The sequence below is a fragment of the Podarcis muralis genome, chromosome 10 (assembly GCF_964188315.1).
Source record: "Podarcis muralis chromosome 10, rPodMur119.hap1.1, whole genome shotgun sequence".
Taxonomy (NCBI): domain Eukaryota; kingdom Metazoa; phylum Chordata; class Lepidosauria; order Squamata; family Lacertidae; genus Podarcis; species Podarcis muralis.
The window spans coordinates 10,069,108-10,213,286 of record NC_135664.1 but is presented as its reverse complement, the minus strand read 5'-3'; the positions used below and the strand labels follow the sequence as shown (position 1 = coordinate 10,213,286).

The 144,179-nt window shown below is 42.0% G+C and overlaps 1 protein-coding gene and 1 long non-coding RNA gene across 3 annotated transcripts; one reads left to right on the top strand and one right to left on the bottom strand.

Moving 5' to 3' along the window:
• Nucleotides 1-29,884: 29,884 nt before the first annotated feature.
• On the bottom strand, nucleotides 29,885-142,019 carry TBC1D22A (TBC1 domain family member 22A). The gene is made up of 13 exons (XM_077935818.1): nucleotides 141,749-142,019; nucleotides 136,913-136,969; nucleotides 129,741-130,078; nucleotides 128,275-128,454; nucleotides 115,835-115,905; nucleotides 109,847-109,975; nucleotides 108,217-108,279; nucleotides 106,549-106,663; nucleotides 87,100-87,206; nucleotides 82,139-82,214; nucleotides 72,959-73,086; nucleotides 59,434-59,529; nucleotides 29,885-33,449 (listed from the first exon to the last, which is right to left on the bottom strand). Exons 1-13 carry the CDS (start codon nucleotides 141,808-141,810, stop codon nucleotides 33,321-33,323), a joined length of 1,551 nt encoding a protein of 516 aa, XP_077791944.1. The 5' UTR covers nucleotides 141,811-142,019; the 3' UTR covers nucleotides 29,885-33,320.
• Nucleotides 49,869-57,814, top strand: LOC144329134 (uncharacterized). 2 transcript variants are annotated; one of them, XR_013394558.1, is made up of 3 exons: nucleotides 49,869-50,060; nucleotides 50,370-50,562; nucleotides 57,685-57,814. It is a non-coding gene; the product is annotated as an uncharacterized LOC144329134 (long non-coding RNA). The 2 variants fall into 2 exon arrangements; XR_013394559.1 differs by having other exon boundaries at nucleotides 50,331-50,562.
• Nucleotides 142,020-144,179: the final 2,160 nt, after the last annotated feature.

The window sequence follows — 144,179 nt, the reverse complement described above, 5'->3', positions numbered from 1 at the left end:
TGGATCAAAACAGAAACCGGGATGGCTTCTCTAAATCAGGGATGTCCCTGGAAAATAAGGACACTGGGTCTGGTATATGAAATATAAGCCACCTGGAACATGTATGCCTATAAAATGGTGGTCCCATGGGGGAAAGAAAGAAGAACAAAGCAACAAAGTACTCTCCCTGCACACTGATGTTTAATCAGCCTCCTTGTGGGTTTACAGCAGGCATAGGCAAACTTCGCCAATCAGATGTTTTGAGACTACAACTCCCATCATCCCTAGCTAGCAGGACCAGTGGTCAGGGATGATGGGAATTGTAGTCCCAAAACATCTGGAGGGCCGAGTTTGCCTACGCCTGGTTTACAGCTTTTGCTTTGCTGGGCTTTTTATGTATCTGTTTATCAGGAAGCAAATAAAAGACCAAACCTTCAAGCACTGAGTGATTTTGAGTGGGCCAGACCCCTTCCGGCCATCAAGTAACAGGGCTTTGTTAGAAGCTAAGAACTATCCAAGCAAATGGAAAGCAAACACTTCAGTTTTGCCTTGTTTTGTTTATCCGTGCAATTCATATATCGCTTAATATGGTAGAAACATTAAGTGGCGAACATGCAATGTACTAAATAACAGTTGCATCAGAGTGCAACATTGATATTCAGTAAAGCTTTGCACAGACCTCGCTCAGAAAACTTATGAGCGGAAACTTATGAGCAGAATTCTCATATACACTATGCATACATACACACACATGTGCAGACACACACATATTTCTGGTATATTTTGGAAAGTCGCTTGTTCACTGTGCATTTCAGCACCACATTAGATACCATAACCAAATTTTGCATGGTGATTTCTAAGATCAAAGAGCAGGTTTTTGTCCACCACAGAGCCTAGGACTTGCCGATCAGAAGGTCGGCGGTTTGAATCCCCGCGACGGGGTGAGCTCCCGTTGCTCGGTCCCTGCTCCTGCCAACCTAGCGGTTTGAAAGCACATCAAAGTGCAAGTAGATAAATAGGTACCACTCCGGTGGGAAGGTAAACGGCATTTCCGTGCGCTGCTCTGGTTCGCCAGAAGCGGCTTAGTCATGCTGGCCACATGACCCAGAAGCTGTACGCCAGCTCCCTTGGCCAATAAAGCGAGATATGCGCCGCAACCCCAGAGTCGGTCACGACTGGACCTAATGGTCGGGGGTCCCTTTACCTTTACCTAGATACCATCAGATGACATTTTGAATGAAGATGGCGGACTGAGCTTTTGAACACTGCACTGATGGTTTTGGTTTCTTGGAATTTCCTGAACATCATTGAGTATATTTTTTTTGGGGGGGGGGGTCGCTTCTATTCATAAGCCAAAAGCTTGGAGCCAAACAAAATGTTTGTCCTGCCTCAGAAACCTCCATTTCAATTTGCACACAGGGCATGAGCCGCCCAAAAGCTCTTTGACATAAAGGCAGTTGTTCTTTCTGGAAAATACCTTTATTATGAGATGTAATTCTGTGATGTGGATTGGTGTTATAACTTAAACCACTCATTTATTCATGCCACCTCACCTCGTTCTGAGAGAGTGCAAGTGAAGCACTTAAAAAAATGAAATGCCCCCATGATTACTTAGCAACTTATTTGCGGGTTTTCTTGCCCTCCCCATTACTATGGAAACAAAGTGGATATAATGTGCAGTGCAAGCAACGTCTGCTTCAGACCATTAAAAGATGTGCAATTATTTTAATAGCGGGCTTCATGGCAAACTTTCCATTTTCAACGAATTCTTTTTCATATTGAGCCCGCTGTTGATGGAGAGGAGAAAGACTAACAGCAATCAGGAACTTGTCAGGAACCATCACATAGTGACAATCAACGTTGTATTTCCCACGTATTTTAAAGCCTTATCAAAGCTGTCCAAAGGAACTCTCCATCCCAGAAAAAGCTCACTACTGAACACACAGTTGAACTGTCTTCTGTGGTAGTTCCCACCTACGACTCTACAGTTCCTTTATTTTTGTTAAAATATCGCTATACAATGGTACCTTGGGTTACATATGCTTCAGGTTACATACGCTTCAGGTTACAGACTCCGCTAACCCAGAAATAGTGCTTCAGGTTAAGAACTTTGCTTCAGGTTGAGAACAGAAATCGTGCTTCGGCGGCGCGGCAGCAGCAGGAGGCCCCATTAGCTAAAGTGGTGCTTCAGGTTTAGAACAAATTAAGTACTTAAGAATGAATTAAGTACTCCAGAACGAATTAAGTACTAAACCCGAGGTACCACTGTACTATGGACTTTTAATGAGTGGTGATATGCAAATGTTTTTTATATGGCAATAAAGTCAGGAGTGAGGGATGGCTCTACCAAGGGAACTTCCCCGCCCAAAGGAATGCACACTGCAGAAAAAGAAGGGAAATCTTTTGAAAAGGAAGCGAAGTCTTTTTTTCTTTTCCAGGGCTTGGGGAGAAAGCAAATGAGGGCTAAGCTGGCTCCACAGTTCTTTCTACTCTATATTGTATTTTTATTTATGTTATTGGTTTTTTATTGGTTTTTATGGTTGTCAATGTTCTTTGGTTGTGCTGTGAGCTACCTGGGGTCCCATTCGGGCCAGAAATGGCAAGATAGATCATTTTAAATAAATAAATAAAAATGAAGGTTAACGCTACAATTGGGCTTTATGACCAGAGGGAGACTTTGCTTTTCCTTGTTTCCAAAGAGAGAGAGAAAGAGAGATTGCACACACACACACACACACACACACACACTTTTGTTCTATATTAGTGCTACAGTGGTAAAATATAAACAGTTCTTTAAAAACGAGAAAACGGGGAGGGAATCTGCATACTGTACAGTGGTACCTCGGGTTACGTACTTAATTCGTTCCAGAGGTCCGTTCTTAACCTGAAACTGTTCTTAACCTGAAGCACCACTTTAGCTAATGGGGCCTCCCGCTGCCACCGTGCGATTTCTGTTCTCATCCTGAAGCAAAGTTCTTAACCCGAGGAACTATTTCTGGGTTAGCGGAGTCTGCAACCTGAAGCGTATGTAACCTGAGGTACCACTGTATATCCAAGAATAGGCTGATGGACTGGCCTTTATGACAAACCCCTGCCATGGGGCCTTTATGACAAACCCCTGCCATGGGGCCTGCAAGTCAACACCAATGTTGCAAAATCTTCTTCCATATAAGATATGGAGAATTTCTTTACAAGCTGCAACCAGGGTGAACAAATCAAGTCTCCTTCAAGCCCATGTCATTTTCAGATGAGCTCATACCTAAGTCCATGCAGTCCTGACTCCATGTTAATTTGTGATTAAAAAACAACAACTAATTGAAATGTGTATTTTAACATTCCTCCCCCCCCCCCCAAAAAAAATTATGCATTTCTAAACATACTTCGTTTCAAAACTCACACTGTTAAAAAGGGGAGTATTCTGGAATGTGTGTTTGGGTTAATGTTTATAAAGTAGAGAACTGCAGTGGAATTTTAGGAAGTGCAAAAGCCAGTGGCTTCTCAGCTTTGCTTCACATGTCAGTGCATACTGGAATTTGCGAAGATCAAATTTCCCACCAATGAGACTGACTGAAAACACCAAACACAGTGCAAAGAAAAAGAAGGGACCTTTTATCATATGTGGTGGGACTGTAATGAAATCCCAAAAAGTTTTGGGAAATGATATATAACAAACTGAAGAAAATGTTCCAATTAACATTTGTTCAAAAACCTGAAGCATTTTTGTTAGGGATTGTAGGAAAAGACCTGCCAAGGAAATTGAAAAATATCTTTATGTATGCGACAACGGCGGCAAGAGTCTCAATAGCACAAGGATGGAAGAACGAGGAAATCCCGACTAAAGAACTATAGCAAGAGAAATTGATGGACTACGCAGAATTGGCAAAATTGATACATAAACTGCATGACAAGGACAACTGTGATTTTAAAGATGAATGGGAACCCTTAACAAAGTATTTAAAGAAACAACAAAATGAACTGGACGCCTTGGCAGGCTTTGAATAAACATTCACAAACTTTTTATTGATAACATTCAGATAGATTAATTAAGGATCTGTACAGTTTTGTAGCATGCAGAAAATAACATATGTTGATAAACCAGAGAGAGGAGCTGAGGGAAGTCTGAGGGGGGCGAGGAGGGTGGGGTGGGTTATGTTTTTGGGGAGGGGGAGGGAAAAAACAGAGGGGGGTTTAAGGATGATACATTTTTTGATAAAATGTGATGTTGAAATTACTAATAAAAAATAATTTAAAAAAGAAAAAAAGAAAACACCACACACAGATTTCCCCCCAGTTCCCATTAGCCAGCAAAAAAATTCAGACCGCTCCCTCTCATTTTGCCCTGAAAAAAGTGGGGAAGAAAGAAAAAGACCTGACAAGCTACCACTATCCAATGGAAGCCTCTTCCTCATCCAATGGTTATCACAGGGGCAGCTGAAGAACCATCTTGCCCTGAGACAGGCCAGCAGGAAGCAAGCACACCCCCAAATGAGCTCATTCCCCGTGAGCCTCCCAATTGTTGGTTTCTGTCAGTAATATATACCATTTTTCTCTCAGAGATCTTAACATATGGGGAACAGCTCACCCATCTAGAAATAAAGTTGTACCTTGGTTCTCGAACAGCTTAGTTCCCGAACCTTTTGGCTCCTAAACAGGGCCAGATTTAGGTTTGATGAGGCCCTAAGCTACTGAAGGTAATGGGGCCCATATATATATATAATTTTATCAGTTTTTTAACATACCATTTCCAACAGTAATTAAACATACTTTTACATCTTATTCAATTTTTTTGACTTCCATCAGTCCTGTCTGAAAATTTTTCAAACTAATCTCTTAGTATGCATTTCTTTTTTCCCCTATTACATTTGAACCTTATAACCAATATCTCTATCTTTTTCTGCTTTGTAACACTTCGTATATTCCTCCTTACAAAACTTCTTGTGGTCCTACTAGTGTAATTTGTTGACTACAGTTGCTCTTCAAATACTTCGTATATTTCTTCCAATCTTCTGTAAATCTCTGGTCCCACAGGTTTTGAATCCTTCCTGTCATTTTGTCCAATTCTGCATAGTCCATTAATGGGGCCCTTTATATGTCCAGCTATCCTTTGTCAACAACAAATTGTCGCTGTTTTTGTGTGTTGAATATATGTTATATGGTAATTTATGGACCTAATAGGCATCTAAAGCCATTTGCACATAACAAAATGTGTATTTTATCAAACTAATTGTTGAACTGAAATACAATTAAGAAGAACTATCTTATAGTTTGGAAATGTACATCCAGTTTTTTTCCTTTAGCTTATGCAAAAATCCAACACTGCTCCCAAACGCCACAAACCTGGAAGTGACTATTCCGTTTTGTGAACTATTTTTAGAAGCTGAATGTCCAACCGGGTTTCTGCGGCTTCTGATTGGCTCTTTGGTTTTCCGTTCGACTTCCAAGGTATGACTGTATACTGTCCCCTTCTGTGTGTCGCCCAAATCTTTTTTTTCTGGTGCTGCCACTACCCTGAGAGGAGCAGAGAAGAAGCAGTACAGCTTTGTCTAAACAAATAGCCATCTTTTCCATTCTGTTGTAACTTCCAATTTTAAAAAATCTTATCATAATCATCTTATGAAAACTATTTATTGAGGTCTATCTGAAAAGCATTGTGTATACCAGAAGCAAAACTTTTACCAGAAGTAAAAACTGAAACTGAGGCTCCAATACTTTGGCCACCTCATGAGAAGAGAAGACTCCCTGGAAAAGACCCTGAGGTTGGGAAAGATGGAGAGCACAAGGAGAAGGGGACGACAGAGGACGAGATGGTTGGATAGTGTTCTCGAAGATACAAACATGAGTCTGACCAAACTGCGGGAGGCAGTGGAAGACAGGAGTGCCTGGCGTGCTCTGGTCCATGGGGTCACAAAGAGTCGGACACGACTAAATGACTAAACAACAACAACAACTTAAGTGAGGATATTAATAGACAGGATGTTAAATTGTTTTTATATGCAACAACAGCGGCAAGAGTATTGTTGGCCCAGAAATGGAAGCAAGAAGAAATACAGACTAAAGAAGAATGGCAGATAAAATTAAGGGACTACGCAGAACTGGATTAAATTACAGGAAGGATTCGAAACCTGCAGAACCAGAGATTTACAGAAGATTGGAAGAAATATACGAAGTATTTGAAGAGCAACTGTAATCAACAAATTACACTAGTAGAACTACAAGAAGTTTTGTAAGGAGAAATATATGAAATATTGCAAAGAAGAGAGACGTTAGGAGATTTAAATGTAATAGTGAAAGTAAGAAATGTAAATTAAGTGAAAAGATTGGAACATTTTCAGATGTGATTGATGGAAGTCAAAAAAATTGTATAAGATATAAAAGAATGTTTAATAATTGTTGAAAATGATATGTTAAAAAATTAATTAAACAAAATTAAAAAAGAAAAGAAAAGCAGTGTGTATAAGAGCCATAAATATTATCTGCCACCCTAAAAGTTGAGTGACTTTCTTTTCAGAATCAAAGCAGCACTTTCAGAGGGGGAAGTACTTGCAGAAACTGACCGACTGGTTGGAATAAACCAATTTGGCTTATAAGGTTAGTTGTCTGCAGCTGGTCTCTCTGGATGTCTCCACAATAAACAAGGTTTTGATATAAGGCAACATATGGTGCCTGAAGTTTGCAATGCCTTTGCTGCCAGTCAATGGAATGGAATTACAGAAACTTACTCCAGAGGTCTGGGTGGTATGAGGGGAGCAGCACAGGTAATGTTTAAAACACCATCTACTTGTGTAAATGAAAGCTGTCAAGACTCATAGAAATAAATTGGAGGGGAAAGTAGCTCTCTTGTGTATTGCTGAGAGAGCCTGAGGGTATCGGTGCATAAAAAAAGCCTCACATTGAGAATGAAGAGCAGAAAAATTCTATTATGCCTGCAAAGAGATAACAGCCAGTGCTGTGTACTGCTGAAACACTGGGATATTGTGTTTAGGGGTTGAATGCGACGGCTTCAGAATTCGCCTAAGTCTGCAGTCCTGCAAAGTTACTGGAAAGCAAGCTCCATTGATATCAACAGGACTTTTTGAGAAAACATGCATAGCATTCTGCTGTAACTAACTCAAGGAAGTAGAGAGAGCCCATTCACATGAAGGCAGGCCTGTACTGGGAAGGTTTTAATGCTGAATGTTATATTATGTTTTTATATGTGTTGGAAGCCGCCCAGAGTGGCTGGGGAAACCCAGCCAGATGGGTGAGGTATAAATAATAAAATGACGATGATGACAAAGTGAACAGTCGTACCTTGGATCCCAAACACCTTGCGAGTCAAACGTTTTGGCTCCCGAATGCCGCAAACCCAGACGTGAGTGTTCCAGTTTGCGAACGTTTTTTGGAACCCGAACATCCGACGGAGCTTCCGCGGCTTCCAATTGGCTGCAGGAGCTTCCTACAGCCAATCAGAAGCCGCGCTTTGGTTTCCGAACATTTTGGAAGTCAAACGGACTTCTTGAATGGATTCCATTCGACTTCCAAGGTACAAGTGTAGCAGGAAACTGTTAGGTCACATCCACTCCTTGCTTTTTGTTAAGGGTGCTGAAAGCTGTTAGGAGACCCATCACAGAGCTACAAGTCCCATTACCCTTACCAAACAAGAGTTTCCAGGACTCTGGGTTCTTTCGGGGAAGTCAAAGTTGTATGAATGGCTTTTAAAATTAAAACAGAAGGGGGGAAAGAAGCCTGGCAACACAGATATCCAAACAAAATGCACAATGCATCATGGGATGTCTGTTGTTGTTGTTGTTCAGTCGTTTAGTCGTGCCTGACTCTTTGTGACCCCCTGGACCAGAGCACGCCAGGCACCTCTGTCCTCCACCGCCTCCAGCAGTTTGGTCAAACTCATGCTGGTAGCTTCGAGAACACTGTCCAACCATCTCGTCCTCTGCCGTCCCCTTCTCCTTGTGTCCTCCATCTTTCCCAGCATCAGGGTCTTCTCCAGGGAGTCTTCTCTTCTCATGAGGTGGCCAAAGTACTGGAGCCTCAGCTTCACGATCTGTCCTTCCAGTGAGCACTCAGGGCTGATTTCCTTAAGAATGGATGTGTTTGATGTCTAGTTCATCCAAAAATGCTAAGCATATTTTCGTGACTGAAAACTGTATTTGCAGCCACCAGTTCCGTTGCTTCATTATTCCTCATGAGCAGAGGGTAAGGAAAACCCAGGACATTATTGCCTAATAATAACTTTTTTCCCCTTCTTTTTTCCTTTGGCAGGAAAGGCATTATCCATTTGGGGAAAGCTGTTGTCAGAATTCTCAAGTAAAAAGAGCCTCTTCTGAATCACACTGAAGAAGAAACTAACTTTGAATAAGGGGGAAAGAAGAATCAGCCCTTAAGCTACTGTCTGTTACTAGTCAGCTTGGAACCTGCCTCCTTCCCTCCGATTCCTCACTACCACATTCAAGAAAGACTATTTAAAAAAGGAGACGACTATCCACCTCGAGGTTTAGTACCTGGAGATGTATCTGATGAAGCAGGTTTATATACAGAGCCTTTCTGAAAACAGCACAACAACAACAATCAAACAGGCTTTACTTCCTCGACTAGGGCTTGTGTACATGCCATCTCTTTAAAACACATTCTTTCCTTCAAATAATTCTGGTCACTCTAGCTTGCCAGGGGTTTCTAGGAACTGCAACTCTGTGAAGGGCAAACGACAGTGCCTAGAACTTTTTGAGGGAAAGGATGGGCTTCAAACTGAGAAGATCCATAACTGAGAAGAGCCATTTGGGTGTCAAATGTTGGCCTCGCACAAGGCGCTGTGGCATTCGTACGGAGCCCCCGGTCGTCTCACAGACTATTGACCCGTACACCACTAATCCGCTGCCACCAACCAGGTCCTCCCTGGTAAAATCACTTCAGTCTCAGTCAGCTTCTCAATTAATAAAGAAGAGGGTATTTTATTTCAGACACAAACAAAACTTTTACAGCATTACAAACGTTGCTCTTTACTTTCTTAGTCTTATTTTCCTCTCTCTATCTCTTCTACGTCCCCACACTCAAGAACCCACTGCCCTAACTGTCTCTCTATTACCAACTGCCTTTCCCAACTACAAGAAGTTTTGTAAGGAGGAATATATGAAATATTGCAAAGAAGAGAAAGAAGAGAGATATTAGTTATGATATTTAAATGTAATAGTGAAAGTAAGAAATGTAAATTAAGTGAAAAGATTGGAAGATTTTTAGATGTGATTGATGGAAGTCAAAAAAAATTGTATAAGATATAAAGCTATGTTTAATAATTGTTGAAAATGATATGCTAAAAAACTAATATATGTGTGTGTGTATATATAAAATTAATAAAATATGATTGAATAAAGACTATGAAGTGAGGAAGGGCTTGAGCTCATTGGCAGAGCACCTGCCTTGAATGCATAAGATCTCGGGTTTGGTTTTCAGGTAGGGTTGAGAAGCACTCTTGCCAAAACCCCTGGACAGCTGCTGCCAGTCTGTGTAGGCTCAGCGGTGGAGCATATGCCTGTGCTGCCCAGGGTGGGTGCGCTCCTGAGGGGGGCGTGGTGCAGAGAGTGCCCTCCCAGGTGTGGGAAAGCACCTTGGGTGCCCAGAGCAGCGTGCACGCCCTGCAGCCAGGGGTGGAACGAGCCACTCACAGGGGCGGAGCGAGCCGCCCATGGCGAACATTCGGTGCACCGCCTGCCCACGACTCCCAAGCCTCCCCCAAGCTGTCAAAATGTAGGGAGAAGGGGGGAATGCAACCAGCAAAGTGGCGCAGCTCCCCTCCTTACCCTGACGGCTCGGGGTAGGCCTGGGAGTCGCGGGCTGGCGGCCGGCGCGCCAAATTTCACCTCCCTCAGCGAGGGCACCCAGGGCGGCCTGTCCCCATTGCCCCCCTTCCTACACCACTGCGTAGGCCATATTGAGCTAGCAATGGGCTGACTCGGTGAAAAAAACAACTTTCCGTGTTCCAAAAGAGGCAGAAAAAAGTGAAGAAGCATCGGCTGTTTCCGCAGAGCACTGCTTTTTATTGGGGAAAAAGAGGGGAAATGTTGACACATGCCATTCTCTCCAGCAGCCACACAGAAATGAGCAGCGTTTGTATACTATGTTCAGCAATGTTTACGGCGGGCCAAGGGCAATGATTTAGCGTCTGCCTGTACAATACGTTATGCTAAGATACCACCACCTGAATTCAGTTCAGTCTTTGATGTGTTTACCCATTCAGATAGCGGTTCAGAAGGCAGACACGTGCCCAATGAGTCAACAAACTCTTGGAACAGGCAGGGTTCTGTGAATCTTTTTCTTCTTTTTTTCTAGGCAATTGTGTAAATAAAGATTTAAAATTGTTCTCTCCAAGAGAAGGGCTTACACAGGTTTCACAGAGAAACAGGGCTCCTTTGGGTGTTAAAACAGATGAAGGCATGCCTTATGTTTCACACTTCTCCTCCCCTAGGAATACACACTCCTCCCCTAGGAATGGGGGAAATGGTCAATTTTGGTTTGTTTCTCATTGTTCCAGTCAGAAGTTCAGTTTTCCACATTTCCACATCAGTTTAAGCTCTTACCAGCATTTTAGTGCAAATGTACCCTAATATGCATGCCTGTGTGCAATTTTGTGCTTAATAACACAGATTTTTCAAAGCAACTTTTTCTGGTTTAATGCATTTTTGTATGTTACTTTAACTAATAACATATTCTGTGTAAACTCCTCCCAAATAACATCATCTTTATCCAAAGAAAGTCTGTTTTTATAAGCTGCTCATTCCCCACCTTCTGTACTAGGATAATTTTCTTTGAATGTTGGTTTCCATAAATAAGGTTTCAGAGAGGGGCGAAAGCCCTTCCTCCCGGCTCCCTTTCAAAATTCTGTTCTGCTCGCTACATTTTGATAAGAGCTATTAACCGACAACTTTCCTCTGAATTTTCCCCTCATAAACATTGAACTCAAAAGGCTCATCAATATTAGCAATCCCACGGAAAGGTATTCTCTCCTGCTGGGCTTCAAAAATCATTACTGAACCATAATTTCCGAAAAGGAAGAGATCAGTCATTGTTTGGAAATGAGCCTGCTAAAGAGTAAACAAAATCATTAAGCTGGTACGTGGAATGAGAATACCTTCTTCTTCATCATCATATTGCTCACCCAAGGCAAAATGATAGAGTTTCAGTCCCAATTGCTACTGACAAGACCCAACCCCAAAGGTCCTGCCAAGGCGATGCAATTATTCTTCTGCAAGGATTGGTTGGGGAGAGAAGATTATTATGCTCATGATTGTTGATTTTCTTCTCTAGGGGTGGTTATAAGAGGTACGACTTGCCGTGGCAAAAATTCAACTTACAGAACCATACTGGAAAAATGAACATCGCTATCACAACCTTTAAAAAGTGATGGGGGGGGGTGAAAATAAGAATTATGGGCCAATTCACACTTTGGGTAGAACGTGTTCTACTTATGGAAGGGCTTTTGATCTGGCAGAAGAGGTGGTGAGGCGATTTTTTTGCTCATTTGCCCTGGGAAGTAACCATCACCTCAGCCTTCCCCTTTGTTCTGAAATGTTCCCTAACTTTCTGCAGCTGATATTTGCCAGGAGGAGACTAGGAGCTGCAGAGAAGAGGGGGGATTATTTATTTGAGTCCCTTTATGAATCTCTTCCCATAAGGTACCTCAGAGTGGTTTTGCTGTGAGGGAAAAACATTGGCAGTAAAAAGCATGACAAACAATTCCATATGCACACAATTGCTCATCCAATTCAGATGCAGACTGGGAGAAAGAGAAACCTTCTGCAGACATTTAGACACCAGGTAAAACCTTTTTGAAAAGATCTGTGATTTTATTTATTTATTATTTCTTAGAAAACCCAAACCACTGCTTGCGTATTATGAATGTTTTACTCGCCTGGTTTTATTCTTCTCCCTCCTGGAAAAGTTCAGACTGTGTGTTGTTTTGCGGTATTGTTTTATTGTATTGTACCTTACCATTTTATGCAGGCGAGACACCCAGAGAACAAGGCAGTCCTTATACAAATAACAAGCAACTACCAATGAAAATAAACACACCCTCATCGTGCTTCATGAGAATGCAGGTGGATGGGTACTGAAAGTTGAAATCCTGTGCAAATATATATTGCTTCTTCATTTAAGCAATATATGGGCCATCTCTTTAAGCCTTCGCTTTGCTCCCACAAAGAGGGAGCGTGTCAGCTTGCTGCCAAGCCTCACTCCCTCTACTGCAGGCGTGGGGGAGTTTTTTTAGTTCAAGGGGCCACATCCCAATCCTTTTGGTTCCAGGGGCCACATAGTGTGCTTTCAAACTGACATCCAGTGATGGACTGCGTTGGCCTGACTGTCAGGACTTCAAAATGCAGTTGCATAAGGGCCCATGATGTTCTTTGAACCTCCAGTTTGTTAAGTTTCACAAAGCACTGTGGGACTGTTTGAAAGCCCTTTAGCAAACAGCCCACATGGCTACGCATGCGTGTTTCCAGCATCAAGCTCATCCTGCATCAGCTGACATCACTGAAATGATGGCAGCTGATTGGCAGATGGATGTGGGTTTTTTAAATGGTACCATAGTTTGAAGTGAAGCAGAGATAATAGAAACTGTGGGGCATGTCTTACTGTACTGTTCCTTCTATTGTGATATCCACCGCCATTTTATTAATTCAGTTTTACAAAGAATACCAGGAAAAATTGAAGTGTTTTATAGTGACTTATCTTTTAGCTCACCAGTTTCCGGAGATTACTGCCAAGATAGCTAGTTTTTGTGTGACAGCAATAGCTTGTCAGCGCAGGATCCTGTCTTAATTTTTAAAATTATTAACACTTTATGTTGTTTTTTATCATTTTAATATAATTATTTTATATTTCTGACTTTAAAAAAGATTTTACATTGTTTTTAAATTCTACATTTCATAGTATACTTAATGTATTACATTGTGTTTTATGTGCTCTGTTTTCTTCTCTACTGATTATTGACATCTCTCTCTCTCTCTCTCTCTCTCTCTCTCTCTCTCTCTCTCCATTTGTCTTGCCAAATGCAAGGTGGTTCTTTTAAAATGAGATTCAGAAGCAATACCAAACACAAGTGAGCGAGCAGGTTAAAGATTTTATTCTAATCAGCAAGCAATATATACATACCAAGCAAGCACTTCAATCTGCCACTTGGAAGACCCCAAGAAGTGGCGAAGTGACTCCCCAGGCAGCTTCAGTTTGCGTGGCCCTGCAGCTGATCAGTCTATGCACGGAATTCAAAGAAAACTCTGATCAAAACCATCTGATTTATCCCTAGCTAGTCTGAGTGGCTTGTCCAACTGGCTACGTGCATCCATAAGCCACCCCCACCTGTAGCCTTATTGGAGTTCACCAATTGGGTCTGCGTTGCACCCAGACAGGAGGAAGGAAGTCAAATGACACCAGGGGTTGGTTCAGAGAAACTGTTCTTTATTTCTGCTCTCCGGAACAGCAGAAAGGCACTTGCGTGGTCAGTCCACAGAAAGTCCAAAGAAATGAGAAATTTCATGCAGTATATATATCCTCCAGGCACCCTCTCCGCCTTCCCCAGGAATCCAACCACGTCAGCCTATACACGCAGGTTGACATCACAGATGTTCCTGCTCCAGTATCCTTAACCATAAAAGGGTATTCCTTCCTATACTTCTGACCATAAAAGGATCTTCCTGTTCCTACTCTTATCTTGGAGCTAGAAGTTGCCATCTCCAAGAACACCCTCTGGCGCTGTTCCCAGACTAGGTCTGTGCGCTTTTGTGGTCAGGATATAAGATAAGGCACAGGTGTGTCTTCCCTGTTCTACTGGTACAGTCAAGGTCATCCTTGCTGTCACAAACTGATAAAGGAGAGGGCTCTGAGCACTTGTTTATACAGCTGGGTTTTTGGCTCAAGAGCCCAAGTTAAAGCATTTTAGCTAAGGAAAAATAGGGATTTTTAAGTGCCTGCACAGTCAGTTTTGGGTTTGGGAAACCCATTCCTTCACACCCAATGCCTCACTTTCTCCAAACGATGTCCAGCATCGAAAAAGGCGCCCAGCACTATCACTACCTTCCAACAGATTAGGACATGAAAGGCTGCTCTCAGCCATCAAAGAACTTAAGAAGACATAGGGAGGGGGAAGGAAGAGGAGGCATGAAGGGTAACCATGTCAAATCACTAACTCCTCAATATACAATTATCTTCTGGATAGATTGCCCATACCCCATTGGGCAAAGTTGACCTCCTGGCAGGCCAAGATTTCAGTTTACACTAGCTAGCAGGAACTCAATTAGGGTTTCAGCCTGGTGTCATTTTTAGCCCTAGCTGGAGATGCTGGAGATGCTGGAGATTAAGCCTTCTACATGCCAAACAGATGCACTTACCATTGCATCATGGCCCTTCTTCATTTTGCATCCTGTCTATTAGACTGTCAGGTTTTCCAGTAAGGATCTATCTATTTTGCTTTAAGCTCATTGCTCAGTTTAATTTTAAATACTTAACAACAGTATTTTCTCTCGGGTGTCGCTTCAGTTTGTGGAGATAAACTTATAGGACCTTCAAAGATGGCTCCTTTTGATTCCAGATCTTACCAAGATCTGGGAAGCTGAAATGTATGATAATAGTTTCCAAGGCGTTCTAACGCTGGGGGAAGAACTCTCACGAAAATGTATCTCAGCAGCGGTTTTGCAAATCAAAGGAGGTACGCACTTCGCAAAAGGATTTTAAAACACGTTTGTACAGGGATAATGGTGGGAGCAAATAGAATGAAAGTTGGAGGTGGATCAAGAGAGAAATTGCTTTTGTTCACCAACAGAACAACTTCAGTCAGATCTTGAACAAAATGGGAGAAAAGAAAAGGTGACGAGGGGAGGTGAGGGGAATTGAGGACAAAGCAGAGGAAAGCTGTGCGATGAATCTTGAGCAGATCTCAAGAAGTTGCAGTTTTAGAAATGGTAATGTGGGAAGCTTAAAAATCTTTTTTTTTTTTAATTCGTTGATGGTGGTAATAACATTGTGTTCCTGGTTTTGATCATTGAAATAAAATCCTAGGGGAGGAAGCAGACTCTGTTTAGACCCTGCAACCACAGAAACTGTTTTTACCAAAAACAATAAAACAGGAAGCAGAACATCTGTTAAAGTTTGGAGGAAGAATTGAATGGGCTGGATATTGTGGTTTGTCCTTTCTAAATCCTGATCCAAAGATCTCTGATGGGAGTGTGAAATCAACCAGAGCCCTCTTCAGCCATGCTTTAGAGGAGTGTTGAGGGCTGAGCCCTTCTGCCCCCCCCCCCCAATATTTTTGGGGTAGGAGCTGGTCCTACCGATATCCAGAAAGTGTGGGGTCAAGCACAGCGCAGCTCCAGTGGCCAACTCTTCCTCCTCCTGCTTCTATGGAGGGCAAGGAGGGTCAAAGCCAACTCCCAGCTGGTGGTGATGCCATGTGGCCACTGTGTTCGGCTCCTCCCCCAGTTCTTCCCCACATCCTGACGCCACGTATGTGACGTTGGCCCCCCATAATAGCCCTCACAAGCTGGTGCCTCAGATGCAAGCCCCTCCACTTCCACTTCCCCTTCCCCTTCTTTGTAGTCCCCCATGATAGTCGAATGATAAACTTCTGCAGCAGAAAGCCTTCACTGTTTAGGAGAGTTCCTGTGTGTTTTAGGACCCTGATTGTAGGAAGGGTAAGGGGACGCAGGTGGCGCTGTGGTCTAAACCACTGAGCCTCTTGGGCTTGCTGATCAGAAGGCCGGCGGTTTGAATCCCCATGACGGAGTGAGCTCCCGTTGCTCGGTCCCAGCTCCTGCCCACATAGCAGTTCGAAAGCACAACATGACTTTGAAAGCACACTATGGGCTTTAAAGCACCAACACTTTGGATTGTGCTCAGAAACGTATGGTGGTACCTCAGGTTAAGAACTTAATTCATTCTGGAGGTCCGCTCTTAACCTGAAACTGTTCTTAACCTGAGATACCATTTTAGCTAATGGGGCCTCCCACTGCCGCCACGTGATTTCTGTTCTCATCCTGAAGCAAAGTTCTTAACCCGAGGTACTATTTCTGGGTTAGTGGAGTCTGTAACCTGAAGCGTCTGTAACCTGAAGCGTCTGTAACCCAAGGTACCACTGTACTGGGAGCCAATGTCTTTGAAGACCGGTGTTATGATAGAAATCACAAACCTGATATGGGTTTTATATCCAAACCAAAGTTGCAAAGAACTGAGCAGACCATCTGTTCCAATCCTCTTGTAACCTAAACTGGGATATCCAATGTCTTAAGTACGCTGATGGGATGTCCTACCAATTTTGTCATTAAAAGCAGCCAGCATGTGAAGCAACATGATGGTGCCAACTTATTCTATCTTCAACTTGAAAGGAAAGCATAAAGCAGACTGAAGGTGATATCTTCCTGAGTCTTGTCAAGAAATATTTCATTGTGTATAAACGGGCATGTTGCCCACCAGTGCATTTATCCATTCATACATCCTTTGGTGACCTGCTGTGTTCTCTCTCTCTCTCAGGGAGGAGAAGTAGCAAAGGAAAATATACATTTGTGAACTGAAGGATGAGTTAACTATTTCAGTCTCATAGGTTCCATGAGGGAAAAGAGTAGCGTCAGTGTAACCAAAATTGACAGTTGCTATTTGTACCCAGTGTCAATGGTCATAAAGGTAAAGGGACCCCTGATCATTAGGTCATCTCACTTTATTGGCCGAGGGAGCCGGCGTACAGCTTCCGAGTCATGTGGCCAGCATGACTAAGCCGCTTCTGGCGAACCAGAGAAGTGCATGGAAATGCCGTTTACCTTCCCACTGGAGTCGTACCTATTTATCTATTTGCACTTCATGCTTTCAAACTGCTAGGTTGGCAGGAGCAGGGACCGAGCAACGGGGGCTCACCCCGTTGCGGGGATTCGAACAGCCGACCTTCTGATCAGCAAGTCCTAGGCTCTGTGGTTTAACCCACAGCGCCACCCGCATCCCTGTCAATGGTCATAGTTTACTCCAAAGATTAAAATGGCAGCAGCCTTTTCTCTTCCAAAACCATAAAAGTCAGCCATTAACTTGTAAAGAAGAGAGCACCAGGAACACAGGGAAGCATTTATATTAACTGAACTGGAAATTAATTTTAGATGCCACTCTAGTTATAGAATCAGGACCCAGGCCATTCAAGACCCCCCAAGATAGCCAAATTCTTCAGTATGGAAATCAAGATTGAAAATCTTCAGTCCAGGAAAAACGGAATAGCCCCATTTTGCTGCTTCAGCAGCTTCTGTCTAGGAAACCCCCAGTGCCTTCATTAGAGATCACCTCTCTTATACTGCCACTAAAAAAGGAGCGAGACAGAAAGAGAGAGAGAAGATGACACAGAGGAGCGATATCCTGGATAGCCAAAACCAAGGCCGTAGGCTTCTCCCCTCTAAAGAGTCTCAAAATCCTCACCCCATCAGGCTCCGTTAACAAGCTCTGTTCTCTGCTCACAAAGCTGGATTTGCTTTGTTCTGTTGAAATAAAGCAAGCGAGAAATGGAGGAGTTGGCAAACAGAAAAGCTGACGGAAATAAAGACAGCTGTTCGCCAAAGTGGGAACAAGTTGAGCGCAGCAAAACCCAAAATTAGCAAAACCGTTTTGAGCATTATTTAAAATGGCACTAACACGACAGGGTGCCATCTTTAAAATGGGCTGTCCCTGCCACAAACAGCTCTCTCGACTGAAGTGTCAGTCCCCTCCAGGGCAAACGGTATAAATTCACTCCAACCATTAGAACAGCGATGGCTAGCAAAGTTGCTGGTACCAGTGGGGGGGGGGGGTTCATGCTGAATCTTATTAAAAGCAACACCACGAGGGTGTAATACATCTTTCAGAATGCTGCCTCCTTTTTAAACACCACCTACTTCACAAATGTAAAGCGCATTTGTCATGGTTTCCCCCCAGAATTGTAGCTTAGCTTTGTGAGAGCATCCTCTTGGCATTTCAATACAGGCCTGTAGTTGTTCATTAGAAGAAACTGCAAGGATATTAAACACAGCATCAAAGGAGGATCAGATCCTGAGTTCATATTCTGGTTAGTACAACAAGAATAAAACCCAAGTTTCCCAAATTAGATGCAAAAGGATAAAGGTAAAGGTAAAGGGACCCCTAACCATTAGGCCCAGTAATGGCCGACTCTGGGGTTACGGTGCTCATCTTGCTTTATTGGCCGAGGGAGCCAGTGTACAGCTTCCGGGTCATGTGGCCTGGCAAACCAGAGCAGCGCATGGAAATGCCGTTTACCTTCCCACTGGAGTGGTACCTATTTATCTACTTGCACTGTGGTGTGCTTTCGAACTGCTAGGTTGGCAGGAGCAGGGACCGAGCAACGGGAGCTCACCCTGTCGCGGGGATTCGAACCGCTGATCTTCTGATCGGCAAGTCCTAGGCTCTGTGGTTTAACCCACAGCGCCACCCGCATTCCCGCAAAATGATACTGTGGTTTAAACAAAACGCACAAGAAGTTCCAAATCCAGAATCCGGAACAGGAAGGGAGGGGTGAGGGGCAGGTCACAGGCACTCAGTGAATCCTGGGAATTGCAGTTCATTAAGTGTGTTCGGAATTGTGAGGAACAAACTACAGTTCCCAGGTTTTAGGGGGGAAGCTTTGTGGTTTAAGTGTATGGTGTGTACATCGCGTAAGATATTGGTACAGGCTGACTGGGTGAGGGCGACAGCAGTAGTCACCAGTCCAAAAGCTCTAGATGGCTTTCCAACTATACAACAGGAGTTTGTGCGCATCAGCAGAGAGTTATATGGATATTCAAACAGCATTTGAAGAAAAGCTTTTCAGATTAATTCTGAAGTTAACAACTTGTTATGAACAGATTGCTGGATAGACAGATTTAAAACACCCCAAGGCTAACACGAAAAGCAAAGAAAAAACACCATTTCAAGATAATATGGTGGTTTAAATTAAAAATTAATATTCCAATACAGTATAACCCAAGGAGCCATTTATTTAAATACATTTTAAACTATTCATTTCCCAATGGAATGGAAAATCGTTTGAGGCAGAACATCAAAAACAAAGGCTCTGAACACAATTAGAGTGAGACGCACAAAAGTTGAAATCTTTGTGGAAGTGAAGCCCAGGATGCTTTGACGGATGATTGTGAATAAGCAACTTGTGTGTAATACTGAATTCAGATTTATTTTAACTATTCTCTCCCCTTTTTATTTACTCCTTGTTGAAATGCCAACACAACAGGTGAACTTTCGATTTTGCTCCAGCTCCTAAATTGGATACAGCGGCTAAGTTGGATTTCCTATAGTAGGAATGGCAAACCTGTGGTTTTAAGAACATAAGAGTCTTGCAGGATTAGGCCCATCGGCACAGTGTCCAACCAGATACTTGTAGGAAACATGCAAGTGGGGTTTGAACCCAAGAGCACTCTCCCCTCCTGTGGCTTCCAGCAACAGGTATTCTGAAACATTGCTGCCTCTTAACTATGGAAGATTGATGGAATTTGTTGATTCTCACCTAAATTACAGTATTTTAAATTTACTTTTGCCATTACAGTGGTGCCTCTGGATGCAAACGGGATCCATTCCGTAGCCCCGTTCGCATCCTGAAGTGAATGCAACCCGTGTCTGCATGTCTGTACACAATTCATGGCTTCCGCGCATGCGTGTGATGTCATTTTGAAACCCGGAAGTAACGCATTCTGTTACTTCCGGGTCGCTGTGGAGCGTAACCTGAAAACGCTCAGCCTGAAGCATATTTAACCCGAGGTATGACTAGTAGTTGGCGATGGTACTCAAAAAAGAAATGCCATTGTTTTGGTTAGATTTTTTTCATAAAGGAATAGAAAATGATGCTTTGGCAAGCCAACTACTCATGGCTGATCAGAAATCAAATCTCTGGCAGATTTACCACTGGAAGGCGAGGGGGGATTCAGAAACCTGAAATTCTTAACAAGTTAGAATTAAATTGCCCAGAATATAGAAGGAGCATGCCATTTAAAATGACCTTCAGAGATATTTATAAAATGATTTACTATCGTGAATACTGAGCAAGGGCTGGGATTTTGAGAGAGAGGCCTGGAAGGAGAAAAGGAGCAGCAAGATGGAAGGAAGCCGTGAATCAGAAATCGATTTGGAAGAACTGGGGAGCGGGGGGGGGGCACAAGATAATTACATGTGGATGGGATGTATGTGCTTATTTTGACATGGACTGGATCCAGATGTAGATATGCTTAGAGTAGGCCTGCTGGATTCCAGGTAAGGTTGCTTCCAACCAAGTCCTCCCACAATTTCCGCCCTCCCTTCCCAACAGTCATGACCTTCTGTCATGGCTAGCTTAAGTCCCACTGATTTCGGTGAGTTATTCAAAGTACAAATAACACATACAGTAGAAAATATGGAATTAGTCTGTTGTTCCATAGAAAAGAAGTGTTGAGGAAATTGTGATTTATGCTGCTGGATTAAAGAAGCCCGAGGAGCATAAGGAAACAGCAATAAATACAGTGGTACCTCACAAGACGAATGCCTCGCAAGACAAACTCGCTAGACGAAAGGGTTTTTTGTTTTTTGAGCTGCTTCACAAGACGATTTTCCCTATGGGCTTGCTTCGCAAGACGGAAACATCTTGCAAGTTTGTTTCCTTTTTCTTAACACCGTTAATACAGTTGCGACTTGACTTCGAGGAGCAACTCATAGAATGCGGTGTGGTAGCCTTTTTTGAGGTTTTTAAAGACTTTGGTGATTTTTGAAGTTTTTCCAAAACTTTCCCGACACCGTGCTTCGCAAGACGAAAAAAATCGCAAGACGACAAAACTCGCGGAACGAATTAATTTCGTCTTGCGAGGCACCGCTGTATGGAGAGAAAGTTGCAATAGAGTTTCTGACATTAGCACACATCTGTTTTGGGGAACAATAAGAACTCAATATATGCCGTCTCTACTAACAAGGTGTGTTAACTGGCAGAGATTATAACTGAAAGAAGTGTGGTTTGCTAAAAGCTTTAATGCCATATATAATTTATTTTGCATGTATGTTCTTAGAATAGCAGCTGTGGTGCATGTATGATCAGATATGTGGGCCAGTCTTCATTCCTGCCCCATGCATGGTCCCTATGAGAAGCATTCCTATTATCGTTAATTGTTTAATGAAGTGTTTGATGCCTTGCTGCTGATGTTACTGTCTTTAAGAACGAATTGTTTAGCACTCTATTTTGATTTGTAGTGAGCCACCATGGTCAAACCTCTGTGGAAAACGACAGTCAGATTGATGGATTGATGTCTTTGGTTGCTCATTAAATGAGTGCCAAGCAGACTTCCTTAAAACTGTTATTTTAAACAGGAAGACACTATGAGTGAGAATGCTAATGTAATAGGAACGAAATATTCAGCCGGGTCTGAGGAAAAGAACCCAGAGTTTAATGTTACATCCAGTGCTTTTTTTCTTTAAAAAATGTTTAGGGGTACTCTCATTTTCCTACTCATATTGTCTTCTTCTTTGGCGATCACTGAAGCCGAGTAAGATTGTCTTCCATAAACACGGTTTTAACAATGAGTCTGTTCATTCTGAAGGAAATCAGCCCTGAGTGCTCACTGGAAGGACAGATCGTGAAACTGAGGCTCCAATACTTTGGCCACCTCATGAGAAGAGAAGACTCCCTGGAAAAGACCCTGATGCTGGGAAAGATGGAGGACACAAGGAGAAGGGGACGACAGAGGACGAGATGGTTGGATAGTGTTTTCGAGGTTACCAGCATGAGTTTGACCAAACTGCGGGAGGCAGTGGAAGACAGAAGTGCCTGGTGTGCTCTGGTCCATGGGGTCACGAATAGTCGGACATGACTAAACAACAACAGCAACTGTAAGTGACTGTGGAGGCCAATTCTGGATCCACACGTCCTTCCACAGTGGGCACATTGGTTTCCGGGCAGAAGCTGATCACGGTGTGGATTTGCCAAGCGTGCCTTCCTCTTAACACGTTTCTCCCTTGCGTCCTGAGTTCAAGTGTCTTCAAAGCCCATGACACCTTTGGTAAAGGCTGTTCTCCAACTGGAGTGCTCACAGGCCAGTGTTTCCCAGTTGTCAGTGTTTATACTACATTTTTTTAGATTTGCCTTGAGAGAGTCTTGAAACCTCTTTTGTTGACCACCAGCATTACGCTTTCCATTTTTAAGTTCAGATTAGAGTAGTTGCTTTGGAAGACGATCATCAGGCATCCGTACAACATGACCAGTCCAACAAAGTTGACGTTGAAGCTTTGACACTGGTGATCTTTGCTTCTTCCAGTACACTGATATTAGTTCGCCTGTCTTTCCAAGTGATGTGTAAATATTGAAATACTGCCCTGCAATGAGGCCAAACTTAGATTCACAAAATGTTTAAGTGTATGCGTCCCCCTGTGTACCCCCAGGAAAAAAAGCACTGGTTACATTTGAACCAGGCTTACAGTGTTATTGCATGCTGAAACACTATCAGGATTAATTGACCATTTCTGCTGAAATTTAAAGGAAAAAACCCACAGCAATGCTTCTCATTTTGTTTATGGCTCCTTGCTCCTGCTTTCACTAAGGTGGAGCTCAGTTATGCTTTCAATGATGCTGAGGAACATCACAAACCAGAATGTCCTCAGGGTTATAATATTGTGGGAGTTACAAAAGGCTTTGGGCACTTTGAAAAAAATAATATGCTTCCTCTTTCAATTTCCAAGTGTTAACCAAGCTCATTTCAGAAGGTCCTTGGAAAGGCTTTCCTTTAAATATGCTAACATACACAGACTGTGTGGGACTTTTTATCCTTCCTTGGGTGGTTTAAATTGCTGCCGCCACCATTCAGTTACAAGAACTAGTTTGATCTCCCAACAAGACCTTTTGGGTGTCACAGCTGGTGTGAGCTTCACCCAATATCTTCTGCTTTATTAAGGACAAATTCCCAGCTGCTGCCTATGTAACCCATGATCTAATGCACGAAAAATTTGGAGGGGTGGGGAGGCAGAAGAGAAGTCTGCAATGTTCCCAAAAAATATCAGAGCACTTTCATCGTGTAATGCAAATCCCACTTTCACTTGTTACCGAAGAACTTTAGCAATGCCTTCCTCTTGATTTTCTTCATCAAATACAGCAATCTTTGCACTGAACCAAAAACAAAAGAATATCTTAAAAAGAAGCATCTGAAATTAGACACACCATGCCATCTTCCCAGGAGAATACATAATGTAGTTATCTACAACTGCTACTCAGATCAATCTTTGAGGACCCTACAGATTTATTTTGATTGGGAGCCAATGCATTAACCATCATTTGGCTTTTAAAAAGTTCTTTAAATGTCTCCGTGAACACAAATGGATTCGAAGATGAGCGGAGACCGTTTTCCTGCCTAGTGAAACCTCCTAATGTGAAATCTCCAAGCTAGAAAAAAAAAGAAGAAACAGAAGTTGCAGAGCTTTCTAGTTCAAATGAAGCTATTGTAATTATTCCGTGTAGCAGGCACACATGATGCTTTGGCACATTTTCCTGAGCTTGACAAAATTAGGAACTCAGGATTGCTGTCTAGGGAGCTGAACTTTGCCAAGTAGCAAAAGACTGTTCTATTGTAAGCGAAGCTCATTACCAGAATCCTAAGGGTGACCCTATGGACCACGCAAGGGATAATTTCCCTCTTGCCTTGGCAACCCCTCTCACGTTTTGATCACACCACGACAAGTGGCACTAAATGTGTGCCTGGCTCCAGTACAGATGCCTAGGAAATAATAATGCAATGACCAAAGCTCAAGAAAAATGGAGAGGTGCCAGCTGGGATTATTACGAAGTCCAGCGAAGCCACTTGCTAATACGGTCTTGCGCTCTGCCTTTCTGAACTAGAAAGCTTTGCAAATAAACGAGCAGAGGGCAAAAGAGAGGCTTTAACTGAGAGCCAAGCAGAAACACTGCCTACAGAAAAAAAAACCCGGGGCGGGATTAACATTGATTAAAATTTCAACATTGCAGCAGAAAAGTTAAACTGATGCCTGAAACACAATCAATTTTATCCAGGCTAAGTTCTATGCAGTGAAATGAATAGTTATTCATTTTGTCATGCCTATTCATTTCACTGAATCCGCCCTGAGTATGACTAGTGTTGGATACAACCCAATGTGCAGTTTGGGATATGTGTTGAGAAATGGGAGCATAGGAACAACATCAAGCTCCTCTAGGAGACAATGAAGCTATAATTGAGCTGGTCCATTTTCATTCAGCGCCACTGATGGACTCAATTTGATGGACTACAAATGGACGCGAGCATTGTTGAGATATTTTGTGGGCACAATGTGGCCCAAAAAAATACAGGGCAAGGGGCAGTTTCCATGACTTCCGCTTATTGAGAATGAAAATTGGACTGCCTGGAAGTGCCATTAGGGTTGATGATTTGACGCCGGACAGCATCAAGGGAAGCTCTGATGACTTGAATGTGCTCTCGAAGATTTAAGACCCCAAGTAGAAATTTTAGGCGGTGCATCAATTTCTATGTTTTTTTCATACAGTCTGTTCCCATACCCAGCTGACATCAAGTATTGAAAAATGAACACAGCAATGGAAACGACGTTGCGAGTGAATCGGCTCTACGTATGGTGAAAGTATGACAATATTAGATACAAAATTCATTGCAGTGGTCCCCAACCTTTTTTTGGCCATGTCCCAACTAAGCATCTCTAAAATCCTGATTGCACCCCCCCCCCATGACATATAATTCTTATTATTCAAAAAGTGAACTCCTATTCATGTGGAGGAAACCTAAAAGGCCATTAACTTGGTCTCATTCTCAAATTGCCTCCCTTAAAAATCAAATTCCCCCCTGTGGGGTGTGTGCCCCACATTGGGAACCACAGATTTAGAGGGAAAGACAGATGAGCTGCAGTTCAAATTTACTAATCCAGGATTAGTGAATTTGATAATCACACTAGGTGTTTATGAGGTTAGGTTTGGATAGTTCCTCAAAATAAGAAAACCTACCTGCTATATTTTGCACATAGAAAACCGTCAGCTCTGCTTTTTCCGCATTCCTCTACTACAGGGCTGTCCAACTGTCAAGAGACTGCAATCTACCCATTGGATTGACCAGAGTAGTTGAGCTTTTTGGGGAGAAAGCTTCATCAAAGTTGTTGAGCTTTTGGGGATGAGCCAAAATTGTTGTTTTGTTTTGTTTTGTTTTGTGGGAGGAATCAGGATCCCGCGATCAACAAGGATCGACCAGGGACATCCCACGATCGACCGGTAAATCGAGAGGCCTGCTCTACTATAACTAAAGAAAGATGGAGGGGCATTGTGGCTAACTTTCCCAGCTACTCTCATTCCCAACTGTTGTGGAAGATTTAGTGGCATGAGGCAACAACAGAAACAGAGTCACCAAACTTTTTACTCCTGTGGACACATTCGCCAGCTGATGAAACTGTCATGGGCACCACACAACACCGAAACCAAGCAGATACCTCAACGCTATATTGGCAACAACAGATTGCTTCTCTTCAGCTTATTTTGGGGGGTGGGGGTCAGCCTCTGTGGGAACCTAGAGCGAGCCTTGTGGATGCTTGTGCATGCAAAGTGTGAGGCTGGTGACCCTGCAATAGAAAGACCACAATGACTCAATTGATAGTGGTAACCTCTTTCTGGCACAAAATTAAGTTGATTGCTAGATTGCCCAACGACTACTTTATTATTTATGTTGCATTGCATTGTCTTGCTTTAAATCCTTTGTGTTCCAATAGAATGATCCCCACTTCCAGCAAATATAAATATAAATATAAGTACAAATACAAATAAACACCTAGATGAAACAAATATAATAGATTCTTCAGAGATTTCTTTAATCGTCGTTGAAAATGAAAAAGTCGTCGCCCCCCCCCCAATAATCCTCCTCAATAAATCTGTGTTTCCTTTGGATCTCCTTGATGTGACCCTGCTGGTTAATGGGTACGAGATAATTTGAAATTGAAAGACTACTGTCATTATCTTAGACACCGAGACTTTTGCTATCTATACACCAATTGCTAACAAACAAGGTTTATAGAGTGAAATAATAAATCAACATATGCATGAGGAGACACAAATAAATGATTAATGTTATTATTTTCTCCTTAGCGTTTGATAAACCTATATATCTCTTTTGATTCCTCTCAGTAGGGCTCCAACCAAAGCTGGATTAACTTATTATGCTTTCCATAAAATAGACTTTTAGAGAGGAGGGATAAAATCCAGCTTTGGATTCTCTGATAAAAACCTTTCCTTACTCTAGACATACACCAGGAATTTCAAATGAGTGAACAAAATTAGGTAGTGAGGCTCACACGTTCAGCTCATGATCCAGAAGAGAGCAGGCTAATTTTCCATGGACACATTTTGCTGGCACACCTATTTCTCTTCCAGTTTCTTGCCTGTGCGTTTTAACATAGGCTTTGAAATACAGACAACACAATCTATTCCCATGTCCACAGCTGAACATACATCCTCAAATGTATTTTACTGAGTCTTTGCCTCTTGGCTGTCAGCTTAGCACAGGTTCTTTGAACCTAGAAACTTCCAAGAGGTACAGAGTGTGCCCTCAAGGGCAAGATGGTCAGGCACAAGGCCAGACCAGTTGCAAATGGTCTCAGAGACAGGTACTACAGGAGTCTGTTATGCGTATGACAACTGTATGTTTAATAGTGTAACGGCTGTGTTAGCATATGCAGCCATGGTTACCTGAAAAGGGGGAGGATGTTAGCATTTCACTCCTCTGTTGCTGGATATGTGATTGTTATATCACACGTCTGTGTTTACTTTCCAGGCTTGGAAAGTGTAAGAACGGAAGCCTGTCTTATCTCTCTTCCGTTTGTGATTGTTCTGTCGTACTTTCTCTCTCTGTCTCTTGGAGGAGGAGGAGAGACGCCATGATTGCTTTGTGCCCCCATTGTTCTACTCGGACACTGAGGTCCAGCACCAAGGGCCTTCTGGCGGTTCCCTCACTGCGAGAAGCCACATTACAGGGAACCAGGCAGAGGGCCTTCTCGGTAGTGGCACCCGCCCTGTGGAACACCCTCCCACCAGATGTCAAAGAGAAAAACAACTACCAGACTTTTAGAATACATCTGAAGGCAGCCCTGTTTAGGGAAGCTTTTAATTTTTGATGTATTACAGTATTTTAATATTTTTTTTGGAAGCCGCCCAGAGTGGCTGGGGAAGCCCAGCCAGATGGGTGGGGTATAAATAATAAATTAATTTATTATTATTATTATTATTATTATTATTATTATTATTATTATTATTCTGTAAATATTGTTTAATAAGTACTTAGAATGCACACACACCAATGCTCCACTTTGTTTCTGCTATACAGTGGTACCTTGGGTTACATACGCTTCAGGTTACATATGCTTCAGGTTACAGACTCCGCTAACCCAGAAATAGTACCTCGGGTTAAGAACTTTGCTTCAGGATGAGGACAGAAATCGTGCCCCGGCAGTGCGGCAGCAGCAGGAGGCCCCATTAGCTAAAGTGGTGCTTCAGGTTAAGAACAGTTTCAGGTTAAGAACGGACCTCTGGAACGAATTAAGTACTTAACCCGAGGTACCACTGTACTCTGCTGAACAGCTGATAAGAGCGTGCACATAGTCTTCTGATGTGCGTCGCTGGGACTAAGGATTTGTGGACGTTCCGGGCTGCGCTTCATCAGGAAGACACTGGAGAGGTTTTTCTCACCCCGGGGGCTGCGTGTGACCCCAGGTGTTATTCCGACACTATGATGTAGCTTACCAATAAAGAGAAGCCCATGTACAATTCACACACGTGGCATCTTAGTGCCACACTCCTCTCCTATTCCCTGCCACAGCAAGTAGTAAAGGTATTATCGCTAGGGATTTCGGTTTTTCTTTTGGGGGGGGAGGAAGAGTTTGAGGCTGCAATCCTGTGGGCTAGCTCAGTCAGTAGAGCATGAGACTCTTAATCTCAGGGTCCTGGGTCCGAGCCCCACATTAGGCAAAATATTCAGGGTCAGACTAGATGGCCCTCGTGGTCCCTTCCAATTCTATAATTCTATGAATGGGGCTTACTTCTGAGCTGAAATGTATATTTTATTTTATTCTATTTATTAGAATTATATACCACCCTTCATCAATAGATCTCAGGGCGGTTCACAGAATAAAATACAGGAGAAAAACAAGTAAATAATTAAAAAGCAGCAAAACATTAACATCCCCCTTCCCACAGACACAACGAAAAGGCTGTAGAATATTGATCAGCCAAAGGCATGAAGAGGAATGTTGCTCAAGAGATTTCTGGAATCTAGAGGAAACTTAAGAGATAGCTTCGTTTACAAACTAAAACCAGAGGAAGTGATCGTGTTCACCCACAGAGAGCGCAAAGTAATTCTTGAAGGCTGTCCTCAGTGATATTAGTACCAAGCAATGTAGTTTGGCTAACCCAAACATTGTTTCTCCTGCTTGCTGCATTCAACTCCATACCATTTCTCTCTAGAGCTATAGCAGAATAGTTCTTAAAGTTTTGTTGTACGGAAGTCTTTCCGTCAGCACGACAACTTGGTTGGGTTCCACACCTTGTGTGCTTCTAGCTATACTTAAATATTTGTCAGCATGCAAACTCTTCTTTGGTCTTTATACATGGCTTCTTTAACACCAATAACTTCATAGAATCATAGGAGCCAGTGTGGTGTAGTGGTTAAGAGCAGTGGACTCGTAATCTGGTGAACCGGGTTCGCGTCCCCGCTCCTCCACATGCAGCTGCTGGGTGACCTTGGGCTAGTCACACTTCTCTGAAGTCTCTCAGCCTCACTCACCTCACAGAGTGTTTGTTGTGGGGGAGGAAGGGAAAGGAGAATGTTAGCCGCTTTGAGACTCCTTCGGGTAGTGATAAAGCGGGATATCAAATCCAAACTCTTCTTCTTCTAGCCCAACCTTCTGCGATGCAGGAATCTCAACTAAAGTATCCATGGGAGATGGTCATCCAACCTCTGCTTAAAAACCTCCAGGGTGTCAGGAGTGCGTGCAGGAGCCAGGCCCTGTGACCAGTAGGGCTTCGCAGGACTGGGGCCTTCCTAAGTTTGTTCTGGAGAGGCAAGGTGCAGCTGCACAGGTGAGGCCACTTAGTAACTCACTGCACCTGGTGGCAAGAGCCAGGAAGGGATATAAGGTCAGCATTTCCCTTCAGCTCTTTGCCAGCCACACGTTTCTTGCCTTGCTGCGTTTGGCTTCTTGCTTCCTGATCCTAAGACCTCGACTTCCTGACTCCTTGCTTCTCAACCCTCGGACACTTGACTTCGTGACTCCCTGCTTCCTGACCCTCGGACCCCTGGCTTCTGGACTCTTGTTCTTGCTACCACCCCATCTTGCCCCCGGTCCCGACGTCCTCAGTCCGGACTTCGATTGCCCGTAGACCGGACCATGATACAGGGAAGGAGAGTCCACAACCTCTTGGGAAAGACTGTTCCACTGTTGAACAACTCTTGCTGTCAGAAAGATTTTCCATATGTTTAGTTGGAATCTCCTTTCTTGTAACTTGAAGCCATTGGTTCGAGTCCTACCCTCCAGAGCAGGAGAAAACAAGCTTGTTCCTTCTTCCATGTGATAATCCTTTGGATATAAGAAGATGGCTATCATATATTCTCTCTGTCTCCTCTTTCTCAGGCTAAACATACCCAGCTCCTTCAACTGTTCCTCATAAGGCATGGTTTCCAACCCTTGATCATCTTGGTTGCCCTCCTCTGCACACGTTCCAGCTTGTCAACATCCTTCTTAAATTGTGGTACCCAGAACTGGACATAGTATTGCAGATGTCATCTGACACCTTTTGAATCTTACCCGTTCTTCAGTTACACCTCGTTATTGTGACACAAAGAGTTGGATTATTCATTTTAAACCAGATACTATATTCATTCAGAAATATATATTACAGAAAGAGAGTGAGTGAGTCTTGGGTACTTACATTTTATTGTAGAGTTCTCAAGTTAAATACAAATCTATGAGTTTTTCCATAAGAAATTAAAGACTAGTTTTGTTATATTTAAGATGTACAGATGAATGCAAGATAGTTATATTCTTTCTTGTATTGTATTTACATAGTTCAATATATTGCTTACTATTTACACTTCTAAGCATATACTATAGAAATAAATTGGTTATCTGTGCTGTACGGTTCTTTTGTTATAGCTGTTAGCTAATATTGCGTTTATGACAGAGTGCCTCCTGTATGAACTCTATTAAATTACAAATCAGGCTAAATTAATGAGGTGTCCTGATTTCTTTCTATGCTGAAAAATATCAACATAAAAATATCTATTAGATACCTATTTGTGTTTTGTTTTGCTTTTTACTTTTATACTTGTAATAAAGGAGTATAAAAATGAGGGAAACCTTTCTTCCACATAACATTTGGTTGGGATGGCACTTACCTGAGATACAAAATTATCAAAAGCCAAGCATAATTCTCCTTTACGAAAAAGGTATATAGGGAATATATAGAATAGTATATAGGGAAAAGTATGCATGGAATTAGTTGTCTGTATAATACCCCCTTTTTATATAAAATAAGAATGAAAAGTTATGCATTTAGAGAAGTCTCTACCCTCATCTACCAATGTGCTCAAGATTTGTCTCCTACAAATGTAAATCCTTTTTGCGGCATGATAGCGTTCAATTCTTAAATGAGAAACACTTAAGAGATCTGAAGGGAGCTTGGAAGTTGAGATGGTAACTCAGTGGATCTTTACAGAGGAAAGGTGTGTGTTTTTAAGATATACACATTTTATTGTATACTTTCATCTTACACAGTAAACTTGTCTGCACCCCTGCCTCACCATTCAAATTCCTATATAAATAATGACATATTTAAAAAGCCCCATCATTAATGCATGTTGCAGCTGATTTCTTCTTCCTTTTGCTATTAAATAAAACGTTCACTGTTATCAACAGACTTTTCTGTATTCTACCTTTTACTTTGCGTGTTCTGTTCTTGGCAGATACTTTGTTAGGCACAATGACACTGTAAACTTAAAAGAGAGAAACTTAAGAGAGAAATCTTATACTGAACACAGAATGAGAAGTTATCTTGATGCTTGGGAAAGACACATCTTAAGACCTGTAGACATGACAAACCATGTCACAGAATTTTATCTCTAGTTGCAGTATTAGTATGTAATAAGCTAAAGCAATGCTCAGTAAGGCTGCAATAGTTCTGGATTCTCATGCACAGCAAATCCCTGCATGGAAGATAAGGGGAGCATATCTACTGCTGCTACTCCTAAGTAATGGTGCAGTAAGTTTTCCCAGGTAATGCAACTCCACCAAATTATTCTTATTGTTGTCCTGGAACATCACAACTATTTTATCGCTGTGAAAAAGGCCACACCTCTCTACTGCGAAAGTAACAGAACAACCTTGCTTATTAAACTGATGTGTTGCACAGTCAAATGTCCCCAAGCAATCTAAATGCACAGCTCAATACTAAGACACTTGAACTTAATCTGCAAATGATACCTTAAGGAAACTAATCCTCAAGAAATCTTCATAGCCTCTTAGAATAAGCATCTTCCACATTTTCAGGCCAATCTTGCCTATGGTTCTTATCTGTTCAGGCATCTATACATATGGCAAGCAGTAAGGTAACTTATGCAGCCAACTGAAAGGCAAAAAAAACTTCCCCAAACCAAAAATGACTTAAAGGCACACTTGGAAAACTCCTGAAAAGAAGTTGTTCCATTTACAGTATAAATTAATTTGGGGTTGACAGTATGCAAACTCACTTGATCGACAAGAATCAATCACACTTCGGACAGCAGGCACATTCTAGAATGCTCCTCCAACAAACCTACTTGCACACAGAAATCTAGCGTATCAGGGAGAAAAAATTCATACTAGCCTTCCAGATTTCCACGTTCAATGAATTTTTACGTTGTATATTCAATCCCATACCTTTATTCTAAAGTGATACAGCACAGGAAAAAACTTTACTACCTGTCCCTGCTATTTGGATAAACTGGCCTTTACAAAAAGTGAATGGAGTGTTGCCACTTAGTCACAACTTAAGAACTTAAGTCACAAAAATAACGGAAGAATTTTGTTAGTTGCTTTTCAAGTGAGATAAGCTTCCCGATCGGTTTGTGCGAAATCCTTAAGTGCATGTCAATTGTATGCAGGTGACTTCCTCCAGATAAATTGACTTGACACGTTCCTTTTTTATACATACACACACACACACACACACACACACACACACACTGGCTGGCATGTTAACCAGTCAGCCAACCTGATTGGTAAGAAAGAGATCAGACTGGAATCAAGTCTTCACCAGTCACCTTCCCTTACACAGTGCAAAATTCATAGTTTATTCTGGAAGTGCGGCAGAATCTTGGTTGTTGGTTATCAGGTGACTGTATCCATCTGTGCTTCTCTTCCATGCTCAAGCCAGTCTATGTCAAGGATGGAAGGCCTAAAAATGCATACATGACTTTTCCGTCAAGTATTCCTACCATGCTAGAAATTCCAGGTAAGGCAATAACGTATTAAAATATATTCACTGTGAACTAAAAATCTTACTGGGGGGGAAAAAAGCATTGAAGCTAAAAGTCTATGGGCTGAAAAAATATTTGATAGTTTTAAAGCATTAAATTATGTATACATTATTATGGCAGAATAAATCTATTTTCTTTTCTTTTTTAGTTAGTACAGTTCAGACACTTCAAAGTGAAATAATTTATGCAAAACTATCTGCATACCACAGGGCATAGCACCCAAGTAGGTGGCATTCTTTTCAAATTCTAGATGTTGTTTTCCATTAAAATCTGTGTTCCTAGATTTCACGCTGTAAACAAAGATAACATTAAAAGGAATTTTTTTAAAAATTGTGTTACAAACCAAAATCAAAAGCAAGTCCATGTGGCCCTTAGATGACCTTACTGCCTAATACACATCTGCCCTCATTTTCTGTTCAAGACAGATCATTCCTATTAGCTCACAAGTACCCCAGAGACTAGTAATACTTCCATCAAAATAATGAACACAATCAACTAGGAACAAGGCTCATGGAGACAAGACAATAAGTCATTAGATACCAATGAACATAAAACACTTTCTTCATTCGTATAGTAACTATAAAAAGAAAAAGGGAGAATAAAAACAAAAGCAGACTCGATTTTTTTTGTAGCCACGTTCACTTAAGTCAATCACAATCTTCTTGATGACCTGTTTGCCGATTTCTTTGGTAATCCACCAACCACATATTTTTTGCTGAACTATTTTGGGACGCTTCGTATGAAATCAGGAGCGAGTAATTGCGTGTCTGCACAACCAGAATAATGAAAATGATCCTATGCCACAGCAGACAGATTGGCTGTATACGGTTTCTGGTGCTTTCATCTCTTGTAATGATTGGGGGCGTCTGCAAATGCAAATTTCAGTCTGTAGGCTTCTGCGAGGAGGACACTGATATCTTCGTCTCCCCAGTGCACCGTGGGCAAGTTCTGCAGAAAGATGAGCAGTTCCTTGGGAAAAGAAGAAAAAGACAGCAGAATAGGTTATAATGCAACTATTTCAGTAAATGTCAGGGTGATTTGGGGTGGGGGGTTTTTTGAGCGACTGAACTCCATTGCTACTTGTGACAGTTTCTGAAATGGCTTGATCTTGAAAATCTGCATGCACACAGGTAAAATAAAACTTGCTTTTCGGAAGCATACATGTGACGATTTTTAGCACAAAAATCCAAATACATTAGCTAACCATAATTGGTAAGGATGGAAACTCATCTAGCTGTTAATAGATGTGGGAATGGTAAAAGAGAGGCGGAGACAACTCTAAAAAATTATTTGTTACATCTTTCTCATCTGGAATTTACTTATCTAGATCTGTGCATACGCCTTTCTTGTTATTTGTTCATTTCATGAACACCTAGGTTTAATCTAAGTATTTTCATTGCAGATCCCATCTCTCATTTTCTCCAGTACAGGTGAATGATATTTACTGGAAAGGTGTTTTCTAAGGCAGCTACGGAGTAGAACAAAGTGAATATACGCCTTTAATCTTGCATCAGTCATGGCTTCCAACAATCTACGACAGGGAACTCTGGCCCCTTCAGTCTGTTTTTAAAAATGCTTGTATACATTGCAATCTACATTGCTGCAAGAAAGAAGCAATGGTATAACTTTGGCAAACACATAGCCATCATATTAACCCTTCAGCGTGCATAGCTGCTACAAAATAGGAATATTCAAGTAATGGGTTCAAGCAACGATTACAGTTCCCAGGATTCTTTGGAGCTGTTTAAAGTGAATGATACTGCTTTAAATGTATAGCGCAGATGGAGCAAAGGTCGAGATACTTATTAAGAGGTATAAGATACTTTATCTCAATTTTAATTGTGTTTGTGTTTCCCAGAGCTTATTTTTGCAACCATTTCCTATCCAAAAGGCTTGAAAATAACAGATAATGAATGGGTCCCTTTAGTTGGCTAGAGCATGGTGTTGACGATGCCAAGGCTGCAAGTTCGATCCCGGGATGGGACAGCTGCATTGCAAGGGGTTGGACTAGATGATCCTCAGGGTCCCTTCTAACTTTAGAATTCTATGATTCTATGACCGCTGCAACTCAAGAGCCAGAAAAACCGCAGGCATGTTTGAGCTTTGGAAATTCCAATATGAACTGACCTGATCCAGAGATCCTGCACTAATATTTGGATTGGAAAGACAACCATTGGATTTCACACTTGTCTGAATTTTCCAACACCTTTCTTGCTTCAAAAATGCATCAAAATGTGTTTTAAAATGCTTTCAAGCTAAACAAATTTAAATACACATATTTAAATACAATGTCCATGTCTCATTAAAGAATGCACAATGTGAAAGCAGACATTAATGGATTTACAGTGGTACCTTGGGTTAAGTACTTAATTCGTTCCGGAGGTCCGTACTTAACCTGAAACTGTTCTTAACCTGAAGCACCACTTTAGCTAATGGGGCCTCCTGCTGCTGCCATGCCGCTGGAACACGATTTCTGTTCTCATCCTGAAGCAAAGTTCTTAACCTGAAGCATTATTTCTGGGTTAGCGGAGTCTGTAACCTGAAGAGTATGTAACCCGAGGTACCACTGTACAAGTGAACACCTATGAAAAGAAGGTACGTCAGAAAAACTAGTTTATCCATCCCTAATTTCAACCATGTAATCTACATTTCATGATGCAGCCAGTGTTTGGTTCCCGGAATCCGATCCGTCCTCACCACAGCGGGCTGCCAGTAACTGATAGACAAGAAGCACTTACCAAGTCTTTTATGCAATATTCACAGAGAGAGGCTTAGAAATGTGGTGTCTCCAAGTGTTGCTCCGAGTAAGCTCCACCCCACCTTCCCTTCTCAATCCTCAACAGCACCAGCCCCCTTACGGTGGACCTTAAGGCCATTTGCCTCTTAGCTCTCTGCTCTCCTACTTTCACTGCTCGCCGGGCTCTGGGAGAATGCTTTCTAGTGATAGCGTGTCAGCCAGCTGCTTTGGCTCTGCTTCTCTTCTCCCATTGTCTCCCAGCTTTGCCCCTCTTCTGCCAGAACCATGACCTTCTGCAAACCACTGTTGTAAATCTATACTGTCTTCCTGGATGGTTGAAGAGGAGGAGGTGGCGGTCTCCACCATTCCTCCTCAGTCCAGTCCCTGACAGCCATAGACCACATTCCTATTATCCTTTCAGCTCAATAGAACAGCATGAAACATGCACAAATGTTCCTATTACATGTGGTGGAAGTGAGAGTATGGGCTCTATTTACCTTTGTCTTCCCGTGCCTTTGAATAAACAAATCTATCATTCAATTGTTAAAATTATTACAGTTTGGCATTTCTTCACAGCTTTGATTCTCCGTTAGTTGCTCAAAACATGTTTGCTCAAGACACTATTGGAGTTCGACAGCACCTGGAATAGGAACCAGCTAGTAATCTCATGAGCTATGGAAAGCTAATTCTGGCCCTTCACAGCTTATGGAAATAACAGGAATGTACACATTATTTAGGACATTGGATACATCAGCACTATGGTAAATATTACACACATTGCACCTATAATTTAATATTAAAATGTTGTTGCTGGGCTCTTTAACACTATGGGATACTAGCAGTAACAATGAGTATAGATCTATAAATGTGTGTGTAAAAAGCTTTCAGTGGAAATCCAATGTATATTCATGAAATACTTCAAAATGCCAATGATAAGTTGAATTGGGCGAATCTGGAGCCATACATTCTATATATGCCATAAATCAGTGTCACTTACGAACTCTACCTGGTCGTTTAACAGTTCTAATTCCTCTCTCCATTTACTGCTTACAAGAAAACAATCAATATATGCTGAATGACTCAAGATCCAGCTTATTAAATCTTGGTAGTCTGATTTAATGCTGAACTTTCTTACTTTTCTTGGTGACAACTAGAAAGACCAAAAATTCAGGGATTATTTTTCCTCCCTATATTTTTAGATCCTTCAATGGAGTCTGCGAGTTTCTTGCAAGCCAATTGCCTATAAAAGGAACATTCTTATCTTATTTTTAACCTTTCTTTCACATTCCCTGACCTTTCAACCAATAGATCAAACAGAACACAAGCATGATTCATAGAAAAGATTAAACTGTGTTTAGACAAAAAAAGGTCACTCCACACACCAATGAGAATAGCTAGATCTTAAAGCAGATATGTGACACACACACACATGCAGAACACATCGTAAAAAACAAATTTTCTATGCCATTGCATCAGATTGAATGGCGATACTTCGCTTTCACACAAAAACTATTTTTCCTGTTTTTATGTAGCACACCTGCAATGCCTTTTAAAATGTCACCACCCTGAGAACATTTCAATATTCAAAGCTGGAACAGTGTGGCATGACTTCTTTTATTCATCTCCCTCGAAATTATCTCTGATCTCACAGATGTGGATCCAGAAACGTACCATGCTTCAACCCTGAACAAATCAGCAAATGTCGTCTTTTACAGCTGATTTCTTTGACAATTCTGTTATTAGTCGGGGGGGGGGGGGAGAGAGAAACCTTGTCAAGTTCTGGAAGAACCAGCCTCTAAAAATAGAAAATAAGTGATAGTTATATTGGACTCCACTGCCAGCATTTAAAATTGGTCAACTAGGGATGACAGTTTTCAACAAGATGAAACTGAAAAGGTGACACTTTGACAGAACAATCTTCCATTAATCTTTTGATAACATAGGGAGATATATTTTCCATGTGATTAATTTCATATTTTCCAGGGGAAGCAGTTTCATGAAAGGATGCAGAAAATAAGCTAACAATTGGACGGGTGGTGTTTTTCCCTTCTTCTCCCTTTTTATACGTCAAATCACATACAAAGCCGCATATTTTCAGGGCACTGTGCAATGTATTTTGAAAAATAATCTTAGATGGATCTCCATTTTATCTAATAGGAATCCATCTGCAGAATATTTTTTTATCTTCACTCCCCGTTCTTAGCAAAAGTCTTGCAAGAGCATTGCCAGAAAAGCCTAGTCAAGTCACATGCGGGAAATGTACATTCTCAAAGACAAGACAAATGACATTACCCTGGCCGTGACAAAATTTCTTTCGGAGGTAGTAAGAGTTAGAAATCAACATGCTCTGGATAAAACATAGCGACTGCCTTGGAATGTTTTCTCGGTATTCCTGCTGTATTTTGCTTTCAAAACTGTTTTTGTGGGTCTTTGGACTGAAATAAAGAATGTTTGTTTGTATATCTTTGCAAGCATGGTATTATTGGGTTCACGAAATTACACAGAAGAGGAGGAGGAGTTTGGATTTGATATTCCGCTTTATCACTACCCTAAGGAGTCTCAAAGCGGCTAACAATCTCCTTTCCCCCACAACAAACACTCTGTGAGGTGAGTGAGGCTGAGACTTCAGAGAAGTGTGACTAGCCCAAGGTCACCCAGCAGCTGCAGGTGGAGGAGCGGAGAAGCGAACCCGGTTCCCCAGATTATGAGTCCCAATTACAGAGGCCTAATAGGTTTCTTAGGGACGTGGGTGGCGCTGTGGGTTAAACCACAGAGCCTAGGACTTGCCAATCAGAAGATTGGAGGTTGAAATCCCCATGACGGGGTGAGCTCCCATTGCTCGGTCCTAGTTCCTGTCAACCTAGCAGTTCGAAAGCACATCAAAGTGCAAGTAAATAGGTACCACTCCGGCGGGAAGGTAAACGTCGTTTCCGTGTGCTGCTCTGGTTCACCAGAAGCGGCTTAGTCATGCTGGCCACATGACCTGGAAGCTGTACGCCAGCTCCCTCAGCATGTAAAGCGAGATGAGTGCCACAACCCCAGAGTCAGCCACGACTGGACCTAATCGTCAGAGGTCCCTTTACCTTTACTAGGTTTCTTGTTACCTGACAGGGCAGGAAACCAACAAGATTCTCTACCATTACAGGAAGCCAGTGTGGAGTAGTGGTTAGAGTGCTGGACTATAACCTGGAAGCTCAGAGTTCAAATCTCCACTCGGCCATGAAACTGACTGGGTGGCCTTGGGGCAACACACTGTTTCTCAGCCGCATCAGCCTCACAAGGTCGTGGTAAGAATAAAATAGGGAGGAGAAATATGTATGCCACCTTGAGCTCTTTAGATGGAAAGGCGGAATATGGAGTATGAGACTCTTAATCACTGGGTCATGGGTTGAAGCCCTATGCTGGGCAAAAGATTCCTGCTCGTGGTCCCTTTTTATATTGTGATTTTATGTTATAAATGCCCTGACACCTCGGGTATAGGGAGGTATCCAAGTCCTGACCATGAAACTTCACAGCCCCAAAGGAAGATTCCTAACCATTTCAAGGACCCCACATTAATGCTAGGCCATTCTGGCATTTCTGTCTTTGTCTGTCTCTCTAACAGAATGGCTGGCCTGCCAACAGCTCTCTTTTCAACTGTTTTCATTTTGAACAGATCAGGACTAGTAACATTTTAAAAGGAGTGGAGATATAGCTGAACTTAAAAAGGTAAAGGTAAAGGGACCCATGACCATTAGGTCCAGTCGTGACCGACTCTGGGGTTGCAGCGCTCATCTCGCTTTATTGGCCGAGGGAGTCGGCGTACAGCTTCCAGGTCATGTGGCCAGCATGACTAAGCCGCTTCTGGAGAACCAGAGCAGCGCATGGAAACACTGTTTACCTTCCCGCTGGAGCGGTACCTCTTTATCTACTTGCACTTTGACGTGCTTTCAAATTGCTAGGTTGGCAGGAGCTGGGGCAGAGCAACGGGAGCTCACCTCGTCGCGGGGATTCGAACCGCCAACCTTCTGATCAGCAAGTCCTAGGCTCTGTGGTTTAACCCACAGCGCCACCCGCGTCCCAAGCTAAACTTAGCTTTCTGCTAAACATGGTGCCGAGTCAGGGGGAAATATATATTTCGGTTACTGAGAAATTAAGAATCCAATATACCCATACAGGTCATTCAATGTAACAGCGATAGCATAGCACCCACAAACAGCATGGAAACGTGACTAGGCATCCTTTGGGACACACAATATTGGTTTAGGTTTCAGTAAAACTGCACAGAGACATATAGGAGATTATGTATTGTAACTTGGGGTGAAGCTGGGGTGTAATGGTTTGACCACATTAAAGGATTGATTTCTACAATTGTGAAATGAGTGCTAGACAGAGTAACTGAAATGAATCCAGCATATTTCGAAGAGGTCAATGGAACCCAAAGGAGGTTGCCACAGCAAGCCACAAAAATCCCAAAATTAAAAAGGCCCCCATGCTGATCAAAGGTTCATTAAATGCTAAACAGATCTCAGTGATCTGGAAAGAAAATGGAGTGCAGGCATCACATTGAACAGCTGATCAGTACACCATCCTGGTGTACATCACATTGAACAGCTGATCAGTACACCATCCTGATGACATCTCTAAGGCTTCAATGGTTCTAGTGGTGACAGGCAGAATACGTCATGATTGTGTTGACCATGGCAGAAGGCAGAAAAAGAAAGTTTATGCAGGCAAGAACATATTCCCTATGCCTAACGCAGTCCTCCAATGCAGCAGCTGGACTGGTGACTGCGAGTGGCCGCCGAGACCACATAACACTGGTCCTGAAAGACCTACATTGTACATTTCCGGGCACAACTCAAAGTGTTGGTGCTGACCTTGAAAGCCCTCAATGGCCTCACCCCAGTATACCTGAAGGAGCGTCTCCACCCCCATCGTTCAGCCCAGACACTGAGGTCCAGCGCTGAGGGCCTTCTGGCGGTTCCCTCACTGCAAGAAGGGAAAGTACAGGGAACCAGGCAGAGGGCCTTCTTGGTGGTGGCACCCGCCCTGTGGAACACCCTCCCATTAGATGTCAAAGAAATAAACAACTATTGGACTTTTAGAAAACATCTGAAGGCAGCCCTGTTTAGGGAAGCTTTTAATACTGGATGAACATTGTATTTAATATTCTTCTGGAAGCCGCCCATAGTGGTTAGGGTTAGGGTTATAAATAATTAAATTTATTATTATTATTATTATTATTATTATTATTATTATTATTATTATTATTATTATTATTTTGGGGGTAGTAGGGAGTGGATTTCTGCAAAAATGCATGGGCCTCTTTTAACCATGTGCCCAGAGACATGAAGTAATTAGCTATTCTGTGGAAAGATCATTCCATTTTGTTACGCCTGCAAGAGTCAACCAGAGCTTACAACAATAGACAATCTGTTAAAAACTCCATTTCTGGAAGGAATTCGAAATCTAATTTTTTTTACAACCTAATGACAAAGCAACACACATTTATAATTCTGCTTATTTTCAATCCAGCTGTAGCAGTCTGACAGTTTTGTTGTAAGATAGCAAAATCTACATGCGCCAGCATTTAGCCAGCCATAAGGGGCTAGATGCAAAAAAGGAAGAAGAAAAGAAAATAGTTCCTCTTCCATCAGCTTGTCTGCAAAGAAAGGCATCCATCACCTCATTGCATATTATCCATTTCATACTCCAAAAGCTTTTTTCTTTGTTTTGTTTCTATTTGCCCTCTTATCAGCAGCTTTGATTGAATTGTGTAGCTAAGTATACAGGGCTCCTGTGATTTTCATTTTCTCTGGGGGCTACATACTGATAAAGACAATAATTGACATTGTTATTCAGTTTCTACCCAAGAAAGAAACAAGAAAAGAAAACAATTTTATTTCAAGTGAGGCATCTCCAGTGACAGCCTTGAATTACCAACTAAACAAAACGATTGCTTGGCTATTTAAGTCGGGCAGGTCAACTAAATTGTTCACACAGCACTATTTAGATTATCCCCTGCCTTTCCTAAAGGGGCTTTTTATATTGAAATTGGGGAAAATGCACCAGGTAGTTCTTCTGCAGCACTTACAAAAATGAATGCACTCACCACAATGTTGGGGGGGGGGGGAGATGTTCTGAAACTAACTAAGCTGCCCTGAAAGTAAGTTATAGGTCAGCAATTTCATCTGACCGTCTTGTAAAACAGATATGATCTGGGTTTATAAAAGCATTTAGAATTTTCAGAGATGAATGAAGAGAAGATTGCAATCCTATACTTCAGTGTGCAGTGGAAATCTCCATACTGTATCCCAACCATGAGTTATAGAAGTATGCTCTGAAAGCAAAATAGCACATGTTAGAGAGGAGCATGAGCAGAGCATTATAGTGGCTTGGAGATGACCTGAATCACTTATGGGTCTTTGGAATATGGTCTGGCTTATTTCCAAGGCCATCTGAATCTCACCCCATCCCTGCTGCTGGTTTGACAGGAATTACTTGGAAACTTTCAAATTCCTGAGCTGCCAAAATAATCTCTCTCCTGCCTACGTAAGCTTCAAATATGTAGTAATAGTATCATAGAATGGTACGAGTTGGAAGGGACCACAAGAGTAATCTCATTCAATTCTCTGCAATGCAGGAATCTTTTTGCCCAACATAGGGCTTGAACCCAGGGCCCTGAGATTAAGGGTTTCATGCTTTACCAACTGAGCTGTCCTGCAGTGATGTAACATGCCACACACACACAAACACAGCTGCGGCTTGCAGGAGGCTTGTACCTCCTCTTTCCAGGTTTTTGTGAGTGCAGCTGTCAACCCTAGCCAAGGTTTACAGGAGACTTTGCTCCTGGCCATGCAAAGCAGTAATTTAGCGTGCCTAGCACCCATGAACAAATCACATTATCTATAACCTAAACCAGCCCTCATGGAATTCCCTCTGTACAAGCAGTGCAGAAGTGGACCCAGCTTACCTCCCCACTTCCTCTGTGAACCAAGCTTGACAGGGGTGTGGGGTCGCCCATCTGACAATCATCCATTGTCACAAGTTGTCCATATGGACCACGTTTCCCTGCACAATCAGATGAATGCCAGGACTTGCAAAGCATGGCAAACAGATCTAGGAAAGCCCTTTGAATCAGCTGGCTTATACTTTATAAAGCTTACAAGAGGACCAGAAGGGAGATGGGGGTTTTGCTCCCTGAATATGTTCTTTGTGTTTTTAAACTTCTGCTTTGAATTTAGTTTTTATTCTGGGATGTGTGTATGGTTGTTCGTTCGTTCGTTCATTCATTCATTCATTCATTCAATTCAATTTGTATTCCGTCTTTCCTCCCAAAGGGGCCCAGGACAGTAAGCATATCAGGATAAAACTGTTAAAATACGTAAAGACATCTAAAAATGATTTCAATATAATTAGGTGTCCAGACAGGACTATTGTGTCTTGGGAAGCAGAATACAATTTTTTTAAAAAAAGAAAAAAGTGTGTATCTTATCTCCCAGAAGCATTTAGGAACTCTGTCACACTGTATGACATGGTAACGTGGTACAAACACTGATTGGCCATACCTTTGAAAACCCATTTTTCAGCATGCTGTTTTTAGAGAGGTTATTCTTTATGCTGCTTTTTGGTCAAAAGACTCCATGGTGACAACCATACCCTTAAAATGCAAACAATGAAATCACAATAATAAAATTCAATATAAACCGCAATGTAACAACAGTGAGAGTGTAAACTGGGGCATAGAACTCTCTCTGTTATCATAAAAAGCCAGATGGAAAAGTAGAAAAAAGGAGGGAGCTAAACAGGCCCCTTGAGGTTACAGGTTCATTACATATTAAAGGTCATAACCTTCAAGTTAGAGAGAGGTGCTCAAATAGGATTAAAAGTGTACTTACAAAGGGTTTTGAAAACAGTGAATCTTAGAAAGATTCCAGTGAGCAGAATGAAGACAGTCAAGCTCTTTCCCCATAAATTCCAAGCAAAATTCATTTGTTCCTACCTGCTATCAATAGGGCTGGGCGATATATCAATATATCATCCAAAACTGGTTTGAAGCGCGTATCATGATAGCAATTTCATCATTTTTGACCTGGCAATATTTCACAGATCCTCTGTGTGTGTGTGTGTTTGTGTTTGTGTGTGTGTTTGTGTGCGTGTGCGTGTGCACGCACTATGCAAAAATCATGATTCGGGGAAAACCCTGAAGCCAGCCAATGCCTTTACATAGATCCACCCTTATTTCAGACTTTGCAATATATCAGTATATTGTGATGTTTAGATGGTGATATATCACGATGTTGAAAACCAGATATCGCCCAGCCCTATCAATAGTCCTTTGCTCAGAGCCCTGATTTACAGAAGCCATTCCAGTTTTGGATATGATCCTGGAAAGTCCCACTTTTCTTTAAGACATCCCTTATTTTCATTGGAGGATATGGCGTTATGTGACAGACACACACACACACACACACACACACACACACACACCGAGCCAAGGAGATAAGTTACTATACAAACTTTAAAAGACATCTGAAGGCAGCCCTGTATAGGGAAGTTTTTTTTTAATGTTTAATGTTTAATTATGTTCTTATATATGTTGGAAGCCACCCAGAGTGGCTGGGGCAGCCCAATCAGATGGGTGGGGTATAAATAAATTATCATCATCATCAAATAGACCATCCCTATATTCATCAGACAAATGATGGACGGTATGTCTTTGTAAGCTTGCACAATTTGTCACTGGATTCTGCAGCATTGGTTTTAGGGTCCTGCCACTGTGCCTGGCAAGAGAGTAATAAAAATATACAGTATATATAAAAGACAGGGAAACTACTTCCATCATGCCCAGCTGCAAAGAAGTACAAACGATATTGCATACAACTGTCTCATGCACTTAGCCTAGATTGGTTTAACACTAGTGAAAATGAGCCTACTGTTGCCTTACTGTGAGGTATGCAGCTGCTAGACAGCACAATGCAGAGAAGTATGATCTAAAGAGTGTCTTGTGTATACAGACATTCAAGTCTGAACACTGAACCAATTATTCTTGCCATTAGAAACCAACACAGGCTGATTTCCAAGTAACTGGGAACAGAACTGTTCAATTCAGTTTTGAATAGCCAGTAATTTTCTGCTTAAAAAATCTGGAAAGTCATTATTTTAAAAACTAACTACCAGGAGGAATTTTACATACAGCATTTTCTAGTTTGCTTCCCACCCCCTTAAAAGCTTTCTCCTTTTTTTGCCAAAGGGACGCCTCTGTGCATTTAAAAATGTTTGTGTGCACACTTGATAAGGCTCAAGCAAGGGGGAGCGCTCAAAATCATTGGCAAAGTGCACTATCTCTGAAGGGAATCTCTGGAAACAAAATGAAATAATGAAGAAGAAAAGTGCTAGATTCTTTTAACCGGGCAGTTCATTTAGTGATCAGCGGTGACGCATCACTTACTGGCGAAGAAATATCCATGCTCAGGGGAAACTGTGGCACATATTGAGCAAGACATGAGAGAGAGAAGGTAACATGCCTGAATCATCAGTGGAGCATGAATTCAGCCCATTTTGAATAGCTGGAGCCAATCCAAACATACCACCACCTCATTTATTTCTGTACGTGCTGCGGAGGTAGGCTGGTTGCAGTAGAGAGTTGGCAAGCCCAATTGTATGCCTGCTGCGTCGTGCTGGTTACTCATGCTGGTATTCTGCCACACTGATGCTGTTACTGCATTACTTTATGATGAAGCTTTCATCACGGTCAAATCAAGTGCAGAAATGTAGAAGATAAACTACGTGTCCGGACAAACAACACTTGCCTCTCGGTATTCTTATTTGAGATTTCAGCTAGAGCCAGTTCAAGTTTAACAAATCTCTCAAGGATTATACAAGAGTTTCATAGGCCTTAGTGAGAATAATAGGTACAGGAATGGGGTATTAATGTTAAGACAGACTTTATAGAAATCATTTCCTAGCCAAAAAGCAGCTACATAAAGTTGTGTTTCCAGGCCTTATGGGAAAACTGGCTTTTCTAATTTTTTCCCGGCTTTGCAGCGGCTTTTCATCCTTTTTACACAGCAAGAACGCAATTGAGTTTTTGAAATAATTCCTGGAAATCTGGAATGCTTACTAATTTTTATTATTGCAACTAAAAGTAGATCTTGGAAGAAACTAGGCCTTGAGCTCAATGGTAGAACATAGGCATTGATATCCTGTGAGCTCCAGTGAAGAGGCTTCAAACTAACACCACAGGAAACTGTGGAGAACTAGATTCAAAACACATGGTAAATACGTGCTGACTATTATAGGCAAGTAAAATTATACTTAATAATACTACTATGGTTTCTTCCTTCTGTTCTACATATTTATATACTGCCTAAATGAGAAAATGGCTCCTAAGTGGTTTACAATCAACTATAAAATTGATAATTAAAATACACAGTAAACTAGTTGAATCACAGCATTAAAAACATCCATACTTAAAATATATAATAAAACAAGACAGTTAAAAACTATTGAAACAAATAAATTAGGAAGTTGGAGTTCAGGGGGAGGCATGCCTAAACAGGTGTGTCTTCAAGAGCTGGTGGAATGCCAATACTGATGGGACCTCTTTTATTTCACCAGGACGAGCATCACACATTGTTGGTGCCACCAACAAAAACTTAGGGCTAAATTATTTACTGCATGGTCAGATATATGAACTTGGCTAAGGTGTTTATGTAGCTAAAAGGCTACCAACGACAAGAAGGGATGCTAACACAATGCTTAGGAGAATGTCACAGTTGGTTTTTTTTAAAGGGGGGGGGATCCTAAGGGGAATTTTTGGATTGCTTCTTTCTTTGGGGAATAAGGTGGCGAATAAGTAAATGACCTGGGAAAGAGAATTATCAGCTGGCTGTGTTAACTCCATAATGCCCATTTTGTTGCCCAGCTCACTTGTGAACACAAAGTATTCTCTCCTCACAGAAGAGGCTGTCTACTGTACCCCAGCATGTGTGTCTTTTCTGGTTTTAAACATAAAGGTGAAGGACCCCTGACAGCTAAGTCCAGTCGCGGATGACTCTGGGGTTGCGGCGCTCATCTCGCTTTATTGGCTGAGGGAGCCGGCGAACAGCTTCCGAGTCATGTAGCCATCATGACTAAGCCACTTCTGGCGAAACCAGAGCAGCACACAGAAATGCTGTTTACCTTCCCACCAGAGCGGTACCTATTTATCTACTTAACTTTCGAACTGCTAGGTTGGCAGGAGCTGGGACCGAGCAATGGGAGCTCGCCCCATCGCAGGGATTCGAACTGCCAACCTTCTGATTGGCAAGCCCAAGGCTCAGTGGTTTACACCACAGCGCCACCCGCGCCCCTGGTTTTATCTCCTTCAAATACAATGGATACTTCTTGTTGTTTCTCTGCGTTGAGTGTAACAGAATCAGTTAAGCGTTCCCAACACAGACAAAATTCCTGCCTTCAGAGAGAACTCCCCACTGCATCACTATATAAGTCATGCTCTTGCCACTTTCAGGAGTCACGAGGGACTCCCAAACCTGAGACTTATGGAGAAATGCAGGAGGCAAATGCCTATGTCAATGCTCTTCAAGCAGTGGTACAAATATCAGCAGTTGAAAAGTGCTGCTCTAAACTCAGGCAGCTCATAGGGCTATGTTAGATGTGATGTTATTTGAACTGGTGCAATTGCAATTCTCAGTTAATGATATATGGCTTAAAAACAACAACTGAACAGCAGTTGTAGGGGAAGGAGGAGGAAGGAGACTGTGATGGATGAGGAGGGGTGATAACCCTATTGTGCCCTTGCTGAAAAAAAAGGACTAAACCCCTCTCCCCTAAAAAAAGGTTCCCTATGAGTTTCCTGAGAATGGAAACTTGCCTTCCATGGCTAGCAATCACTGACTCCCTCCCCATGCACTATATTCTAACATAGACCTTACATATTCTACAGGTAAACCTGGGAGAGGGGGTGCCTCCAAATTATTGTTGTTTTTTATTAAATGTGTTTGTTGCCTTATATTGCCCAAGGCAACCCAAAGCGACTTACAACCAAACAACCAAAAAGTCCCACATAGATACATTAAAACCAGCGGGGGGTGGGGGTGGATATACCGTAAGAACATACCATCCACTTCTAAAAGGCTATAGAATAGCTAAAGCCAAAGGCATGGGTGTAGAGGAAAGTTTTTGACTGGCACCTAGGAATTATATATTTTTATGTTTAGAAGTGTGCTTTTTTTTTTTTAATACCCCTGCCCGTACGGGCCAGTCTTGACAGACTCTAGGGTTGTGCGCCCATCTCACTTAAGAGGCCGGGGGCCAGCGCTGTCCGGAGACACTTTCCGGGTCATGTGGCCAGCGTGACAAAGCTGCATCTGGCGAGCCAGCGCAGCACACGGAACGCCGTTTACCTTCCCGCCAGTAAGCGGTCCCTATTTATCTACTTGCACCCGGGGGTGCTTTCGAACTGCTAGGTTGGCAGGCGCTGGGACCGAGCAACGGGAGCGCACCCCACCGCGGGGATTCGAACCGCCGACCTTTCGATCGGCAAGCCCTAGGCGCCCTAGGCTTTTACCCACAGCGCCACCCACAGCTGTAGAAGTGTGCTACTGCTATTCAAAGTTTGTAGAGGGTGGCGAACAGATTCCCACACTCCAAATTCTCACTGTACCATATGAGTTCAGGATTTTTCCCAGAGAGAGCAATATTTTAACTCTCAGAAGACCCTAATTCACCCGAAAACTCAAAACTTGTAGATTTCACAGCATGTGGTGGCCTCTATTGTGTGAATGAGTGGATGCCGCAGAGATAATATGTGCTAACCCTTTGCTACACCACCTCTCCCTGCAAGCCACCCGACACACACCTTAACTTTAATGTTAACTTTAAACTTAACGTTTGCAGAGATCAAACATGTTGAAACAAGAGCCCATTGCTCAGGGCCATGCCCAAACCTCATATATTTGTCACAAAATGCCAAGAACTCTGTTACATGGCAACTTGCCTTATGTGGTTGCTGAACAATAAATGCACACAAAAGTGGTTTTCACAGATTATCGGACAGTTAGAGCACAAACAGAAGCTGACCTTTACTGCTTGAAAGGATGAGCCAGTTAAATGTGATCAAATGCCCTGAAATGGCTGAACTTTAATTTAACCTAGCTCCAGCCTTAGATGGCCGTGTAAAAAACAAGGGAACCGGCGCAGCCATTTTCCTCTTCTTCTTCTTCTTGTTTTTATATTATGCCACAACTGAGAGCTGTGAAACCTTGCTGTGATATGCTGGACTCCGAGCTTGTGCAAACTCCAAACCCCAAAAAACCACAACTTCCTCTAAAGGTAAACCCAGGTGGTGTGAGCTGACAGGAATGGGGGTAAATTTTTGCTCGGTATGCTTGGAGGAACTCCAAGGTTGGCAGGAAAGAAAAAAAAAATAACAGAATCTGGGGAGTGGGGAATCCCCCTGCCAAAAGGCCAATGAGATCTGTGCATGCTCTGTTGCCACAGAATGTTAAATTTGAAAAGAAAATTTTGTTTGTTTCTATTAATTATATTTTCATACTGCAATTGACAATATAAAAACACAAAAACACATGACATGTAAGAAGCAAATTTTGGATATGCTGTACATAGCTTCAGCTTTCAAGAAGGTATAAGCCTTGTTTTTGTAGAACCTTTAGTTTCGCCGAGTGTAGTCATATCTTAAAGGGTAAAGGTAAAGGGAACCCTGACCATTAAGTCCAGTTGCAGACGACTCTGGGGTTGCGTGCTCATCTCACTCTATAGGCCGAGGGAGCCGGCATTTATCCGCAGACAGCTTCCGGGTCATGTGGCCAGCATGAATAAGCTGCTTCTTGCGAACCAGAGCAGCGCACAGAAACACTGTTTACCTTCCCGCCAGAGTGGTACCTATTTATCTACTTGCACTTTGACATGCTTTCGAACTGCTAGCTTGGCAGGAGCAGGGACCGAGCAACAGGAGGTCACCCCGTCGCAGGGATTCGAACTGCCAACCTTCTGATTGGCACGCCCTAGGCCAGGGGTCAGCAACCTTTTTCAGCCATGGGCCGGTCCACCATGTGGTGGGCCAGAGTATATTTTGGGGGGAAAATATGAACGAATTCCTATGCCCCACAAATAACCCAGAGATGCATTTTAAACAAAAGGACACATTCTACTCATGTAAAAACACGCTGATTCCCAGACCGTCCGTGGGCCAGATTGAGAAGGCTATTGGGCCTTAGGTTGCCTACCCCTGCCCTAAGCTCTGTGGTTTAGACCACAGCCCCACCCGTGTCCCAGTCATATCTTAGCTTCTGTTATTGTTCTGGTAATACAGCATGCAGAAATCATCTCTCAGGTGAATGGTAACAAGTATACTAATACAAGTCTAGATCCCTTCCCTTCTGCCTGACATGATATCAGAAAGTGACTCCCTCCTTTTTCTTTATACCTCCTTTTTACCTCCTGGATACAATCAGCTGCACACCCATTTCTTTATGGAACCCTTTCTGGGTGCAATAAACTCCTCCTTCCACCCTTAGTTTCCTAACTTCCTCCCTGCCATATCTGTGAATCATTCATTTTATTTGTGACAACTGCAGGGATTCAACTGCACTTTTCTCCTGAAGGAGCAGACTGCAATTTATTTATTTTTATTTTTGTCCTAGAGGAGGTGTTGCGGCTGTGAAACAAATGAGAGAAGAGGGAAGGTAAGACAGAGCTAGAGTGGCAGCTTTGAGAAGAATCTGCAGCGATGACACGGCCGCATTTCCACAGCCAAGCAGAGACTGAAAGAAGCCTTGATCAATTTCAGGGAAGACTGCATAGCAGATGAGACATAATGCAAGCATCCAAAGACTAAGGTATAATCTGACCTACTTACTGAAAATGCAGAACAACAATACATTAGGACCCTACAATACCTATTTGCATGTATTTTGAAAGAGAGAGAAAAATACAGCACTAAACCATGTTCAGCCAGAACTACAGAAATGCAAAGACTGATATAAGCTAAAAACTAAAGCTGTTTGTCTATAGATTTAGCATTGAGATAGCAGAAGCACATTCATGCTAAATGTATTGGTAACTGGAACCTACATGTAACTGAAGTCACATGCTTAACTATTTTGCAGTTACTGGATGTGCTCAGTGCGCCAGCTATGTACTTGCAGGTGATGCAGCTGTTCCATTCAATCCATGACTGGCTTCGTAATCAATCCATATCAAACAGTCTTCACTCCATCCACCGGATTGACAGATTCTGGACAGATCTCGTCACAGAACAAAGGTTGATGAGAACATTAAAAACAGAGGCCATCTGACACAGTGGAAGAGGCTGATGGAAGACTGTACAACAATAGTCTGGTAGGTGCACAGTATGCCAATACGTTCCAGCATCCCCATTACATGCCACCTCTGGTGTCTTTTCAGCACCGTTCTTTTTCAACAAGGGTGCACATTTTTATCCCAGCCTATATCTGTCTTGGATTTGAAATGGCTTTTATTTAAGAAGCTGCTTTTCTGTTTTTTCAAAAAAATGAAATGGTTTTTACCGTATTTACTAGAGTCTAATGTACATTTCTTTTTTTGCCAAATTATGTTGTGAACATTAAGGTGTGCATTAGATTCGATGGAGCATTTCATTCGTGTAAATACGGTACCCCTGGGTACAAATTGGCTGCGCGGGGCCAGGTGCGCCCTCCTGGCCAGCCGTCATTGGGCTGGGGGCACGCTGCTTCATTCCGCTCCTCTGGCCGGGTCGTAGCACCACTGTGCTGCTCAGTTCATGTGCGTCACCACTTTGCGCACAGCTGCCGCTTGGCCAGACTAGTTGGAGCTGAGGGCTACGCAACTGGTGAATCCGGGCGAGAGGAGGCCAGGAGGCTGCTGGACTGCATTTGGGGTGGACACCTGAGCCTGGGCAGCCCAAGCATGCCAGCCACGTGGCGAAGGTGGCGAAGGAGCCTGTGGGTCAGAGGGGTGGCAGGGCGGGGACTGTAAAAAAGGAGCCAGCCCCTCCCGTAAGACAAGATAGTTTGAGGTGGTCAGTAGGGCTGGGGGATTTCTAATATTACATTGCAATTTCCAAATTACATTGCAAAAATTAGGATGCACATTAGATTCGATGGCGCATTCAACTCGAGTAAATATGGTAGTTGTTTTTATTTTTGACTTCACTTACTGAAATTTATCACATATGCAGCAAACAGCATGCTGGCATGGGAACTTCTAAAAAGAAACATAACATGAACCTGAATGAATGCTTTGATAACCGCAACACGTTCAACATCGCTGATAGCAGCCTCAGAAGGCTGATAAGCAGTTTCCATGCTGCTTTTGGATATGGTTTTCTTTCTTACAGAAGATGCAGGTGTTATGCAGAAAAGCAGACATCAAATTGGCACCAGTGGAAGGTTCCTTCTCTAACCGAGTCATAACTGAGGTCTGTGTTGGGCGTTTAGGGAAGCACACGAAACGCACTCCTGCATTTTAACTTCTTGTCCAGCTCTTGTCACAATATGCAACAAGAGTGACTTTTACTCACAAGTAAGGAAGAGATCTTTATTTGGGCTAACAGTGGTACCGGCTCAATAGCAAGCACAAGGCCCAGTAGTCATGCTTTCAAGGCGCATGAGCAAGGCAAGAGGTTCATAACTGTGGTAAAAATTCACCTCTACACCACCTTGTTCATTACCCAGGTGGAGGAACAACCACCTTTTGAAAAACCAAAGCAGTCCAGCATCCAGATTTAGGGGCCCAGCGTTTATTATAGCTATTGCAATAGGACAAAGCTCACTCAACTCTCTGTGCCAGTTGAGAAGGTCAATGGAAGATACAGTGAGGTCCCAGCAGTTGAGGTGTCCCTTCTGCCAAGCTTTTAAAGAAGGGTCAGGGTGGGCTCACATCCAGGACCCTAACTCTGTCATCCTACTGTGGATGCGAACACCCACTCTCTCATGGAAAGTGCATCTGATCCCACCTACAAATGTGGCATCTGGTCCTCAGCAATGAGACTGTTTCCTACCCACCTGAGTCCAGTTCTGACACCTCTTCTTCCTCTGGCTGGTCAAAGTCCTCCCTCCCTCCCTGACCAGGTTGTGCACGCTGCAGGAGGGATGATGGAGAGAACTGGCAGATCTGTTTCCTCCTCTCTGACATTTAGAGTCACAAGGGGAGGATCGCCATTCCTGAGTGGCCGCTTTCTACTCTGTCATCTGGTCCTCCTCCTCCTCCTCTTGTGCCTGGGGCTGCCAAATTCGGTTCCTGGTGGAGCCAAGCAGGTAATGACACCTGTGTAGTTTGGCCTAGAAGAGTTTGCTATTGCTGCGGAGAATGACCATATACTGTTACGGCTACAACATGGGGTCATGGCCATGGGGGAAGTGATAACACAGATTTTATACAATTATCACATGCGCACACATAAACCTTGATGTAAAAAGCAAGTTTCCATTTTGTAGCTGAAATACTGCAATAATTCAGCGTGGGCAAAAATATATCCCACTGTACAATAATATGTAATTCCTTGCTGAATTCATGCTTTTTAATCACTGCAATTGCTCCCAATTTATTAAATGAACTACTTTAAATTCATGAAGTTGGCCAAATTAAATATTTTCAGGTCACTGGGGCCATTCTCTAAATTAGACCCATGTTTATAGTAGTACTAATTTCCCCTCAGTATGCTGGCACAAATGACTATTACCACAGCAAATAGGGAGGTACAGTAAATACCTTCCTATTTTAGTTTTACAAACTCCTTCTGAAATTTGCACATTTTAGAACATCTTGGCTTTCTCTGTAATAGGGTGGTTGTTTTATTAGTTGCTGTGAGGCTCAATTTGTTTTTATGCTCTGGCTTCTATAAACACATTAAATGATCAGACTTTCTTCTCTTTTTACATTTGTAAAGAAAATCTATATGGAATACTGATCAAAATTGCAATTTACATATGAATTTACACACACACACACTATCCAATTCCCATGCATATGGAGCAAGAAGAAGGCATAAGATGAGGTGGGGAACTGAGGTGCTAATGGACTTCCATTAGCCCAAGTCACCAAAGCCAATAGTCATAGATTATAAGAGATACAGTCATGCAACATCTGGCAAGGGCACAAGCTCCCTGTCCCTGGTCTAAGATGAGCATAACCTAACATATTTCAGTGAAGGCTATGCAATGTCCTTTGTAAGTAGCATTTACCAGTGCTCAACTACGAACGTAAACATTTTCAGGATACAGTGTATCCCAATGCAAGCAAAGCACACAGATTTAATAAGGAATGATCCGATTATTTTATTGGAGATTAGGCAAGCAGCGCAGGGAATACCAACAGGCCAAATGAGGAAAGCAGGACCTTAAAAGAAATACGGTACCGAGAAAATAGTTTTAGGAAGGAGCTATTTTCCTTTTGAAAAAGCTTAAATATAACAACAACATACGAATGTGGAAAAATCACATCGTTTCTGGGGTAACGTTGTGCATTCATGAATGTTTGAAGTGTTTTATACACAGTAAAGGATCAACTGACTCAACTAAATCTGGCTGGGAGCTGTGGAGAGACTGTGTAAAAGCAGCTGGCCAGGAAGGTCACAGTATGACCTGGGAGATCAGGGCTGAAAACCGCAGCCAGACATGAAGCTCACTCGGTGATCTCGGGCCAGTCAGTACCTCTCCCCTTTACCTTGGGAATGTGACCAAATTAGGAATGGGAAATGGCCCTGTAACAAAATTAGCAAATATCATGATAGAAATGGAGGCAGGAGAGAGTTCAAAGGAATAGGCACAGGAGGAAGGAGAAGTGAGTACAATGTTATTCCAAAGGTCCCCAAACACTCTTGAGCAGATTTTTTTTGGGGGGGACGGTGGAAGAGGATGCACAAGTGACTGCAGAGGGAAGGGGGAAGTAGTGAAAACCGTTTCTCATGCTTTCTGCTAACAGCATCCTCTGCCGGCTCACAGACTTCTATCAGTGGATATATACCAATATCAGGAAAAACCCAGTTCTTAAAATGACTAATAAATATTCCACCTTTGTTGAACAATTCAGATCTTACACGTTTCAAAATACGCTGAACACAATAGTTCAACGTAATGTTTTATTTCGCTTCCCTGAGCTTTGAAGCATCGTGTTTAGACAAGTTTGATCATCTTCATTTGTCTGAAGCAGCATCAATGTTTTCAAATGAAATAATGTTTTCTAATCATCATACATTTTAAACAGACACAGAATCAAGATTTCGATGAGTGTGCGCTTGCATTTTTTGAAACAACACTACTTACTGGATACTTCTGAACTGCTGTGTTTCATTTCAATCTTTACCATAAACCAAGAGCAACCTTCTGGTTCATATCTCAAACCCAAGTGTCATGGGGCTCTACAGAGGCACTTAGTTCCCACCACAGAAGTTTAAACTCAATCTTTACCATTAACCAAGAGCAACCTTCTGGTTCATGACTCAAACCCAAGTGTCATGGGGCTCTACAGAGGCACTTAGTTCCCATCCCAAAAGTCCAAACTCAATACATTCAGTCAACAGCACAGAACTCTTAAGATACAACAGGATTTTGTAGCCAGAAATTGGTCATTTTGGTCGAGTTTATTTAACCGCTTCCTAGCTTGAGTTTTTGCAGACAGAATTTTCTAGGCATTCATATGGCATTCTTGAACTTTGAGACTTCTGTTTAAAGTATTGATTTCAAAAGGTGGAGGTGCCCCTGAAACAGATATTCAGGCTGTTGGGCAGATGAGCAGCTTTTCAGCAAGAGGAGGCAGAAACTCTTGCTCTGTCTCTACTGAATGGAAGAGGCACACGGTCATCACACAGCCTGGGAAAAGCGAGAAGGAGGCTACCACCGTTCTTCCCTAGAAATAGGTGACTGTGCTAGACTACAACCCCCTTGAAAAAGCCTGTATAAATAGGGATTTCAAGAATGGTCCTTATTTGTCCTTAACTGTTGCTGTTAAAATGTAATCTGACCCACAAGTTATCCAACAAGAGGTAGTAATTTGCCTGAAAACTACAATTCGCATATTTGTATTTAACAGGGCAACTGATCAAGACTGGGAACAGTTGGAACTGTCAAGTTATTAGGACTCTGATCTGCTAGGATCCATACCCTGACAGGGTTTATTGCTACAAAACTGTTTAGCATTTCACAACACAGCAGAACCAATCAACATGGAATTGTGCATGTGCTTTCTAGTGACAGATTCAAAATACAAGTGCATGGGATTTTCTTTCCCTGAGCGAAGAGTTATCAGTGTTCAATTGAGCAAAATGTTTAACAGCTGAGCACTAAATGGCCTGAATGCTGCCATCTCTTGGAAACATCCTAATGAAAGTAACTGAGAAATTGGGTTTGTTTTGTTTTGTTTTGTTTTAAAATCAGCTCTAGAGCTAAGACCAAAGCAAACCATATTCTTTGTCTCCTCAGACTTTCTTCCAAGACTTTGATTTGGCATTCACTTTTTATTGTCAGTGCCTAGACTTTTTATCCTGCATCAGTTCTTTCAAATACCACAAGGAAATCCTTGGGCGAATACAATCACATAAGGGACATTAGCCCATATTAAACACGCTGCCTCAATTAAAATAAAATCATTAATGGAGACAAAACCCTTTGGTTAGTATGCACTTCATTATGCGTTTCGCTATTTCAAGAATTCAAAAAGCATTCCTGGGGCAGATACCAAGAGCTGACCAATGACATTACAAGGTTAATAGCTCCGACCTAATCATATTAGAAATATTCAAGTTTCAAAGAGAGTCTATTGGAATCTGCATTTTATTAAACTGCTGAACAGTGCAGAAAGATGGCATTACACACTAAACTTATGCTTTATGGGATTAAAATGTTAGGATCAGAGACTCCATAGAATAGAGTAGGCTCGGAAAATGAAATGTTGCATAAGCTAGTGTTAGTGGAATGATCCTCAAAGCCCTTAGGTGCAGATTAGCCTATACAACTTTGTCCTTTTCAATCCTTTGTTTTCTTTCAGGCCACCTTTCGACCCTGAAACTGCTATAATTGCAGCTCTTCAGAGACAAAGTGAAGTGATATGTTGCTGATATGCTTCTTAGGTTGCTATGTTACAGTGATTATCTAATTAGGTACCTGCCTGAAGTGAATAATAATGGCAGCATTTAAACAAATCGATAAAATACATCCAATCAGTTCTTGGCAGGCCTTTATACCAGTTTTTATATATACTGGCTTAGAGAATAACCATTCAACTTTATGCTTGGGCAGCTCCATATAGGACTTGTATACCGTAAATGCTGACATATAAGACAATCTTTTAAGTGAGCCCATTTAATTGGTCTGGAAAGCAAGTTCCACTCTCTGAAAGTGTTGATAAAATAGAAGCTAATATAATAAAACATTAATGCTGTTTTTGCATCTTCTCTGAAAGCAAACATAGAGGTACAAAAGGAGAAGAAAGAGGGCAACTCTGCTAACGCAACAATAAAATCATTTTCTAGATGTTGCAGGTTAAACCTACTTCAAATAAAGTGATTGTAAGGTTAATGCATGAGCAAAGTTTGCCTAGAACATTCTGCCAAGTTTTTAAACAAATAAAGATGTACATCCTAGTAAACATTGATTCAGAGTTTCACGATGAATTACAAAATAAAATGAATAGGATCAACAGAAGTGTAACGTCGGATACATGTAATATATCAAAAGCAGAAAATAAAAAGCTGTTTGAATGCACAACAACTCACAAGCCAGATTGTCATTTCCTAGAGGTCGGAGAGCATAAAAGTTGGTAAAAGGCACATTCTTGAAACAAGACACCATAAGTGGTTCTAGGAGTCTATCCAGTTCCAGAAACACCCCGAACTACATTCCTGATTCTTCTAGGACCACAACCACATCCAGTTCATAAAAAAACCTAGGATATCTCCTTATTGCTATCATTTTTTTTCTTGAGGTAGATTGATAAGACCACCACTTCTCTCTCTCTCTCTCTCTCTCTCTCTCTCTCTCTCTCTCTCTCTCTCACACACACACACACACACACACACACACGACTTGCTATATTAGAGCCTAAACTAAAGTTTGGCATCATAGTAGGCTGTAAGAAAAGTGATTCTGCTAATTGTAGCCACTGTCCTAGGGTCTGAATGTCTTGGGCAATCCCATCCCATGATCTCATCTTAGCTGGAGATTGTCACGGGAATGGCATGTTATAGCTATACTGGGTTAAATAGACTGGATGTTTAAATCAGAATATTCCCCTCCTTCACTACTGAACATTTGTGTCAATTCTATTTAAGTTTCTGAAAAGGTAGATTTAATGTAGATAAATGTAGAACATTTCTAAGTGCAGTACAACCTGTCTCATGATTTGTGTGCAAGATGTAAAATCCATTAATTTACATTGTCTATGCTTAATTGATCACAGTGCTAAATGATGACTCCCTTCATATTCACCCCCATGACTTTGACGTTGACTTATTGTTCATTTCTTTAGCTAAAGCTGGGACATTTGAGATTTTCACAGGACTGAAGAAAAATAGATGCAAACGCTTGACGGTGCCAGGAGATAAAATAATTGTGCATGAAATTTAACTTATTCTACATTAAAATACAATGAGAACAAATGACTCGACATATTAATTCTATGTAGAATGGTATAATGGCTGAAATTGAAGGAAGTGTGGTTTCTGAACCACACTAACATATGCCTAGACGTACCTTTATTAATGTGAGTGATATACGGCTCTTTCTGGCCTCAGCTTAAGTTATAATAGCAGCTTTATGTTGGCCACTGCTTCACTAAGTGGTAAGTTCACAAGAGCGTATTTTATTGCAGCCGAAAACTCGGGACATTTTGATTCATCAGCTTAGATCTAAAGATGAACCCCCTAAAGTTCAGGTGTCTATGTCCCAGAAATAATTTTCAAAAGGGGAGGGGGAATTAAAGTGACCGTGTGACTGGCTGGCTGAAACATAGCATGTGTCTGAAGTTCCATGAGACCAGGAACCACTCCAAATTACCTCTGTATGTACAATGCACGCAGGCAAGATTTATGACAGTGAAGGTAACCCAACAGCCCTTGATCACATATGTGAGACAGGGCACATCCCTCTTATCTTTCTGCAAAACTCCAGTGGGCCAGATGAGCCAGCTTTGTATCAGATAGCAAAGTGGCCATTGCTTTTTCCTTCCGTTGCCTTTTCACCTGGAATAAGCCGAGTCGGTACTCCGACAACGAAACAAGCCTGCCAGCAACACAGTCACACAAACCATATAAAACGCACACTCCCTCGATTACTGTCCCTCATCGCAGTGGTGAATGCCTTTTTGCTGGAGGAAATAGTCCCAGCTGCCTTGAAAGAGGCAGTGGTTCTTAAGAAGTCCTCCCTGGAACCTAAGCTACCATCAAATTGCCTGGGCAAGGTGTTTGAGAGGGTGGTGACGGCACAGCTTCAAGTGTACTAGGATGGAGCCAATTATGTGGATCCATTACAATCTGGTTTCAGAACTGCATTTCAGCTGTGCAATTCTCTCTCCTTGGAAGCACAGATGGCCACACTGCCTACTAAGAACTCATCTCTTCCCCAAGCTTTTGTAGGAGCTGGCTGAGTCTGCTCTGCATAGTAAAGGTAAAGGTAAAGGTAAAGGTAAAGGTAAAGGTAAAGGTACCCCTGCCCGTACGGGCCAGTCGTGTCCGACTCTGGGGTTGCGCGCCCATCTCGCTTAAGAGGCCGGGGGCCAGCGCTGTCCGGAGACACTTCCGGGTCACGTGGCCAGTGTGACAAAGCTGCATCTGGCGAGCCAGCGCAGCACACGGAACGCCGTTTAGCTTCCCGCTGGTAAGCGGTCCCTATTTATCTACTTGCACCCGGGGGCGCTTTCGAACTGCTAGGTTGGCAGGCGCTGGGACCGAGCAACGGGAGTGCACCCCGCCGTGGGGATTCGAACCGCCGACCATGCGATTGGCAAGCCCTAGGCGCTGAGGTTTTACCCACAGCGCTACCCGCGTCCCAACTGCTCTGCATAGTACACTATGTATTATTATAGTGCTACTAGTTTTGCCAGCTGCATTGTTTCCGTGTGGGTTTTTTTGTTTTGTTATGTTTTTTATTGCTGCTGTAAACCACGTTTGCGGTGAAAAGCAATCTATAAATTCAATAAATAAAATAGTTTCATCTGAAACAGTTTCAAGGAAGACGTCTGCTTATTTCTTTTCCTGAAAACAAAGGCTACTTCACTTACTTGAAAGTCTCTTTCCTCTAAGATCTCCTTCTTCCATCTGACAAGGAAGGCAGCACACACATATAAATGGAAGTGAGAAAATCCCTCTGGTTCAGACTGAGAAAGAGAGAAAGAGAATTTATGCATAACCAGACAATAACTGCAGTTTATTCATTATTATATTCTGTCATTTTTCTAGTTACTCCAAAGTTAATTATCTCCAGGAGGTAAAATTGTTGCTGATTTTTATGATTGACTTATTAAATCAAACTCCAAAATCAGATCCCAAATAATTTTATCTTTATTGCAGGTGGGGAATTGCTCACCAGGAACCAACACTATTTCAGAGTACTCTATCCAATTATATAAAAGGCATGCTATATCAATTAAGCTTTGCAGTAAGCATCAAGTAAAGATTTCTGGTGTCAGTCTTTGTTTTGAAAACTGCTTTAATTGTGCCAGTGAACCATCTTTTGTTGAGAGGAATAGACAGTGGGGTTTTAATCCTGTTTATTCTCCTTGACTTCTTGATTGTCTTTGTCACTATTTAGAATAGTAACATTATACACTGCCTGCCAAAACTGAGAATATGAGCATCACACTGTGATGCTTCCATTCCTACCTGTCAGAAAGGAAGGAAGTGCTTGCCCCTTGAGACCCAGCTTGTGGGATTCCACAGAGATAAATCTTATTTCCCAAACTATTTAACATCAACATGAAGCTGAGATCATTAGAGCTTCTGAAGTTGAATGTCCTCAAGGCAATACCATTATATCATGAGAAATCCAGGTAATTACAAGCCAGTTGGCCTAGAATTTTTTCCAGGTAAATTGGTGGAAACTATTATTACAGGTAACACATTACTAAGCACATAGAAGAAAAAGTCTTGCTGAGGAAGAATCAGCATTGTTTCTGCACAGTTAAATCCTCTGTCACAAGTAATTGAGTATGTCATGATATACTTGGACTTGCACAACGCTTTCGACAAAGTCCCTCCATCAAAGGTTTGAGTAAACTTAGCAGATACAGGATAAGAAGTTGGGTTCTCCTATGGATTATTTCTAGATAAACAGGAAATAGGGGGTAGAAGCAAACAGACAGTACTCACAATGGAAGTAAGCAGTGAGATTCCCAATGTTATTTAAAGTGTTCATAAATAATGAGGAGACTGGGATGAGCAGTGAAATTCTGGCATTTAAACTTGAGAAACATGGAATACCCTGACTTCACATTCACTGGTGAGGTCTGAACTGATGGTGACTAAGCAAGAAAATCTGGAGGTCATGGTGGATAGTTCAATTAAAACTGCTATGAAAAGGACGAATTGCAATTGGGGACTATTATTAGTACGCCACTGAATGCCAATAGCTGGAGAATAATAGCAGAAGAGTGCTATTACTCTTCAAGCCCCATTTGTGGACTTCACTGTGGACATTGTGGACTTCTGACCCAAGTGAGCTTTAATGTTCTCAAATGGAGGTTAGGGGGGGGGGGCGGTATAAGCAGTTTCCAGTCTAGGTCCAAGACAAACTAAACAAAGCCAGAGAAGAAACTGAGCATGAAGTTCATCAGAAACTTCAAATAATCTTTACCAAAAGTGAACACTGCTGTTATACAAGCTACATCCAACGGCTCTTTCCAAATAATTGTAAAACATGCCATTTGCTCCGGATATTTTCCTTTTCCACATTGCCTTCCAATACTGTTTTCCTAGGCTCTTTTAAATCAAATCAAATGGGCTTAAGTATTCAATTCATTAAAGGAAAAATGCATATTCCCTTTAGATTTAAGAATTCATCATGGTTCAGAGATAAAACTAGGCTACAAAGTATTTCAAACGGATAGTCTTGGACAGTTTTGGAAATTGAGCAAAACACCTAATGCATAATTGCCTTTCCCAACACCTGCTACCTATTATAACTTTCCATTTGCAGCCTTTGAAGTTATGACCGGTTTCATCTTTAAATGTATAAAACGGCAGGCCAATAGCTAAAAGCTATTTTTTTAAAAAAATAAAAAATATCAAACATAAACAATGACCTTGATTTAAATATTTTAGCAAAAGATCTTAAGACAGATGTACAGCCTTCCAGAAGACTTATTCTGAACATATTAGGCATGACTCGGAGCGCATCACCACAGAGGCATCTGTCATCATCAATAAAAATCATTTAGAAGGTTAGCATCACAAATATTACATTGCCTTGCAAAAAGTTTATCGCTTCTGTGGATGAAATCGAAGCCATTATTTCAGACTTGGCCCACAAAAATCTCATGAATTAATCAGGGAGTGGACGTAGACCGGTGGGAAAGTTAAAGAAGTAAAGCAGAACATGTTCTTTGTAACAATGCACCCCAACAGTTGAAAAAGAAATTGCTTTTATCTATAGAATACTGCTTAATTGGTGTTGTTGTTATTGTTTAGTCGTGTCCGTCTCTTCGTGACCTCATAGACCAGAGCACGCCAGGCACTCCTGTCTTCCACTGCCTCCTGCAGTTTGGTCAAACTCATGCTGGTAGCTTTGAGAACACTGTCTAACCATCTCGTCCTCTGTCGTCCCCTTCTCCTTGTGCCCTCCATCATTCCCAACATCAGGGTCTTTTCCAGGGAGCCTTCTCTTCTCATAAGGTGGCCAAAGGAGCCTCAGCTTCACGATCTGTCCTTCCAATGAGCACTCAGGACTGATTTCCTTCAGAATGGATAGGTTTGATCTTCTTGCAGTCCATGGGACTCTCAAGAGTCTCCTCCAGCACCATAATTCAAAAGCATCAATTCTTCAGCGATCAGCCTTCTTTATGGTCCAGCTCTCACTTCTATACATCACTACTGGGAAAACCATAGCTTTAACTATACGGACCTTTGTCAGCAAGGTGATGTCTCTGCTTTTTAAGATGCTGTCTAGGTTTGTCATTGCTTTTCTCCCAAGAAGCAGGTGTCTTTTAATTTCATGACAGCTGTCACTATCTGCAGTGATCATGGAGCCCAAGATAGTAAAATTTTTCACTGCCTCCATTTCTTTCCCCTTCTATTTGCCAGGAGGTGATGGGCCCAGTGGCCATGATCTTAGTTTTTTTGATGTTGAGCTTCAGACCATACTTTGCCCTCTCCTCTGCAAGTGTATTTCGACACGGAAATTGTGGGCTGCACATTGGCATGCCATGCAGCAGGTGGGGGGGGGGGAGTTAAAATTTGATGCTCCAGCCCTCGTGCTGCCTTCCCAAAGCTGGAAGCTAAGTCCTGAACTTTGGGAAGGAGGTGTGAGGCTCTGGCAGGGTCCTAGCTGGGAAAGTGCTAACTAGGCTTTGAGAAGGAGGCAGGAAGGCTCTAGGACCATATCAGAGCCTCCTTCCCAAAACCCAGTGCCTTGCTTTCGAAGCCTTGGGAAAGCAGTGCAAGGGCTGGGAGGGGTGTCAAATGTTGCCGAGGGCCGCCAAAAAGGCAACGAGGGCCACATGCTGGACCACACTGGTTTAAAGGGTCAATTCTTAGCCTTGGAAGGGGCTACAAACCTAACACCATTTTTATATTATTTCTAATAACTTTTAAAGTTGTAACATTTTAGATCTGCAGTATGAATCTTAAAGGTATCAAATATTAACAGTATTCTTTCAAGTGGTTCTTTTTTAAAAAAAGTACCACACCGTAGAAGTTAAATATTTAAGACAATACGAACCCTGAATAACTTTTTGTCATCAAAAATTCCTACCCTCTAAAAGGTAGAAAACTTTCAGGGGAAATAATTTTATGAGTCTAGTCTAGGTAGAGGAAATTAAAACGGTTAATTTCAGGCTCAAATAAATCTAACAGCAACTGCCTCTGATAGCCCTTCAACAAAGCTCATTCACCAACCAAGATTGTCTCAACTGGAAAAGAACATTTCTAGACTCAAAAAAGGTCTGATGTTCCTGGAATGAAGTCCAAAGGCATCTTCTACTTTGGAATATAGCAATATAGTCATACCTCAGGTTGAATATGCTTCAGGTTGAGCGTTTTCAAGTTACGCTCCGCGGCGACCCGGAAGTAACGGAACGCGTTACTTCCAGGTTTCGCCGCTTCTGCGCATGCGCGTGACGTCATTTTGAGCGTCTGCGCATGCACAGAAGCGGCAAAACGCAACCCGCGCACACGCAGACGTGCAGTCACGTGTTACGTTCTACTCAGAATGAGAACAGGGCTCCAGAACAGATCCCGTTCACATCCAGAGGTACCTCTGTATCCTAAACTTGAGATTGTCGGATAATACATTTGGCTTAGAATGCAAGCATCCACAATTCTTTTCTTTTCTGCCCCCCCCCCCCCCTTTAGAATAAACAGAGGTTGACAACTTGACATTTCATTTAGCGTTAGGGGAGAAATGACAAGTTTATATAATATTTCCTCCCTTCTTAAAACACATTAAATTGTTATTTGCAGATTCCTCTCCAGCAAACATCCTGCAATTTATAAACCATTTAAGAATATCAGAAAGACACATCTGCAGTAACTGATCATCCCTCCAGGGAAAAATATAGGTATTCCCAATTGTTAAACCTGCTACCAGCGGTAATGGCATTCATCAGTGATTTTCTTGTGAGCTTTTACAATGGCCTTGCTACTTGACTGCAACCAGCTGTAAAGCTTCTTTATTCTGTTATCACATCCGCATGAGGGAATGAATGCCAAGGATTCAATAGTCCTGCTAAGGAAACAGAGTCACACAGTTCGAATAGCAATAAGTAGACTCGATTGAAGGCATCCTTTCACACTCCCTCGCTTTTGCAGAATGAATGCATGAATGACAAAAAAATTAAAAATTAAAATTCTCAGGTGCAGATGCTGAGGAAGATATACAAAATATAAATAAAATATAAAGTAGAGCATGTCACTCTTTAAAGAGAAGGGTCTGGAGAGGATATAAACTGATGTAGCATCATAACAGAGATAAAACTGACAGGCTTTATTTTGCAATTGAGAAAGTACAGAGGAAAAATCCTAGAACCCATTCTATTAACAATAAGATGCTCTGAATTTCAACCAGAGATCATACTAAATCAAACACTTTTAATGCTTTTTTAGGAGATGGGAGCCTTCATGGTTTCTACGTTGAAGATAACTGAGATAAGCAAACTGGGGTAGTATTGTAGGTGTCTGAAATCTCATTTACTTCCAGCGCTTATAGCTATGCAATCATTCAATCAGTTTATTACGGCCATAGACTGGCAGTTTAAAAATAGCTAAAATGCAAAATTATAAAAGCAAGATAGAATAATTATTTAAAAAAACAAGCCGGAATAAGAGAAGGGAGACAAGAGTCGCTGACCAGCAGATTAAAAAAACTAGAATTCTAACTGTTTTTAAAGCAATCCAGTTGAAGAGTCATGTGTCTGAAACACAAGATTACATGAAATGTAGCATGATTCTGTGCACCTGCTATTACCCATAGAAAAACCATGATAAATCAAGGACAGCAAGCCTTATAGAGGCAACATTACTATTACATTTATAGCTATGCACACACAAAAACGACTAGTTCTGCTGGGTTAAAATGTTTAAAAACTGGTCCTAATTAGAAACTGCTAACACTGATGTGGACAAGATCGATCTTGCACATTTAAGACAAGCCATGAACTTCCTTGCTTACCCAAAAGCCACAGTTCATCCATATATCTGACCAGAAACCAAACATCAATGACAAGAGGGAGAGCTAGGGAGGTGATTTGGAAGCACTGGGCAGGCTTTGGACTAGTGGAACGTTCTCAATTTGAAAGATTTAGATTTCATACAAAGCAGAAGCTCAATTCCTGATCATTAAACATTACTCCACTACTGCAGCTTCTGCATAGACTCTGTACTGGAGTCTTCTCACTACAATTCCCATCAGCCTCACCCAGCACAGCCAATAGTCATGGATGATAGGAACTGTAGTTCAAAACATCTGGTCAGCCCAAAGAGAAGGCTCCTATGCTATGTTTCAGATTCAGTTCAAGGTGCTGGGTGAAATTTTAACATCCTTAAATAGCTCAGTTCTGATATATCTGGAGGAGTCCCCGCTTATTTCACATCTCCAATATCTGGCACTGTCTTCTGGTCTGGTCAGTGCCTGGGTGGAACCCCTGCGTTCCACGAGGGATGAAAGGCAGCATAAAAATGGAAGAAATCAATAAATAATATCAATCAGAAGAAGCTCTTAAGTGCACCATCTGTGAAACAATTTAAGACCACAACAGCCTGTGGGCAAACCTTCTTAGCAATTGCTCTTCAATGGAGGAAGCCTAGAGCTGATTAGCTGATTAGGCAATGTGGAACAGGTTTTAATATTTGACTTATTTTAGTTAATGTTGTTATACTTTTTCAAAAAACTATGTTTCTATAAATCAGATCAAAAACTGCCACACATTTTTCCCCCTTTTGTACCAGTGAATCACATCTGAAGAGCTCACTAAGGTCAAGTGAATATTAATCATTACATTTTTACACTGCTACATAGACATTAAATAACAGGGGTTTTCTTCCTGGTCCTTTCCAAAAACTTCTCATCCGCTTGCTAGTTAAACCTTTGTAGCGATTACTTCTTCTGAAACACATTTCACTGTGACGAGAGTCACATCCTTGCTTTTTGCATTGGGAAAAGCACAAAAATACTCTTATACCGACTCCAATCCCTGATGGATATTTGGATGTAGGGGCTTTGCAAGAGAGGTTCCTATACCAGCACGATTAAATTAACGCAAATCAGTTTTGGCACCATTTGTTGCCATGGGAAAGACTGACAGCAGCATCCACAGATGAATTAAAATTAATAGTGGCATCATCATGCCTTTTCATCTTAACTTCCTGAAATGAAGGTTATACAACTCCAAACGGACCTGATGGAACAAAGGTGCAGTCAATATCCCATTTAAGTGGTCCAATTCCCTCTTAGTGGAGCTGGATTGTAGCTTTATTTTATTTTTATTTTGAATTAGCACATATATGCGTATCTGACAGAAGTTGCATTTTTAATGTTTCTGTGGAAGCAGGCTTCAAAACTAAATTTTCTACTTCTTAAAGATCTCTGAATTGCCTATGAAGAAAAATAGTACCAACAATCTACCCTGCAAATTTAGAAATAACACTGCAGTATTTTTTTCCCCAATTCAGCATGTTGCTAGATATATGCTAGGTGGAGTTCCTTTGATATTATATTTGCATATTATTGCAGTACAGAGCTTTGAGCACCCAGATTCAATGTACATGGGTATGGAATGCAAGCATGTTTTTAATCTGATTTTGTGGTCTCCTGAATCCTGAAAATGCCATGGGTTAGAATAAAGGAGATCTTGCACATCTATTCTGCAACCCTGTAACATAGGAGTAGTGAAATGGATTTCACTGATAGGCAGAAACAGAACTCCCCCAGTGTCACAGGCTACTTTAAAAGATGGATGGCCCTGACCACAATCTGGGACATGTTTGCAAAAAATGGGACCTTATTAGGTGCTATCCTAATTTTAGTCCCTCGGATGTATCTTATAGGCAATTGCACCCACATCCTTCTCTCTTTCTTGAGGGGAAAAAAAAAGCCTGCTTGGACTATAGAAATCATAACATTTCAGAAACTGTACCCTGAATCACTAAGGTGTTTTTCACACACAATGTGGAAGTACCTGCTGAGATACTTCTTCAGAGTCAGGAATGTCATTTGCTGCTTTGAAGTGGAATTGCCCTGCTACATATCAACATTATGGAAAGTGCCTTGTGACACCATAAAGCCTAACAAATTTATTACGGCATAAGCTTTTGTAGACTACTGTGCATTTCAGCAGATACGGGTAGTGCTCCCCCGAGCTGTAGTTGGTGTCTCTGTACACACACCCAAACACTCAGAAACTACAGTGATATATATTACTCCCACACACAAAAAATATTTGTTGATATCACAACAATCCTGGGCACTGTCTTGCCTAATAACAAACGCAGGATGATAAAAAAAAAAAAATCAGTTGTCCCGTTCAACCCACAAGTGGCTACTCTTAATGAATTTCCAAACGCTACGACTCTGTACTAACCCAGCTCTGGGAATAAAATGAATATTTTGAGGGTTATATGAAAAAACACTGTTCCAAAAACAATATGTTGTTATGCCTAGATTAAGTATGTAAAGATGATTTAATATAAAGTAAAATCAGCAGTGACCAGATATATTAAAGATTAAAGGATGCCAAGCTGAGGTGGGAGGAAGCCACATGGGTATATAGTATAGTTTCACTTAATTTGATAAACACAGAGTTTGAATTTGTTAATATGTAACTGTACGATTTTACAACTGTAACTTTTCATTATTGAACAATAAAACGAATATAAATAAATAAAAAATGCAGATCAGTGGCACTGGCATGAGCACCGACATGGTTCCACAGTAGGCCAACATCTTCAAGGCTGACTTAGAACACCACTTTCTCAGCTTCTTCCAGAGTAGCTCTTCCATCAGAGATAAAAACATTACATTGAATCATCCGGAATCATGGACAGAAAGCATCTGTGCTATTCTAGCAGGACTTCACCAAGTTCAACCTTACACTGCTAAGCATACTTACAGGCTTTGTACTTCTGCCCAAAAAAACACCACAAAATCCACAGGACCACAGCAAAGATCTAAGATGAAGCCACATTAGGTTTGGACAGAGACTGACAACCAAAAATATTGACATCTGGCATTCCTTAGACTACAATTACTCACCCGAAAGAGTGAAAACACAGATCAACAAGGCCAGATTGGTAACCAGGAATTATCTACCATAGGAAAGACATAGAAGCAGCTGTCAACACCTACAGCTCCCAGGTAAAAGCTTTTGTGTATCATCAATTATCTACAGCCCATATGGGAAAAATGACACAAACTGAATTAGGCTGAAGATGCTTAAAAGCTACTGTGCAACTGGAAGTACTGCCTGATTAGTGTGTAACAAAACTAAGGCTTCCCTATTAACAAAAAGAAAGATATTCCTATAAAGCTATTCTATATCAAGGAAACACCCCCTCCAAAGTCTACACAACAGTGTGATGTGACAGAGAAACAGCAGCACTAAGAAAAAACTTGGATGTGATAGCATATGTGATGCAACAGTCAAGATGATCCTCCGGATTATGAACTTCAGCCACAGAAAGGGCTGTTCTGCTTTTATAAATTATAGAAGGGGGAGAGGGAAGAGACAGTGGTAGGAAGAATCTCAAGTACTTTCACTCCTTTAAATTGAAGCTGCCAAGAGTCATCTAGGGAGAAAATGTCAGACAGACAAGATGGAATGAAGCTTTGAACAATACAATCAAAATCACAAGAATACTTGAGAAGGGAGAGGATAGCTCTAAACCCCAGACTTGTTATTCCACTGATGAAATGCAAGCCCAAAATCAAATTAGCTTCCCATTCTTCCTGCTGTGCCAAGAGGCTTATGCCAAGCAAAATTGTAAGTTGCTATAAAACAGAACTAGGCTATGGGATAAAAGGATGGGATTCATCAGTATTTAGGATCACTGCCTCAAAAAAACAATAATGTACATGGAATCTTTTTGTTGCAAGATTGTGTTTGTTGTTGTTGTTGTTGTTGTTTAGTCGTTTAGTCGTGTCCGACTCTTCGTGACCCCATGGACCAGAGCACGCCAGGCACCTCTGTCCTCCACTACCTCCCGCAGTTTGGTCAAACTCATGCTGGTAACCTCAAAAACGCTATCCAACCATCTCGTCCTCTGTCGCCCCCTTCTCCTTGTGCCCTCCATCTTTCCCAGCATCAGTGTCTTCTCCAGGGAGTCTTCTCTTCTCATGAGGTGGCCAAAGTACTGGAGCCTCAGCTTCACGATCTGTCCTTCCAGTGAGCACTCAGGTCTGATTTCCTTAAGAATGGATGCATTTGATCTTCTTGCCGTCCATGGGACTCTCAAGAGTCTTCTCCAGCACCATAATTCAAAAGCATCAATTCTTCGGCGATCAGCCTTCTTTATGGTCCAGCTCTCACTTCCATACATCAGATTGTGTTTAGAAGCTTTCTATGCCACACTTAATTTTGGCAACAAACCCCCATTACAATATCCTTTCTTTCAGCAAAAAAAATTCTCCCAATTTTTGCTTTTACAATAATGGCCGTTTGGGAACATTACTGCCAACATTTTGGCCCCTCTTCTAAGCTTACTCGACCTTATGCAATCTCCACCGCAATCCAGCACCACCTATCTGTTCAGGAGGTGATCACAGAGATCCTTGCATACAGCAGAGTAACGGTAGCTTGCTGCTGACGAAGCAAATCTGGGTAAGTAGATATGTATTAGTTTCTTTTTCATGTTATCTGCCTTCTGCTCAATCTGCCACCTACAACTCTCTTGCCTTGCTTCAGCCTCAGTGACACCATATAAGGACCACACTTGATTGCATTAAAAAAAACCTCAATACCCCATAGTTCAAAGAGGAGGGAGGAGGAAGAAACATTGCATGTCTGGTTATTCCAGCCACCAACCCAGAAGACATGAAATTAGTTGTTCTCTTCAGCCACTTGGGATTTCCTCCCACTCTTGCTCTGGACAAGGGCTCAGGGTTAGCAAGACTACGGGGATAAGGCAGAAGACAAGAAACCACTTATCTTGGGAGCAGTAGCAAGACATTGCTTCTTGGAGAATGAGGCTCAGATCATTTTCAGACCTTAACAAACACTTAGTTTGTGTATATATGCTCATACTTTGCCTTTTATTTAAAGTTTAAATGTGGAGACATACAAAGACATCTCTATTGGGGAGGGGATTTGTTTGGGATATTTTTTCCCAGATTAATGTGGTTATTTAGGAGCACAACCAAGCATGCTTGTGCACCTGTATATAGTTATACTCAGATTTATATACTACATTTTCCATGTCATTAGCTGCTGAATGTTTTAACTTTCCGTTTACGAGTGAGATTTTTATTCCAGTGCTCACCTTTACAGCTACTTACAGACTTAAACCATTAAACAATGTTCAGCTCCCTTAATTGGGAAATGCAGGTAACCCAATATTAGACTAATCAACACTTACTATGCCTCTAACAAACTATATGAAATAAAATTTAGACACATTAAAATAATAAGCTAGTTGAGAATGCCCGAGTCTATTTGGCTAATTGGGCAAGACAGTTGGATATTTAATAACCACATATTAGGTTGCAACAACCAAGACTAACAGTTCAGATTTGTCCTACATGCCATCTTTCAGAAATCTTCAGATGCTTAGAAATGCAATACATCTCCCCACTGCCTTGTTTCGTTTTCTAGTGAACCACTGACCACCACTATTAAAGCAAAATACTTGCTGCAAGTATGAAGATTTAATCTGTACAGAATCTGAATAGTTTACTTCCCGGAGACTGCATTATTTTAATTAATATTGTATTTGAAATAATAATTGCCAGTCTTCTTTTTGGAAATGATCAGGAGCTCTCACTTTCAATAGAAAGCCTCAAGAGGCGGCTAATATAACTCGTCTCATGAACAGACCAGTCTTGCCAATTAGTAGGCATCTTCAGTCTAATGCTGGGGTACGCAAGAAAGCATGGGAAATGATAGAAATGGAGTTGTTTGGCGAAAGATTAATTCAGAGTGAATCAACAGAAAACTACAGAGTTCCACATAAAATAATCCTCCTATCCCTTGAGCCCACCTTCTCCCATATTAATCTACCTATGCACTTGGGCTATTTCTGGAGGTCCTATTTTGTATCCTACTTCCCCACTCCCAGACATGAGCAGAATGGATGCAGAGGATGAAGCCTTGACTGTAATGGTGCCTAGATTGAGAGATTCTTTTCTGAAAGGGGGAAGGGTTTGCTAGGTTTCACAGAGAAACACACAGAAATGGAAGCATCCAAAAATGTGAACAAAAAAGGGGAATTGTTTCTCAGAGATGCTGGAAAGAATGGTAGCTTATTGTTATATTAGCCCAACGCGTTTCAGCTCCAACGAGCTGTTTCTTGTGTTTTAATGACCTTCCAGGGCAAAGCTCCTATGGAATCTCCCTGCCTTTAAAACTGATGGCTTCTGAGCCACTGCTAAAGAAACAAATGAGATAGACCCCCGAAGAAGCCTTATTCCGAGCCAAAACGCTTTAGGTTTCAGATGACAAGCTTAAGATCTTTATCTGATGACAAATCCAATAATTAACATTTCCATACTTAATTCTTTTTTATTGCTGACACAGATTTGTTGTTTAGGCATATAGTTTACTGCCTTTTTGTATACAGTGGTATCTTGGTTTGCAAACAGTCTGGTTTCCATATGATTTGGATTACAAACACGTCAAACCTGGAAGTGTGTGTCCCAGTTTGCAAACTTTTTTTGGATTACAACCCATTTTTTTGGGAATATGAACAAATTTTTTTGGGGGAGGCCCCATTGGCGAAAGCGTGCCTTGGGTTACAACCTGTTTTGGTTTACAAACAGACCTCCGGAACAGATTATGGTTGTAAACCAAGGTACCATTGTATTTTGACTGTTTTATATGTGTTGTTTAGCATATTGCTTAGCTGCATTGAAATGTATATGTGGGTGGTGGTTCAGACATTTCAAATAAAATGAAATGTCAATGACACAAGATTTTTGGTGAGCCTTCTTTGGAATATATAGCTCTCCTATATGCAGCCATGCTATGACGACTCTCGTTTTAAATACCCCTACTATATGTAGACTACAGAAGCTGTGATATATTGCTGGGGGGGGGCAGGAGAAGAGTAGAGGAAAGCAAGCCTTCAACCACCAGTTATGTCTATGTCTCATGCAGAAAGACATTTTGGCAAATTAAAAAAATCCACCCAGAAAGAAATTTTATCCCAGAAAGAGGACGTGTCCTGGAAAAAGAGGATACATGGCAACCCTAAGTCCAAGCTATCTGTTGCTGAGATATATTTGTGTCATCAACTGACAAGTGCCAAGCAATTAATATATACATCAATTTTGAGAACTGCGGCTGGTTTTGTTTTTTTGAAATGTAGTGCTATCAACATACATGGCACTGTAATATAAACCAGTCCAGTTTGTAATCTAAATTTTGAAAGTAGGGGAAGGAAAGGCCAGAGTAAACGAGGGAGATACAAAGAAGCGTACTTGAGAAATTTAGGCTTCATTTAAATTTAGGATTAGGGGTTAAGGCCAAAAGCTCCAGACCTCAAAAGGGGCTTGTTGTTAAAGAACGGATCACTGTATTTTGTTAGAAACGTTTTCTGTGCTGCTCTAAGCCCTCTTCTCATAATCTGTTTGCCGTCTTGGTAGCTGCAGCACATGGAGGTGACATCTCCAAGGACTTGCTGAACCATGATGAGGGCAAAATCATATGGGTGTGCAGTGATCTTGAAAGAGACTCTTATTCCCTCCGCTAAATGCAGATAACCATAGGCAAACATGCTCATCAACTTTAGTTTCAAATATCTAAGGCTCCTGCACACCAAGAATGTCAAATACTCGGAAGCTCAACAGAAATTGGCCAGCTCCGTTTCTTAAATCAAGTCTACACAGGAGAGGCATGCGGCTTCAAACAGCACTGTGCTCCATAATGAGGGCTCAAAGCAGCAGTTCACCTGGTATGTGTCCCAAAGCCTTATGGTGCACCGCAGGGGAACTTCTCTCATCAACAAGTTATTCATCCAGCGGAAAGCAAACTGAAGGTATTTCACCTCGTGTTGCTCTAAGTGTCTGTGCACTTGCTCTGAAAGAGAAAAATTGAAATAAGTTTACCAAGAGGGCTCTACGCAGCATTAATCACAAGCAGTTTTTTTTAAAACCCCCCCCCCAAAAAAATAATAATTCAACATTATATAAGCAAGCAATTTCCTCCAAAGAGGCCTAAATAGAAACAGCAAGTAAATTGTACACCAGCATTGTAGATGACATTCAAAAGGATCTATTGACAGGTTCAGTGATGAATATTTTTCATATATTTAAATAACTGAATGAACATCATACTGCAAGTACAGAGTTTCAATACAGCTACTTGTTTCTGGCACACTGGTTCAGTCCCAAGTTTGTCCTAGTGCTTTTCTTTTCTTTTTTAAGTATTAAATGTTAAGATGCGATTGTGTGACACTGTCAACTTGTCATTTTAGAATGTGTCAGCTGCATGAACACAGGATGGAATTGTAGCTTAAAAACCAAGCCGTGAATATATTATCTTTTTTTTTTTTTAAAAAAAATCTCATTAAAAGGCAGAATTTCTTTTTCTTTTCACTGCATGCACACCACTAAAAACAAGCTACGGGGAGTTAAGAGTTACTTATGATTCATGTGAATATGTGTGTTTTAAAATTAAAGCAGCATCGAGTATTTAGTGTATCTTTCATCTTTGTTGGAAGCCGCCCAGAGTGGCTGGGGAAACCCAGCCAGATGGGTGAGGTACAAATAAATTATTATTATTATTATTATTATTATTATTATTATTATTATTATTATTATTATCCGCCTTAAAATAAATATTCCAAGTAAATAAATAAATTAATAAATAAATACATATAACGAGCAATCCGACAACCAAAATTTCTGGTAGATCTGTGACTGAATGGTGGTATGGCCCAAGGAGATTTGGCCTCTGATGAATCGGTACAACAATTTACCCCTACATTGCTTCTCAATGGGTTTTCCCATCCTCTCTAAGTTTTTAAGACAGCAGTTGGTAACCTCCAAACTACATGCCCATTTAGGTTTGGCAGGGTTTCTAATTTGGCCTGTGAGGCCATTTCCCCCAAGCTACACCCACCAGCTACAAACCTGATGTCAGATATGAGATTAGTCGAGAGCCAGCTGCACAGAAAGCATTGGGAACCTTGCAGAGCATTCTTGATTGTATCTTGGCGAGCAGGGCTTGCATTTGACGCCTCTTAAACATGGTGCCAGATGCAAGTCTCATGAGGATCAATTCCCTATCAGAGCTTCCGAGTGTAGCTGGTCCCTGATGGAGCTGGGTTTTGCAGACACAGTGCCAATGAGATGATCAGCAATGGCTGCAAAGTCCACTTTGCCAGGGATCTTCCTTTGTAGACCCTCCCATCAAAGTGGCCTACTAGGCTTAGCAGAGAAAGAACGCCCCTTACCCTTGGTGTGCCAACACTTCTAAGAAGAAAGGCAAGACAAAAATAACACACACACTAAGAAGGGGTTCCCCACGTTCTATATGAAGCACAGAAGCCAGGGATTTTATCTTAAATTTCTAACATGCACAGCACCTTCTCTACAAAGAAATTGTATAGTGGTGAGAGAGAAGAACCACTACCTTTTCTCCCCACATGCAACCCTTACATGTTATCATAGGTGCCAACTCCCTGGGTGCCTGAGCACTCACAAAATTCCCCATGAAGGGACCAGGAACCCACAAATTTTGGTGCCACGGCTATGTACGCTGCATGGCACCCACGGCTCTGGGCACCCACAGTTGCGAGGCCATGTTGACACTCCTGCATGTTATAGGGCATAAAACTACATGCAGCAAGTCTTGAATGTGTACCTGCCAATACTGATAGAACTGCACTTATCTCAGAGGACTCAGAAAGGCCATTATCCAATCAACAACTGCTGCTCAAAGCTACGAATGAGAAAAGCCTACATTTGCCCTTAGCAAATACAGTGGTGCCTCGCAAGACGAAATTAATCCGTTCCGCGAGTCTCTTCGTCTTGCAGTTTTTTCGTCTTGCGAAGCATGGCTATTAGCGGCTTAGCGGCTATTAGCGGCTTAGCGGCTATTAGCGGCTTAGCGGCTATTAACGGCTTAGCGGCTTTAAGAAAAAGGAAACAAGCTCGCAAGAACTCGCAAGACGTTTTCGTCTTGCGAAGCAAGCCCATAGGGAAATTCATCTTGCGAAGCACCTCAAAAAACGAAAAACCCTTTCGTCTAGTGAGTTTTTCGTCTTGCGAGGCATTCGTCTTGCAGGGCAACACTGTATGGTAGGAAATGCAAAGCAGTGAGATACGGCGGAGCATTTAACTTGCTTAAGAATGTGTCATAGGCAGGCGCAAATACTGTAGGTTGACAAATTTGCTGCATCACTTTAGATTTAGAAGTTATTTCAAGCTAATTGAAGCATTTACTCAGAGGTAAATGCAGCAGCTACTCATAAATAGTAGATTCCACAGCCGCTACATATTTACTTCGAATTATTGGAAAGCCTTTGAAAATAATGAAAAGCTACAAACTTGGGCAACATATTTCAACTCACTTAAAAAAATATATACAAATTTAAGCATACTGAATTTCCTGTGGGCTTGCCTCTATTTCTCCCTAACATGTTGAAAAATGGACCACTAAGTGCAAAGCTTTATTTGCAATTTATTTTATAATATATTCAGAGACAAAACGAAAATGCACAGGCTGAAAAGATTCATTCCTCCTTTTTTATAAGTAATTGTGAACAGATGTTATTTCACCGATAAAGGTAATTTGGCTGACAATAATTCCAAATTTAAATTTTCCATTTCACTGATAGTAAGCATGCAGATGTAATGAATGACTCGGCAGATGTAATTATTGCCATCTTTCAGACTTAAAAGTATTTTAAGACTTAAAAGTATTTTTTCATAAAATACTTATACAGCAGTTTGCGATAATAAAATGATGCTAAATCTTCAAGAAATAATAGTTCTTGTATCAAAAGAAATAAGGGGGAATTTGTTTAACAGTCTTCTCAGCACTTTAAAAAAAAAACTTATAGTAACCTATTGAAAATGTGCTGATACAGGTCCTTCCATTAAAAAAAAAAAGTTACACATGCATATTTTATACCATGGATTTATGTGTGTTCAGGCTTATTAAATAACATGTTTATGCAAAATGCACTGTGTGTTGGTACCAAGAAGCATAATCATTCCATACTCCATTCTTAAGTAGAATATAAAGAAATAGTGTTTGCTAAAAATGACACCCTGCTTCCAGATGCTAAGAAAGTTTCTTTCATTACATCAGATTCTTCTCTAAATTCCCATCTTTGCCAAGTGCCTAACTGCCTCAGATTTTGTAACTAAGCAATTTTGGTACAGGCTGAAGTCTAGCTGAATACCCACTGTTGCCTTCCTATCGCTACACCTAGACTTCATGCAATCCTACTATCAGGGGATATCTAGGAGAAGAGACAAGCTGCCCATTAAGAAAGCCAGCCTTAACAACTAGCAGGATGATCCGGACAGTGAAGCTACTCGGGGAGGAGAGTCCACATTGCAAGGGTGGGTCATTTGTATAGTCATTAGACGCATCTGTAACTGCCAGTTGACATGCATCCAGTACTGTAACACTCATTTGCAGTAGTGGATGTTGTGCTGGGGTAGCAAGACTTATCTGACTTTCAGCTGGTTGCGTTGCTGCTGCCTACTGGGAGCTTTAAGGGTAGGGGCAAAGCAGCAGCAAGTTTGGCAAGGTACAAGAGAACCAGAGTTTGGCACTGGCAAGATAACCAGATTGGTTACGCCAATGTGTTTGCAACATGTAGACCTTGCCTTTCTCCCTCTACCCCCCAATAAGCACCAGCATCACAGCTGACCAGAATTCAGGTGAGCACTGCCACCCCAGCCCATCATCAACTACTGAATGTAGTATTAGTAGTAGTAGTAGTAGTAGTAGTAGTAATAATAATAATAATAATAATAATAATAATAATAATAATAATACCCCATTCATCTGTCTGGGTTTCCCAAGCCACTCTGGGTGGCTTCCAGAAAAATATAAAAACATAATAAAACATCAAACATTTAAAGCTTCCCAATATAGGGCTGCCTTCAGACGTCTTCTAAAAGTTGTGCAGTTCTTCATCTCCTTGACATATGGGAGGGCATTCTACAGGGACAGCACCACTCCCAAGAAGATCTTCTGCCTGGTTCCCTGTAACTTTGCTTCTCGCAGTGAGGGAACCAACAGAAGAACCTTGGAGGTGGACCTCAGTGTGCACGCTGAACAATGGAGGTGGAGACACTCCTTCAAGCATACTGGACCAAGGCAGTTTAGGGCTTTTAAGGTCAGCATCAACACTTTGAATTGTGCTAGGGAACCCTCCTATTGATAGTCTTTGTCTTCCTCTCCTTACAAAGATCTACAATCATGAGACAGTCCTACTTGTTTACCCCTGACACTCCGGAAAGCCCTTCTTGGTCATCACCACTGAAAATCAAGGTTTCCTAGCTTAACCTTTCTCCAAAAGTCCATTATGACTTAACATATGGTACTACTAGACAAAAAGAAAAGAAAAAAGTCATTCCAGTTCAACCTCAAATAAGTTCCGTTCGTGCTGAACTTCCCCAAAAGACAAAGTTATTTTCAATCGATACAATTGTTTAATGAGGCAGTAAAATCTACTGGTAAGACACTGAACCGCTGAGTTCCATAAAACATGCAGAAATATCACACAGCATAAGGTTGGGAAAAGGGCTTGCTATTTCATACAAGAATCTGAATTTAGTTCTAGCGCTGTAAAACTGAGCCTCTAAATCATCCAACTTTAAAACACCTTAGAAAAGTAATTAAAATTGTTTTTCCTGTAATGCTTGGCATGCGATTTAAAACAGCTTTACTGAATTACTGTAATCACATTTCTTATAAATATTGTAAAATAACAAATCCTTTGAAATTGAAAGCTTAATCCACAGAGTTGGAAAACAATTCCCTTAGAAGATGAGAAGAACAGGTTATTCTGAAGATCCTACATTTATTATAATACATATGTGGTCCTCACAATATATGAATGAAAAAAAAAGAATGCCCAGAGTGAGGGTTTATTCCAGCAAGGTTATGGATAAAATTCTGTCCTCACTTGAAAATCAAGAATGCAGAAACTCTGAGACATCCAACAATGTTAAGTGACCCTTTCAGAACTTCCCAGATCATGGTCCTTAAAACAGAGGTATTTTAATAGAAAACACCAGAGGGAGAAAGAGGTTAGGAAAGAAAAGGTGCTTAAACTTAAACTTGTATGTGAAACTGTTTATACAATTTTTTTAAAAAAACTGCATGTATTAACATTAATAGAAATAAAGGGCTCAATCCAAAGAATTCCCTTCCATTCATCATCTGCAGGGCAAAATGGACAAGGCAATTTCTCCTTCCCCCTGCACTACCTCTGATGTTGTTCTGGAGGCTCCCCAACCCTAATAAGAAGATTCAGCAGGTGAAAGATGCAGGAGGATTAGTGAAAAATCCTTCCCCCTTTCAGTCTTCAGGAGGGTTATATAATCCAGCAGTCCTGAGACCATTGGATCTGATACAAAGTAATATGCGTATTTAGGGACGCGGGTGGCGCTGTGGGTAAAAGCCTCAGCGCCTAGGACTTGCCGATCGAAAGGTCGGCGGTTCGAATCCCCGTGGCGGGGTGCGCTCCCATTGCTCGGTCCCAGCGCCTGCCAACCTAGCAGTTCGAAAGCATCCCTGGGTGCAAGTAGATAAATAGGGACCACTTACTGGCGGGAAGGTAAACGGCGTTTCCGTGTGCGGCTCTGGCTTGCCAAAGCAGCGATGTCACGCTGGCCACGTGACCCGGAAGTGTCTCCAGACAGCGCTGGCCCCCGGCCTCTTGAGTGAGATGGGCGCACAACCCTAGAGTCTGTCAAGACTGGCCCGTACGGGCAGGGGTACCTTTACCTTAATATGCGTATTTAGAATCATTTTTTTTATTTTATTTTTGAGAACAAGAGAGAGTTGGGTGGGTGAATACCTAAAATCTCAGCTACATTAAAATCTTGGGAGTGCTCCATTTTTGCCTAGGGGCACCTCTCACTTCCATTCTTTGGGAAAGCAGCTTCCCAGTATGAACCAGTAACCTATGAACATGACTGAACAAACAACGAGACCATTCTTTCTAACATATATGTGCATGTGTCCTGTTCCAGCCATTCCATTCTATTCCATTTCCCCTCAACCTTCCACCCAGTTGCCAATGTTTTCCCCCTTTTCAGATACTCAATGCCATTGAGTTATGATGGGTCTACTCAGAGGGTTTTTCCCATTTGTTTTATATACTCTACAAACATCTTGAGTGACTCCAAGTCTACTGATACCATCTTCTTTCATGCATGGACACTGTACTTTTGCCTATCGAAGCATGGATATACAAGTAGGACACTGCAACCAAATGTTGCGCGTTAGAGTGCTTCTGGATAGTGTTCCAGCCAGTTCCCATCCACCCTATGTTTCCTCCCCGCTACCTCCCTCCCAAAAAACCCTAGTCCGCTGGCATTTCATGCCCACTGAGCATGTTCACTCCTCACTGTAAAACAACCTAAGTCCCCAGCCCTGCTTTTCTGACAACAGAGAGAACTGGGGAATAATGGATCAATCTCTGATTCTACTGCATTTCTCTTCCCATTAGGCACTGCTTGAGATTTTAACTTTAACTGATTGCAGCATCTTAGAACTGGAAGGGAAGCATCTATATTCCCCCATCACACCCTGAGTCTGCCACTAGGGCTGGGTTTCTGAGAGACAGCAGTACCAGCCACGTCCTGGCCTGTGTGGATCTCACATCTAGCTGTGTCAACAGAGACTCTGCCACAAAATGGCATTCGTCGGACCATCAGATAACTGGTGTTTGTGTGTGTGTGTCTTGTACACACCCGTGCCATGCTGCAGTGACGGTTGCTTCACTGTCTGTTTTATCATGCTGCAAATACATTGCAAACTGCTTTGAGAATTTCAATCACTAGGTGGGATGTAAAGACTGCTAAATAAATAAACTTATTAAAACCACAGATCAGTCACCTTTCCGTTCTGCCAACGGGCTTTTCTGGCTAGTGGTTATCATCAGCTTAACTTTGTGACAGGTGCAGAAGTTGCAGGGAAGCTAAGTAGCTTGTGGAGGAAAGATCTTATCCTTTGAGAATAAAGCCATATTTTCCGGTTGACTGGCTACATCTAATAACCAAGCCATAAATATTTCCAACCTCACATATTTTAAGCAAACATCAGGGATGATTAACATAAATATTATTTATCACTCCACTTTTTCATTAAAGCACTTTTCCATTTAACATTCCCGCACCCCACTCACACCCTCTTTCCATCTTAGATTGTTCTAGCAGAGCATATTTGTCACCACGTATCAGCCTCCTGTTCTTCTTAATTCAAGCCTTGCTATCTTCATTAACCAGTTATGTTAAGACGTGCAGTGATTGTTCCTCATGTACAAAAAAGCTTGCCAATGGTTTGGGCAAGTACATAATGCAAGATTCCTACCAACACGCACATACACACAGAGAAAGCTAAATAAAAATAAATCTCTGTCTTCCAGAGTTTGTCCTATGGCTGCAAGAGCAGGAAACCAGGAGGCTTCTGAATATTCCATCCATTCCTTTAACTCAGGGCTAGAGCCATATTTAATTTCAAGCATGGGTAAACTTCCAACCAGATCTCTGGGTTGGAGTACAAGGGCTAAATGAAGAGCCAGGAAGCATATTGCCTCTCTGTTGCAACTTAGAGATAGTAGCATACCTTGCCACATAACTGGACTATCCAGCTCAGTATTGTCATCTCTGATTGGAAGAGGCACTCCAAGGAAACAAGACAAGAGTCCTATCTGGAGATGCCACAGAGAGACTGAGTCTGGGACCTTTTGCAAGAAAAGCGTATGATCTACTGCTGGGAAATGACGCTTCCCATGCAATACATTTACACCAAGGGTGTCATTCGCGTGAGGAAGGATCGCACCAATGCTTTTCACAGACAACAGCTGCTAAGTAGCAAGTTATTTGCAACTAGGCATATTAAATAGCTTTCTTTGATGGCAACTCATGCCTTTCATCACCATCAGTTATGGGAAAGTTCACCTCTAAGCACAGCCAATGTCACCATCAACAATCTAGATTGTTCAAATACAAGCAAGCAAATATATAAATTGTTGCAGTAAATGCTGCTGCAACAAAGCTTACACTGTGCATAATGAAACAATAGAAATCATCTTCCTAATAAGTTTAGCCACTGTTGAGTTACTTGCGTAACAGCATTTTTTGACACACACACACACACACACACACAACTGACAGGCAGTGTCACAAATATATGCTTAGTTCTGCTCGGCATCGCTGTGCTCGTTAATTTAACGAACTATCAAGAGAATATGCTTAGAATGGGCAAGCACTATCTCTCAAATTTCATTTAATTAAACTCTGCTCCAGCAATACGACAGTCAGCATTTCATGATGGGAATTGTTTTAAGGATGAAGGTAGAAAATGTTTCAAAGTAGTCCTGCGAAAAACATGAAAGCATAATCTAAAATTACCCTCGCACCCGCTGTAATTTATCTCCAATATTAAAGATGTTATTTCCAAAGTTGGTAATTAATTGGATTCCACAGAGAAATTATTCAGACATTCCTGATAGCAAAACGATACACAAAGTCACAAAACATAGTGCCAAAGGACAACTATAAACAACCACTGCGACTCTCCCGAATTACTACAATCATTGAGCTTAATGTAAAATGAATGCTGGCTGGCTTTTGTATGTAGCCATTAGTTTGCAGCAAAAAAGATTGGCATTGGATTTTGATTACATTGCCTTAATAAAAAGTAATGAGAGTGGCGCATGCTCTAGTGGCTTTCCTTTAAGTGATACAGTGCTGTAAGTTTGCAAAAGGCCACTATGCCACAAGTTGATTAAGGGTGACACCTCGCCTGAGAAAGGCGACATTATGGTAGAGACGTATCACTGTGCTGGTATTGCCCAGGCAGCTAGCAAAGTCTTCTAACTAAACACTTTCAACCAAGCCACGTCCAGTCTCGCTTCGTTTTCAAGACGTACCGTCAATTCGGCTAACCAGTTCTTCCAGCATTTTCACTTTCTTCTGAATACCAGGCTGAGCAAAGGTGTAGTTATCCTAAGGAGACAAGATCATAAAGCAAGCATGTTGACAAAGAGATACGAACACAGTTGCTTCAAAAAAGAAACAGCTGAATCAATGTCTTGCTGGCAGCTGACTCCAACCTTGCAGAATGACCAGCTGAGAGTGGGTAAAATTACCATTCAAAACACAGTAGGTATCTCAACAGAGGCTCTGTCCGACTTGCTTAAGTAAAACATGTTCTCTAACGTGCGTTATCAATTACAAACAGAAACATGTCTATTAGAAATTATCATGCAAAGATGGCCACGGTTCGTTGCTAGATTATTTCTTTTCCTTTCAGTGGCTGTGGGGAGAGACATGATAAACTCCCCAAGAACATCAGACATTCCCAAGAATGCACACCTTACAAAGGAATAAAGAACCTGTAGCACCCCGAGTATTGTTGGACTACAACTCCCATCACCCCAAACTTTGGTGATCCTGGTTAAGGTTATATGAGGAGTCCAACATCTGGAGGGCCACAGGTAACCCACCCTTGTGTATTTTTAAAATCTGGAAACTTCCCAGTTGATAAATTCCATGGCATAACTTTCCACCGTGGGTAGGAAAACTGCAGGCCATATTAGGCCGACCACACCAGCCTCCCAGTCCCCTAATCTACTAGATTGCCCTTTGATTCCCTGCTTTTGAAGCTCCCTGGAATTGGAGGGGGCAAATTGTAAAGCTCTCACTGGCTCACATCTGGGTGGGATCGGGAAACAGATTGGTGCTTCTCCCAGCTCACCAGATCTCTCATCTCCACTGAGGAGACAGGCAGCAGACTGCCAAGCTCTCCAGCCCAGTTCCACATCAGGATACAGGTCACTCGCCAGGTCAGCAGAGGAAGGAGCAATTCACATCCCATAATAGCGCACATCCTCGTGTGAGCATGTTGTATGTGCATGCAAGTGTGTGCAACATGTCTGTAGCATATGCCAGCTGTAGGTATCTACAAATAGGTTCTTAAATTTTGCTCCATTGAGTTATTGGGGGCAATCAGAAAGGGATCAGACCAGACCAAAAATAAAATAAATTGGAGAAATTTATTTCCATCAGTAAACAAAAATGAAGAAAATATACAAACTTGGCAAAAACTGAAATATAATAAAATGTATGAATAAAATATAAGAAAGCAATTCATAAATGGAAAGCAGTATTAAATAGGCAAACAGCATGTATATTAATAAGCCATAAAGCTTCTACCAGTCCAAACTTGTTAAAAGCTTACTAAATTCCTAGCCTTATAGCAGTTTAACCTACAGATTAAGGAAGGGGAGGGGTTATAGCTACAATTTCCAAGCAGGGATCCATGAAACTAGCTTCTGTGGTCTCAGGAGGAAGTTGAGAAAGCTGAGTCCAGGATCTAGTGTATAGGATCAAGCATAGTACAAATGGAAACTAAACACATGCAAAAAATAAATAAAAGGGAAATATTTTTAATCTGAACAGTGAGGTGTGTGCCACACAAGGGAATAAACAGAAAATGAACTCAAAGTGAAAACCTATGAAAATTGCATCTATTCAAAATTGTTCTTCAGCCAAATAGTCAAGGCCCTAATAGTGAATTCAGAGAAAATTGTGAAAAGCAGCTTCCAAAACTGAAGCAAGGGATTTGCTACAAGGGGGAAAAACAAAACTTCTCTCAAAGAGAGGGCAAAAAAAGCAAAGTGGTCTCCAAAGGCTTCAGAATAGGCAAAAATCTCTTGGAAAAACTTGAGTCTAGGCAAAAATAAAATTAAGATAATAAAAAGGAGTGAGTTCTAGCACTGAGTATAGTCTCTTTTTGGTCCCTGCTGAAACCCAAACTTCTCAGCATTGCGATTTGTCCTTTTCTCTCTCCTCATTTTTTCTCACTCAAATGCAGTTCAGTTGGTTAATGGCAGGAAATGGGACAAACACCTGCAGAAACATTTTCCCACTGTTTCTGGGTTTGATGCAGTCCCAAGCCTTATCGAAGCACAGGGAGACTCACAACAGTCACCCCCAGCGTGGCTACTTGCAGGGACGGGAATCAACCCCTAAGGTGTGTATTCAGGCCTGCTTGAGTCATGAAGTTGACCAAAGTTTTTCTTCCATTCCACTGCACAGTTTCTAGAGTGTTCATCTTCACCATAGACATATTCACCCCCAAAATTGAGCTCAGTATCAGTTGCCACACGTACCACTAGTATGATGTGCCTAAACGAGCTGGTAAATTAGAGCACTGTCCTCAGGCCAAAAAGGGCTAGATTTTCCCATTTCCCTAAAAATTTTCCCCCAAGTGTTTGAAGCTTCATATGCCCATGTGGCATAATGTAGAAGCAGTCCTTAAATAAGAAATGTGCAAGAAACCGCCTTTTCTTCAAAGTATCACATATTCTTGACAACACATCTGTTTTCCTGATAACTTGTTATGTATAACAAGCTTAAACATTCTGCGCAACACTATTTACAATTGGAGCGGAGCAAAATAGTTTTTGTGCTCTGAAAAGGAATAATGGCCACAAAGAAATTGGAAGCTCTGATCTTAAGTGGTGAAAATAATTGTACCCTGCTCCCAGGTAAGTCTGTAAGATCCAGGTTCTTTTTCCAGTGCTTCAGAACAGAATAATATTTGAGCCACATTAAAGCTTCCACTCCGCTAACCACTTATCAAGCCTAATTCCCCCATCTTAAATCCTCACTGGTTGCTGCAAGACATGTTTTACAAACCAACCTTTTGACAGGAAGGCACATTCTATGCAAGATGAGGAAACTTCAGAAAGGAATGGCAACAAAAACAAAGGGGGTGTTTTAATGCGGTCAGCAACCACTTGCAGTTAGCAAAGGCAGTAAGGTACACCTGTCAATAGCTTAATAAAACTGGCAGTGAAGCATAAAGCAGCCACAATCTCCCTCTGTATTCACAAATGAATCCCTGATTCATTATGAAGTAGGTGATGCACTGTGCCGAAACTGAAACTTGCCTCTTTAAGGCAGCTTTTTGGAGCACTTCTAAGTTACTGGCCATTCATCTTTGGACCAGTGCATATTCATGAGCTACAATTTTTGTTTAACCCGCAAGAAAGAAGGGCTTTTTTGCTGGATAGGTTCAATTCTAATCCTTCTAACCTCCTTTGGGGTAGGTTCACGGGTATGGCAGAAGGGGATAGGATCTGCCCATGCGATGCCCTCCTGGTGGAAACTCCAGCTCACATGGCCCTTAAATGTAAAATGTATTATGATCTCCACCAACAATTCTTAGACCATCTATGTATCCCAACATGGAAACCAGAGACAGAGGTTATACGCTTCTTATTACAGAGGAGAGACCAGGAGCTCACCAAGACAGTAGCTAAGTTCCTTTATTTGATTTTTTTTGCCGCCGAAGTACGCTACAGGATCCTGCCCTTGCTGGAGACCCACAGAGGTGAAATAGATTGCTCGCCTCTTCTTCCCTTTGGCAAATGACTGTACTGTTGAAATGGCAATGAGATCGCATTGGCCTACTTATTCTGAATGTTTGTAAATGATGCCAATAAAGGTTTGATGATGATATTCATGAGCATCACTGAAGGCAATGGAAGAATCCTTTCCACAAGGTAAGCCAACCATGTGTAGTGGACTGCCATACAGACCAGGATTTTTTATTCTTCTTCCCAGCATGCTTCCTGGACAAAACTGTATAACTGCCCTGCTGAATGTGACCAAAGACTTATCTATAGTCCAACATCCTTTTCCCGCCACTGGCCAATCAAATGACTCTAGGGAAGTCTACAAGCAGGATATGAAGAAAATAACCTTCTGTGTTATTCCCCAACAGCTGGCATTCAGAGCTGCTTTGCGTCTGATCCTGGAGAAAATGCATAGGCATCATGACTAGTTGCCATCAATAGCCTTATCCCAGATCACACTGATTTGCTACTTACAACTGCTCCTGGACTTGGAAAGCTTGACTGCAGTGACCATGCACTGTTGACTTTAAGGATAGATTACTGCAATATGCTCTACGTGGGGCTGCCCTTGAAGATGTTTCAGAAGCTGAGGTTTGTGCAAAATGCAGTGGCTAAGCTGTTATATGACAACCTACCAGAAGCGTGTACAGTGGTGCCCCGCAAGACGAATGCCTCGCAAGACGAAAAACTCGCTAGACGAAAGGGTTTTCCGTTTTTTGAGTCGTTCCGCAAGACGAATTTCCCTATGGGCTTGCTTCGCAAGACGAAACGTCTTGCGAGTTCTTGCGAGTTTGTTTCCTTTTTCTTAAAGCCGTTAAGCCGTTAATAGCCGCTAAGCCGCTAATAGCCATGCTTCGCAAGACGAAAAAACCGCAAGACGAAGAGACTCGCGGAACGAATTAATTTCGTCTTGCGAGGCACCACTGTAACACCAATCTTGAAATAGCTGTATGGTGTGCTTGTGTTAACATATAAAGCATAAGCAACTTGCCCAGAATAAGACCCTCCAGCTGAAAATGTTCCCCCCACTCCTAGGCAACAGAATGAGCATTCCTGCCAGAAAGAAACCTGCCAGTTAACACAAGACTGCACAGATGAGAAGCAAGTTACAAAGACTGTTTGGCCTCATCCCTGACCAGAAACACTCACAATAAAATAGCAATCATATCGGAATAACCTACTTTTTAAAAAAGAAAAGAAAACTGTCGACCAACATGTGGAAAAACAGTATGTTTTCAATCAAGCTCAAGAAGGTTGTACTGGTGCACACCAGGAAGGAGAACCAATTTCAAAATGTACCTCATAAATACCAATGTCCTGTTTACATTTCACATTTTTAAAATATGGTGGCATCTACTGCCCTATTCTACTCATCAGGTATATTCTTTTTCAACACTCTTCATGCTGTTATTGGCCACAACGCTAATCAGTTATCCCAATGGTTAGAGAAGGGGAAATCAATTTACCTGAATGCCATCAAGCAGTTTACTCATGCACCAGAAACTGTCAGCTTCAATGTTCTGCAGCACTTCGGCGGGCAGACTGGAAACATCAAAATTTTCCACTTCTTCTTCTGTTTGGTAAAAGAGAGAGGGGAAAAAGATACACCAATGAAGTGCACGGAATAAACAAAAGGTTTACACACATATACAAGATATAGCAATCGCTAACCTTATCCATAAACATTAAACCGTACGACCTTTACCAAGGACTAAAAGCACTATTCAGCTAAACCTGGTGTTTTCAAACTATCATTCACCCCTGATGTTAGAAATGCACAGGAGCTTTAAAAAAAACAAATCAAATCCACTGTGGAAACTTAAAGGACTATGGCACACCACCATAAAAATCTGAAAAGGCATGAAATCTATCCACAACTAATTCCAGCCCATTTCACATCACAACTTCCAAGGCCAACCAAGATCACCTTCTTAAGATTACGTGTGTTGAGGTACGATTGCAAGGGCACAGAGAGATGTAGAAGTGTCCTCAAGAGAAATATCACACCTGTGGCACTTGGGGACACATATTTGCTGCAATATACACAGAGTCCCATTAATAACTAGCTACACTGAAGGACAAGTTCCAGTTACGTTTTCTGCTCCAAGCCCTAATAGATCAGCAAACAACTGTGAATAGGTATCAGCAATGAGTAAGTTTATGAGAATTGTAATTGCTGAAAAATTAATTGATATAAAGTTACATTCCTCCCACAACTGCAATCTACTGATATCCAACCCCATCCTCTGGAAAAATAATGAAATGTTTGTTAAGTGGCAGTTGTTGCTTAGCTTAGATTTGCTTTTACTAGTGATGGCAAAGAAAAGAGATCAAAACCAATCTTGATAGCCGTTTTTGACTAATGCAGTACTTGAGACTCTAGACTAAATTTACAATTCAATCCAGGCTAAGCAAACCCAAGTGTGCCTGACTCTGCAGGAGTCTGTGGCCCTAAGATCTGTTTTCCTGCCAAATAGCAACATACCTCAATTTCCATATGCAAAACCATGGTAATAATAAAGTAATTTGTCTTATGTCCCAGAGTAATGGTGCATTTTAGAACAGCTGCTGCAGTCAGTGAGGTGAGCCCCAAGTCAGGACAAAACCAGACCTATAATTCTGTTTTATGTTCAGCAGGCCTGGCAGGAGCAAGATCTGTATTGGCTAGTACATGGGTATGCAAACTAAGGCCCAGGAGCCGGATGCGGCCCAATCGCCTTCTCAATCCGGCCCCCGGACAGTCAGCATGTTTTTTACATGAGTAGAATGTGTGCTTTTATTAAAAATGCATCTCTGGGTAATTTGTGGGGCATAGGAATTCGTTCGTTTATGTTTTTCCAAAATATAGTCCGGCCCCCTACAAGGTCTGAGGGACAGTGGACAGGCCCCCTGCTGAAAAAGTTTGCTGACCCCTGGGCTAGCCAATGCCAAAAACTGAATGCTCTACAAGAAAGAGGAGGGCAAAAAAAAAGGGGTTGGAAACCATGCCTATAAGGAACAGTTGAAGGAGCTGAGTACGTTTAGCCTGAGAAAGAGGAGACTGAGAGAATATATGATAGCCATCTTCATATATTTAAAGGATTATCACATAGAAGAGGGAACACACTTGTTTTCTCCTGCTCTGGAGGGTAGGACTCAGACCAATGGCTTCAGGTTACAATAAAGGAGATTCCGACAAAACTTCAGGAAAAACCTTCTGACAGGAAGAGCTGTTCGACAGTGGAACGGTCTCCCTCAGGAGGTTGCAGACTCTCCTTCCTTGGAGGTTATTAAGTAAAGGTTAGATAGCCATCTGTAATGGATGCTTTAGCTGAGATTCCTGCATTGCAGGGGGGTGGTCTATATGAGCCTTGAGGTCCCTTCCAACTCTGCAATTCTATTCTATGACCTGATTCACACCAGACATTTTTGCCTGGCTGGAACGCTCCCAATAATGGATTTTGCTTGTCCGGTTGATGGACAGAAAGGAGTGCGAGTATGTACAGAAACTAACCTACTATGCAAAGGGAAAATCTGCATTAATCGCTCTGCTCACTTTTGCCTCTGGTCCTCACCACCATTATTGGTACGTAGCCCTGAGAAAGCTGCCCAGTAGGGAATGAACCTCCAAGTTGAAAAGGGTTCCCCATCCCTGTGGAATGGGGAAGAGAGAATCAATTCTGAGAGGCTGTGTTTGCAGATACCTCTTAGCCTGATGATCCTGTTAGGATCGTCCTACACTCCATGAAGTGGAGGACCCTGGTAGAGACACATGCCCAACGGGCATGTTCTCTCCCTCCTGGTCAATCGTTCGGGAGCTTCAAAAACATTCTTTAGCCCAAACATCACAGTGACTTGTATCAAAAAGCATCAGCACACTTACGATCCTGCAGAGTATTTGCAGTTTGTGTAACAGAACTCAGTAGGCACAGCATTTTGGCTTATCTACTTTATTTACATATAATACACTCAGAGCATTCTGACTTAGCTCCTTCCTCTTTCTCATCAGACAGTAAAGAGAGAAAGAACAAATGACAATAGTCCCACTTCATGGAGCACAGTAATACAAAAAAAAAAAATCCTGTCTCCGTCACTTCCCACTCTGTGGAATGAAAACATACACCATCACGTGATAGACAACAATCCCATGACTGCAAACACGGATCAAGAATCCTAACAGATCCATCTAGCATTCAAACAAAAAGAATGTCCAAAGTGTGTAAATGTTACTCCTCTGGCCTTAAAAAAAATGGTTTCAAAATCTTAAGAACTACCAGTCTCCACAGTGCAATCAAAAAATAAACTCTGGGGTGTGCTCAATCAGAGTGGTTAGTTATTTGCCCCATTTTGTCTTCTACCTCCAATTTCAGCTAAGACTGCCAATGTTCTGCTGGCTGTGCCTGTGTATTTAACTGGTTCTTATCAGGCAAGAATGAGCAGGTGGAACTCTTTCATCTTCAGCCGCAAAGACTCAATGAGGAGGAAAGGCTTCATCTGCTGGTTTCTGGGTATTATATCCTACTAGATGGCACAGGAATGCTACCAGAGAAAAAGCTGTCAACTGTAAATTCACTAGCAGATCTGCAGAGCACAGAGGGAGAGAGAGTGTGTAGAATATGATGAGCAATCCATACAGACTCATTAAGAATACAGAGTAAGGGACCATTTGAATAAAGCAGAGCGAATGCTGAGAATGGAACTGCATGAATAATGTAATCCTTTTAGAAGCAGTGTTAAGATGTCTTTTAGGGCTATCAACAAGTTTAATCCACAAATGTTGCAGCATAAGAATTAAACAGTATGTAGATTTTCTTTTCTTTTCTAAGTAGCAGGACAACATGCATCTTTGTCAATATATACGTGGATAGGAAGATATCACTGTACAAAAAATCCCAATTATAATGTCTCACAGCAATGTCTCTCATTTTCTTCAGCTTCCTGCGGCGATTCTCATCACGCTGTCTGTGTAAGTGTGGAAGATAGCAAAATAGCTGCCTAAAGAAAAACTGCTGTGACATGCTGATCCAAGTGCTACGGTTGCTGCAAGCACTGCTGTTAGCTGCTGTTTACTCCTTCACAGAATATTATCCTATTCTTGTGAAAATCTCCTCTGAGCAAAAAAAAGAAGAGAGTAATTCATTTAGAAGGGCTTTAACAAGACGCCTTCTCCACAGGAAGCAGCAAAGCAACACAATGAAAAGTGAATTAATTACAGTTTGCAAGATGCATTACTGAATGGTGAAACTGAGAGCAAGACCAGTGATGGTCTTTTGGTAGTTCAAAAGCACCAGAAAGCACAATCAAATTGTTTGGTTGCTGCCTGGATTGAAAAGACTACCACCTATACTCCAGGATGGTCACCATCACTGATAGGTGCTAGAGATGAATTTTTGCAGATTTATGAAGTCCGAAAACAGCATACAAGCCTTGCTTTCATGTCATTGTAGTTTAGTCGTTTAGTCGTGTCCGACTCTTCGTGACCCCATGGACCAGAGCACACCAGACACTCCTGTCTTCCATTGCCTCCCACAGTTTGGTCAAACTCATGCTGGTAGCTTCGAAAACACTGTCCAACCATCTCGTCCTCTGTCATCCCCTTCTCCTTGTGCCCTCCATCTTTCCCAACATCGGGGTCTTTTCCAGGGAGTCTTCTCTTCTCATGAGGTTGTCAAAGTATTGGAGCCTCAGCTTCAGGATCTGTATTTCCAGTGAGCACTCGGGGCTGATTTCCTTCAGAATGGAGAGGTCTGATCTTCTTGCAGTCCATGGGACTCTCAAGAGTCTCCTCCAGCACCATAATTCAAAAGCATCAAATCTTCAGCAATCAGCTTTCTTTATGGTCCAGCTCTCACTTCCATACATCACTACTGGGAAAACCATAGCTTTAACTATACGGACCTTTGTCAGCAAGGTGATGTCTCTGCTTTTTAAGATGCTGTCTAGGTTTGTCATTGCTTTTCTCCCAAGAAGCAGGCGTCTTTTAATTTCGTGACTGCTGTCACCATCTGCAGTGATCGTGGAACCCAAGACAGTAAAATCTCTCACTGCTTTCATAGCAAGCTTCAAATCTGAGAGAGACATGCTGCTGTTCTGGTGGCTGGGCCGCAGTAGTTTATTGATGGCATTAAATAAGCAATTCCTTCAAGGAGAACTGCCTACTGCTACCTCACAATGCATGATGCAACACTGTTTTGAGTTTCTCTGATCCTACACACAACCCCCAGTTAAGGCTGAGCAGCTTACAACACAACACCATGTCAACTTTCCCCATAGTAGCTGCGTGTTCTCCATTAATGACTATTTTGAGCCTAAAAAGGAATGACAGTTCAAAAATAATTTATATCTGCACTTCTCAAAGGTTTTGAAGTAGGACCCACTTATAAACGAAACTTGGTAGCTTTTGAGCTCTACTCCCCCCTTTAAATGGGACGCGGGTGGCGCTGTGGGTTAAACCTCAGAGCCGATCAGAAGGTCGTTGGTTCGAATCCCTGTGACAGGGTGAGCTCCCATTGCTCGGTCCCTGCTCCTGCCAACCTAGCAGTTCGAAAGCACGTCAAAGTGCAAGTAGATAAATAGGCGGGAAGGTAAACGGCGTTTCTGTGCACTGCTCTGGTTCACCAGAAGCGGCTTAGTCATGCTGGCCACATGACCCAGAAGCTATACGCCGGCTCCCTTGGCCAATAAAGCGAGATGAGCACCGCAAACCCAGAGTCGGCCACGACTGGACCTAACGGTCAGGGGTCCCTTTACCTTTACTTTACCCCCCTTTAAAGCAAAAATAAATAAAAATGCAAGAATATGTATCTTATTTTTCTTTCTTTCTTAATGTGAAAGATGTGTACATAGAATTCAAGCATGACATATATAGAGGGAGGGGGAGCCGCTCTCTTAAAAGGGCTACAGAGTAGTAATGGCATGTTGCTATCTCGGGGTGGAACCCTGGAAATAAGGAAAGACCCACTAGTGGGGCCCACTAGTGTTATGGCTCACAGTAAGAACATCTGATTTATGTGCTGCTTTGAATCAGTTCACCAACTCATGTTATAAACAAGCTATAAAACATTTTCGGATTCACAACGAATACTGAATAAAATGCCACTTCTGTTTCAGTGATACTAAATCACAAAAAAGGCTTCAAGATGTAGAAGAGCAAGTAAACAATGGACTAGGAAAGGAATTTTATTTTTAGATGCCATTTACTAAATGCCCTTGACCACTGCTCTGCTTTGATATATTCAGATATATTAAATTGCCAATACTTAGCTAATTAAAAGCACCTTTGGATAAGTGAAAGTGAATTCAGAAAGCTCCTTTAGTATGAACAATGAATCAAAGACTCATAATTTGTATTTTAATTTTTCATAAGGAAATACACAGCATGCAACAGACTGTTTCATTAGCATAACCTAATTACAGAGCAACTCATTATTCCACAAGTCACTGTTAATACTGTTACTAGGATTATAAATATGTTTACAAAATTGGGGGGGGGGGGGGGAAATCAGTCAAGAATTACATTTTGCCACAACCCTCAACTATTAAACTTTTGTAATCAATCTGTGCTAATTACTACTGAACACAGAAAGTTACTGTGGGTTCAATTAAACACTACAAAGCTAACCCTTCCATGGTTGCAATTAATTCATATTTGTTGTTTCTCAAAATGGCCTGGTTTCATTCAAACGAAAGAACGGTTTACAATTTTATGGTTACATATACCAGGGAGTTCTATGGCTGCACAAATATGGTTTGCTATGCTGATACATCAAAACTGTACCCTTTAAGTGGAGCAGATCGCTAGGCCTAAGACGTTTGCCTCACTATTTGCTAACAATTATTAGTCAATGATGCTAGGAACGTTGCCAGATAATCTGCTAAAATGATTTGTGCATGATTAACTACTTGCCTGCAAAAGGGACATGAACTGGACTTTCTGCTTTGCAATACACGACATAATGTGAATACAATGTTCCACAATGAAGGAAGAGACAGTTATATGCAATAGCTGGAAACGTACAAAATATTTTCATGAGGGGATAATTCAACCAACCAGTTGCATGGATAGATGCTTGACCTCTGCCTCACACCGTCTACAAATGTGCAGAAGCGCATTCTGACAGGTGTATTAATGATGGAACCAGCATATACAAAACTCTTGAACCATGGTAAGGAATTTGGGAAGCCAATCACAAAACATTTACAGAGTAAGGAAGATGTAGGAGTTAGAGCTTTCCGAACGACAAAAACACTTCCCGCTCAAGCTCAGAGAAGAAAGAATTACTCTCAGGAGCGTGCAACATTGCAAGCATGATTTGGGAGAACTAGATTGCAATCCTCTACACACTTTCCTGAGAGTAGCTGCAATTGAACTAAATGGGGCTTACTTCAGAGTAGTTAAGCATGGGACTGTGGTGCCAAATTATTGTGACTTAATATCTTGAATCTGTCAGAACTGATTCCTTTCTTAAATGATGGTGCACTTTTAATATATGTGCCACCTCATTTATTTTACAAAAAGGTCAGATATAGATTTTGGTAATAAAAATAATTTAGCGTTCCATTCTTTATTTTGCATATGATAACAGCTCAGTTTTGCCACTGAGCCAAGAGAAAAGGTTTAGAGAAAAAGGACGCGGGTGGCGCTGTGGGTTAAACCACAGAGCCTAGGATTTGCTGATCAGAAGGTCGGCGGTTCGAATCCCCGCGACGGGGTGAGCTCCCGTTGCTCCGTCCCTGTTCCTGCCAACCTAGCAGTTCGAAAGCACGTCAAAGTGCAAGTAGATAAATAGGTACCGCTCCGGCGGGAAGGTAAACGGCGTTTCCGTGCGCTGCTTTGGTTCGCCAGAAGCAGCTTAGTCATGCTGGCCACATGTCCCGGAAGCTGTACGCCGGCTCCCTCGGCCAATAAAGTGAGATGAGCGCTGCAACCCCAGAGTCGGTCACGACTGGACCTAATGGTCAGGGGTCCTTTACCTTTAATGTTCATCTGAAGCAGATGCGCGCAACAAAATAGCTGAAGCAAGATATTGAGTAGTACAGATTCAACTGTGCTTATAGAACAGCTGTAATCGAAATATGGCTAAGCAGGTCTGCAGTTCTCTCTTGAACCATTATGGCTGTTAATCCTAGGATCAAGAACCTGGGAGCCTAAAGCTTTCTTCTCTCTACAATGCATAGCAAGCATTTATGACTAGGTCTCTGACTTTTTCAAATACTGTCGCTATCCAGACTTTTGGTTTGTAAACAAGATCTTGCAAGTGTAAAACATCTCGTTCTCATTGCAAGTCTCCAGGCACATTGCTCCAGCATCTTTATTTGAAAATGAGACTGGGAAATCACATCAGTCTCCATTTTTAAAAAATAAATAAATATGAGATTTATACCAAAAGGTTTGCCAAAACTTTCCAACGCACCTAAATATCAAGAGCTATCATATGCAGAAGGGAAGTGTTGCATAAATAGATATGCAGAAGAAGCTGCCGGGGTTGACAAGATATCGAACGACAGCTAGAGAGTGCAACAGAGCACTGAGACTTCCACAGTCAATATGGCTTTTAGAATGAATAAACCTCACTCAAATAATTATATCCCATGAAGCTGCTCTGTTTAAGTAAGTAGGTCAAACAGCACAAAAATTACTATTTTTACTGCATGTGTGAAATGAAGTGGTACCAATTGGAGGGAACTACTCCCAACCAAATGGCCTCTTTAGTTTCAAATGCACAGCAGTTAAACATAAAGTGTTTCAAAAAGCCACAATTTCATCCAATTTTAATGCTTTTTTTTAAAAAATGAATATTATTTCAGTAAAAAAAAATGAATTGAAAATAAAAACTTGTCTTCCAACAGGAGTTAGAGGAGAGAGAGTAGGTCTAGTAAAGGGGCTAGGAGTTAAGATAGCTGTTAGAGAGAAGAATAAGTTATATCAGGCTAGAACAGGCCTTCCCAACCTGGTGCCCTCTAGCTGTTTTGGATTACAACTTCCACCATTAGCATTCCTTCTAATGGAAAGAATGGCAGCAAAGTGATATTGTCTACAGCTGGAGTCGATGTGTCATTTAAACTGGATCTTTCCCAGTCATCCTGAAATGATCTTGCTTATGTTGAAAGCCATTTAAAGCAGAATATACCCTAATCCCAAAAGTGACGAAGTACTACCAAAGACGGTCATTTCTCCAGCCTGTGAGTGATGGTTAAAATAGTAATTTTGCATTACAGCTTCTTCTTTTCCCTTCAGGATCTCGCAAAAGGTGTCTTAACTGAGGTTTTTTAATACATATATTTATTTCACTTTAACTGATGTAAATCTAGTTTACTTATTGAAGTAAAATGACTGACAGCCTTCAAAATTAAGCAACTGCAAAAAGAAAAGAAATATCCATTTCTACTGAAATTGGGAATAACCTACTTGGGAATAAGTCCCATTCAACTGAATAGGACATCTGAGAAAACCTGCACAGGATTGCACCGTTAGTAAACTAGCAGCACAATACTTTCAACCATAACTAATCAATGTTATGGTGTATCAACACCGTCTACAAATCAATTACACAAAACATACTACTTTGAAGCATCAATAGCTTATGTACAAATTCCCAATGCTGCAAAATTTGGTTTTTAGGCTACTGGCTCTACCACAATTAAATACGAATTTAAAACTATATAAGTTTGCTGATGATTTGCAGTAGAAGGCAATAATCTAAGCTAGTGAATCCACAGAGGAACTAATACAAAGTATTTACTTTACTTGAAGGATTTACATGTTGTCTTTCAAAACAAAATCCTCCCCCCCTCCTAGGCTGCTTACAGTCAGTATTCATGCTAAGCAGAATTCAGTGTTTGTGGTGATCAGTGAGGCCACAATCTTCTGGCTTCAGTTGCCACTAGTAGATAGGTTGAAATTTAACACTAATACTAATACTACTACTACTAATACAGTGGTGCCCCGCAAGACGGAAAACCCGCTAGACGAAAGCGTTTTCCATTTTTGAGCTGCTTCGCAAGATGAATTTCCCTATGGGCTTGCTTTGCAAGACGAAAACGTCTTGCGAGTCTTGCGATTTTTTTCCGCCCCCCCCCCCTTTTTCTAAGCCGCTAAGCCGCTAATAGCCTTTTAGCCGCTAAGCCGCTAAGCCTTTAATAGCCGCTAAGCCGCTAATAGGGTTGCTTCGCAAGACAAAAAAACCGCTAGACAAAGAGACTCGCGGAACGGATTATTTTCGTCTTGCGAGGCACCACTGTAATAATAATATTTATACCCCATCCATCTGGATGGGTTTCCCCAGCCACTCTGGGCGGCTTCCAACAAAAGATTGAAAATACATTCCAACATCAGTCCTTAAAAACTTCCCTAAACAGGGCTGCCTTCAGATGTCTTCTAAAAGTCAGGTAGTTGTTTATTTCTTTGACATCTAATGGGAGGGCGTTCAATAGGGCGGGCACCACTACCAAGAAAGCCCTCTGTCTGGTTCTCTGTAACTTCACTTCTCGCAGTAAGGGAACTGCCGGAAGGCCCTCGGAGCTGGACCTCAGTGTCCGGGCTGAACAATAGGGGTGGAGACGCTCCTTCAGGTATACTGGGCTGAGGCCGTTTAGTTTGTTTCAGCCATGGCTTGTGAAAGCTTGGAGAAGGCTGGGAAATAGTTCTTTAAAAAGAGGAGCGAGAATCTTTGGACTGGGTAAATGGACTGAGACAGACAGTGTATAATGAATAGTATCCAAGCACACAGTGCAATGCCATCGTTGTACATAATGTGCAAAAGCAGTAAACAAACCCACAGACATGAGTAGCAACAACCCAATTTATCATAATTTTGTTAATTGGATTTCCTGAAGAGGAGGAGATTTTGGCAGTAATAAGGAAAATGATATTGCTGGAATAAAGACACGTCTGATTTTTCATCAATGAGATGTTTCTAGCGCTGATTAAGATGCTGCAGACATACAATATAAACCATCTCTAGTAGCACTGGAATGTACAATCAGCAGAATATAGGCAAATAGGTAATTTGCTAATATGATTTTGGACAATTCAGAGTTCTTCAAGACCAACTTAATTAGCAGTCCCATATTACATTGACATAGCAGTCAGCCATTGCCCCTGAATGGAAAGAAAAGACATATATATGTGCTGCTCAAAAATGTACTCCTGGATGGGCTTTGAAAATAGGAGGAACAATGGATGATTGTGAATTGAAGAAAAGGTACTGAAAACAAAATAGCAAATAAACCTCCGATTGGTACATCCAACATGTAGAACACTGTGTACAACTGTGGCTATGCTACCGAGTTGGAAATAGCATAGCCAGCAGGAAATATAGAAAAAATAGCAGCTTTAGCTGACAGTTGGTTCGTATTTTTTACAAAATGGGGGACGCTGGTGGCACTGTGGGTAAAAGCCTCAGCGCCTAGGGCTTGCCGATCGAAAGGTCGGCAGTTCGAATCCCCGCGGCGGGGTGCGCTCCCGTTATTCGGTTCCAACGCCTGCCAACTTAGCAGTTCAAAAGCACCCCCGGGTGCAAGTAGATAAATAGGGACCGCTTGCCAGCGGGAAGGTAAACGGCGTTTCCGTGTGCGGCTCTGGCTCACCAGATGCAGCTTGTCACGCTGGCCACGTGACCCGGAAGTGTCTCCAAACAGTGCTGGCCCCCGGCCTCTTGAGTGAGATGGGCGCACAACCCTAGAGTCTGTCAAGACTGGCCCGTACGGGCAGGGGTACCTTTACCTTTACCTTAAAGGGACCCCTGACCATTAGGTCCAGTCGCGGCCGATTCTGGGGTTGCGGTGCTCATCTTGCTTTACTGGCCGAGGGAGCCGGCGTACAGCTTCCAGGTCATGTGGCCAGCATGACTAAGCCGCTTCTGGCGAACCAGAGCAGCGCACGGAAACGCCGTTTACCTTCCCGCCAGAGCGGTACCTATTTATCTACTTGCACTTTGACGTGCTTTCGAACTGCTATGTGGGCAGGAGCTGGGACCAAGCAACGGGAGTGCACCCTGTCACGGGGATTCAAACCGCCGACCTTCTGATCAGCAAGCTCTAGGCTCTGTGGTTGAGACCACAGCGCCACCTGCATCCCTATAATATTTAAGTACCTAGGGCTTTTAGGGTCATTTCTGATGTTATGTCAAAGACAGAAGTGCCAGGAGTGCTCTGGTCCATGGGGTCACAAAGAGTCGGACACAACTAAACAACAACAACAACAACTGATGTTATGTCAGGATAGAGAGCCTGTGGTCCTCTGAATGTTGTAGACTCCCATCAAGGCCACCAGCATGGCTAACAGTAGGGAGATGATAGGAAGATTCCCTATAGCTGGCATAAGGAAACCTGTATATTTGTGTGATGCATGTTTCTGGCAAGGGTTGGAGAATCTGTCACCCTCCGGATGTTGCTGAACTTCAGCTCTCATTATCCTTGAGCACTGGCTATACTGGCTGGAGCTGATGGGAGTTGTAAACCATCAATTTCAGGCGCACAGATTCTGCAGTCGTTCCTGAAGCAACGCTATGTCTTTATTGTGGTGGTGCTATCTACCATAAAGTTGTGGTTACTATCTGTTCCTCCCACACCTTGGGGAGAGGAAATCTTGCTTCATCTTTGGTGCTGCTCTTTAGACAAGTGCCACCCTCTAAATTCCAGGCTCCAAAGAAAACAGAGGCTCATCTCTACCACCACACAACTTCAGAGATACTGTCAAGATGCAAAGTGTCCTACCGCTTTCAAGTACTTCTGAAGCCCAGCTGGCACTGACTAGAAAATATGGCAACCTAGGGAGCACATTTGTGGACTCTGGCCATTTCAAGAACAGCAGCAGTGTGAAATTGTGCACAGGTATGGTTCTCCCATCACCACACAAGATTTTTAGTTGTGGTCTCAAATGTGCTATATAGTACAAGAGTTTGAGGTAAAAAAAAAAAAGATGCCATACTATAACCTTGGGGGGGAAAATGCTTCCTAATATAAACTATCCATAACTTAAATCCTCTGTGCTTTACTGAGAAATATGGAAAGTAAACCTACAGGAAACTCCAAAACTAAGCCTTATTTTAACTTATGATTAGCACAGAGCACTAATTACACATATTAGGTAATAACTATGACATTTGATTGACTGCAAAAATGGAAAACAAATGTCTAGAGTTGTAGACAACCACTACAATAACCATACCAAAAAGACCTATCTAATTATCTTCCCAAACCTTGACTTCATTAAAGAAAGAAGTAGGCAACATCAGAATCCTACAATGTGTAAAAATTATATTTTTAGAAACTAAAGCTTTCATCAGCTCTGCCTGTATGTAGAGGTTTCCATTGCACTTTGCTTTTCAAGCCAATATGCATGGACAAGTTGTAATGGGGCTCCTCTTTGCATATAGCTGCCATGGAGCTTCACCCACGGCGCTAACAAACTAGGCACTAAAATGAAGCGAGAGCACTTGAAGAACTTCTGTTATTCACATCCACAATTCCCTTGGAGATGCTTACTAAGGCTACCACGCTCATGAAATCTATTTTAAAGATGACAAAGGAGTTACTCCAAGTGCTCTCTCACTTCTCCATTTTGACACCGGTGCAATAAACTATCCTTTAAAGACGGCAGCTATGCTAGATCCCTTTTGTCAGCATCTTTTTTATTAGCAACAATGCACTGTCCTTCCATAACCTCCCATGCATCATGCTCACAATAGGCCTATCAAACACCATTTCAATGAAAGCATGAGAAGAATACATCAAACATAAGGAGGCTGACTGATAAAGAGTGGCATTTGGAAGCAACTGCATTTGCAAAAGCCACATTGTGATATTTCAGCAAAGGTAATTATAAAGCCAGAGTTCAGATGGAACAGTTTAGTATAGTTGTGTATTCAGATCATTTAAACACAATGCATCTGCTAAGTTCGGTAAACTCTGGGTCCAGGTTTCTCTTCTGGATGACAATGGACGTGCTCCCAGTTCAAATTATCCCTCAACATTTTCATGCGGCTGATTGAACTGCCACAGAAAAAAACCTGTCTCCCCAAAAGAGCTATGTTCTGCAGCAAGCCTCCTGCATGCTATAGATCAGAGGCATTGGAAAGCAAAACATGCTGCTGCAGCTTTGGAAATGACTCCCGCTGGCAGCAGAAACCCAATTTGGACACTGCACCTTGGAGTGCATTGTTTCAGAGCATAAACCAGCTATTTTAGCTCCTTGGATTTCTGCCACCAACTCTATGGGCCGGTTCAGATGTTTTAGAAACTTTCCTCACGTGACGCAGCTCTGCCACCACCAAGGATGTGTTTGCACTGAGAATGCAATGTGTTCATGAAAGGACCGTGTCACACAAGCTACAGCCATGGGGAAAGCATGTCACCACAAGCGCGGAAAACGAAAGGAAATTCTTACTGCAAACTTCTATTCCCAGAGACTCCTGAAGGTGTAGAAAATTACACCTGTGTCCACAGAACAGGCCAAGTCACATAATAGCTACATGGATATATCCCTACAGATAAGGCTGAGAAGCTTAAATAAACTGAAACTATGGTCACTACACTTCTGGAAAGACCGACAGGACAAGCACACCAGCAAGGCTAAGCAAACAGAGCGACGCAGAAGGACACAGTGCTGAACAGCAACAACTTACCAAGCTATAAATATAACCTGCACTCAGCCAAGTGCAGCCTTTTGAAGTAGCTATTACAGTGGTAGGCTGAAGTCTCATCAGTCCTCTATTGGCTTCGGCGTCTAATGGAACATTAGCAAATAGGTTAAGCCCTTTGCTAGCAGATAGGGTTGTAACAGAGAATGAGATACGAGTCTACTTTTTCTATTACTGCCCTGGGAAAATGAACATGGTTTTAAAGCGTCCCATTAAGAAGCCATCCTGGTTGTTACTTGATCACTGAGACTATTAGCATAAGGACACCTACAGTAAAAGCTACTATCAGTAACAAGAGTTAATTATACCAACAGAAAAAGTACCAGCAAATATTGGAAGGTATGTAGATTTTAGACTCTGAGACTCAAGGAGGTCCACGATTTCATAAGAATGTTAACAATAACTAAAACAACACAAAACAAATAAGTAATAACAACAAAATGAAGTGCCGGCGACTGGTTGCATGCGGCGGGGAGTTGGGTTATTTGATGTTGCGAGTTTTGTGTTCTATATTTCAAAATACAAAATTTCAGAGGGAATTTAAAGTTTAGTCTTACAACAGAAGACCAAACAAGCTGATTAAAGCTCATTGAGTTGACTGGGAAAGGATTGGCTCTAAAGGACTAGATGGGAGCAACAACTGCCATGGCTCAATTCCCTGTATCCTCAGGAAGCAGGGTCTTGCCAGAAGATGTGTTGGATTTTTAAAAATGTGGACGCATTGCCTGCTCTATGTATGAGACTCATACACTCATTAAAGTTTAGATGCCCTGAAAGATCATCCAGTGGAACAGCGGATTTCTGGATGCTGCAAGCTAAATAATATAAAGACACAGCAAACCTAGACAGACGTTAACTGCTTTTCTCAGCAGAAAAACAATATGCTCCTTTTTCTCCTCCCTCATTGCACCCATGATCATGTACCATGTATCATCATAGACTTACAGACCAAAGTTGTATCTCCTTAACAGGAATCCTTAAATTTAATATAGTACAACCCCTAGATAAAGTAGCAAGACACAACATAACACATAACATGCTACAATTAAGGATTCTCAACAATGAAAGCTAATTTATCACATCCATGAGTTTTCAAGTTGTGCTGCATCGATCTTGCTCTCAAAAATGTTAAAACCCTTTCGCGTCCAATGTCCAAATCACATGTAATAGAGTTTCCAAACCTATGAAATTTAAGTTTAGGATGGTTTATGTTGTTTAACTAGACAAAAACCTTAAACACTTGGTTTCAGAAATTATGAAGTCAAACAATTATGGAAAATTCTATAAGGGTTTAGCAGACCAGTCAACTTGACACATGAAATGGAATGCAATCAAATGCAAATTAAATGCAAATAGTTACAAGGTCAGCTTCATAATAATCTAATGTATCAACATCGTAACTATGATAGCTTTTCTTCCCGTGAATGTCATCCAATTTCAATTCATAATTGGAATATGTGAAAAAATGCCGATATCACTGAAACGCATCTTATGGCAAATTCTGTGCATTAGTGCCTTGCTACATCCCAATGGGCCAATGTAAATCTACTTATCTTGTCACAAGGATACTCTAATTATTATTAACAGAGTAATTGTTAACAAGTGAGCCTTCATGGGCTCTGTTCTGAAACATACACTGGAGTTGCCATTTAAATGAGAGGGAATCTGCAAGTTCATTAGAACAGGACTATGGCCTAATTTGCACGATGAGCTAAGTTTAATAAGTTATACTTCATGAAGCTATATGGTTTATGAAGAACTGTGGCTGCACACACCTCCCTTGTCCCTCCCCAGGTTCTAGGCTTCCATGTGAATATCCTGGCTTGCTTTAAACTCCATTTCTCATTGGTTTTGTTTGCACATCACAGTAAACCAAACTTTGGCTTACCCAGGCTACACAAACAGAGGAACTCGCACCTACTTTCCTCCTCCCCAGTTCTCATAGCACAATGCAGCAGCAAAGCCTTTGCATGTTCTCCCAACCTGGGATCCTGATTCAGGTTTCTCCTCCTTAATCGCAATCTGTAGCAAGGTGTGTCCTACGGTTACAGTTTGTGGTTATAGGAGAAGACACCTTAACCACGGATCCTAGGTTCAGACAACACGCCAAGTCAAACCTTGGCTTAGCTGGCTTAGCTGTCATGTTGTGCTAAAAAGGACCAGGGAGCACCACAAGCAAGTATGAGTTCCTCTCTGGGAGCCAGTACATTGGGGTGGTCCCACTAAGCCATAGTTTGGCTTGCCGTGACATGCAAGCCAGGCCACTGAATACAAACTGTGAAACTCTAGTTTAATGTCAGTTTTATTTCCCTGATTTGGTAACCACCATCAAGCCAAAATTCCCCTGTATGCACAATGGGGAGCTGTGGATCAGTGCAAGCTAGGATCTTTGTGATGAAGCTGGTACATGATAAGAAGGGTGAGGGACAAGCACACACCACAGTGTCTGTCCACGGTTCAGTTCATGAAGGTTTGAATTATTGTTTGAATGCAGTCAATGTGACAACAGACTGGTTCTTAGCTGAGCTTTCTCGCTCTATTTTGCTGTTCTTCTGAATGGGCTGAATGTATCTCCTTACTGCAATGTTTCAGTCATTCAAACGTTAATCTCTTTTATCCCAAAGAGGCTCTTGCAGATCCTCATAAGCTGCTATTACAATTTTTATATAAATATTTTTTAAATCAAGCTAAAGATTGGCTTTTCACAACAGTCCACTGTTTGCATACTGTTTTCTCATGACTACAGGAGAAGGCATTGCTAAAACTGTCATTATTCTGGGGATTCCCTTAACAGCACCACCTCGACATTGAAGATTTATGACGGCAACAGAATACAGATACTCCTGAGCAGATTGAGCTTGCCAACTAGGACTGCATTTTAACAGAGTTCTGTAGCCCAGCAATCTCCCTCTCAAAAGCAGACTTCATGTACATCCACCCAATACTAGAGAACCAATCAAACTTCCACCCTTTTTATTTAAAGGTGCCCAGAACTGCCTCAGGTATTGCTGGTCAGAGTTAATGTCTCCTCCCTTTACATGTACACTTGAGCTGCCAAAAAAGTGCTCAGAGCACTCAGAGCACCAGTGGTCCACAGCTGGGCAGATGTTCTAGGAGCAGGGATTATAGTTACAGTATATACACTTGTGCCTGATATACACTTTTCTACCAGTCAAACAAGGGACGCGGGTGGCGCTGTGGGTAAAAGGCTCAGCGCCTAGGGCTTGCTGATCGAAAGGTCGGCGGTTCGAATCCCCGCGGCGGGGTGCGCTCCCGCTGCTCGGTCCCAGCGCCTGCCAACCTAGCAGTTCGAAAGCACCCCCGAGTGCAAGTAGATAAATAGGGACCGCTTACTAGCGGGAAGGTAAACGGCGTTCCGTGTGCTGCACTGGCTCGCCAGATGCAGCTTTGTCACGCTGGCCACGTGACCCGGAAGTGTCTGCGGACAGCGCTGGCTCCCGGCCTATAGAGTGAGATGAGCGCACAACCCTAGAGTCTGGCAAGACTGGCCCATACGGGCAGGGGTACCTTATATACACTTGTGCCCTGATATACACTTTTCTACCAGTCAAACACAGCAATAAATTTAATGCCGATGGTAGTTCAGCAACCACTTTCAGTGGCATTGTCCCCAATTACGACAAATGGCCATTAGACAGACCCTGGTCTGTTGATAGCAAATTTCAGAAAAAAACGCAGTCAATATACTTGAAATGTAAACTGATGGTAAAGTACTTAAGACAAACGTATTTACTATATTAATTAAATGGTCTATTTAACATGGAATATCAATCCTCTAATCACATCTCATTTAAACTTATTTCAATTAACAACTCTAAAGTATACCAGCACAGATCCTACTGTTCTAGGCTCATTAGGAACATTTTCATTATCTGTCAAATGAGGGAGTAAGAGGCAGAAACTGTAAACACTCTCTAGAGTAGCCCCCTACTCTACTTAATAGATTATTAGGGGAGCAAGCAACAGCAATTCTCATTAGCTGCTCAGTATGGGGGGGGGGGGAAGGACTTCCTATGAACTGAAGCACGGCAGAAGAGAAGCCTTCCTGTCAAATAAGTGGACAGCCATTCAACTCTTCAAGGGTAATCTGCCCTCTATTAAAAACAAAATGAATCTAGTTTATTATATTGATGAGGCGTGCGAAGCACAACCAACTGGGAAGGGATGGAGGGAGAGAAGGGGGATGGAACATTGACCATCTTGGCTGAGTCCTGGAAGACCTGCTCCCTGCCTTGCAGGCCTTTTTCCACCTGGCGTGGGAGGGCAGGGTCCTGACTGACTCCAACTACAAAAGCTGAGGCTGCTGAACAGCCTCTTGGACTGGAGTATTTGGGGGAGGGGGAGGTTGTTGCTGCTATTGATACTAATTTTAGTATCTTTATTTTATAATGTATTATGATTTATTTGCCTCCTGCTGGCAACTCCTGCAACAGCGGTGGTGCCAAACATATTGATCTGCTTTCCTTTGGACCACATCAGTGAGGCCGAGAGGAGGGTCTTGTCATCTAGACAGCCCAGGACCTCCATACACACTGCCCAGGCTTGCACCCAGTGCTGCTAACACAGCCGTTTGATTTCACCCCTGGCACTCCACTGTCTCTTGAGAAAGATGGATGCCAACAACTTTTGTTAGGTTTGGAATTATGCATTTTTCTTCATGTTTTAAGCCACCTTGAGCATGGTTTTAACTATCGAAGGGTGGCATACAAATAAAATTATGTATGTATGACCATGGCTGTGAGAATCCTCACAAACTATTCTTGAAATGCATGGCTTTCAAATATTACCTCCCCCCCGCCCCAATATATACAGTGGTACCTCGGGTTACATACGCTTCAGGTTACATACGCTTCAGGTTACAGACTCCACTAACCCAGAAATAATGCTTCAGGTTAAGAATTTTGCTTCAGGATAAGAACAGAAATCTTGCTCCGGCGGCGCAGCAGCAGCAGGAGGCCCCATTAGCTAAAGTGGTGCTTCAGGTTAAGAACAGTTTCAGGTTAAGCACGGACCTCCAGAACGAATTAAGTTACCACTGTACATATATACACACACACACACACACGTGTGTGTGTGTGTGTGTGTGTGTGTGTACACACACACAGAGAGAGAGAGAGAGAAACAACTTCAAATAAAAATTTAACTGACAGGCAATTTTGCATACACAAGCACATTTTTAATAACTTAACCCCAAGTCTCTACAAAGATACTATACCCTGACATTCTTAAAGTTTCAGATTACAATAATATACATGTTAATGTAACTTTTCTTACCAGTATATTCACATGTGAAGACAACAAAAAATGGAGTAACCAGATCATTTATGCCCTGAACATATCCACTGGCTGGATGACGTATTGCCCAGATAAACAAAATTCTTTCAAAGATCTGGGGAAGAAATGTAAAGAGCTGTAAAGCAATGAACTCAGAAGGCACAAAATGTAGGCATAATGAAATGCAAGTGAGTATCAGCATATATAATCAGCAAATGTTAATTTAGTTTCTTGATTATTCAAGGAAAACATTTAAAGATTACTAGCACTATGTAAAAATTAGGCGTTTATACAAAATTTTAATTGTTGAAAATGTACCATTTTAAACAAGTAAGGTTTATTCTCCTTCCTACATTTCATAGACAAAATTCAAAGAGCTTCTTAATATGCATTCAGGGTCCTGCACACACCCAGAAGCCTTTCGGACTATTTCTTTTTTAAAGCAGCCTCTCACACCATAACAAACATATTTTGAAACTCCTATCAGCTTCAAAAGCAGTTTGCCATTTGGAAGTGGGCCAAGAAGGCTACTCAAGTCCTTTAGGACTTTGGATACTCTTTCACCTCCTCCCATGTTGTAGAAAGCTGCTTTTCTACAATGGAGAGTTATGCATAGTTCCAAAAAAATACCTCTGCTCTACATATATGTCCTTAACAACACAGACATTACACTGGAGGGGGAGGCATCTAGGAAGCTATATTGTCATGATGATACAGGAGATCATAGAATAAGACCACCAGTCATCAGAAGCATCACTTCTATTTATGGTTGACATTTGTAACTCTTGCTGCTGTAAAGTCAAAGAAGTGAGATCAAGTAGACTGTGACTTGCAAAAAATGAGAGCCAGTAAAAAAGGCAACTGGGAAACTTATCTCCCCAGTAGTGGCAAGATCTGGGTCTGGAAGATTAGCTTCTTGCTCAACTAACCCTGAGCCTCAGCACTATAGTACAATTGCTTTATAGCACGGTCTACTGAAGTCCATGGCTAGGTGAATGGGAACTGTTCATCTAACCCCAAATCTGAGTGGCACTGTGCAGAATTGGTGGTGCTGTATGGGCCAGTTCAACTAAACTGATGGATGCCCCATGGAAAATATGCCTCCCCAACTTAATTTTATGGCCCTTCCAAGACAGGTAAGAGAGTTCATGGGTTGAGTGATTATTTATAATTTTAAGGGCATATTTACTCTTATTGTAATAAATTCCCCCCAAATTATTTCCACACCAAAAGGGTCAAAGCCCCTAAAGGTTTGCAGCATCACAAATTAGGGGGAAAATTAGATGTGGGTAATGCAAGCCTTAGGAGAGTGTATCCCTCTTTCTAGTAGGCTATGAACTATGGCTTGAGTCCAGCAGTTTTCATCTTCTGCCTCATTTGCCTTCCCCTGCTTGCCCCAACTGAACTTCAGTTGTCAACATTAGGGCTCCTGAAGGACATTAAGCATGCTCACCCCTTGTTGAGGGCATTAAAATATATATATATATCCCAGGGAATTTCCCCAAGAATGCAGAAATGGCAGTCTTGTATGGGTGTAAGATGGCTTGCAAAGAAGAACTTTTCAGTATGGCATCTCCAGAGAAAGTGAAATGTGTACTCCGACAATACACAAACAAGCAAATCACACAGTTGGGACAATTGGATTTATTATCTCGCAGTATTACTTGCCTCTGTTGCTTTGGGTTGAAGAATTAAAGCTTCCGGACTCATACGAGGAATATCTATATGAATCTGAAAAAGAAATCTTTTAATTTTCAGAAACCTTCAAATGATGACTAAGTTTATAATGTTACTGTTGAACTTGCTTATTAAAAAAAAAAAAGCTAGTGAAGTAACGCAGGTTTTCAATTTTCCTTATTCTTTACAGGCCTTCCCTATCAGCCAATTAAAAAGTATTTAAAGTGCATATGCATTACACAGGACTCAGTAATTTGAGCATTTGATAGACAGTGAATTAACACATAAAGGGGAAAAAATCAATGGTAATTCTGAATATGGGGAGTACGTAGGTTAACATTTCCCTTTTGTACTGCACAAACTCCTTCAAAATGCAGACAAAGCACAACACAAATATTAAATACATACCCACAAAGTAAATGGCAGATCAAGTCTACAGGGCAACATCTGGCTAACAGGATCGATTTTGTAATATTTTACAAGATGCATTAGCTCTCCAGTGTCCCTTCTATCAGCCCCTCAAGAAAGGCTTCCTGAAGGTCTGGATTATCCCTTCCCTTCCATTGTTTTCATGGTTTTTAAACTATGTTCCTAGGAATCTTAGAATATCTTGGACGCCTATCAGGGATTTCACAGGGAGAGGACCAATAATGGGCAACAGACTTGCCTGAAAGACAGTTTCCTCACTACACTTTCTAAACAAGGTTCAGATGCAGGAGAATGTCAGGTGCATTCCAAGATGCAGACTCTGTTCAGGTGTGGCAATGGAGAAGCCCAGCTGCCTTAGCCAGTGAGTGCTCCGTGCAAACTGACCTCTACGAAAGGCTGCACCAGTATTTTAAATGCGCAAGATTCACACTGGCAACTGCCCAGGGGTTCCCAAAGTCAATGCACAAAGTACCATATTTTTCGCCCTATAGGACGCACTTTTTCCCCTCCAAAAATGAAGGGGAAATGTGTGTGCGTCCTATGGGGCGAATGCAGGCTTTCGCTGAAGCTTGGAGAGTGACAGGGGTCGGTGCGCACCGACCCCTCTCGCTCTCCAGGCTTCAGGAAGCTATCAGCAAGCCTGGGGAGCCCACGGGAGTTCCCGCAGGGCTCCCTAGGCTGCGGATAGCAGCCTGCTGCCCAGAGCACGCTGAAGCAGAGCGCCCCGCGCTTCGGGCAGATACCCCGCAGTTCCCGCAGGGCTCCCTAGGCTGTGGATAGCAGCCTGCTGCCTGGAGCGCGCTGAAGCCGTGGCTGGGGGGGGGGGATATTTTTTTCCTTTATTTCCCCCCCCCCCAAAAAAAAAACTAGGTGCGTCCTATGGGCTGGTGCGTCCTATAGGGCGAAAAATACGGTATTCCATGAAGACAGAAGATTTGGAAACCAGTGCGCTAAGCATGCAAAGGCCATATCTGTATCCAATGTTGACTATAAATTGAGAAAGATAATGATAGCCACAGAAAGGAAAAGCTGGACAGCCTGGTCCCATTGCTGTTTGTGTGTCTGGAAGGGTGAATGAGAAGCTCAATAAAAGCCAGGGGCACTCTCAGAAATAATGTGATGTAATATTGAAAAAGGCATTGGAATGCATGTGAAATTTCCTTTAATTGGAGACATTTTCCAGTTCCTTCACCTGTCTGTATGTCTCCTGGTGAGTTTCTTCATTTCTTGAATCATAATATTGTTCCACAAAAGCAAAATACTCTTTCCGTTTCCTTTGTAAAGTGCCTTCTCTCCGTTCTATATTTGCAGGGAGGTAACCCTAGAAAGTGACACACATTTTAAATTGTAGAAAAATTGTTTACCAATTGTTAATTAAAAACTCTCCCTCCCTTGAAAATTGTTCTATGGCCTATTTCTGATGCAAATTAACAGTTTCACAAACCATGGCTACTTCTCTCATCTTGCACTCATCTCACCTAACTGGGGACCTCTGACTTAAAACAAACCAGAACCTCTTCCACTTGCACAGATCACTTGACCCCCAACTCTTTTGGGGGTTCACAATCCATATTTTATGAACCAGGGATGTACATTCAAAGTGGGCCTGTGCATTCAATGCAAAACACAGGTTCTCCAGTGCAATTGTAAATGGAATTTAATTCATCCATTTTGTTCCTCTTTTAAAGAAAGCATTCACTTCAATATAGCATTGCATTTCTCTTCCATTTATGTGGTGTATTATTCCAAGTCATTCCACTGGTTTATTGAGACCAGGGTTTCCCAAACTTGGGTCCCCAGCTGTTGTTGGACTACAACTCCCATCATCCCTAGCCAGCTGGGCCAGTGGTCAGGGATGGGAATTGTAGTCCAAAAACAGTTGGAGACCCAAGTTTAAGAAACCCTGATCTAACCCAATACAGTGGTACCTCGGGTTACAGACGCTGCAGGTTACAGACTCCGCTAACCCAGAAATAGTACCTCGGATTAAGAACTTTGCTTCAGGATGAGAACAGAAATTGTGCTCTGGCGGTGCGGCGACAGCAGGAGGCCCCATAAGCTAAAGTGGTGCTTCAGGTTAAGAACAGTTTCAGGTTAAGAACAGACCTCCGGAACGAATTAAGTACTTAACCCAAGGTACCACTGTATTGCCTACTCTAAGAGGTGATAGCTCCAAAAAGTTCCCAGTCTAAGATGCCTGTAAATAGTTTCTCCACTTCATATAACAAGCTACAACAGAGACCATATATAGCCTAACAAAAAGAATGTGTAACCCAAACCATAAGTAGGGAAGCTTGAGCAAACTAGCTATGGCGACATAGTCTTAGTCGCACTGAGGAATTATACTAGGTCATTGTGTGCATATTTGCTTCACAGCCCAAAGTGAAGTGGGCCACTTCAGACTTGGTCAGAATCAAGAAGTGGTGCTTCTCCAAAGCAAATTTAGTCTGTCCCCAACACTTTGGAGACACGCAAAGAGCATTCTTAAAAATGTATGCATCTCTTCCCATAAAAGGAAAATGCCAGCTAGGGGGATGGGTGAGTTGGTGGGAGGGGAGCTAAAAAATTGTGACCAACAGTTCTGGCTTGCAACCAGAAAATGCTTTCTCCAATCACATCCCAATGGGAATCAACAGTATTTTTAAAAGGGAATGTATTTGTCTTTGTAGAACAGGATTTTTTCCCCTGCAGTCCTATTACTCAGTAGATTAAACATTTTGGATTTCGGACTGAGTGCTTAAAACATTTTGAAAACAAAATGAAAGTGAGAAATAGCTGTTGATGAAAAATGAAAAGCTTCAGAGCAATCAAACCATATGTTGCACACCAGAGCATTTCTGACAAAGTTTGGACAAGATTGATATATCACACCCCAGGAGACAAGATAAAAGAAACTTAATGTAAATTAAGCAAGTATTTGTGTATGCATGGCAAAGTACCAATACTATTAAGTGAAATGATTCAGGGATCTATTGAAGAACTTTTACAACCTTCAAAAGAACAAGGCTACAGTCTATGAAGTAGGGGAAGTGTAGTGTACAAAACAATTCAACAAGTAATAAAAAGCTTTGATGCAAATCAATAAACTCATCTGGATTTAAGTAATCAAGCCTATGTGCTTGGTGTATACAATGCAGGAAGTGTTTCTGCAAAGCTATTTGTATAAAGTGTTACAGACTGTGATAGCATGAGAACTCAACTAGTTTATAAACATTGCACACAAGTTATAAAAAGTCTGGGAACAGGAAGCTATCAATGTTAAAAACTGCTTATCTTAAAAGCTAAATCAAAGGATAGCCATTTCTTCAATTTACTGGATTCCTGTGTTTCCTGTTCTATTAAGTCTTTCACATAAATACAGCCAAGGAATGGACTCATAGGAAAGTCCTGCATATGAACGTGAAGCAGTTAGCTACCACTTTCTCAAATCTTTCATCTGAAGTCAAAGTCAAAGAAAAAAAGAAAGACTTATTTTGCAGGTAAGCACTTAATGGCCCCATTTTATCTTTCATAAGCCACTGTTATAATGTCAGTCTGAGAAAAGGAAGAGGTCCCACCCCAGACCTAAAAAGGAAGAATCCACAGGTGTAGCAGGCCTGCGACAATGGCTAATTTCAAATGTAACCAACTCAGTCTAATAAACCAAAGCTTATTCGAACAAGGATTTTAAGGGGAAGAGGTGGTGCACCAGAATCTCATCTGTTGTAAGGGGAATCTTTCAGGGTTTGTTAAACTTCCAGTTATAGCCAAATCAGGAAACTGATTTCATATTCTGGTTTGTAAGTAGAGATTATATCAGTGTTGTTATCCAAATGCAGGCATAGGCAACCTCGGGCCTCCAGCTGTTTTGGGACTACAATTCCCATCATCCCTGACCACCGGTCCTATTAGCTAGGGATGATGGGAGTTGTAGCCCCAAAATATTTGGAGGGCCAAGTTTGCCTATACCTGTCCGAATGCAATGGGTGGCTGTGGTTTAATAAAACCTGGAAGATTTGCATTATGGCACACAACCAAAGGGAAGAGCAAGGGTGCATGGGGAAAAGTACCGTATTTTTCGCTCTATAGGACGCACTTTTTCCCCTTCAAAAATGAAGGGGAAATGTGTGTGCGTCCTATGGAGCAAAGAAGCCATAGCCCCGCGACCCTCTCCCGGCTGGAGAGGTGACGCGCGACTATGGCAGGAGCCTCTATAGCCGCGCGTCACCTCTCCAGCCGGGAGAGCGCACGTGGAGCTAAAACAGCCCCCCGGGACCCTCTCCCGGCTGGAGAGGTGAAAGGCAGCTATGGCAGGAGCCTCTATAGCTGCGCACCACCTCTCCAGCCGGGAGAGCGTGCGCACGGCTAAAGCAGCCCCCCGCGACCCTCTCCCGGCTGGAGAGATGACGGGCGACTATGGCAGGAGCCTCTATAGCCGCACACCACCTCTCCAGCCGGGAGAGCGTGTGCACGGCTAAAGCAGCCCCCCGCGACCCTCTGCCAGCTGGAGAGGTGACGCGCGGCTGTGGCAGGAGCCTCTCCGCTGCGCACCTTTCCCTGCTCCCCGACCTGCTCTTTGGGGCTGGTGGTGGGCTTCCCCCTGCCAGCCCCAAAGTGCAGGTCGAGAGGAACCTGAAGCCTGGAGAGCGAGAGGGGTCGGTGCGCACCGACCCCTCTCTCTCTCCAGGCTTCCAAGGTAGCCGCCTTAAGGCGACTGAACGCACCTTAAACGGCACCTTGTTTTAGAGGGGGAAAACAAGAGGGGGGAAATTCTCCCCCTCTCTGCGCAGCACCTCCTGCCGCTTCACTGAAGGGGCGCTAGGCAGAGAGGGGGAGAATTTTTTTCCTCTTGTTTTCCCCCCTCTAAAGCAAGGTGCGTCCTATTGTCCGGTGCGTACTATAGAGCGAAAAATACGGTAATAATTAGAAAGATAACTATGTCTGAACTTGGTCAGTGACTTGTCCAAAGGCTGCCAGCAAACTTCATGATTCATCTGGGCTCTGGACTCATGTCTCTCTCGCAGAGATCCAACATTTTATCCATTACACTGGTGCCAAGGATATGAATAAAAGTTCCCATTATTGGAACGTTTCTACGGGCATTTCATTTTCAGCGCCAATCAGGGCCAGCCATTAGGCAGCAGCCTCAAGAGCCAGATGTTGGGGACAGGAAGTGGCAGTGAGGTTTCGGAAAATAGCTGTGTGAAACACACCCTTGATCTCTGATCCCTAGCTAGCCTATTACCCTCAAGTGTAGCACAGAACACTATTTCCATGGCATTATTGACAACAGATCCAACAGCTAGTCCAAACAACTTTTGAATTTGAATAGGTGGCACTATCCTTTTGTTTACTTCAGGCTACAAAATGTCTTGGACCAGCCTGACACCAGCTAAACATTTCTGTTGAAACAATAAGCTGGAGAAAGACAAAGTTTCCCAGATATTGTATCAGCTCCAGATGCAATCTCTAGAATTCAATATTTAACCTTATGCAAAGTAGTGAGCTAGGATATTAAGATGTCAAGACTGCATTTCTTTTTCAGGAGTCTGTAATCTTCAGAATACATTATTTGTCCCATTAGAAAGCAATTTAATTTATGACTAAATATACCAATATTTTCCTTAGAACAGAGACATTTGCTGCTAATCAGTTTCAAAGATTAATCAACACACCCTCTCTTTTAGACAAGTTCAATATCCTGTTCCCTCGCAAGGCATGTTTTATTTTTGCAGGTAAGAAAGCACACATTAGCCACTAGTTCAAATCATTTACCTCTCTTTCTGGCTTTAGGAGATCTTACAGCCTTGTTTAAAATTATACTTCAAGGGCTCATCTGTGCATGTGGACAAGTTAGAAGACATTCAGATAAAATGGGGATGTTTATGTCAAACTAATGGCTATTCAGAGAACCTTTGTTCTTTTTTCTAATTCTAATACGTATTCTTTTTACTGCAGATTCTTAAAAAAAACACTTACTGACTTATATTTAAAGCTCTCCCTTCACCATGCAGTCCCAGGTTACAAACATCTCAGTACAACATGAAATAAAGCATTACTTCCACTACATAAGATCACTACCATGTCAAATATTCAGAGACTAGGGGATAGAACACCATCATTTCAAATGGTAGAGAAGTGCTCAATAAGAAAACCATCTTAGGGACATTGACTTTGGGTGGGAAACATGGATTCAAGGAAGCAGGGACAAAGAAGGAGTGTGGAACGTTATACAATTTCTGCCTTGCTTCTTTAAAAAAAATCCCAATCTAATCAAAGTAATAACCTTGCAGCCAAGATGGCTTATAGCTTTTCCCATTCTTCTATCAAGCCAGCACCATAGGGTAAATAGATGGCCTAACTCGGCTTGAACTTCAGGATGAAGAGTCAGCATTTTAAATGTATACTTTACCAGGGGAAGGGGAAAAAACAGCTACTGCATTCTGTGTACTTAATTTTAATTGCAAGAGACTACTTATTAAATATTCACTGTTAAGAGCTGCATCTGAATTTTGGATTAGAAAGCACTAAGCCTAGAAATTTATCGAGACTCATTAGCAAGAAAGAATCTTTTTAAACACTGGAAATCAGACCTCTTCTGAAGTGAACACTTCACATTCCCCACAGATTGATCTTCCTCAAAAAAAGGGGGGGGGGGTAAAAAAGAACGCTGTTTTAAGTCTTCTCTAAAAAATTCAACAGTGCTAAACTGCGGGATGTGTAACTTGGAATGTTGAAAAGCCAACATGAATATTCGCTGATGAAGCAGAATTCATGTTCACTTGGGTGCAAGATACCTTAGATATATACACCTTCCTCAAATCATTTTGCCACTAAGCAAGGAAACAATTCTACTTAACACCAGTATCAATAAACACCATTTTCTAATTTACACCAATACTGTAAGAAACACATATGCACATAGTTGGAATATACTTAACTTTATTGTTTGAAACTAATTTTTTATTTAACACTACAAGGCATTTAGGAGCTGGGGGGGGGGAGGGCAACAAAGAAAAATACAGCACTTGTCATGATTTACTACTCTATTCTCTTATGACAAACCAAGCTTGAAATTGAGAACAGAACAACGTCCTTTTTGTCACACTGTTTTGGAGCGCTACTGATTAGCTATGACTCAAGCAAAATTATATGTGGTGAGAGAAATAACACTATCATCACAAAATACTGAAGTACTTACTGAAAGGAGCTTCCATGTAATTGGCCGAACTGCTTTCGGGATTCCTGACCAGCTCAACTTCCGTAATTCTTCTACTCTCCCAACAAAAAAGAAAGAGCAAACTTCAGTTAGAAACCGGCACCAAAAAGCATTCAAATTAAGGTCACTTGAATAGAAAAATACCAAGTTATATATCAAGCTATACAACATTAACAAGTTACCGTATTTTTCTGTCTATAAGACGCCCCCATGTATAAGGTGCCCCCTTTTGGGGGGGACTCAGATAAAAGAAAATGGGGAGAGATGGCCCCGTGTATAAGACACCCCCTAATTTTTGACATTATTTTTTAGGGGAAAAACCTAGCCTCATAGACAGGAAAATATGGTATATGTCATACAAGGCACTGTGCATGAAGCATAAGAACAGTTGACCACAACTTTGGGCTCTAAACATCATCACTGAATGGGGGGGGGGGGGCCATGGATCTTGTGTCACATAATCCTAAAGAACAAGAATAAGGATCTTCAGTAGGTCTGTAACAAAATTAACAGTTTGATCTTACAGCACCCAAGCAGAGGAAGAAAAACCTTTATCACAGTACAGTTGCACTGCACTTTGGAAACTTTGCAGCAATAAGGAAGGATGTGGCCATCCTACAGACACTGTGGAACTACAACTCCCATCAACCCTAGGCAGCAATGCCAATAGTCAGGGAGCCGTAGTAGTAGTTAAAAAACATTTCAAGATTGGCAGGTTCTCCCAGACCTACTTCAGGGCTACTTTCAAAGCCACAGGGCTGGTCACATCCCTTTATCTTTGGAAATAAATACACACATACTGCAATTTACTGGCACATATGCAATCTGGACTGGAATTATATGGCACATTGCATCCACTCAAGTCACCTACAAGATAAAGCTGCCTTCATAAAGCATAGATCATACAGGTGTTGCAACTCAGACAGAAATATATGGAATTTCACGGTTGTTACTGAAACCATGCTGTCTCCTTCTGTTTGCTGACAACTGACCAGTGAAGACTATACAACCTGGAATGGAACTGATAATTTCTTAGCTTGTGTGGCACTTATAAAAGGCACCCTATCATGAAGCAAGGTGAAGTGGATTATCTTGAAGAGCCGGTTGTGGTGTCGTTTGAGCTTTCTTACATCTTATTTTTATATATATTTTAAAATGTTATAAAACACCACCTATATAATCTAGTACATGGAACAGGCAGAATAAAGAGGCAGAAAAAAATGGCCAACCATGGCAGATTCAAATGAAAGGCATCTCTCCAGTATCGGGGTAGTGCAATCATCTTTATTTATTTCATAATTTTATTTATTGAATTTATATACCGCTCTATACCCGAAGGTCTCAGGATGGTTCACAGGAAATATCAACAAAAAAACCACAATAGATATACAGTGGTGCCCCGCAAGACGAATGCCTCACAAGACGAAAAACTCGCTAGACGAAAGGGTTTTCCGTTTTTTGAGTCGTTCCGCAAGACGAATTTCCCTATGGGCTTGCTTCGCAAGACGAAAACGTATTGCGAGTTCTTGCGAGTTTGTTTCCTTTTTCTTAAAGCCGCTAAGCCGCTAAGCGCCGCTAAGCCGCTAAGCCGTTAATAGCCGCTAAGCCGCTAATAGCCGTGCTTCGCTAGACGAAAAAACCGCAAGACGAAGAGACTCGCGGAACGGATTAATTTCGTCTTGCGAGGCACCACTGTAATCAAAATAAAAACAACAACCCAATAACACACACCCAAAAAAGTGCCACCTTTTTAAAAGGGCATAGGATGTCAATCAGATCAACCAAAGGTCTGGTTAAAAAGGAACGTTTCTGCCTCACGCCTAAAGGTGTGTAATGAAGGCACCAGGCGAACTTCCCTGGAGAGAGCATTCCACAGACGGGAAGCCACTGCAGGGAAGGCCTGTTCTTGTGTTGCCATCCTCTCTCTCGAGGAGGAGGCACATGAAGAAGGGCCTCAGAAGATGATCTCAGGGTAGGTTCATATGGAAAGAGGAAGTCCTTGAGGTATTGCAGTCCTGGGCCGTTTAAGGCTTTGTAAGTCAAAACCAACACTTTGAATTGGGCATGGATTGGTAGCCAATGCAGTCAGACCAGGATCAGTGTAACATGCCAGAAAGCCATTGTGTCATATGTACTTATTGTGCTGCCACTGCTAAAGCACTGCCCCCCCTTCTCCATTTTACCCTCACGACCACCCTGTGAAGTAAGCTAGGCTGAGAGACAGTGACTGGCCCCAGCACACCCAATGGACCTTCATGGCTGAGTGGTGATTTGAACCCTGGTCTCCCAACTCCCAGTCCAACACAAAATGCTGGCTCTCTTTAATCACACCCTCTTGTAACACCTGGCAACTTGGAGAGAAACATATTTTTAATACAGTTTAGTATAATGCCATTTCATATAAAAGAGGGAGTTATCTTCAATGTCACATTCTAAACTCTCCCTCAAAGCCCAATTAGAAAATCAAGTTGTCTACTCCTACTATAGCACAAGATATATTAATAGAAATATTTCAGCACATTAGGTTGATTACACCTTATTCCATCTATTTCAAGAAGCATTTAAGCATTACTTGCAATTTTATACATCATTTTAGCAAGCAGCAGATTAATTCAATTATATCTTCTTAGGCGCAACACATTCCTGAGACTATCCCAAACACCAGTAGTCTTGGTAGGTAGATAATATTGAAGTTTATGACACAGCAGAAGCTATGCCATAACTGCTCACTACAAATGCTGGGTGTTTTTGGTAATTCAAACGTTCTTAAAAAGAGGCTGGCTGGCCAGCACTGCTGAGGAACCTGAATAAGGTTCACAGATCCACACTGTCAACTATGTATAGCTGAGAGAGCCATAGCTACAAGCCAAGAAAATAAAGCTATAGAAGCAAGTCTCAAAACATACTTGAACAATAAGGCAGCAAGCCAACTCCTCAGCAGGCCATCTTGTATTTGAATTAGAAAAAGGTTCACCTTTCAGAAGTGTCATGGAGCCATCTGTTAGAGAGACCAGGAACCTCTGCCCTCATCCCTGTGAGGCTAGTCACAGTCTGCCCACTTGTGACTTCTTGATACACATGGCCGTAATCCAAAAGATGCAGTAAAAAAAGGTTGCATTAGCATTCAGGATTTTTCTTCCTTCTTTAGTTCACCGGTCCCACTCATTTTTTAAAAAAAAAAAGTTGGGCAAGATTGGTAAATAGCCAGAGACAGGGACAGTGGGCAAGGAGCACACAGAACTGGTATGCTGCATTTTGCCAATGAAAAAGGTACTGGATTTGCAAGAAATTCATTTGTATCTAGGGACAAGGAGCTCAAGATTAAGCTTCTCCTTGCACCCTGCAGTTCCCCTCGTGTGGCCCGCTAGCCCAAATATGCTCCAGATGATTGAAGAACCCTCTAGGGCAGAATTTGGAGGCATGCAGGTGGGGGAAGAGAAATCATAAGTCCCACTGTGCAAGTGGATCTTCATTGCACATGCAGGCAGACACATCACTGGATATCACCCATTTTCTCCTGAGGTTTAGCTACTTGACAGCCTTGTCTCTACTGAGCCAAGAGATAATTAATGCAAGCTGTATCATTACCAGCTGCGGTAAGTGCATTTAAGAGACCTGTTTGCTTAGCAGTTGATCCCTTCATAAATGCAGAGAAGGGTGTTGTGGAGTTCCTCCCCCTTGAAAAAGACTACATCAATGAGATTAGGCATGGGCAACCTTTTCCCATAAAAAAGCTGAATTCTCTTGGAAGGAATCTGTCAGCAATGTGCAGGGTCAGAAATGGTAGCAGATGGGACCAGGAATATTTTATACTCCCTCTCTTGTTCGTCTTTGATTTTCCCAATTATGATTGAACATGTTGCTACTAAGTTTTTTCCTAAGTTTAATAACAGCAGAGGGTGACAATTTTCATCAGGATGGTGAGAGGAGGTTTTTTGAGGAGGCAGAGGGAGAAAGGTTTAAAATTCTCTTCCCTCCGCAATCCATGTGATAAGGAACAGTTGAAAAGAAGATGGACTGAAGAAAAGGTTAATCCTTCTTCTCCCTGCTTAAGTGGTATGTTGTGAGCCACAAAAGATTAGGAGTGGGTCAAAAGCAGTCCACTGGGTGCGGATTGCATACTGTTGACAAACCCAGCCAGATGGGCGGGATATAAATTTTATATATAAAATACAAATGTGATATGTGCATTCCCCAAGCCTGCTGGAAGACTACACATGACCAGGAAATGTGCACAGTCCCTCTTTACGGACAGATTATTATAACATTCTCCATGAGGCCTAGTAAATGTGCAATGACCACTTACACACATTACCTGCTCAACTTACAGTTACCCTTACATCTACAACAGATCTAAGGGCATTTCCAGTGCACATTTTAGCATATCCGAAGTATCAGTGAAATCATAAAGGTCTTAACCAGTCAGTGACCTCACTTCAAGCATTTTTCATCTCATCTTCCTATCTCTCTGCACTGCACACTCACTATGCAGACAGACAAAGAGATCTGCTTCCATGCTATCAAAGAATCAGAAGATTTAAATAATGGGAAAAACAAGTATTTGCTCAAATACTTTTGCTCAAAACACAATTGCTGTGTTTTTCAACTGCTCGTCTAGTCATTACAGAATACTTAGGCATAAGTTTGTTTACCTGATCTAATCTGTTTATATACATACATTCTGTTTGAATGGGGAAGGGGGAATAAAGCCTTTGTTGAAGATTTTTCCTGCAAATACTTAATTCTCCTTTTACATTTCATTTCAAACATTTCCACACAAGCTGTGCTCTGCAGAAGGATACATGACATTGAGTAGACTGCCAGACATTAGAAGCATCTTCTCTGAGATACTACTAAGCTTTTCTGTTGTAAAATTTCTCTCAAAAGAAGCTAGGATAACTAAGTTTTAAGCCCTACGTAGTAGAGCACTAAGTTAGGGCCACAACGGCCTGGCTTTATGTAACGCTAAGCCAAACCACGATGAATTGTGACTTCAGATAGCTCAGTTGGTAAAGCATGAGATTTTCTACACCGACTGACTGTATCTATTCAGGAGCCATTCCCAGCCCTATGTGGATATTCAGGAATTAATCATAAATGTTTTTATCCCATCTTTCCTTTAGTATGTAAAACACATGGGCCACCACAGATATACAACCCTCCCTTTAGGGGTTTTAACATATTGAAGAGTTGAACACTGTTCCAATTCCAGAAATTCTGCGCTTTACTCTCCCTCGTTTTAAATGAAAAAGACAAAGACTGCATTTCACATAAGTGTTTAAAAAGTTTAAATCGAGGCTTTAACATATTCCAGTAAGGATATAGTGTCAAATATTACCATCTGCTTTGTGCATATAAAAACAGTTTTGTCTGAAATCAACTGTAAACAAACACTTCCAAAAAGTCTAATTACATACACTACTCTCTCAATACTGCTGATTTCACAGCCAATGTTCTGCAGGATTTAATTAGGAAAAGGTTAATATTGTATGGCATCATATGGACCCTCTTTTTCTAGCTTCCCGTGACTAAAATAGCAAAAGTCTATACAGGTTTACGATGATCACAGGCAAGACATTTTAAAAAGAGAAAGCTGGTTGCTTCTTAGTAAACAACTGCAAACCACTACTTTGATCATGCCACGGCAAGATTACTTTCACAATACTACAGAAGACTATAAAGGTAAAGGTACCCCTGCCCGTACGGGCCAGTCTTGACAGACTCTAGGGTTGTGCGCCCATCTCACTCAAGAGGCCAGATACTTCCGGGTCACGTGGCCAGCGTGACATCGCTGCTCTGGCGAGCCAGAGCCGCACACGGAAATGCCGTTTACCTTCCCGCCAGTAAGCGGTCCCTATTTATCTACTTGCACCCGGGGGTGCTTTCAAACTGCTAGGTTGGCAGGCGCTGGGACCGAGCAGCGGGAGCGCACCCCGCCGCGGGGATTCGAACCGCCGACCTTTCGATCGGCAAGCCCTAGGTGCTGAGGCTTTTACCCACAGCGCCACCCGCGTCCCTAACTATAAGCAGGTGCAAATCCAACACATCATTTATCCCTGAAACAGGTTGGCTGCAAGTATTTCAAATGCTGGGTTTTTAAAATGAACAGTGCAAGGGCACCGGCTGTGGGAGGCCTCATTAGGGAAAGCACACCTCGGTTTAAGAATGGTTTGGTTTTAGAATGGACTTCCGGAACGGATTAAGTTCGTGAACCGAGGTACCATTGTAATTGTTCAGCATTTGTTTCAAACTCCCCTCTTTTGAATGAGCAATGAAAACCCCCATAACATGTCATCTTCTCCAATTGGCCTTGCATTGCATTGTCAGATCCAATACAGACTTCACCCATTCCAAAGGTGGCATTCATTCTCCCTGCCAGACAATGTCTATTAAAAAGGACAGAAATTCAAGAGACTTTCCAGTTGGAAATGTCTGGCCACTCAATAAGTGCCCTGGTCCTTTGTTCTGGGACTAATATGCACATGGATACAATGGCAGTCTGCCATCTCTCCTACAACAACAAACCTTTTCAAAAAAGCTTGAAAATCAGAGGGCTCTTTGAGCCATGTCATCACAACCTTGAAATGGAAGAGCCCTGGCTTTTTTATGTGATGGGGATTTAATTGGTCTTTGCAGAAGTGGGCTGTCCTACAGGTCCGTTTTCCATGGGGAGTTTCTGGAACCAAGCAGATTTATTTTACCATACAGAAGCAAACCTGAAAAGCTAGAAAAACAAGTGATAGCCATTAAAGTAACAGGACAGCTAGGATGTTAGTTTGAGAGGCACCAATTTTCTTGTTAAAAAAACAACTAATGGAGAAAAATATATAATGATGAAAGTGATGATGGAAAATGTCAAGAAATCTTACAGGGATGTTCTCTGACAATAAGGGCATTTGTGAGGTATATAGCAGCTCGTTTTCTTTTGCGAGAAAAATTCCATTGGTAGGAGTAACTGTTCCTCCAGCTGCCAGGGAGAGAAGTACTTCACTTGTTTTAACTAAAAACCCAGACTTCATCCACACTCCGTTTTTCCTCTTAAAAGGAAGACAACAGCAATGACCAGTGCTTTGTCTCTTCTCTCTTTTTTTGCTTTAGACCCAAAAAATTTAATGAGCCCAGGGTCTCTAAGCAACATCAAGGGGGTGGAAGAGAAATTACTTTTGAGTGTAGGGATAGGGAACATTAAGGTATCACAAAGAATATCTATCCTGATGTAGCCATCAGACTGAAATGTCTCTAACCAAGTGTTTTAACAAAAGCAATGCACAGTGCTTCTAAAGCAGATGGAGAGAAACATTTTAGTCTGTCCCATAATACTAAGGGTTGTTCTATAAAACTGATGATAGAAGAGACTTGTGGAGGACAGATGAAGCAAATTCACAAAGGGAAATAGCTTCACACAATCAATGTAGCGATGGCGACTACCTTGAATAGCTATAAAGAGGCATTTAGACATGTCTTCTACAAATTTGTGTAACAATGGCTATTAGTTATCAAGTTGAACCCGTAAATGTTGCTGTGCAACTGTTCCCATTCAGGGTGCCACCCACCCACAGATGCCTTCTTCCAGGAATACTCCACTCAGTTTCCCTTGCCCCAATTTCCACCAACCATCAGCCAAGCATTCAGTGCCCACTGAACATTTTTCTGTCCACCCTAGGCTATTTTAGGTTGCCCTGCTAAAATCGATAATTAGAAATGGCAGTCAATTTTGCCCTAGCGCTACAAGCCTCAACGCAAGCCATAAGAGCCCTGCTGGATCAACCATAGTCCCATCTAGTCCAGAATCCTGTTCTCACTGTTACCAACCAAATGCCTATGGGAAACACAATAACAGGATCTGACCACAACAGCGTTCTCCATATATGTAACTCCAAACAAATGGTGTTCAGAAGCATACTTGCTCCAATAGTGGAGGTACAGCATAGCCATTAGGCTTGACCTCCATGAATTTGTCTAATCATCTTTTAAAGAAATCCAAGCAAGTGGCCATCACTACCTCTTGTGGAAGCAAATAGTTTTAACTCCTTCTCCCAGACAAGAACCTATTCCTGCTCCTCTTACACAGGAATCCCTGTTTTTCCTGGAAGGACAGGGAAAGATGACAAGTAAGCCAATACTTTAAACTTCTCCAACCTCTCCTTATTGGGGGAGCTGTAGGAAACAGACTGTAGGAATTTTCAAAAGCCGGAACTAATAGATTACGGTAACTAGGTAGGCTCCAACAGGTTTTCAGGGAAGGGGGCAAAACCTACATATTCCTGAAGTCCAACTGAATTCATTGGGGCTTGCATATCTAGCTAAAAATGGCTGAACCAGATATGTCAATTATGTGTTTCTACAACACAATCCTCATTTAGTCTGTGGCAGATTTACGTTGAAACAAATACCATATTAGCTAACAGCAATATGATTCATAGAACTATACCACACAGTTGCATGGCAGAACATCTCTCTCTATTATAAATTATAGGGCCACCCAGCTTCAAACTAATGGGTACTGCCAGATTGTGGGTCTCCTTGAAATCACACACATAACTCAATGCAGTATTGTGTTCAAAACCAATATCCATTCTTCTATCACTTCCCTTTAAGTATCATATTTCTAGAATCATAATTTTAAGGGTCCCCACAATTCCTGCACATGCATTATCCATCCTGCGACATCAAACAGTTAATTCAGCAAGATGAATGCAAATCGCTACATGAAGTAGCGGTTTGCATGAACAATTAAATGATAGACATGATAAACTAGATTTATAAGCTTCACATCCTTATTAAAAAGAATCCTAGCATAATTTAACTATAAAGAACTAGAATATTCTTCCAAGACAATAGATTCATGGAACTCCAGCTCCCCCAACAGCATCTGGGAAGTCAAACAGCACATACAGAAAATGGCTTTTATAAAAAGGCTTGATATCACTATGGAAACGACTGCAAGCATTTTTTTTAAGAGTAATAGCTCTGTTAGGTGCTTCATTAAAAAAAAAAATTCTAGCAAATAAAGCCCTTAATCTTCAATGAAGCAAAAGTGTCAGTTGAATGCATACAGAAACTGATAAGTCAAATACAAGTGTGCTGAAGGAGTTAACCTGTTCAGAAAGAAATCTAGACAAAAAAGCAAGCTAGATTAGCTAACTAGGGCAGAAAGTTGGAAAATTTAATAGTGAAATAGATGAGGTGGAGATGTGAAGGAAACAGAAAATAACTGCATAAGAGCTTAAGTGAAAGGAAGCACAGAATGTTTAGAAGATCATTAAGAGAGAATTTTAATGTGGATGGTCAAAAGGGCAAATGAGAGCTGTAGAAATAAGTGTTGATCTGCATAGCAATTGTACTTCATAAAACTTCCTTCCTATACAAGGTTTTTTTCCCCTCTGGAAACATTTATAGCTTGTACAGAGTATTTTAAAAATGCAATGCTTTTCACTAACGTTTTTACTCATCCCCCTTGCCAAAGAGGAAGAATGGTGCTAGCTGTTATGGCAGCAGGCAACCAACCAAGATGCTCCTCAGCTACCCACTGCCAAAATGATACCCCACTCCCCCCCCCCAGCTCCAAATTTCTGAAGCTGAAAAAGAGATTATATCAGATGAGTGCCCTTTACAGTGGTACCTCTGGTTACGAACGTAATTCGTTCCGGAGGTCCGTTCTTAAGCGGAAACCATTCTTATCCTGAGGCGCGCTTTTGCTAATGGGGAACGCGCATCTGGCACGTGATTTCCATTCGCATCCTGGGGCAAGGTTCACAACCAGGAGCAGCTACCTCCGGGGCAGCGGAGCTCGTAACCTGAAGCGTTCGTATCCAGAGGTACCACTGTACTTCCTGCACTGATGTTGGTTGGTTGGCATCCGTCTGTCTCGAGAGACAATGGAGTGCACCTCTAGGGGTGAAGTCAAACCACTATATAGCACATCAGGAACCAATACATTAATCCTACGTATACCATCCTGGGAGTAACCCAACTGAACAAAGCAGGACTTGAACTTCCACACAGTTGCACGGAACAGGAAAAGTACATATAGTAACCAAAAGGTTGTGTTTGGTGACCAAGGCTAGCCAAGATTTGAAGACTCTTGCTTTCTCTCAATTGATGAGACAAGTCCCCGGCAATTAAAGAATGCCCGGAAAGCCTAATGCCACAGCCTTGAAAAAAATAAATTTAATTTAATAAATTAAGCAAGCTCCAAATTTGTCTGTAACCTGGCCAAATCTCTCAACATTCAAGTCCCATTATTGAGAGGTATGAAGACATTTCACTGTTGCAATTCCTGTGATCACACTTCTTGTACATAAGGTGCCTAATGGTTTTACAAAGTATCTGTCATTCAGGAGTGAGGTAGGAAAGCTGACGGCATATTAGAGCTGGCTTAACGGTATTTGCTGCATTTTAGAGACAGCCCACCAAGCCTGACACTCACCATCTAAGCACACGCTATTGAAACTTTTGGTTCTCTGACCAGCAAGGCACAGAAAAAGCAAGAAAGAGCAGAAATCTCAGGCACTAAAAAGATCTAGTCATTAGGGAAAGATAAACACTGGATGGAGAAAGGCAGCAAGCAGCTCTCCCTTTTTTGTAGTGCAATTTCCATCTTTTCCTCCTCTTGGAGGGGGAGCTTTCAGAATTCAGCATAAAGTACAAGGAATTGCATCCACCTCTTGCCTTCTTAGAAGCATCTGGAAAGTGAAACGAGATTCTGCCCCTCCCCCAAGCCTTTGTGTCCTGGGAGGTGAAATTCCAGTCCAATTTCCACAGGAGAGATACTGATTATCTAGATTCGTGCCAGAAAACAGCCTTAGTCACTCTGGTGGATGATTTACACTAGGGAATTGATGGGAGGCTGCAATCTTACTGGTTTTCCTGCACCCCTCTGCAGCTTTTGGTGCCATCTATCATGCTATCCCAAATCAGAGCAGGAGCTCATCTAGTCTTCACCATTTGCTCTATTATGGCAAAATGACCTCAGGGCTTTTAAAATATCTTCTGTCAGATAACTAGAGTTTCCGTTCCTAGAGCTTGGGCAGCACTGTTTATCCCAGTTCCTCCAAGGCAGCGGTTCTCAACCTGTGGGTCCCCAAATGTTGTTGGACTACAACTCCCATCATCCCTGAGCTCTGGCCTTGCTGGCTAGGGGTGATGAGAGTTGTAGTTCAACAACATCTGGGGACCCACAGGTTAAGAAAGGCTGCTCCAAGGTCCTTGTGCTGCCAAATACTGGCCTTCTTTTCCTTCAGCTAGCTCTGCATTTTCATTAATGCTCATGAGTGGTGATCAGCTTTACATGTGATCTAGAAAGAGCTGGGGAAGGAAATCAGGGAGAAAGACTAGGCATCACTTGGAGAATTTGAGAGGGGCTGCTACAAAATGTGGGTAACCAAATCAAACGCTGAAATGAAACTGATGTCATGGGCTTAACTTGGTTGTAAAGTGAACATGGATTTCAAATTGTTGCCAACAGATAAGCTGCCAGGCTTTCAAAAGGATCGAAGGTGACAGAACAAAGTAATGACTGGGGGGTGGGGGTGAAAAAGAACAACTCAGAAACTAAACATTTTCACTTTCCAGAATAAATATAAAATGAATAGGAAGGAATGCAATTTCAGTTCCCTGCTGCTCCCCTTGCCTAACAGGAGGGGATGTTATACAGAACAGTCAATGCATACAATTTTATGTAGTTTATACAATTTATATACAGATGGTGCAATATAAACTTTTATTTACGTGCACAAAGTCCTTATCAGGTTATGAAATCAAGTGCTACTTTATAAAACTAGAATATTTGATTTCAAATCAAACACAAGTCAAGGTGGCTGAAAGGGTATGTGGTACGTCCACACCACAAACTTAAACATGTTTAACAACAATCCCTCTTTCCCAGAGCACTCTGTGAACTGTAGTTCTGCGAGCAGGAAAGGAGTATCCTAACAATTCCGAGCACCCTTAAAAACTACAGTTCCCAGGATTCTTTGGGGGAAACCATGTATGTTGAAGTGGTGTAAAAATGGACATTCATGAATAGTGCAGTTGAAAACAGAGAATAAATCAATGTTCAGTACCAAACACGTAAAAAGGGAATTTCACTGTAACACCAATTAAGACCTGCCATAAAACAGAATCACAATTTTAAATCCTTGAAAGGCTGAAATAGATAAGCTCAAAACTTTTGTTCCTTACGAAATAACGAAATCTCTAGAGAAGTACATCTCACACTTTAGCAGGGCTCAAACTGCCAGAGATAAACTTGCTACACAAGACCCAACTTCAACTTAAAACATGCATTGAAGAACCCACTACTTTTTGCCTTATATTTGTAAGGTGGCAGCACTGCTGTTGTGACCCACCTCAGATCAGATTGCAACCCAGTACTCTGTCCTAACCCATCAGTTGAAGACCAATGGTTAAGCAGTACTCACCAAGGTTTGTGTTGGGGCCAGCCAGTAGTTGCTTGAATTTATCTAAACGCGATGCCTCTCTTTCCGATAGCATAGGGATACCTGAGCTACTGTGGTCTGTCACTCCACCCACCAGAGTAACAGTGGAGGCTTGTGGAAGGGACTGAGATCTTGGCACAGAAATAACTTCATCAGCACCATCTGCAGAGTATATAAAGGAGCAAACAGGCAGACATCAAGCGATCTATTTTTTATAATGCAAAGGTAAAACTTTAATTTAAAACAGAAAAATACTGGGACACAAGTATTTGTAACAGTTGTTTGGTTAGAGACAGAAAATGTTATATCCACTGTGGCTTCAAAACAGTTATAAAAATAGAACTCCCTGTCATCATGTCAATACCAAGAATCTCACGTTTGTGCAGCAGCAGCCGAGAACAACTGATGGGTTATTCATATAGAATGGCATTAAACACACACACTTCAAGTAGTAATGTTTTAAATGGTTCCGACAATATTTTCTACTATTAAACACTTTCACAGTGATGTAGCAAGGCTTCCCATTTTTTCCTTCCAAGACAAAGAGGAAACAGTGCTTTGCGTGTCTTAAAAACAACTCAGGACTCATTTCTTCAGGATTACATGAAAATACTAAAAACGCCTTCATAAATATAGTCATGCATGACATTTTTTGTATGACATGCAGCCTGCTACCAAGTATTCATATCAAGAGCGCCTTGTTCGCAGTTCAGCATAGAAAAGCTTACTTTGTCCACTTTCTTATCTATGGTCCTATAACCTCAAAACTAGGACTGTCACAATGTGTTGTTCATGGGGCTGCCTTTGAAGACAGCCTTGAGAAAGAAGATTACAATTATGAGGTTATGAAAGAGAACTGGGTGTGTCATCAGTGCTTGAAAGCTCCACTGATTTCTAGTCGCTTTGTGAACTCCAAACCAAGTGCTGGTGCTTAGTTTAAATAGTATATGCAGGAAGCTGTGTTATACAAAGTCAAGACATTTGTCCAGGACATTGTCTACACTGACTTGTAGCAGCGTTGAGCTTTGGCCCTACATGGCTTGGTGTCTGAACTCCTACTCCCTCATCAACTTGCCCACACATATAGGTAATCATGGAGAACCCCCTATGAATGAATATCACATGCGAAGCAAGTGGTGACTGGAAAGGGGACTTCTCAATTAAATGGCCCTTCTGAGTTATGGTCCTTAAATGCCACTATTTGGATTAGTCCCATAGACATTGGTGTGGTAGATTTATAGTATAAAGTACAAGAACTACTAAGCACACTTTCCCAACTTCTCATTATTTTCATTTTTGAATGGATAACATGACCCTTTCAATTACTGTCTGGCTTAAGAGGGAAGTGAAAGCTTCCAAGCCCTCAAGAAATCCTGGAACAAGGCATACACTACAGCTTTCAACCTAGAGAAACAATGAATGGCAATGGAGTTTGAGGTTTAATATACCTGCAGAACTTGATGTGTTGCTTTCACTGACAGATTTAACCAGTCTGCTGTCACCACACGCAGCTGAGGGCAGTTCTGAAAGCTGCTGTGGTTGCTCCTTTTCCACCTGTTCCTCCTGCAATTTGTGCTGTTCTTGTAATTTGCTGTGATTCTGAATTACTCTGTTAGCTGTTTCCATGACTACATCTGTGTTAAGGCTTTCTGCAGCCATTGCTAGGAGTTCGTCGTCGTCATCCCCGACATCCCAAGCGTCGCTCGTGTTGCTTTCGAATTCTTGAAACGTGCTGATTTTCTTCAGTTTCACTGGAGTTGTTGGTGGCTTGGCTCCAGGTTTTAAGCTGTTTAAAAGAAAAACCAGCACTTTAGACAAGCACAGGCACTTCTGTGCTTATTATACTACCTGACTAAGTAACTAGTTCATTCCAACTAAAGCAAAAAGTTACACTAAGGCTGGCCCAAATTCAATGGGACATATTTCTGAGAAGACTTGGTAAGAAGCGAGCTGCTAATCAGCAAACAATGTGCAGCTAACCAAAAATTAGTTAGATGTGCAGCTTTTTCAGTTTTCCATAGCATTTGGCATATCTAGTTACTGTGGTTTGTATCTTACTGCAAGGCCCTCCATCAGCACAACATGACTTCCTCTCCCTCCCTCATGTGCCCTGCACCCACTCAAATCTGTTCTGGGGGTTCCCCCAACCCCCCAAAGCAGATTGGGGGACCACCATGGGCATGCAGGCAGATGAAGTCCTTGCACTAAGGGGATGGTTTTGCTAGATACAACCCCATTTTAACTCCATCTATAAGGATATTTCTGCATTTTAAATTAGAAGAGCAATGGAAGAGGCTGGTCTCAAGCTGGTGCTCAAAAGCAGTGATGCTGTGAAGAATGCTCAGCATATTTTGGACAAGGGTCTTGGACAAGGGATCTCTGTGTGGTGTAGTGGTTAAGAGCGGTAGTCTCGTAATCTGGGGAACCGGGTTCGCGTCTCCGCTCCTCCACATGCAGCTGCTGGGTGACGTTGGGCCAGTCACACTTCTCTGAAGTCTCTCAGCCCCACTCACCTCACAGAGTGTTTGTTGTGGGGGAGGAAGGGAAAGGAGAATGTTAGCCGCTTTGAGACTCCTTAGGGTAGTGATAAAGTGGGATGTCAAATCCAAACTCCTTCTCTGTGTGTATTTTTCCAGTTCATAAATAATAGCTTGTTCAAGAAGATACTTTGCACAAAATACTTTCCATCTTTCACATATCAAGTGCTACTTTCAAGCACAGCCTGCCTCTCCCTTCATTTATCCACTTCTTTTAAATTGTGGTACTGCCCTCTCCAGTGTTAGAAAGTGGAATAGAAGAGTTAGCAGCCAAGTGGCTTCTGGAACCTGGGTTGTGGGCGCCAAAACGGGTAGGGGGTGGGGGTTGGCAACTCTTTTTATTATTTTGATAAGCATAAACTAATATGCAATTCACATAAGTGACACATTGTTATATCACATTTTAGCAGAAATTGTTAATGCATGTTTAATTTGGCATTTACAATAAAAATATTGGTACTCCACTTCAGTTTTCAAAACATTCTCTTCTTTATTGTTAAACTCCTTAACATATTGTCTATCCTTAACATATACAGTGGTGCCTCGCAAGACGAAATTAATCCGTTCCGCGAGTCTCTTCGTCTTGCGGTTTTTTCGTCTTGCGAAGCACGGCTATTAGCGGCTTAGCGGCTATTAACGGCTTAGCGGCTTTAAGACAAAGGAAACTCGCAAGAACTCGCAAGACGTTTCGTCTTGCGAAACAAGCCTATAGGGAAATTTGTCTTGCGGAACGACTCAAAAAACGGAAAACCCTTTCGTCTAGCGAGTTTTTCGTCTTGCGAGGCATTCGTCTTGCGGGGCACCACTGTACTTTGAAGCTTTAAAGCACATGCATTTCAGTAATCCTTGAGTATCAGCCAGGCGCAAAAAATGGCACCCAGACATTTTTAGGTGCTCGCAAACGGAGAAACTTTAGGCGCAAAATGCGCCTGGCACCATGCTAATTTTGAACCTAGGACCTTTCCCTGCTCCCCATTCTTTCATGCCTAAAAATTACTCAAAATAAATTACTCCTCACTTCCCACAGTAGTCATTTAACTTGAACAATTTTTATGAGAAAATTTTCACCAAAAAACAACAACAACCCAAACTTAAGGGGCTTGTGAACATTTTTCTGCAAAACAAATATTTAATGAAACCTCCAAAATTCTCTATTACACTAATCACAGACAGTAAATGTGGGCAGATTAGCTCAACAAATCCAAGAGGGATTGAACAGAATGCTGCTCAGTACTGCTAGCCACACAAGAGTAGGACTGAACTCAATTTTGATCCATTTCCCAGATTATCTACATAAACTCAGAGTTGCTCCAGTCCTTCTTTTCCATCCAGTTCTCCTCCCTTTCCCCATTATGCTACTTCCTGCTTATTTCAAGCACAATCCTCTGGTAAATTCTGTGCAAGCCCCATTAATTTTAATTGAGCTGAGCGAGTCCATTTCAATGGGAGTCGAACAGGAAAGCTTCCCAGAGTTATTTGTAATTTTATGTTTTAAGGCTTATAAATGAGAAAGCTTTGCTAGTTTAATAAAGGGGGGGCAGATTCTATGAAGTAAACCAAGAAAGGTATGTAGGTCAAAAGGTGTTTGTTACTCCTTTATTTCCTTCTGCGTTCACAAACCTATTGTTTCATACAGCCTGTCAAAGATATTGTTTCATTGTCTTAAACATTAAATGACATATTTGCATTGTGTGTGCTTACTTTGATAGGTAAAGGACCTCGTGAGCAATTCCCTTTAAATATCATAGAAACTGTCTGAACCTCAGAGATTGCAGGAGAGAATTAGCTTGCTTATCTTGAAACACCTTTAGCTCAGTACAAAGAACCAAGTGCAATCCTGTTAAAGTTTAGCTACTGGTTGAATTTTATTTCAGACTATTCAACATCCCATTTCCATACATATTCTCTCCAAAGTAAACCTCACCATGTCCCAAATGTGCACATGACAGTAGCACAAGGCTAAAAAAAAAATGATTTCGTACAAAGAGGGGTTATTTTTCTCCAGACATGTAAACCTATTCCTTCTTCCCTTTTGAATTCAAAGTGTGTTTGAGCCATGTCATCTACTGCATAGGAGCAATGCTTTTTAAAAAAAAAAATGCCTAGCAAGTAATGTTTTAAAGGCAACTGTTTCAGATTTCAGTTTGCATCTCATAGGAATTACTGGGCAAAGCTGCTGTTTTACACAAAGGGAAGGAGTCATAAGTGAGGACTACTTCATCAATTTTGGCATACACATACACAATACAGTCGTACCTTGGTTTTCGAACAGCTTAGTTCTCAAACGTTTTGGCTCCCAAACACCACAAACCTGGAAGTGTTCTGGTTTGCGAACTATTTTTGAAAGCCAAATATCCGACGGGGTTTCCGTGGCTTCCAATTGGTTGCAGGAGCTTCCTGCAGCCAATCAGAAGCCACACTTTGGTTTCCAAATGTTTTGGAAGTCGAACAGACTTCCGGAGTGTATTCCGTTCGACTTCCAAGGTACGACTGTACTGTAAATACAAGTCTAAAGAAGTAAAGTGGGAATGGCAGACATGATGAAGACACACTTGCGAGGAAGCTGTGATTAGCTACAATTCCATGCAGGGTTGTATGCAGAATATAGTGTGCACAATAGTCCTGATTATTTTAGCCTCCAAGATCTTCCTAGCTTTTATCAGGCTGAAGAAAACTTCACTGTCAAGTCTAAGGAACCTGCCTAATTTAATTGCCTTAAAATACAAATCTTAAGCAGCACTGAAACAAGTAGGTTTAAAGAATAATTTCTCTTTTACACCGTGTTGTCATGCTTGATAGACATATAAATTATTATTGCTGCTTGTCAGGAAACAAGTAGTAGAAGGCACACTCACTTTTGGGTATGGGAAGGCAGAACCACAGTTGATCTGTTTAAGAAAATATCCCAGTGAAGTAAAGACTTTCCATGAGGTGCAAACTATTGTTACACAGAAGGTTAGCAAAGGTAAAGGGACCCCTGACTATTAGGTCCAGTCGTGACCGACTCTGGGGTCGCGGCGCTCATCTCACTTTAGTGGCCGAGGGAGCCGGCATACAGCTTCCGGGTCATGTGGCCAGCATGACTAAGCCGCTTCTGGCAAACCAGAGCAGCGCACGGAAACATTGTTTACCTTCCCGCCGGAGCGGTACCTATTTATCTACTTGCACTTTGATGTGTTTTCGAACTGCTAGGTAGGCAGGAGCAGGGACCGAGCAACGGGGGCTCACCCCGTCGCGGGGATTCGAACCGCCGACCTTCTGATTGGCAAGCCCTAGGCTCTGTGGTTTAACCCACGGTGCCACCTGCGTCCCTTTTAACACAGAAGGTTACCCTGCACCTTTTATAGGCCTATACTACAGACACTGAATCAGAGAGACAATGTAAAATCGTAGCATCATGATGGTGGGGAGAGAGCAAGATTATACAACAATATACAATTCCTAGCTTGTTCAGATTCTTCATTGTCCTTTGTGACAACTTATTAATTACAGAGTACTAAAGTAAAGAGGTAGGAACCACGTTTCACGTTTCACAAATGGTTAAAAAAAAAAAAAATGGTGTGTTTCAGCTCCACAAACAGGTCTGTAATTTTTTTAAGCTAACCTGCCAGAGATACCTTTGTCAGAATGTTACCTAATTCAAAATAACTTTTATAAAGCTTGTTTTCCTCATCACTAGACAAGTGGTCATTTACAAACCCAATATAATACTTTTTTATATAATTTTTTTATCATTCACAGACCTACTGCAACATGTAAAAATCGTGACCATCCAGGTCACTACCCAACAAGGTTGATAAACGGTATTATATTCGCAGTCTCAAGAGATTGCCTGACGTTGAGTCAAAATAATACTGTCACTCTCTTAGCTCCTCGGGAGATTTCACCAACCTTCCCAGTCTCAACTATGGCTTACCATCAGTATGTGAACAAGTATGATTAATCTAACTAGGGTGTACAAACTGGTTTCAAAGCTTGGTAACCATCAACCATAGCGAGTGTAGCTATACGTAACAGTGACTCCTGTTAAACTGGGCAGAGAAAAGAGGGAGAATTCACACCATGGGGCGGGGGAGGAAAGGAACTAATCCCAATGTATTAAAAATGGTTAAGAGATCAGCACATTACAGCTGCACTGCCAAACTACTCCAATTCCAGAAATAATAGTAGTATGAACAGGGAGCGATAAAATCCATACTCTAGTTCAGTTCCTCCAGACTTGACATTTACAGTTTGCATCTTTTTGCCAGCTCATAAATTGGTTCTCCTCCAGCCGACAGAAAGCAAGCCTCTCAAATAATTCACCTCCTGCTATTTCTCAGTTCATATCTGCTTAAGCTAGTTTGCCTGTGCAAGAAGGAAAGCCGTAGTGATACGAAAGATCGGAGAAGCAAAAGGGACCAATTTAAAAATCTGGTAGGCAATCCAGGGCTGAGTAGCATTATCAATGAAACAAAATTATTTTGTTGTATTAGCTCTACAGGAGGAAAAACTTGTCTCCTGCCACTGTTGAGACCATACATGGTATTTCTTACAAGTAAGACTGGGAGGAAACTACCGTATTTTTCGCTCTATAATATGCACCAGACCACAAGACGCACCTAGTTTTTGGAGGAGGAAAACAAGAAAAAAAATACTTCTGAATCTCAGAAGCCAGAACAGCAAGAGGGATCGCTGCGCAGTGAAAGCAGCAAGCCCTCTTGCTGTTCTGGCTTCTGTGATAGCTGCGCAGCCTGCATTCGCTCCATAAGACGCACACACATTCCCCCTTACTTTTTAGGAGGGAAAAGGTGAGTCTTATAGAGCAAAAAATACGGTATTTCCTATTACCATCACCAATCAAAATGTCACAGTGAAACTTTTGTGTAGGAATTAAGACTGCAATGTAAATACAGATGGATGTGTATCTATATTGCTTCACGTATATCCAGTGAGCTTGTAGTACAAGAGACCCTCACGCAAAGGAAACTGAGAAGGCAGCTAGCATACTCCCAAATGGCCAGAGCTTCTTTAAGAGGTCCATAGAACAACGGGAAACATTATGCTTGCTCATTGTTAATGAATGCACAATACAGAAGACATTTCTTGGTTTAAGTGAGGAATGGGGAACCTTTTTCAGCTTGAGGGCTCCATAAGCCATTTTGACAGGTGTGTGGGGCAACTCACCTGTCTGTCGCCCGACATCATTAAGCTGTCAAATAACAACTTCAAAAGTGCTGACACAACCCACTTTGTCAACTTGCAGGCACAGTTTGGATTCAAACCAGGCCTGCAAAAGGATAGCTTTCCTTTGCAGGCTAGCAAAGCAAGTCCACAAAGAAAAGATGTATGTTTGCAAGAACAGTTTGAATCCAAACCACACCTGTAAGCCAGCACCTTCAAAAGGGCTCACTGTCAGCACAATAGGAGCACACTTTAAACTCTTATTCATTTCCTTGCATCCACATATTCACCTGCCTCAAACCTGACATCATGTATGATGGCAGCTGGGCGGGGCCTTGGGGGGGGGGACAGCCTCCCAGGCTAAATTGGGATATAAAAGCTCTATTAAAAATATTCTTAAATTAAACAAATAAATAATAAGCAGCCCTTGATAAAACATCGACAAAGCACAAAACTTAAAATATTAGTTTGACATAAGGAAAAATAATTACCACTCCCAAATATAATATAGCATTGGTCCAAGAAATGTTAAAACATTGTTTGCAAATCTGTAATATGAACACAATTAATAAAGCCAGCTGAAACAGAGTCAAATGCTTTGAAAAATGAAAATAAGTTACCCTAATTTTGGCAACGGTTGTCAATAGTAAAGAAACACAGTTGCTTAAATTAAAATTACTTAACAGAATACAGCATTACAAACTGATTAGCTTATTCCATAAAGTGAAGGGACTTTCAAGCTAAGCCAAAGTAATTAAATGTTTAGCAATAAAATTCAAAAAGCCAGTGGAAAGCAGGAACGAAGAGAGCAATATGGTCAGAAGCAGAAAGAGAAGATGACTAAAGCGTCGACTTCAACAAAGATTAGATACTGAGAAGATTTAAGTCCTTTATCTTCTTTGAAAAAGAAAAAAACTTACGTTCCGTGCAACAGTGGATCAAAAGGAGGATGCTGAGCTCCGTATACATGTTGAATACTAAAAAGGAAGAAAGAAAGTTTAGTACAATTACAGCATAATCCAACACCTATTTACATGGAATTTCAATGAAGCTGACTCCCTAATAAGTGTGTTTAGCAGGCTTCAAAATTAACTCACAATTTCTCTTATACAATAAGAAGTTTTATATTATAAATTTATCCTATTTATAAACAGTACTCCAGTTAAACTAAACCATACGTTGGTAGGAAGGGATATGCTGCACTCTTTAACAGAAATGTATTTTATATAAACAGATGAGGCCATCCAGCTTAAGACAATAAACATACAGGGGGCAACCATTTCATGCAGTGTTTCCATTCCTGGCCCTTGTGCGCATATAAGTTTGCCCTGCCCCCATCTGCCAAAACGGGAACAGTGTCAATTGGACATGCATAAAATGGTCACCTTCTGTACATCCTTTTAAGATTTGGATCATAGCTATACTGAAAGCACCTGCAAACACTCATCAGAGACAGGGAAACCAAGACCCTTATAGGTTGTTAAGACTCCATCTCCAATCAGCCCCAGTCAGCATGGCCAATAGAAGTGGTGTAGTAGGTGTCAGATCGCAGGCAAAACCCTAACATTATCAGATAAGCAAGACAACAATGTCAGCCCTCTCCACATTAAAATGCTTTCAGCAACAACAAGCTTGTTAAACTATTCTGTACTGACAAGCACTAGATAGACCTTTGAGCTGATGATCACACAATAGGTAGAGATTCACCTACTGCTGCTTGAACGCTGTTTAAAATACTGTGTAAGTAACAAGGATGAGGCCCTACCAAACTGAAATTTGCTACCGCTCCAGCCCAAATCATCATTTCACCTGGACTTATTTCTTTTAACTATAGGGAATATTTCACAATGTACCACACTAATGCTTTACTTGCAAAATTCAATGGATTGGTTTTTATTAAACAACTAGGTGGACCAGGACCAAGTGAAGCAAACCCAACTAGCCTAATAATAGTCAAAAGCCACATTTGGTCACTGCACGTCTTGCACTTCTGTGATGTTTCCAAGAGAACTCTCCTGAAAAATCATGCACGGCCATTATATATATAAGAAAACAGAAGAGTCAACTTCAATATGCCTTAGTTTCATTTTTGTGGTGTTTTAAGTGCCTTGCTTAAAGTAGTATTGAAATAGAAAGCATACAACTCAAAATACTTGAATGCAACTTACTAGTGTAGACTAGAATTAATACTTCAAGGACTTATCTCCGTCACACCCCTTTTCATCAAAGTTTTAAATGCTGGAATTATATACCATCTTAGAAGTCATATGCACTCACTAATCTTGAATACTGCATTACTAAGAAATTGCATCTTAGTAGGCTAATTGTGAAACAAATAAGTCTACAGTTTGTTTTTACAGGTATTGCATATATTGTAGTATAGAACTTCCTACATGTGGTATTGTCCACATTTCCTTCTCTAATATCACACACCATACCACATTCTTCAAGATTAGATGTAGAAATACTATGTAAGTATCTATAGTGAATTTTAATATATCATTTGCATATTCATATATCATAACCTGATTCAGTGGATGCTGCCAGGGAGAGGTTATGCAAGAAAGTCAATGACTGGGAGATGTGGGTGGAGAAGCCAAGTCAGAGGTGTAACAACTGTAGACTATTAAGTGCTGTTACAAGTGACTCTTTATCTGCTGAGGAAAACGGGCATCTTCCTATGCTATGGACACAGCCCGCCGATGAAAAACATTCTAGTGCATCCCATGTGTCAGGAATCCACAATGCTCCCAGCCCAACACTAGCATCCTTCAAGCATTACTTACATAAACAGGACCCCATGTGATTACTGAGGGACAGGATCACACTACCTGGCAGCACTTATTAGTAAATAATCGTGTCTCAGATGAACCTCGTGTCTTTTCTGTTGTAGTCATCAACATCTGCTGTTTGCAACACTATAATGCATGTGTTTATTTGAAATGTTTCTAGCCAACCCTTCATCTAAGGGTTGCAACAAAGATTAAACAAGTTAAAACAAAACAGTTCATAAAACCACAAAGTAACAGTCTACAATATGTACAATCATAAAATATCCATAAGGCTGCAGAGCATCCCTTAGGCTGGAAAAAAATAGCACCCTACAAATGCCTGGGCAAATAAACGTGTTTTAAAGCTGAGCTGAAATAAGATAATGGCCAGAGCCAAGACCTGGGAGGAAAGGGATTCCATAAATGGTAGACATTCTACTAACTATGCTACTTTTAAGAGGTAGAGAAACCCACACAATAGCCTTGAACATACTGTACTGTACTTCATACTGTTCAAAGCGAACTCACCGCCTCAATTTCTCCAATGGGTATTTGTTGTCCTATTCTGGCATCACATTCTTTACTGCCTATGAAATGCACAGGCACCTCAACAGATTTTCTTGTTATCAACATATTCCCATTGTTGAACTCTCACATTTGTTTATGGCAGAGTCCAAATATCCTTAACAGATACATGACACACACAAACTCAACAGGTACAGCTTCCTTCTCACTAGCATAAAGGTGAACCATTGTAAATAGTTTCACCTCTTCTAGCTAGGAACCATATCAGAAGAAAGACCCAAGCATTGAATGCTATTAGTAACTCTAAGCAAAAAAAACAAAAAAACAAAAAAACAGGTCAGATATTTCCCTACCAAAATTATTTCACTATTAATATACTTCTTAATTGTACAGTCATACTTTGGGTTACAGACGCTTCGGGGGGGGGCAAGAGAGTGGGGCCCTGAGCTATAACTTGTTTAAAGGTAAAGGGACCCCTGACCATTAGGTCCAGTCATGGCCGACTCTGGGGTTGCGGCACTCATCTTGCTTTATTGGCCGAGGGTACAGCTTCCAGGTCATGTGGCCAGCATGACTAAGTCGCTTCTGGCGAACCAGAGCTGCGCACGGAAACACCGTTTACCTTCTCGCCGGAGCGGTACCTATTTATCTACTTGCACTCTGACGTGCTTTCAAACTGCTAGGTTGGCAGGAGCAGGGACCGAGTAATGGGAGCTCACCCCGTCACAGGGATTCAAACCACCGACCTACTGATTGGCAAGTCCTAGGCTCTGTGGTTTAACCCATAGCGCCACCCGCGTGTTAAGCTTGTTTAGCTTATACATAAAGCAATGACAAACCTAGACAGCATTCTAAAAAGCAGAGACATCACCTTGTCAACAAAGGTCCATATAGTTAAAGCTATGATTTTCCCAGAAGTGATGTATGGAAGTGAGAGCTGGACCATCAAGAAGGCTGATCGCTGAAGAATTGATGCTTTTGAATTATGCTGCTGGAGGAGACTCTTGAGAGTCCCATGGACTGCAAGAAGATCAAATCTATCCATTCTGAAGGAAATCAGCCCTGAGTGCTCACTGGAAGGACAGATCCTGAAGCTGAGGCTCCAATACTTTGGCCACCTCATGAGAAGAGAAGACTCCCTGGGAAAGACCCTGATGTTGGGAAAGATGGAGGGCACAAGGAGAAGGGGACGACAGAGGACGAGATGGTGGGACAGTGTTCTCGAAGCTACCTGCATGAGTTTGACCAAACTGCGGGAGGAAGTGGAAGACAGGAGTGCCTGGCGTGCTCTGGTCCATGGGTCAAGAAGAGTCAGGCATGACTAAACAACTAAACAACAACAAAGCAAGGTATTTGTTTTTGTTCCACATTCCTAGTCTTTGCATTAGAAGAACTCACTAAAGGACTCCTTTGAACCTTAAAAATGTATCCCCACACTTAATTTCATATGCTCCCTGCCACCTCTATTTCTTCACTCGTTCACCTTCTTTTTCACAATATCCGTTCTAATATACTTCAAATTTCTGATTCATAACAGGCCTTTTCATTGCAATAGCATTGCCATGCATCTGTCTCAAGAGACAGTATGCCTCTGGGGGTGAAGTCAAACCATTGGCATTAGTAGCACCAAAGTAACCTCCCTGGGTTGCTAGCCTGGGCAGTGTGTCTGGAGGTCCTGGGCTGCAGAGGCGTAGGAAGGTCGGGTGCTACCAGTGTTCTCAAATCTACTAACATGAGTTTGACCAAACTGCGGGAGCCAGTTGAAGACAGGAGTGCCTGGAGTGCTTTGGTCCATGGGGTCACAAAGAGTCGGACACGACTAAACGACTAAACAACAACAAGCAGAGCTTATCCATTCAAACCTATCCATTCTTAAGGAAATCAGCCCTTAGTGCTCACTGGAAGGACAGATCCTGAAGCTGAGGCTCCAATATTTTGGCCACCTCATGAGAAGAGAAGACTCCCTGGAAAAGACCCTGATGTTGGGAAAGATGGAGGGCACAAGGAGAAGGGGACGACAGAGGATGAGATGGTTGGACAGCGTTCTCGAAGCTACCAGCATGAGTTTGACCAAACTGCGGGAGGCAGTGGAAGACAGGAGTGCCTGGCGTGCTCTGGTCCATGGGGTCACGAAGAGTCAGGCACGACTAAACGACAACAACAAATCCGGCACTGGTCCACCTCCCCGACCTAAATTCTGGCTACGTGCCTCCACACCTAACACAAATCCTGCCCGTGCTCTGTACCACAATAGAGGCAGCAACCCCCAACCGTTCCCCCCCCCCTTCGCGAATTCGTGGCGTCCCACAGCGAGCGCCACACCGGCGGGCATGTTTACTTCGCGCAAAGCCCCACCGAGAACCAAGAAAACAGGGGCAAGCTGTCACATTTCGAGATTTCCGCCTCCGCGGGAGCCTCCCGCCCCCCGGGAGAAACTTTTCCACCCGCGCCCTCGCTCACCTGCCCGGCACCCGGGACGCGTTCCGCTTCCAGAACTGCTTCCTACCCGCGTCGCTCGCCATCTTCCCGTCACCTCATAGCCTTTTTCACCCGGAAAGCGAGAGCCCCCGCCGCCGCCGCGGCCTCGAGCGCAGGGACGCCCAGAGCCAGACCGGGGGCCCCGACCGTTATTCCCCACCCCCGCCCCAAAGCCGAGCGCCGCGGCCCTCACTCCATCCCTGCCCCTCTTCTCCCTGTCAGAAAGCAGCGCGCCGCCATCTTGGCACCCCGCAACAACCCCTCTCCCCATTGGCTGCCGGGGAACAGCTGTCGACTACGCCCAGTCGCGAGTGAGCGTACTGCCCGGCCTGTGGGTTTTTTCGGTTTTCGCCCAATCAGAATCCTCAAGTCAGATCTGAGGAGGAGCTGGAATTTCGGCCAATGGAAGCCCAGGTGTTATAGCCTTCGCTGTTTCTCGGCTATTCATTGGCGGAACCCCCTCGCGCCGCTTGACCCCGCCTACTCTGAAGTGGCTATATTTTGCCTGGAGGCGCTTGGCGTCTTTACAGCTGAGCGCTGATGAATCGGCGTCAATTAGACGCTAGGACTCAAAAACTCCACTTATAAAATAGTCAAGTTCAAAGGGGTTCGGCTTGCGCCACCCGCAAGCATCTGATATGCACTTCCTTCATGCCTTGATTCTTTTCTCTGGTTTCCAAGAGCTACTTCAATATTTTAATGTTGTATTTTAATTTCGTTTTTAAGTTGTATTCATTCAACTTATTTTTATTATTGCTTGTTAGCCGCCCTGAGCCCAGCCTTGGCTGGGGAGGGCGGGGTATAAATAAAAATTATTATTATTATTACTTAAACATGCATTAAAAAATATTATTGTTTTGTTATTTATTGTATTTGTATTCCACCCTTCCTCTGGAGATCTCAGGGCAGTTCACAGCATAAAAAGGCAAGATAAAAGCACAAAATTCATAATAAAAACAACAGAACAATAACTCCTACCAACACAATAACATGGTACAGGGTTGGCTCATTTATTATATTTTATTATTAGTTGTAATTTATTGAATTTATATACTGCCTTATACCCGGGGGTCCCAGGGCGGTTCACAGAATAAAATCAATATATAAAATCACAAAATACATAATAAAAATAAAAACAACAACCCAATTGCCCTCCCCCCCCCAAAAAAAAACACTTTTTGAAAGAGCATAGGATGTAAATCAGATCAACCAAAGTATTATTATTATTAAACCCCTCTCTTGGGGGTGATTGATTGATTGTATAGGGAAGTTTTTTAAGGTTTGATGTTTTACTATGTTTTTATATAGGATGGAAGATGCCCAGAGTGGCTGTGGCAACCCAGTCAGATGGGTGGGGTACAAATAATAAATTATTATTATATTATTCCCATGCTCGCCAACATTTCTCTGATTAAATGAGGGACGTCCTAAGGAAAGCAGGAAATTCTGGGATCAAATCAGAAACCATGACGACATCTGTAAATCCAGGACTGACCCTGGAAAACAGGAACACTTGGAGAGTCCGGTATATTGTTATGAATTTGGGACAGTGGTTGGAGCAGACTCCTCATAATTCCTGGATTTAGTAAAAGTCAGACTTAATGAAGTTTTGATCAAACTTTGTCAAATACAGAAACCCACGTGGGCCTCGCAATGATTTATGTTAGGGGCATGCTTTATGTTGGGTTATCTGTGATGTGATTGGTCAGTTAGTTAAGTATTTTTATTTATTTACTTGACTGCCCAAGTCCATGTAAACCGCCTGGATTTAGTTATGCAAAGAGCCAAGTCAGTTGAGCAGAGCTAGCTGGATGGGCCATCAGGGAACAAATGCCAGTGATGGCCCATCAACGAACCCCTCAGAGAGAAAGACTGCCAGGCAAAGGGGAGTGGGGCCCTTCATTGCTGGGTGCTAGTGGGCAAAGGGTTTCAGTTTTGAGAGCCAGTGGTTAGAGTCAGGGGCGTCTTACCCATAGAAGCTAGTGGTGCCAGGGCGCCAAGTTCTGGAGGGTGCCAGGGAAGAGGCGGAGGCTGGATGTGGCGCCTCCCTGCATCAGCTCACCGCCCTCACCCGCCTCCACCATGCCGCGCCAAAGCAGCACCGCGCCCTGAGCCTCCGCCTGCCATGGCCACTGTGGCACGAAGTGGGCAGCTGAGCCAGGAGGCACCACATTCAGCCTCCACCTCTTCCCTGCGGGAGGAGCCGCCCTCCAGCCGCTGCCCACTTCCTCTAGCCCTGCTAGCAGCGCCATCCTCCCTAAACAAACCTCTGGGAAATGGGGTGGGGCGCCGGAGGGATCTTTGCACCACGGCGCCGGATATGCTTAAGACGGCCCTGGTTAGAGTGGTGGACTAGGACCTGGGAGACCAGGGTTCAAATCCCCACTCAACCATGAAGCTCACTGGGTGACTT

Bases quoted from the DNA above. Each gene is read 5' to 3' on its own strand.
- TBC1D22A (XM_077935818.1), bottom strand. From the start codon at position 141,810: ATGGCGAGCGACGCGGGTAGGAAGCAGTTCTGGAAGCGGAACGCGTCC. The intron at 73,087-82,138 runs GTACGTCTTGAA...TTTCTCTTTCAG, and splicing joins ACTGGTTAGCCGAATTGACG to AGCAAGTGCACAGACACTTA. The intron at 59,530-72,958 runs GTGAACTGCTGC...TCTCTTTCTCAG, and splicing joins GGCTTTGGGACACATACCAG to TCTGAACCAGAGGGATTTTC.